The sequence below is a fragment of the Aulonocara sp. 'chitande type north' Nkhata Bay genome, linkage group LG15 (assembly GCF_057382095.1).
Source record: "Aulonocara sp. 'chitande type north' Nkhata Bay isolate Kocher_YH1m ecotype deep benthic linkage group LG15, A_spYH_male_GT1.1, whole genome shotgun sequence".
Taxonomy (NCBI): domain Eukaryota; kingdom Metazoa; phylum Chordata; class Actinopteri; order Cichliformes; family Cichlidae; genus Aulonocara; species Aulonocara sp. 'chitande type north' Nkhata Bay.
Window position 1 is genome coordinate 29,969,735 of NC_141358.1, and position 107,507 is coordinate 30,077,241.

Genomic DNA, 107,507 nt, shown 5'->3' on the forward strand with positions numbered 1-107,507 from the left:
GCAAGGTGCGATGTAGGTCCCCGGGGCCTGCTGGAGGTCCAGGTCCATGCCCGATGTGAGTAGCAGCAGGGCCAGTGCGCCCAGGAGCACATCTTTTTCGACCGTAAAGGAGACAGGGGGCCGACTCACTGCCTCGGCTAAATGGAGAGGGAATTTCAGCAGGGCCAGGGCACAGGCATGAACCTTTTTCAGCTGCAAGGGAGGCAAGAGCAAGGTGCGATGTAGGTCCCCGGGGCCTGCTGGAGGTCCAGGTCCATGCCCGATGTGAGTAACAGCAGGGCCAGCGCGCCCAGGAGCACATCTTTTTTGACCGTAAAGGAGACAGGAGGCCGACTCACTGCCTCGGCTAAATGGAGAGGGAATTTCAGCAGGGCCAGGGCACAGGCATGGACCTTTTTCAGCTGCAAGGGAGGCAAGAGCAAGGTGCGATGTAGGTCCCCGGGGCCTGCTGGAGGTCCAGGTCCATGCCCGATGTGAGTAGCAGCAGGGCCAGTGCGCCCAGGAGCACATCTTTTTCGACCGTAAAGGAGACAGGAGGTCCCCGGGTCCTGTTGTCGTACCATAGGCACGAGTGGTGTGTGTGTGTGGCAAAGAGTTTCTGTGCAGTGTACCAGGGGCACGGAGAAAGGTTGTTGTACCATAGGCTCGAGAAAAGTTGTCGTACCATAGGCACGAGAAAAGTTGTCGTACCATAGGCACGAGGAGAGTTTGTGTGGCAAAGTGCTACTGAGCGGTGTACCAGGGGCACGGCAAAAAGTTGTTGTACCATAGGCACGAGAAAAGTTGTTGTACCATAGGCACGAGAAAAGCTGTCGTACCAGGGGCACGGAGAAAAGTTGTCGTACCATAGGCACGAGAAAAGCTGTCGTACCAGGGGCACGGAGGAAAGTTGTCGTAGCATAGGCACTAGAAAAGTTGTCGTACCATAGGCACGAGAAAAGTTGTCGTACCATAGGCACGAGGAGAGTTTGTGTGGCAAAGTGCTACTGAGCGGTGTACCAGGGGCACAGCAAAAAGTTGTACCATAGGCACGAGAAAAGTTGTTGTACCATAGGCACGAGAAAAGTTGTTGTACCATAGGCACGACAAAAGTTGTCGTACCATAGGCACGAGAAAAGTTATCGTACCATAGGCACGAGGAGAGTTTGTGTGGCAAAGTGCTACTGAGCGGTGTACCAGGGGCACGGCGAAAAGTTGTTGTACCATAGGCACGAGAAAAGTTGTTGTACCATAGGCACGAGAAAAATTGTTGTACCATAGGCACGAGAAAAGTTGTTGTACCATAGGCACGAGAAAAGTTGTCGTACCATAGGCACAAGCAGTGCGTGCGTGCGTGCGTGCGTGCGTGTGTGCGTGTGTGTGGCAGTTCTTCTGCGCAGTGTACCAGGGGCACATTTCAATGTGCTTTCTGGAGTATCAGGGGCATTTTGCCAGTGGTGTTCTGCTTTGTTAGTGGGAGGGGGCTTAAGTGTGGGTCCCCGGGGCCTGCTGGAGGTCCAGGTCCATGCTAGATATGTGGTACAGGGTAACTGCAGGAGGGGGGGGGGTAATGTGGGTCCACGGGGCCTGCTGGAGGTCCAGGTCCATGCTAGATATGTGGTACAGGGTAACTGCGGGGGGGGGGGGGGGGGGGGGTAATGTGGGTCCACGGGGCCTGCTGGAAGTCAAGGTCCATGCCAGACATGTGGTACAGGGTAACTGCGGGGGGGTAATGTGGGTCCACGGGGCCTGCTGGAGGTCCAGGTCCATGCTAGATATGTGGTACAGGGTAACTGCAGGAGGGGGGGGGGGGGGTAATGTGGGTCCCCGGGGCCTGCTGGAAGTCAAGGTCCATGCTAGACATGTGGTACAGGGTAACTGCAGGGGGAAGGGGGGGGGTGCAATGTGGGTCCCCGGGGCCTGCTGGAGGTCAAGGTCCGTGCTAGATATGTGGTACAGGGTAACTGCGGGGGGGGGGGGGGGGGGGGGATCTAATGGGGGACTAGATCAGGGGAGGATGTAATGGCCAGTTCGACAGCAGCATCTTTTTCGGCCGTAAGGGAGAGAGGAGGCCGACTCACCACCTCGGCCAGGCCCTTTTTTTCTCCCCTCTCCAGTTGAGCAATCTAAGGGTAATGAGTAGCAAAGGTGCCCTCCGTCATTTATGGGAGACGGGTGTCTGAAGATGCGCAAGTCAGCAGACACCCTCGGCAATGCTCGGACGGCACTGGGACGGCGCGAGAGAGCGAGTTGCTGCCACAGCAGCCTCCTCTTCCGGCCCACCTGCCTGCCAGCCTTCCCTCCCACCCCGATCGACTGGCAAACGTGGCCTGCCATCAGAGGGCTGCCGCCGGGCCCGGCGCCTTCGGGCGGTCAGCTCCTCCAGCCCGCAGGCTCGCCTCTAGCGCCGGCCGGGGGTTACAGCGCGAAGGTCGGAGGGGGTGGTGGTTCTTGGACCCCGCCCTGTCCTCCCCGCGCTTCCCCCCGCCAGTCGCGATCGCTCGGTAGCGAGACCGAGACGCCCGGTCCGTCCCGGTGGTCATACCACGGCGGGCCTCGTCGCAGAGTGGGTAGGCAAACCCAGAGTTTGCCCACCCCGCGAGGGCGACGGGGCCCCGTCCGGCAAACATGGTTTCTCGAACCCTCGCCCCGGTCCACACCTGCGTCCGGAAAGCCTCGCCCTGGTCGACAGGGCTCAGTAGCCCCGAGCGAGCGAGCGCGCGCATGCGCGCCGCTGCTGCCGCTGCTGCCGCCTGAGGGGCTACCTGGTTGATCCTGCCAGTAGCATATGCTTGTCTCAAAGATTAAGCCATGCAGGTCTAAGTACATGTGGCCGGTACAGTGAAACTGCGAATGGCTCATTAAATCAGTTATGGTTCCTTTGATCGCTCATCCGTTACTTGGATAACTGTGGTAATTCTAGAGCTAATACATGCAAACGAGCGCTGACCCTCCGGGTATGCGTGCATTTATCAGACCCAAAACCCATGCCGCTTTGGTGACTCTAGATAACCTCTAGCCGATCGCTGGCCCTCCGTGGCGGCGACGTCTCATTCGAATGTCTGCCCTATCAACTTTCGATGGTACTTTATGTGCCTACCATGGTGACCACGGGTAACGGGGAATCAGGGTTCGATTCCGGAGAGGGAGCCTGAGAAACGGCTACCACATCCAAGGAAGGCAGCAGGCGCGCAAATTACCCACTCCCGACTCGGGGAGGTAGTGACGAAAAATAACAATACAGGACTCTTTCGAGGCCCTGTAATTGGAATGAGTACACTTTAAATCCTTTAACGAGGATCCATTGGAGGGCAAGTCTGGTGCCAGCAGCAGCGGTAATTCCAGCTCCAATAGTGTATCTTAAACAGAAAGCAGTCCTTTATTTGGATGATTGCAGGGGTTAAACAAGGAACCCTAAGCAAACTAAAAAACACTAAGAAACAAATACTACGAAGTTCTATGACTATGGTGGGGATAACAGACGACCCGACAATGACATTCAGAAAACAGAGGACTTAAATACACACATGAGGTGATCAGGGGAAGTGGAGACACATGAGGAAACAGCTGACTAGGATAAACATACTGATGCACAGGCAAGAGTAAAACTAACCACATGAACACAGAACACAAGACCCTTTTCAAAATAAAACAGGAAACATGCAGACTTAGACACGACAACACAACTTAACAGGCCTAACACGCATGACAGACTAGACAAGGAACCAAACATAACCACACAGACATGACACATGAACCAGGGAAACTTAGTACAGGGGAGATGACATAACTAAGAAACAGGACTACACAGTAATCTAGAAATTAACTAGGTGCACTAAGCTAAGGCACAAAATAAATACAAAAGATACATAAACTCAAACACTGGGTCGCTTGACCCAGGACCATGACACCATTGTAACCATATCACGGGAAACCCAACGATGTTCACATGAACATGCTTTTCAGCATCTCTTTATTGACCACTTTTCACAAATGGTTGCTGTACACATATAGCTTTCCAGCTCACAGCCCAACACATACCAACACAACAGCAGACAGAGCACAGACTATAAGCTGACAAGGCGTGATTGCGGATGCCACTCAGGTGCGTCCGCCTCCCCTGCACCAGCACCGCAGACCACGCCCTGCCACACAGATTAACCGGGTAAAATAAATATTTATGCAGATATTTTGCAAATATTTTTTTTCATTGTTTAATGACATCGTTTTAACCCACTCCTGTGTAAGCACACAGGAGTGGGTTCAGGGAGGAGCTGGACATGAGTGCGCATAATCATAACACCCAGGAACTTCAGTTAACTGTGACTTTAGTTTTAAAGAGCTAACAGTTTCACAACAAAAATAACAATCAGAGCCCTTTACAAAATTGAATGAAAATGAAACACATTGTCCTTAATCATTTGAATTGTCCCTTTGAAGGTATTTTGTTAGGTTGCAACCTTATATTTTAGTTTGTTCCTCAGAGTTTTATAGAGTTGAGGGTCAGTCAAGTCAAAGCACAGATCAGGTGAGGGAATGATCTGTAATGATCTGTCAGTCAGCAACTCACAAGTCTAGTGAAGTTTCACGCTTGGTGTATTTATAGTCTAGGGGGTTGGCAACCCTGGGCACGCGATCCACAGTTGGCACACGAAGGGTTAACTGATGGCATGACCATAGCTGGACTGGCCATCGGGCATACTGGGCATTTGCCCAGTGGGCCGATGGTGATTTTTCGTTTTTATGAATTTTATTTTTTTTGTAACGGTATAAACAATGAAAGCTCTTGGATTGGCCAGATGCTGGCCGATGTATAAAAATAACCCAGTTGTTTGGTGGTGGCTATGGCAGAGCTGCCACAAGAGGCCAGGTGGATGAGGGAAAGGTGAGGCAGGAGGAGGAGAGGAGGAGAGACAAGGAGGAGAGAACAGGAGGAGAGGCGGCTGAGTGTCAGGTGAACTGAACTTCAGGTAAGAAGTTATGACCTGCAGTCTACCTGGGTCAGATATAAACCGAGTTTAGGTGTAGTTTATTTTCATTGTGCTGACTTTTTACAGTCAGTTATAATAACTCGTACTGCGAACTAGCTAGCATGACAGAGTTTCTACAGCTGGGTGGGTGCTATGACGTTACTGATAGTGAACTTTATTTTATTCATAAGGTTACCCATATGGAAAAGAAATAGTAAAAACTTATATGTGATTACTCATGAAAGTGGCCACTTCCATGAGTAAATCATATAAGGCTTACATGATTTACTCATGAAAGTGGCCACTTTCTCATTACTTTCATACATTGTTTTAGTAAGTATCCAAAACATACAAGTTTCATTATGTAATTTTTCAAGGGATCTTATATCCGTTTTCACTCTTATATGCTTTTCATACAAGTTTCACACAAGACAGATACAAGCTTTATAAGATTTATACAGTGGGGCAAAAAAGTATTTAGTCAGCCACCGATTGTGCAAGTTCCCCCACCTAAAATGATGACAGAGGTCAGTAATTTGCACCAGAGGTACACTTCAACTGTGAGTAACAGAATGTGAAAAAAAAAATCCATGAATCCACATGGTAGGATTTGTAAAGAATTTATTCTTAAATCAGGGTGGAAAATAAGTATTTGGTCAATAACAAAAATACAACTCAATACTTTGTAACATAACCTTTGTTGGCAATAACAGAGGTCAAACATTTACTATAGGTCTTTACCAGGTTTGCACACACAGTAGCTGGTATTTTGGCCCATTCCTCCATGCAGATCTTCTCGAGAGCAGTGATGTTTTGGGGCTGTCGCCGAGCAACACGGACTTTCAACTCCCGCCACAGATTTTCTATGGGGTTGAGGTCTGGAGACTGGCTAGGCCACTCCAGGACTTTCAAATGCTTCTTACGGAGCCACTCCTTTGTTGCCCGGGCGGTGTGTTTTGGATCATTGTCATGTTGGAAGACCCAGCCTCGTTTCATCTTCAAAGTTCTCACTGATGGAAGGAGTTTTTGGCTCAAAATCTCACGATACATGGCCCCATTCATTCTGTCCTTAACACGGATCAGTCGTCCTGTCCCCTTGGCAGAAAAACAGCCCCATAGCATGATGTTTCCACCCCCATGCTTCACAGTAGGTATGGTGTTCTTGGGATGCAACTCAGTATTCTTCTTCCTCCAAACACGACGAGTTGAGTTTATACCAAAAAGTTCTACTTTGGTTTCATCTGACCACATGACATTCTCCCAATCCTCTGCTGTATCATCCATGTGCTCTCTGGCAAACTTCAGACGGGCCTGGACATGCACTGGCTTCAGCAGCGGAACACGTCTGGCAGTGCGGGATTTGATTCCCTGCCGTTGTAGTGTGTTACTGATGGTGACCTTTGTTACTTTGGTCCCAGCTCTCTGCAGGTCATTCACCAGGTCCCCCCGTGTGGTTCTGGGATCTTTGCTCACTGTTCTCATGATCATTTTGACCCCACGGGATGAGATCTTGCGTGGAGCCCCAGATCGAGGGAGATTATCAGTGGTCTTGTATGTCTTCCATTTTCTGATGATTGCTCCCACAGTTGATTTTTCACACCAAGCTGCTTGCCTATTGTAGATTCACTCTTCCCAGTCTGGTGCAGGTCTACAATACTTTTCCTGGTGTCCTTCGAAAGCTCTTTGGTCTTGGCCATGGCGGAGTTTGGAGTCTGACTGTTTGAGGCTGTGGACAGGTGTCTTTTATACAGATGATGAGTTCAAACAGGTGCCATTCATACAGGTAACGAGTGGGGGACAGAAAAGCTTCTTACAGAAGACGTTACAGGTCTGTGAGAGCCAGAGATTTTCCTTGTTTGAGGTGACCAAATACTTATTTTCCACCCTAATTTACGAATAAATTCTTTACAAATCCTACCATGTGAATTCATGGATTTTTTTTTCACATTCTGTCTCTCACAGTTGAAGTGTACCTCTGGTGCAAATTACTGACCTCTGTCATCATTTTAAGTGGGGGAACTTGCACAATCGGTGGCTGACTAAATACTTTTTTGTCCCACTGTATATATCTTTTCCATATGGGTAGTTAGTAGAGTTGCCAACCACCTTTTAAAAAACGGAATCGTCCCATATTCAGAGAAAATATTACATGTTTCGTGTTGACGTGAAAAGGAGCTCAGTTTGTCCCGTACTTCAGCTAGAATGAAAAAAGACACAAAGCTGGAGTTATTCTGTGTCTTTACGCTGTCAGCTGCCTCTTCTTCTCTCATTCAATCATGAAACTGATCAATGAGCAGCTGATCGGTATTTCTGACGCAAGTCCCGTCTCTCGTTTGTTTATCTAATATATATATATATATTTTAGGGGTGCAACGATACACAAAATTCACGGTTCGGTTCGATACTTTGGTGGCACGGTTCAATATTTTTTCGATACAAGAAAATGTTCATGCCTTTTTAATTTGTCATTTATTAAAATTATAAATATATATTTTAACTCAAAAGTACAGTTTTTAAATTTAATGTTGCTGAAACAACAAAATAATAAAAAAAATAAATCTATCTGATCGAAAAATCACTCATCTTTGGAAAAGAGAGTTTATTACAGAGAAATGGCTCTTTCCAAAATGAAAGCTATACTATACGCTTATTCTGGGGTATATTCTCAGCAGCATATTAAACATATCAGGTCCCCATAAGGAGAATCATGTGCTAATGGCTGTCTAAATGACTCGGATAAAGTTTGTAGCATTCGTGCTTGTTGTTTTTGTCTGCTTCCACTTGTCTTTGCACTAGGATAATGTCGGCATAAATGTGCAGTCATATTCGTTGTGTTCCCACTACTGCTGTCAGCGTTAATCTTGTTAAAATGACGTAAACACCATAACGTGGCAAATCTCCGTTAATGAGTTACCGTGGATCCCCCCGTGCGTGGGACTGGACAGCGTCAACACATTAACGAGCTAACTGCACTAATGCACTAGTTCCCACCAATGTAATTGAGCATTGCGTGGCACATCCGACATACTGTTTTACATTTGGCCATGACACGCTTACCATCAGGGTCATACTTCACATGAAAACCAAAATAGTTCCAAATGCCAGATCTAAATGAGGGTGGGGGAGGTTCAATTTCGGGTAGCGTTGAGGCAATTGCCATGTTGCAACGAGCTTAACTTCTGTCTCGCTAGCTTGCACTGCGCTCAGTGGATCTGCGCTTGACAGTGTAGCCTAGGCAGAGTAGTCGAACGCTGATCCACTGAGCTCTCAACACAGACAGCATCGTCAGAAGAAAAGTTGATGAAATAAATTTTGTATTGTTCGATACATATGCGTACCGAACCGAAAGCACTGTCTCGAACGGTTCAAAACCGATACATGCATTGTTGCACCCCTAATGCAACAATACATGTGTATATATATATATATATATATATATATATATATATATAAACACCCAGGATCGCCTGGATCAACAAGGTCCGCGTCAGGTGTTGAGGAACCAGGGCACCCTGACGAAAAGTGGGCTACTGGAACAAGAAGGCATCGGTGGGCAAGAGACGAAAACAGGGCGTTGTTGGAATGCTACTACGCAAGTAACCCCGGCGGAAGGGGCTACATGAATAGGATATATATATATATATATATATATATATATATATATATATATATATATATATATATATATATATATATATATAAAAACACCCAGCACGCCCCTGCGGGCGGTTTATCCTTCAAGCTCGGGTCCTCTACCAGAGGCCTGGGAGCTTGAGGGTCCTGCGCAGTATCTTAGCTGTTCCCAGGACTGCGCTCTTCTGGACAGAGATCTCCGATGTTATTCCCGGGATCTGCTGGAGCCACTCGCCTAGCTTGGGAGTCACCGCACCTAGTGCTCCGATTACCACGGGGACCACCGTTACCTTCACCCTCCACATCCTCTCGAGCTCTTCTCTGAGCCCTTGGTATTTCTCCAGCTTCTTGTGTTCCTTCTTCCTGATATTGCTGTCATTCGGAACCGCTACATCGATCACTACGGCCGTCTTCTTCTGTTTGTCTACCACCACTATGTCCGGTTGGTTAGCCACCACCATTTTGTCCGTCTGTATCTGGAAGTCCCACAGGATCTTAGCTCGGTCATTCTCCACCACCCTTGGGGGCATCTCCCATTTTGACCTCGGGACTTCTAGGTTATACTCGGCACAGATGTTCCTGTACACTATGCCGGCCACTTGGTTATGGCGTTCCATGTATGCCTTGCCTGCTAGCATCTTGCACCCTGCTGTTATGTGCTGGATTGTCTCTGGGGCATCTTTACACAGCCTGCACCTGGGGTCTTGCCTGGTGTGATAGACCCCAGCCTCTATGGATCTTGTACTCAGAGCTTGTTCTTGTGCTGCCATGATTAGTGCCTCTGTGCTGTTTTTCAGTCCAGCTTTGTCCAGCCACTGGTAGGATTTCTGGATATCAGCCACCTCCTCTATCTGCCGGTGGTACATACCGTGCAGGGGCCTGTCCTTCCATGATGGTTCCTCGTCTCCCTCCTCTTTCTTGGGTTTCTGCTGCCTGAGGTATTCACTGAGCACTCGGTCAGTTGGGGCCATCTTCCCAATGTATTCTTGGATGTTCCTTGTCTCATCCTGGACTGTGGTGCTGACACTCACCAGTCCCCGGCCCCCTTCCTTCCGCTTAGCGTACAATATATATATATATATATATATATATATATATATATATATACATATATATATATATATATATATATATATATATATATATATATTTTTTTTTTAATTAAATAGAATAAACAATAAAATAAAATATACAGAGGTTGGCAATTGGACATGTGCAAAACAAGTGGCATTTATATACAGTATGGAGTGCATAATGTTGAAGTTCTGGTAAGTGAAGGTGAGGTGTCTATGAAGTGTTCAGCAGTCTGATGGCCTGATGGAAAAAGCTGTCTCTCAGGCTCTCAGTCTCAACGATCCTTGAGGGCCGCGTACTCAAAGACCGCTAAGGCCGGAAGTGCGAGGCTTGTGAAATGGGACGGTCTAGCCTCCGTTGCGCTGCCCAGGTTGCCTAGCAACCATGATACTAACAGCTAGAAACGTTTCATACAGCTTTGTTTGACAGAAATGAAGGAGAAAATCATTTGTTCATTTGTTTGTTTGTTTCTACATGAGCTTTGATCATTCTTTGTAAGATTAAGCTCAGCTATTGAACGGCGTATATTTTAAAGTAAAGGCTTTAAAACCAAGTTAGTACAAACGTCACTAATGTCACATAACTTTGCCGACAAGTGGCCAACAGTAATGTTTTAATGTTCTTCGTTATTAAACATTTGCACATAAATAAGTGACATAATTTTCAGTACTTACTTAAAGTTTACTCTTTGGGCGCCCCTCATCCGCTGTTATTTTTTGGCAAAATTATCCACACCCACCGCCACGTCCTTAAAATTCAGGGAAATGAAGGACGCATTTGAGGGCCGCATTTTGAGCAGCCTTTGAATTGGGACAGCCTTCGTCATGTCGATGTGACATAATCGGCCTTAAGGCTGCAGACCCTGAATTGGGATACAGCCTCAGTCTGCTGGTTCGGGACCGGATACTGCAGAACCCCCTTCCTGATGGAAGTAGTCTGAACTAGCGGTGGGCGGATCGATCGGCCTGGTGATATCAATTCTTTACTTTGAGTTCTGCTCATTTACAACGCTGTGCTTTCGGCAAAAACGAAACAACCAGGTTGCTGGACTCACCGCTCCTGTGTCAGCTGAGAGCAGGCACACTTTGCTCCCTCTCACCCACTCTTATGTTTCGGTGTTGCACTGACACGTCACGTGACTTAGACACTTTGGGGGTCGTTAAGTTGTTTACATATTAATTATATTTTTTTGAGGTTTTTTTGTTGTTGAGAATTTTAATTGTAATTTTTGTATTAGTTCATCAACAGTATTTGTTTTAATTTGTTTACTGGTTTGCGTGCACTTAAGATTTAAAAAAAAAAAGATCGCCACCACAGCAGACCCGATGGCATTTTCATGCTTCGCAGCATCATTTATTCTTACAATAATCACACGGTTGTTGTAACAGTACATTCAACGGCTTCAGCTCTCCTGCTGGCAGCCATAAACATCACCACCACTGTTATGGCTGTGGCCATAAGAACACTGTGTGGGGTGTTTTGTTCTGTGTCTCTTTACTGTGCTTAGGACCTGTCACTACCCGATCCGTACCGGAAACCCGATCGGTACCCCGCATGCGCAAATCTTACGTCACTTCCTCTCTTTGCCAACATTGCGACATTCATTATATTTGAATGATACGGTTAGCGCCCAGTTAGCTCCTAGCATTTCTCAGCAGCTCTGCCTCCTTTTTGACTACCGGGACATTTAAACAATGAATAATCCGTATCCGCAACAAATTTTTGCTTTTCTCCTCAACAGAGAGCGTCCCCCGATTGAACAACAGTGCCGTAAAATAAGAAGAATGGTGCCTAATGACAGAGTTAATAATACAGACTTTATAATATGTCACGTGAAGATTCAGCAGCCAGATGAAGTGTTTACTGGCAATTGACAGTGATAGCGGACATCATCATCACTATTCCAACAATCCTCTCCACACAGACAAGCATAAACACACTCGATTATCACTAAATCAAATTTAACACACCTTAGAACACATATGCATCAACACTACAATGAGCGGGTGGAGGGAGGTTTGGAGTCTTCTCCCACCCCCATTCTCTGCGGCCTGCTGGAGCGGGAGGGCTAGTAGGAGGAGTTGGCCGTCCGACTGCGGTCTGGGGTGTGGGGCCTCCCTGCTGCTGTGGAGTCGGGGTGGTCTGCCTCTCCCCACCGCAGGGAAAAGGGTAACACCACCTGGGTCTGGGTGCAATTCCCCCCTCCAGGGGCAAGGGTACCTAGACCCGGTTTGTAGAGTACGCTTGGGGAGTGTGATTGTGTGTACAGCGTCTCTTTATGTCTGTCTCCACGTTGGTTGAGTATGGAGTGAGTGCATATGAGAGCATGAGGGTGGGAATGGATGTTTGTGTCTGTGTGTGCCTGTATGTCTGTGTCTATATGTCAGGTTGGGTATCAGACGCCACCTCTCTGGGGACACCTCAGGCCCTCCAAGGTTTGGAGGCCTATCTCCACCCACCACCACTTCCCCTGCCGGTGGCGGACTCCCTCAGGTGTCGGTGTGTTGGTGGTTCTTTGTGTCTGGGGGTGGGCGTCCGGGTACACACCGGCTCACTCCTTGGCGGCCGCTTGTCGGGGCCTGGGGCCTGGGGCTTGCTCGGCCCCCTTTGGAGGTGGGGTGCCCCCGGCCTCTCGGCCTGGGGCTCGGTCACTCAGGCGCAGCTGGGGGCCGGCGGAGCTCACGGGCGCGTCACAGCAACTCCCCCTGACTTCTGCTCCGCGGCTGCTGGGCGAGCCCTCATCTGGGACTCTCCTCAGCTCTTACTGGAACAGTGGCGCGGCTGCCCCTCTGTTGGTCTTCCATGGTCTCTTGTGTTCTGGGGGCCTCTGGATGTCTGGAGTTTTGATCTCCTCCATACCCGCTTCACACCCTGGAGGACGGGGCTGTGGCCCCCCCACACTCCCTAGCAGATCATTACATGGAGAAACCTTTGGAATGCAAGCATGCTGATCCACACAGGTATGCACACATGGGTATTCACAGACGCGGACTAAAGCTTTCTTGGCTGCTGCCTCAAAGCACACTGTGCGCTGTCTATCTTGCGTGCTGCACAATATCGTTTATTATTTAGTAAATATTGATATCTATGACTAGCTAGTTTATTGTGATGGTGCTTTGTTTTCTCTATTATTATGTTGCTCTTTGTTGTTTGCTGTCTCCTCTGTTTGTTTTTTTTGTTTGTTTTTTTTTTCTCCATACAGGTGACCCAGGAGTTCTTTTTTTTTTTTCTCTCTCTTCCCCCCCCTTCTCACAGTCTCTTCTCCCCTTTGGTTTTCTTTCTTTCTCTCCCCCTCTTTCTCTCATTCATTCCCCCTGTCCTATTTATTAAAAAAAAAAAAAATGACAAAGGATGAACTGAAGCTCTGCCATCACGTAATGTCGCATACTGCTGTTTCTGATGTCATTTAAAAAAAAAAAAAAATAATAATTTAACACACGTTTGTAATGACGCTAATTCAGTTTACAATAGGGTTCATTCGCTCAGTCAGCAGGTGGCGGTATCCTCGTACACTGTGGAGTACACTGCCATTAAATGAACAGAAGAAGATGAAAACCCCTGCACATGCGTGGTACGGATCGGGTAGACCCGATTTGTACAGTCCGACTTTGCACATGCGCAGTTAGGCTCGGGAGTCCCGATCTTTCGCTATCTTTTTTTTTTGTTTGTTTTTGTCTACATTATATTAAATGTTTCATTATCGGAAACATTTTAAGAGATACTTGTTATTCTTAACATCTTAACAGATACTATGACCTGTAACTATCATAAAATGCTTCGACCGGAAGTAGACACCTCTCGTGCATGCGGGGTACCGATCGGGTTTCCGGTACGGATCGGGTAGTGACAGGACTCTTTGCAGGTCCCTCCCCTAATGAAGAGTAGTGAGCAGCTGATTGGACCGTGGAACACGTGACCGTGTTCAAAAAGCCGCTCTGACAGCTCCCACCGGAGAGAGAGAGAGAGGAGCGAGTGAGCGAGTGAGCGAGCAGTTTGACAGCTGACTTAGTGCTTAGGCACCCTTAAGCTGAAGCGAAAGGGGCGAGCCGCCTTTTTCTTTGGAAGAGTTTTCTCCTGTTTTTCGGGTTAGGGAGCGAGGGTTAGTACTGTCATTTGTTTGTTCTGTGTCTTTCTTAGGGTTTAGTTAGTTTTCTCTGGTGGGACTTAGTTGGTTTTGTTTATTATTTTCGCCTGGGTTCATCCTGGAGCTATGCCTCATTACCTTCAATAAAATCACCTTTTTTACTCAACAACTGGTTTTGGATGTTTGGCTTGGGAACCAGGGCGGGTATTTGTCTCTCTCTCCTCCAACCTTATGTGCGTCTCTACACGCCTAGACTCGAGGTGTAACATAAATGGGGGCTTGTCTCTTTTAGTTCGTGTGATTGGTTCGTTTCCTTTTTGCATTTGCGGTGGGGGGGAAACGTCGTGGAGGGTGTGGGAAGACAGAGAGTTTCATTCGTCTATGCGGTAGGCGCGAGTTTTGCGGCTCTGGAGTGCGCGGATGCGGTTAGTTGTCTACAGAGTTGTGTTTTTCTTTTTTGCTTTGCTCGTGATGTCGTTTGACATGGATGATTTTGCGCAACAGCCCCGGTTAGCTCCTTTTCGACTAATGTCCCGGTAGTCGAAAAGGAGGCAGAGCTGCACAAAAGCAGTGGTGCATAAAAGCAGATTTGTTAGTAGTGTCTAATTTATTCAATGTGGATGTTCCCTTGCATTCTAAGAAGGCGGAAATTAAGCAATGTTTGATAGAGAAACTAGTGGACAGGGGAGTGTTTGGCAGGCAGAAAACTTCGCCGAGTGGGTCTGGGAGTTTGGAGACGGCAGTGGGGGCGGAAGCTGCTGCGGCCGTCCCGAAACCATCCAAGGGGTGGATGACGTCGGGGGTGAAAGCTCCTGTCGCTGTTCAACCTCCTAAATTTGACCCGACTGGCCAGGTTGCGGCGGGTTTGGTGACGGAAGATCTCAAGCTTGCCCTTCACTTGAAGGAGGTGGAGCTGGAGGCTAAGGCTAAGGAAGTCGAGCTCATGCATCTCCGCATACGAGCTATGGAGCTGGATCCTTCTCGAGCGAAAGACGCTGTTCCCGTCCCTGTAAGTACACTCCCCGACACTTCCATCGTAGACCAGTTTAACGCTAGCAAGCAGATTGTTTTGGTACCTCCTTTTAGGGAGGGAGAGGTTGATTCTTATTTCACTGCTTTTGAGCGCATCGCAACCACTTTAAAACGGCCAAAGGATGTCTGGAGTCTGTTGTTGCACTGCAACTTAGTAAGAAGTGCGCAGGAGGTTTGTGCGAGTTTTTCCATGGCTGACAGTCTGGATTATGAGATTGTCAAATCCACTATTTTGCGGGCTTATGAATTAGACCCCGGGGCGTATCGGCAAAAGTTTCGTGCCTGTAGCAAGTTTGACAGTCAACCTTATGTCCGTCTCTACACGCCTAGACTAGGGGCGTAACAACCACCAAACCTGCAGCAGCATCGCAGAACATGCCTCCCTCGCCCGCTTCACCTCACCCCGAGAGCAGGCGAGGGAATCGGCCCGGACCATCGGCGCCCCATGCCCCCGCCAGAGTATCCACTCCGCCCGCCAGAAGTGTCCACTCTGGCGGTCGCCCGCACCTCCAGCGGAAGCCCCGGAGCTGGCCTGATGGCCACCCATATGGGAAACAGCGGGGCGCAGCAGGCGTGGAAGTGAGCTGGGGCTCACGGGCAGCTGGGCAGACGGCCGGCACGCAGGACTATGCAGCCTGCGTGCGGAAGTGGACAGCACGCCGCCCTGTGGCAGAACCCCCGTGCACCTCGACCTCCGTCTCCAGCTTGGCAGGTCCTGCTGGCGCGCCAGCCTCCGGCTCACCCCGAGCCGCGCGCTGTCCACACGGTTGCTGTAACAGTAGCCTACATTCAATGGCTGCAGCCCTCCTGCTGCAACAACAACACCAAAAACAACAACAGCACAAGCAGCGCACAGTTTTAAGCCGGCGAGGCATCATTGTAGATGCAGTGAAGGTGAGTCCATCTCACCTGCAGCGGCATGGCAGACCACGAGATGCCACATTAATAAAACATTTTTTATTTAATTATAAATAAATTATTTCTCCTAATTATGTCCTGGGTTTTAACTAATTAATAATACCAAAGGAAACATCACAAAAAACACTTAAGGTTATGAAAATTAATTGCGATTTAGCAATTCAATTAGGCATCCGCCTTATTTATTGAAAAGTATCGGTATTGGTATCGGTGATACTGGCCCGAATTTACTTGGTATCAGATCGATACCAAAATATGCAGTATCGCACACCACTAGTATGAACAGTTTATGGCTGGGGTGACTGGATTCCTTGATCCTCCCCGCTTTCCTCAGGCACCACTTCCTGTAGATGTCCTGGAGGGAGGGAAGCTCATCTCCAATTATCCGTTCAGAACACTGCACTACTCTCTGGAGAGCTTTGCGTTTGTAAGCAGTGCTGTTGCCATACCAGGTGGTGATGCATCCAGTGAGGATGCTCTCAATGGCACAGCGATAGAAGGTCCTGAGGATGCGGGGGCTCATGCCGAATCTTTTCAGTCTCCTGAGAAAGAAGAGGTGCTGTTGCGATTTCTTCGCTGTCTTGTTTATGTGTCCTGACCACGTAAGATCCTCAGCCAGATGTACACTGAGTTTAATAAACTCAGCCGTCTGCTCTTTGCTATCTAAAATATAACAGGACACTGGCGTAAATTCTCAATCATCTCAGACTTCTGTTTAATCAGTTTTCCGTTTGATGTTTATTCAGCTGTACTCTCAGCCAAACCAATTTACTCAGGAACAAATAAAACACTGACAAAAGCCAAAAAAGAAAAATTTTAAGTTATCTAAGTGACTTATATATCATGTTTAACCTGAGTAGCGAAAAACCGCGGGGATCTGGAAACGATGTGCCGGGTGTCCAGTGTTCTCGCCGGCTCTAGTGAGCCTCGACCTCCTGGTCAGCTTCAAACTGGTGGGTAACAGACGTCTACGAAACACTTTTGCAAATATGTGATCTCTTGATAAACCGAGCAGATATTTGAAATTTACACATCTACAATCTCGCCTGAAAATATCTGGTGACCCAGAAAGAGTAGTATGAGGAATATTAAACTAAGTAGCTGCCGCCATTGCTGGAAACTGGAATTGGCTGGGCTGTACTATGAATTCTGGGATAGGTTGGGCCACGAAGGATACACCCGACCCATCCTACAAATTGGGGGAGATGAAAGACACATTTGTCATGTGCCATGTTTCTTTATATTTTCTGGCTCCTCCCTTTAGAATGTTAGTGAGTGTGTGTAGCTCTTTCTCCTCACTTCAAAAACTCTTGTGTATGTGTTGGCTGTTGTGACCAGTGTTGCCAATTTAGCAACTTTGTTACTATATTTAGCAAGTTTTCAGACCCCCTTAGCGCCTTCTTTTCTAAAAAGCAACTAGTGACAAATCTGGCGACTTTTTCTGGTGTTGTTGGAGACTAATGATGACTTTTTGACATGAACACATGTATCGCTCTTACTCTATTTGTGACCCGTGGTAGGTACCTATTTAAAATAGGACAAAGCCGTAGGCGCACAGTCAGTTAAGAAGAGTTTAATCTTTAATACAAAATAAAAGTAACAGTGTAACAGCGGCACCTAAAAACAATTAAAAAGCTTTACCTTATTAAAAATGATAAAACTGTATGATTGCCCGTGAGACAGGACAAGCGCTGCGGGGAACCGTTTAAGAACAAATCGACATAGCACACAGGTTAAAAAGGGAGGGCAACTCACACATGACCCCAAATGGGCAAAACACTATAGAAAAAAACCCCCAAAATCTTCAGTGCCGTCTTCACTCAGGCCCACCGCTGTGCATGCAAAAGCGGCAAGACAAAAAAAGGATTTGTTTTCCCTGCAGCGCCTTCACCGTTCGCGACAATATATATATTAAAAAGGGGTTAAAATACTAAAAGAATCAATATCTGTGGTGCCTACTGATACAGAAAAAATTAAAACAAAAAAACAAAACAATCGACAGCTGCAGCAGTCAGTCTGTCGACTTACTTTTATTAATCCTTTATTTATCCAGGTAAAAATCTCATTGAGATTAAAAATCTCATTTACAAGAGAGACCTGGCATCATAGCAACAAAAGTCACATACCACATAGGTATATAACATTTAAAACAAATACAATATCCCATACAAACATGTGTAAAATATACAATAACAGATCAAATTAAGAGTACATTAAAAACAATCACACTGAGTAAAAGAGCTGTTCTCTCGTTCCTTTAAGACAGACTTAAACTCTCCCAAGGTAACCAATTCTGATAATTTCAGTTCCTTCTGCAGATTATTCCAGGAAGCAGGGGCAGCGTATTTAAAAGCCCTTTTCCCCAATTCTGTTCTGATTTTTGGGACAATCAATTGAATGATTTTGTTCGAACGAAGGTTGTATTGGTTGTGGTTTTTACACATATAAATACCAGTTTAAAACAAATTAAAACACACTGATGTGTCGGGTCCTTTGCCCGCAGCCAGAAATCCACCTGGCAAAGCAGCAGCTCGGTACTCTGTGAATAAAAGGCAGGAGATCACTTAGCTGGACAGTAAAACACAGGAATATTCCTCAACTGAATTGGTTTTGTTACCTGTCCACAAGTTCGTGTCACACCCTAATAAATGTGGGTCAGTCGTGCCAAAGCGCTCACAGGCGGCAGGTAGTCCTCATGCAGCAGTCGCCCCCAGCTGATGTCTGAGCAGGAGATATTCACCCCTACGCATACAAACTGCAAATGAATCACGCATGAGCGAAGCCGCTGCTTTTACTGCTCTTTTACTATTACTTTTTATGGATCACAAGGTATAAAACTACGCACACACACACACACACACACACACACACACACACAAAAAAACACTCCACTAGAGTGCCTATTTCTGGTCACTTTTGCTGGTCACAAGTCCGGATAAAGGAGGAGGGTTGGAATTGTGACATTACAAAAGCAATAATTGCTAAAAGAAATTTTATTTGTAGTTCTAAGTGTATTCTAAATGCTTTTAGGGTGTTTTTACTCACTTTATGTCTCTTCCATGATGTTATTTCTCTCTCCTACAGCATCTGTTACAATTACATAGGCATGACTAATTACGCAAATTAGGCGATGATGTCATTTAGCGACTTCTAGAGACTTTTAGGACAGCCAATAGTGATTTTCCTTACTGAGGAGTTGGCAACACTGATTGAGACAAGTGGGACTGCTGATTGGCTGGTTTGAAAAAGTTCCTGAATGTGGATTGATTGGTTGGATGGATAGCAGTCTTTTAGCCTCAAGACATCCACCTCGCCCTCTCCTTGCCTCGTCTTCAATTCAATTCAGTTTTATTTATATAGCACCAAATCACATCAACAGTCACCTTATATTTATTGTACGGTAAAGACCCTACAATAATAGAGAGAAAACCCCAACAATCAGATGACCCCCTATTAGAAAATACTTTGAGACAATGGGAAGGAAAAACTCAATTTTAACAGGAAGAACTCCTACCGCCATCTTTGGGGTAGGGAGAGGGAGACAGGCAACCCGTTCTCACTCCCAAAGCGTAACATTTTACGCTAGGTGACAAATCGTCACCATATTACGTTTTCGGCTACCCACCACGTTCCTAAATGAGAGCTTAGAAACACGCTATTTAACATCATTAAAGTCCTGGTTAAGGTCAGGAATAAGGTTATGGTCAGGGCTAGGGATAAGGTTAGGTTTAGGGCTGGAATACAGGGCTGGAACGCCTATTACCGCGGGAGCGTCATTGCACTGGATTCCAGCCATAACCCGCCACGTACCATAAGAACGCCGAAGGTCCTTTCACATTGTTAAGGTTCAAAAATTGAGGAAGGAGAGTACAAACCACCCTTGGTCCAGAAGCTCTTGGTCAAACAATGATTTTTAATGAATACACACGTGTGGGAAGAACACTCTGTGTGCAGACAGCAAGTGGTCTTCGACTTCCTCAAAGCATACACAGATTTTATACCGTCAGGGCTTGATTTACTGACGCCCCTTCATGCGTCACAGACAGGATATATACACATACGTCAATATCAAAACCACAACGACTTTTGACACAATTTAAAAGAACAATTGTCTTTTATCTTCATAACAGGTGCTTCCTGTCATTGCCGGATGCTCGCTTGTCATCTTGGCACCTCAGCAGCAGTTCTGCGACAAACTGCTCTTTTTGCAACCCCAAGCAAAACATGATTAAAACTTTTACCTATAAATGATTCTCTCTAACTGAGTGTGTGTGTGTCTGTGTGCTAACCACAATTGCACCCTGTTTCACCTCGCCGACTAGCTCCTGACCTCTAACCAGACAGAGAGACAGAAGCCACCCTCAGATATGTAATAACCGAACTGAAACTATGTATGTGTCATCTACTAAATAAATGTTTTAATCAAGAACCCCTACTAAAAGCTTAATACAAGAATATGAACATATAAAAGATATTAAAATGAACTGTTGTGTAAGCATGTATTGCAATTCCTTCTATGTTCTAGTTTTCCCTCAGCATGGATCATCTAGACACTCTCACTAGTGAAGCTTTAGACCATTAATGAACCTGAACATCAACTCAAATAAGCACAGATATGCAATATGTATAAAATAGTTATAACTGCACCTGGAATACAAAGTTAATTTAATACCTGTATGCATAAAACCTTAAAGCCTTCTTAAAGCTATCTGTTACATTGTTAAAGCAATGATCAATTTGAATAACCTAGTAATTCAAATGGCCTCGTCTGGCCTGCTGCTCAAAATAACCTAAGACTGGTTTCACTTCTGCAAACTCTCTGCAAGCCTGTTTCCTGTCAGCCTGTGACTTTTAGCCTTTTCTGAAAGACACACTGTTCAACCTCTGAATGCAATATAAACTACAGATTATATTATTAATGCAATGGTAATAATGATGATTATTTAACAATAGCAGTAAAATAATTTCCCTGCTCCACACTCCCTCTCTCGACCTCTGGAACACCAGAGGTCGCAATACATTGTGTCCTTGCTCAGCAAATCAGACAACCTCATGTCATCTAATTGGTCCAGTAATAAACACCAGCTCCCCTTCGAGAACACTCCATGTGTAAGCTTTGGTTTTCTCGGTCCCTCTCTTGTGGTCTCGGACCTCCCTGTGGTCGTCGAGATCTTCTGCAAAGGAAACAAAACACCTTTTCCTGCACCTCCCTAACTTATCCTATCTGTAATCAAAAGCCTGATCCTAATTATGTTCTTAACTTATTGAATTGTATTTATATATATTCTTCAACGTTACTCATCACTTTGAAACTCTTTAAGCGCTGCTTTCACGTCCGGTTGCTTGCTCTATTTTCCCTTATCTGATCATCAACATCCTGTACACACAAACTGTCGCTGCTGCAAGTGCCCCCACTCTAATCTTAAGTCACCTTTTTAACAAGAAAATCATTATAAGCGCCTATTCTACTAAAAGCTCCAAAAGAAAACAACCACTTTAATCAATTAAGTTTAAGCATATAAGCAATTACTCCTGTATACATTTCATCATAGTTAAATGCTGCCTAGAAACAACTCCTGTGTGTTAACACTAACTTCATTTTAACCTCACATTTCCTATGTTATAACCTGTTTTTGGTATAGCCTTTTTGTTTCATTTTGCTCCTTTTAATGTAACAATACCTTCTAATTTTAGTTTATCAGACTTAACCAAAATATATGCTTTCCTTCCTCTTTGGTCCTTCTTTAAGTTCAGTTAAAAGCTAAATGAATTTGAGGCCTTTTGCCTGGAATCAATACTGTCATGTGTGTTTCTGGACTCTGTGTCTGTAAGCGTGTAATTATTTCTATTTATAAGCTCTCCCATTTATCCTAAAAATAAATCTATGTAATATCTGTATGTGTAAGCCTACATTATAACCACTTCTTCTAGAAATCAAAAGAAATCAAACCTGTTCTCCTCCTTCAACCCTCACTAATTTTCCCCCTAAAATTTATTCACAGCTTTGAAACACTGGCATTGTATCTTCTAAACAGGATTCAGTTCTTTAATCCTTTAACCTTAACATAAAAATAACAGTTTCAGTTTTACCATACCCAAATGACCAAAAAACCCCAAAAAGTCCTGAAATAATCCTAAATTATTAAACCCTAAATTCCCCCTTTTATTTTTGACACATTTCATGTGTCAAAAATACTATACATCCACAATACTATACAAAACTTAAAATGCTCAGTTTTCCCCACTCATGTTCCAATCTATGTCATAAAAATAAACTTAAAACAGAACAATTATCAGTCATGTGTTCCTCCAATTAATGGTAACTGAGTCATAACCGAAAATGTTTCCCCTTTAACATTTGGCATTCTCCCAACAATATACTATAATCCCATAATCTAACCCCAGTCAACAAAACAGAAATTTTCTCTGGTAGAAGCCAATTGTTTGTCCACATTTATTCATTCCCCCACCTTCATCCAGTCACACACATTCACATTCAGTCACACCATATATTTGCTAATAGTGGAGCTTCAGATCAGATTCTCCACCCTCGGCAAAATGAGCTCATTTTTTATTTTCCATAGGAAAATATTTCTTTATGCTTTTGGACTGGATTGAATCGCCACAATCCTTTTTACAGGGACTTAGACCTGATCACAGGTAGCTTTCTCCTTAGCCAGTTGTAATCTGGAAAGCCCCCCTTACATTTGCTCTCCCCGAGAATTTGTCAGCGCTGTTGCAGGCCTGCTTAGAACAGAAATGAGAAAAAATAGAGCTGATCATTAGCTCACAAAACACAAAACAAAATCACCTGGCAGGTTTTCTTTAAGTGCACTGTTAAAAATAATGGGCCAATTCTTAGACATGTCCATGTTTCCTAAAACTCCCTCTATTAAAAACAAAAACAACCACAACCCTAACCTAACTGACAGAATCAACCCATCACCCCAACAACCTCAACAACCTTAAACACACAAGTTTTGCCACCACATAATTTCACCTCCTCAATACACCGAAAGTCTCATTAAAACCACACAATTTGCCCACAAAAATCACCCCCTTTATGCACTTTAACATACTTCAATTCAGCATAAAACATAACCCCCCTTACAACAACATATCACTAAACTATAAATTTCCTACCCAAATCTGCACTTCTCTTCTCTGCTATGCTTCCTCTTCTGAAAGTCACTTCCTCAGTCACACACACACACACACACACAGGAAGTTCCTCCGTCACCACTCACTCCAGCTAATTTGCATACTGAGTCATCTCTCAATGAGTTGCTGTAACAACAGAAACATATGTTTAAACATTACCACCTTATTAAATCATTTTATTTCTTTCTACAGTGATCACTGGTTTTGATCACTCAGTACGAGAGAACACTCCTAAGTCACTCTTTTTAAAACTACTTTAATCACTTTTATTTTCATAACTCCCTTTGTCATATAGCTTCTTTGAGTTATTCCTCAACTACAAACTCAAATGTATTCTATTAACCAGTCACACCATTCTACCACTCATATAAGTAGCAAGCTGATCTTCATTGCATATCTTGTGTTCTAAGCCAGGTTTAATCAGTGTCTATGCATTAATCTCCATGAGCTTGTCTTGTCTTTTTAAGGTTAATGCATTTTCTGTTTGTGTATGTGAATTTGCATATGTTGCTTTTGCAGTGTGTCCGACTCCTGCACAATTCTCCACTTAAGCCGTCAGTTCTCTTTCCCAAATTTGCTAACCCAAATTTTAAGTTCCCACCTTATTAACAGCATTCCTGCTCCTCAGCCAGAAGTCAGGGCTCCACTTGCCACTCTCCCCCTCTGCCTCAGCCCAGCGGCTTTACCCGTGAGGTCCCGTCTTCTTCACTTCATCTCACCAGTGAGTCTGAGCTCACAGGGACTGAGTGAGGCCGAGTAATCGTGACTGTGCCTGCCTTAGGTTGTCCCAGGGTTTCGAGGTGGGATCTTACCCGTCATGGGCTATCCAGCCTTCCATACTCGCCTGATACGGGGCCCAGGTGGGCAGGGCAGGGAACACACTGGCTCTGGAAATTAAAGGAGTGTAAGCTGCTTCCTTCATTGCATCTTATATTAAACTATCTCGCTTCTGATTCTTTCCTCGAATAATTTCACATATGGCACTTTGTGTATGTATGTTTTCTATTCATTAATGTGATTGTCAGTTATTTTCTCTCTTCATTTTACTTTTTTTTTATCTGTTTGTAACGTTCTACTTTAGTTCTACTAAATCTTGATGTAAAAACAATACACCCTTATTTCACGCACACACACTCTGCAGACTTCCTCTGTTCACACACTCGCCTATGAGTTATTATTATTAGTTATTTATTATTTTGTTCAAATCACACAGAATCATTCAAATCGAGTACTCACAGCATTCACATCACAACCTTCAACGTGCTCACTTTTAATCCTGCAAGACGCAGAGATCTCCTTCACCTAACATAAACTAAATTACCATATCAACATACAATTACTGAAATTCAGACTCAAATACACCGTCTGTTTTAATAAAGTCAAAGAGTAAACGGGTGTACCAAGTGTATGTACTTATGCGTTCTTGAACTGAAAGAAAAAGAAACTCAAACTCTTATAACATCACTCATGCCTCTCTCAAATTAAAAACACTTTCAAACTTTAAAACATCCTACTTTACATAACCAAAGAAATACCTCTCACACCTTTATTCCTCATTCAAAACCTTCTAGTCACCGCATTCACACTTAAACTGTGACCAGAGTTGAGGAATATAACTCAAAACACACTTTCCTAAGAGTATTTTAGACATGCTTGTCATAATCAGAAAGAGCAAGTCAAAAACAAACAAACGAAAAATTGAAACCTCCATTAATTCTCACCGCACACACAAGAAATTGAAAAAATAAACCACACCAGCAACTAATGCTGGAGAAAAGTTACTACTGAAAGTAATGTGTTAGTCTTAAATATATACAGTGCACTCAATATATTTATATATCTACATCCAAACTCAGTCAATTACTATACATCCACTACGGCAACTCAAAACTTTATTTATAGTCCTCTAATAAACATAAATGGCATCTTAAACACACACTCAACAATGTTTGCAGCAGTATTTGTAAAACCAACTGTGGTTTAAACAGTTCACTACTTACTCATTTGCATTTTCACACTCACACACACCATCTAAAAATAGCAGCAGACAGTCAGTGCATTACTGACTCGACACACAGCCTCCTCTCACTTTATATTACAAAGACGTCTTATATTTACAACTACTGCCAGATCTGTCAGCTTTAGCGCCTACACAATTTCGACAAATTTAAGTTAACGGTCCCACCGAAAAAGTCCAACTTTTTTGTAATCAATTAACCAGTATCTGTCCAACAGTTTCTGGCCTCATCTCTAAAGTCCCTAACAACTCAATTTAAAAGCGTCAACCAACCCAAACTTTGCCTGAAGCTCTATTTTTTGGCGTTTCCCAGCCAAGGCTTACCCCGAAGTTTTAAGTTAAAGTTACACGCCCGAAGTCCAACTTCTCCTGACCAAAAAAGCGCAGACTACCGTTCCAAACGGTAAGGAGACTCTAACTCCTAGCTTCATTCCACTCCACAACATTCCTCAGGAACGCCGTGGGACGTGACAAAACGTCGACATGTTACACCTCGGGAGTGAGAACGCTCTGAGACAGGACAAAATACATGCAACACCCAACAAAGCAGCCAACACAGAGCCAGACATTTGTTAGTAGCATTCAGTGTTTGTGTGTAAAGCCTGAATAGAAGGGAATTTTGAAAGCTGAGTTGTACTCCAGATATATTTCTTATTACATGAAAGCATTTTGTAGATAGTCTTTGTAAATAGTGATCCGTAAATACCACTCTACATATGGAACACCTTGTAGCAGTTCAGTAGTAGTGAGAAGCCTTTTTTGTTTGTTGGTTAGAAGCCTAGTTTAAAGAACTGTCATTTCTTTGCCTTTTATTTTCTGTTAGGGAAAACAGGGATCATTAGAAATTGTTTTGTTCTTTTGGCATTGCTCCCCTTTGAAGCCAAAAAAAACTGCTGCTCAGTAGTTTTGTTCAGTGCTGCTGGGCTTTCCCTAGGAGTGGCTGGCGTGGAGGACTCGAACCTCATGTTATGTCTCAGTTACTGCTAGACAAGGTTATAAATGACTGTAGCTACTACTGCCTCTCATTTGTGCATTGGATGGCTGATGAAAAATATGGAACTTTTTTAACATGTACGTAAAGCGCTTTTGTATGATGTTTTTATGTAAAGGGAAAATCCCTGATTAATTTAATAAAGGTTTTTATCCACTTGACCTTTTGATCATTGCTGCTTACTTTGTTTTTGAAATTTTTGGATGTTTGTTTGGAAAAGTTGGTTCAAGAACTTGGGAGAGCTTTACAAGGGCTTTAGTGACTAGTGTCAGTGCTTTAAGAGTGACTACCTACACATGAATGGTAAATGGCCTGTATTTATATAGCGCTTTACTAGTACCTAAGGACCCCAAAGCGCTTTACATATCCAGTCATCCACCCATTCACACACGCATTCACACACTGGTGATGGCAAGCTACATTGTAGCCACAGCCACCCTGGGGCGCACTGACAGAGGCGAGGCTGCCGGACACTGGCGCCACCGGGCCCTCTGACCACCACCAGTAGGCAACGGGTGAAGTGTCTTGCCCAAGGACACAACGACCGAGACTGTCCAAGCCGAAGCTCGAACCGGCAACCTTCCGATTACAAGGCGAACTCCCAACTCTTGAGCCACGATCGCCCGTAGATGATCTGATATCGTCGTGTTGGTGTTGTTACCAGATCATCATGAAAATGTTGTTCCAGGTTCAACATCGCAAGTGACCAATCACATTGTTGTGACGTTATTCTTTTGCGCGCCAAGCCATTCGTGCATTTATGAAATTCCAATGTTGCAAGGACAATATCAATTCTGCTTACCGTTTATTAAAGGGTTATGGTTAGGTTTAGGGTTAGGGTCCGTTGATCGGCAGACAGAAGCGGTTTCTCGCAGCTTAAACTTAGAGTCCCCCGAGAGCAGCCATTTGGCTTTTCTACCTTTAAAACCATTTGTACAATATGTGTACAAATGGTTGGTTTTTTGTACTGTTTTTATCAATAAATCTCAGCAACAAAGGAAATACACCCATGTGTGTTGATTTCTCCCTAAGATGGCAAACTGAAACACTCCAAGTTGGTGACTTTTGGAGATTTATTTCCCTGGATGATTGAGAATGCATCAAGACGAACACAAAAGGAAGTTCACAGCTTTTAGCAGCTCCCCCACCCGCTCATTCACACACCCCCACTCCCCTCCAGAATTCCCAGATAACAACCTAATTTACATATGAATGACTAGACAATTTAGCTTCCACTTGGCTGAATCTAAAGCCTAGCTAAAAGCCTACCAGCTATTTGGCTGGAAGGCGGGTTTTAAAGGTAGAAAGGTAGAAGGCAGGGCACTGCTGCTCTCGGGGGACTCTAAGTGTTAAGTACAGTCTTTGGTTTTACGGCGTTTTTTCCTGAAGTCGCAAAAGTATGACGTCACAACATTCTGATTGGTCACTTGCAATGTTGATCCTGGAACAACATTTAGTATGATGATCTGGGAACAACTCCAACACGACAATATCATATCATGCACCTACACACATCTTCAGGAAGTGGGGTAGAACTGTCACATTCCTGATATCAAACCACTCTGGAAGCATAGATAACGACAGAAGCATCTTACATAGGCTATGGAGAAAAAGGATTGGATTGTTGTACCGGGGTCCAAAGTCTTGGTTTCACATGAAAGTGAATTTTACATTTCTTTTGTAACTCGGCTCCTTTTGTCTGGAGGAAGAACGGAGAGGCTTTGAAGTTCAGTGTGAAGGTTCTGTAGTCTGTGATGACTATGATGATTATTTGTTGGCCCACAGTGTTTTATCAAGTCAGCATAGCATCAACCAGGACTTTTTTTAGAGGAAGATCAGAAACAACCTGGGCTTCAATAACAGCTCAGCAGTGCCAGAAGCTCATCATTTTAATACAATATAGATGCAGTTATTCACTGTAAAGGAGCCCTAACCAAATGCCGAATATGTAAATGAAGGTACTCTTCAGAAGAAAAGATTTTTTTTGCAATCTTGGAAATAGAAAAAAGAGAGATATAATCCCTGATGTGTCAATAGATTAATAAAACTCACTGTAACCCACTCTGCAACACATAACAAAGATTTACCAGTACCGATGCTCTCCCAAATAACCAGAGACTTTGTTTTTAAATGGTAATTGCTTGGCATCCAGTCACAGGCTAAATGGAATGTGGTCAATGTGTGGCCTTTAATTAAGCCCTTCCACAGGGGAGAATTTACTGCTTTGGAAGGAGAAAAGAATACGTACATGGTATTTTCCCCACCCACTTAGGCCAGTAAGTCATAAAGCATGTATGCTGTGGGTACACAAGGGAATTCCTGCTTTACTGATGCATACAACAGCATTAACATAATGCACTATATCTCCAATGGGATGACACAGAGTGGCTAAATTTGAAAAGACCTTGCCTCAAAGGGCAACACATATGATATGATACAAATATGTCTTGTGCCCCATTTCTTTCTGACTCAGCTATGAGCTCTTTTTGTGATTAGATGAAGGTCTTTTCTGAGGGCTACTATGGATGAGCTGATAGTGTGTCACAATAGGCTAGGCTGTTCTTCTCAAGTCCTCAACAATAGTTTCTACTATGAAAATATTTTTGAAATGCCCCAAAATTCTAAGGAGATATTTTTCTTCAAACGTTTGCAGAGATTCGTGCTGGTCTAACGGGCAGGGACCGCCGTGTATCATTTACAGTTTTTGCCCGTTGCTTGAACACCATGAACCCATGCCTAGACTAAAGTAACACAAGTTGTAGCTTTTGTTACCATACCTCAAACACATGTACCCCTACCTTAAACAAAAGCGCTGCTTTGCACCCCAGTTCCAATTATGCAACACACCTACTCCTTTATGCAACACACATGGTCCTGCATGCTACACTCCATTTCATACATAAGACACTTCGCTCACAAAATGAAATTTCAGGGTGCCATTCGGAAAACACATGTATCCAAAATACAAAACACATCGGGTAATTGCAACCACTCAAATACACACCTGAAGGCACTTACTTGCAAAACCGAACACCAATTAGCCAACTACAAAAAGCCCTCAGCGTAGCCATTTCAAGAACTTTGCAAGCATGGATGGAGGGAGAGCAAGAGGAAGAGGAAGAGGAAGAGGTAGAGGTAGAGGAGGAGGAGGAAGAGGAGGAGGAGGCCGAAGAGACCATGCACGGACCCATATTTCTGATGAAATAAGAGCAACTTTGGTGGACCATGTCATCAACCATGGCCTGACTATGAGGGAAGCTGGGCAGAGAGTCCACCCACATCTAAGCCGCTTCACAGTGGCATCTGTAATACGAACATTCCGACTAGAAAACAGGTATGTCTTCACCTCCATACCTTCTGCTCTACTCAGATGGTTTTATAGCACTGTTCTACAGTATATCACATTACCATATCAAGTGTACGGGGTGCTAATGCTCCTTTTGCAGCCAAAGTGGCTGATTCCTTATATTGAAGTACAGTGTTGTACAGTGGATGACACAGTACATACAGTAAAGTACTGTAAGAAAAATAAGCAAACCGATGACAATATGTCGTTGTATTTCTCCAGAATGACTCGAAGACCTTCTGGGGGAGGACGGCAATGCCTGTTCACACAACAGCAGGAACTTGCCGTTGTGGACCTAGTGAGGGTAGACAATGCCATCCGTCTCCACCAGCTACGACGGAAAATACTTGCAGACAGGCGAGTGTTCAGCAACATAGACCATGTGAGCATCACCACCATCAGACGCATCTTGGGTAAACACAGCATCACCATGAAGCAGCTCTACAGAGTCCCATTCGAGAGGAACAGTGACAGGGTCAAAGGACTTCGAGCTGAATATGTACGGGTACGTGTAACTGTCCCTTACATTTACAATAGAGTATTGGTGAAGTCCAGTAGCAGCTGAATATGTACCATATCAGTACCACTTGGATCTATTCTGAGAGCTACACAGGTACCTGTGTGATGGGGTGAGGGTGCTGTATGTGTAGCACTGTAGTACAGTGATATAAGATCAATCTCGGAGCTGCGGACGGTGACCTGGAGCTGGCAGAGGAGCTGAATATCTTCTTTGCCCGCTTTGAGACCAGGGTACCGGAGGTATTGGAGCCACAGCAGCAACACGCCACCCATAGCAGCACCACCCTCACCCTGGAAGAGCACGAGGTGAGGCGCATGCTGCAGGCTGTTAACCCGAGGAAGGCGGCGGGTCCTGATGGTGTGCCAGGTCGAATATTGAGGGATTGTGCAGGACAGCTGGCTGGGATCTTCACCAGGATTTTCAACAAATCCCTCGCACAGGCGACTGTCCCACTCTGCCTGAAGTCCTCCACCATAGTCCCCTTGCCTAAGAAGCCCCACATCACCGGCCTGAATGACTACAGACCAGTGGCACTCACCCCAGTGGTAATGAAATGCTTTGAGAAGCTGGTCCGCAGACACATCACAGCAGCCCTGCCCCGCAGCCTGGATCCACACCAGTTTGCCTACAGAGCAAACCGATCCACGGAAGACGCTGTAGCCACAGCACTCCATGCTGCATTAACTCACCTGGAAGAGCATGGTAGCTATGTGCGGATGCTCTTCGTGGATTACTGCTCAGCTTTTAACACCATCCTTCCACACAAACTGGTGGCCAAGCTACAAGACCTGGGGCTTCCATACAGCACCTGCATGTGGATCAATAGCTTCCTCTCGGGCCGTAGACAGAGAGTCAGAGTTGGCCATCACACATCCTCAGCCCTGAGTCTCAGCACTGGCTCACCCCAGGGCTGTGTGCTCAGTCCACTGCTCTACTCTCTCTACACACACGACTGCACTCCTCGCCACCACAGCAACATCTTTGTGAAATTTGCAGATGACACCACAGTGGTGGGGCTCATTTCCAAGGGAGACGAGTCTACGTACAGAGACGAGGTGGAGCAGCTGACGTCATGGTGTAAGGCCAATAACCTCCTCCTCAACACTTCAAAAACCAAAGAACTCATAATAGACTTCAGAAGGAAAAAGGCAGAGATCCAACCACTATTCATAAATGGGGACTGTGTAGAAAGGGTGGCAAGCTTCCGCTTCCTGGGAGTCAATATAGAGGAGAACCTTTCCTGGAGTGTGAACACCTCCGAGCTGCTGAAAAAGGCCCAACAGAGACTGTACTTCCTGAGAATTCTCAGGAGGAATAACATCACACAGAGACTGCTGGTGTCCTTCTACAGAGCCACCATTGAGAGTGTTCTAACTTACTGCATATGCATCTGGTACACTAGCTGCACAGGGGCTCAGAGGAAAGCACTCCAAGGGATCATTAACACCGCCCAAAAGATCACTGGCTGCCCTCTCCCCACACTGGAAGTTCTACACAACGCCCACTGTTTTAAAAAGGCCCAAAACATCATAAAAGACACCTCACATCCTGGCCACTCCCTGTTCGAACTGTTGCCCTCAGGCAGACGGTACAGGGCAATCAGAGCAAGGACTAATAGACTCAAACACAGCTGTTATCCAACTGCAATAACACATCTGAATACTACAAAAAAATGTCCATCACGCCACTCTTGTGTTAATCTATGCACGGTCTGAAGCATGTGTGTGGGAATGTATGTGAATGTTTTACTGTTATATCTTATTAGTATTTTAAGTATTCTATCTATTTTATTTATTGAATTTTATTGTTTTATTTATATTTTGATATTGCTAGGGATGATGCAATGATCGGGGACCATTCTTAATTTCGTTGTTCTCATGACAATGACAATAAAGTTTCTGATTCTGATTCTGATTCTGATATGATCCCCTTTTTTTCAGAGAATCTTGGCCATGGATGGAGCTGCACAGCCTCATGAATACATTTTCATTGATGAAGCTGGATTCGACCTGAGCAAAACAAGACGACGGGGTCGTAATGTAATTGGCCAAAGGGCAATTGTGCACGTCCCAGGGCAGCGCGGGGGAAACATCACATTATGTGCCGCCATATGCCTTCGAGGGCTTCTGCACCATCATGCAATACTAGGTCCATACAATAGCCAGCACATACTCACATTTCTAGATGCTCTCCATGATATAGTTGTACAGAACAGACCAGATCAGCCCAGGTTTGTGGTGATATGGGATAATGTCAGTTTCCATCGGGCTGCTCTGGTCCAGGCCTGGTTCTCCAACCACAATCAATTTGAAGTGGTATACTTGCCCCCTTACTCACCATTTTTAAACCCTATAGAGGAATTTTTTTCGGCTTGGAGATGGCGTGTATATGACCGCCAACTACATTTCTCCCACAAAACGCTACGTCCAGATGAACAGAATCAACTTTTGGAGATGTGTCTTGTCATGTTTTCCTGTTTATTTTGAAAGTCCAGTTTTCATGTCGTTGTGTTTTAGTTTACATTTCCTGTGCATCGTTATGTTCATCCTAGTCAGCTGTTTCCTCATGTGTCTCCACTCCCCCTGATCACCTCATGTGTGTATTTAAGTCCTTTGTCTCTTACTGTTCATTGTCAGGATGTCTGCGAATTTCCCTCATGTCATCTAGTCACAGTCATAGTTTTACCTTTTGTTATCATGGTCAGTCATAGGTTCGTCATAGTTTATCATAGTTATGCTTGGTGTTTCATAGTTTCATGTTTTCAGCCGAAATAAAGGCTCGCCTTCAGTTTGCAAACCAGCTCCTTGCCTCCAGTGTCTGCTTTTGGGTCCGCTCCAACAAACACACCGACGCACCCCGCCGTGACAAAGATAATTATAGTTATTAATATTTTAGTAGAAGTAGTGGTATTTTTTTCCTAATTAGAGGAAGTGGTGTGAATTCCAGTCCATTTATAGATCTTTTGGGATGTTTTAGCATTATTTATACTCTTTGCTAGTGTTATTACATTCTGGAATTTATTATTTAAATTATGCTACTAGCAACCATTACTAGCCCCAATTTTGTATATCTGAGCTGAGTGTGTCAAAATAGGATAGGTTGTTTATCTCATATTGCTAAGATGTTATTGAAGCCCAGGTCACTTTTGATTTTTGGCTCAGATGTCCTTCCTCTGGACAATGCCCCACAGATTCTCTATGGGCTTCAGGTCATAGAGGCGGATTGGCTGGCCAGTCAAGCACTTGGTAGTAATTTTGACACATTTTTGTCTGTTTTATATTTGTCTATGTTTTACAGTTTTTGCCCGTTGCCTGAACACATTTTGCAAAACTTTGCTCATTGTGCCAAAACCCTAAACACAAGTAAACATGACACAACACTGGGAAATATACCATTCACATCTGCACCAAATTGAAACTCTACTCTCAAAACCTAAACTCTGCTATCAAAACCTAACATTCCTTTGTCAAAATGTAACTCTGTTGACAAAATGACACATACTTGCATCATATGCAAACACTTACAGAGCAGGAGGAACACACTAGTCTACTTTATATAAAGCACTGCAGTCTTTGATTTCCATTGTTCATTCAGAAGGCATATTTTCAGGAGACACATTTGCAAACAACCAAAAAAGCAAATAGACCTACTCAATATTGTACATTGCAGTACTATGAATTCAGATAAAGCAAAAAAAAAAAAACCAAAAAAAAAAACCATAATACAGTAATAGAAAAAACACTATACTGTAAACAAAAAATCATGACAATTGTGCATACGTGGGCTCATGGATCCCGCCGTCTGTTGGGGTCTGGCCACAGGACCTCATCAACATCGCAAGCAATGTCTTCTCCCGCTAGGCACCGGGGAAAATATCCTCTTCCATGTCAAAACCATCCATGGATTGCTGTCACCTGAATGTTGCCGCAGGCCTGTTCCATTGCCTGCAGAAGAGGCATGCAGGCATGTAGTTGGCGGTCATATACACGCCATCTCCAAGCCGAAAAAAATTCCTCTATAGGGTTTAAAAATGGTGAGTAAGGGGGCAAAAGCATACCACTTCAAGTTGACTGTGGTTGGAGAACCAGGCCTGGACCAGAGCAGCCCGATGGAAACTGACATTATCCCATATCACCACAAACCTGGGCTGATCTGGTCTGTTCTGTACAACTATATCATGGAGAGCATCTAGAAATGTGAGTATGTGCTGGCTATTGTATGGACCTAGTATTGCATGATGGTGCAGAAGCCCTCGAAGGCATATGGCGGCACATAATGTGATGTTTCCCCCGCGCTGCCCTGGGACGTGCACAATTGCCCTTTGGCCAATTACATTACGACCCCGTCGTCTTGTTTTGCTCAGGTCGAATCCAGCTTCATCAATGAAAATGTATTCATGAGACTGTGCAGCTCCATCCATGGCCAAGATTCTCTGAAAAAAAGGGGAACATATCACTGTACTACAGTGCTACACATACAGCACCCTCACCCCATCACACAGGTACCTGTGTAGCTCTCAGAATAGATCCAAGTGGTACTGATATGGTACATATTCAGCTGCTACTGGACTTCACCAATACTCTATTGTAAATGTAAGGGACAGTTACACGTACCCGTACATATTCAGCTCGAAGTCCTTTGACCCTGTCACTGTTCCTCTCGAATGGGACTCTGTAGAGCTGCTTCATGGTGATGCTGTGTTTACCCAAGATGCGTCTGATGGTGGTGATGCTCACATGGTCTATGTTGCTGAACACTCGCCTGTCTGCAAGTATTTTCCGTCGTAGCTGGTGGAGACGGATGGCATTGTCTGCCCTCACTAGGTCCACAACAGCAAGTTCCTGCCGTTGTGTGAACAGGCGTTGGCGTCCTCCCCCAGAAGGTCTTCGAGTCATTCTAGAGAAATACAACCACATATTGTCATCGGTTTGCTTATTTTTCTTACAGTACTTCACTGTATATACTGTATCATCCACTGTACAACACTGTACTTCAATATAAGTAATCATGGTATGTTTCACAGAAACTACCACTTTGGCTGCAAAAGCAGCATTAGCACCCTGCAATACCCTGTACACTTGATATGGTAACTTTAGAACAGTACTATGAAAACCATCTGAGTAGAGTAGAAGGCAGTGAGATGAAGACAGACCTGTTTTCTAGTCGGAATTTTCTTACAGTTTTTTCTGATTGCTTAAGCACATTTTTTGTAACTATTGGCTAATTTTGCAAAACTCTTCACACAAATAAGAAAACCTGTCACCCAATCATCAAAACATTGTAGTTTTCTTGCAAAAGCGAACACAGCTAGACTAACTCTTCACACCTTCGTAAAAGTGGTGTTTCCGTATCAAACAGTACACACAAGCCATCATCTACTAAGCACACAATGCGCCAACTGCACACTGATGGTATGAATACAAAACACATCTGGCTTTTGCTTTCTCTGTGCACAAGGTAGGCTATGTCAGTTTGAGCTCATACTTCTGTCATAGATCCATAAGCATAGAGGGATCCAAACTTCAAGTACTGGTGTTTATTCAAACACATCAAAACAAACACAAGTGTTCATTTCCAAGTATAGGATTATTTGCAATCGCCATAATGACTATATGGGTTACTTGGTCTGCAGTGAACATGCTTCCTCTGCCCCCAGCATCTGGTCATCTAGCAATTCTGTAAAGTAACAATTTCAGTATTTTTACATCAATGGTATTGGTGTGTTTCTCATTGGCATATGGCAGTGCTACAAGTCTTTGTGCGAAGTGACTGTACTAACCGATTCTCATTTCAAGATGTCCCTATGGTACTTGCTACAGTGTAGCGGCTCGAGTTAGGCTGGACCCGTTGGCCAGCTACCCTCAGGGTCATTCCACGGTTGATTACATGGTCCACTATTGTAGCTCTGATGTCATCAGTAATTCTATTTCTTACTCTTCCTACCCTTCCTCTCCCCCCTCCTCATTTTCCTCTCCCCCCTCCTCATTTTCCTCTTGCTCCTCCTTGTCCTTGTCATCCTCTTCATCCTACTTCTTCACCTCCACGTCCTCTTCCTCGGCCTCCTCTTCTTCTCACTCTTTCTGCTCCCTCCATTGTACTCCGCACACACAGCTTACCTGTATTATAGTGCTTAGGCAGATTGCAAAGTGAACGAATTATCTAAAAAAGTTTTCACATGTGAAAGTGTGCCAGACAGTTGGCAAATTAGTGTTAATGATAGCCATACATGTGTATACTTTTGCTAGGAGTGTGTTGGAAATTTGGTAATTGAGTGTTGTGCAGTGAATTGTGCCTACAGTTTTGCAAAGTGTGTGTTACAAAATTGCAAACTGAGTGCAAAGCAGTTTTTGTGCTTTTAGTTTTGCAAACTCAGTGAGTGGTTTTGCTATAAGTCTGAATAGTTTTAGAGATTGTGCTACAGGAATCACAGTTAGGGTTTAAGCATTCAGAAAAAACTGTATTACAGATGCCACTGTGAAGCGGCTTAGATGTGGGTGGACTCTCTGCCCAGCTTCCCTCATAGTCAGGCCGTGGTTGATGACATGGTCCACCAAAGTTGCTCTTATATCATCAGAAATATGGGTCCGTGCATGGCCTCTTTGACCCCCTCCTCCTCTTCCTCTTGCTCTCCCTCCATCCATGCTTGCAAAGTTCTTGAAATGGCTAAACTGAGGGCTTTTTGTGGTTGGCTAATTGGTGTTCAGTTTTGCAAGTAAGTGCCTTCAGGTGTATATTTGAGTGGTTGCAATTACCCGATGTGTTTTGTATTTTGGATACATGTGTTTTCCAAATGGCACCCTGAAATTTCATTTTTGAACGAAGTGTCTTATGTATGAAATAGAGTGTAGTATGCAGGACCATGTGTGTTGCATAATTGCAACCAGAGTGCAAAGCAGCACTTTTGTTTAAGGTATGGGTACATGTGTTTGGGGTATGGTAACAAAAGCTTCAAGTTGTGTTACTTTAGTCTAAGCATGGGTTTATAGTGTTCAAGCAATGAGCAAAAACTGTAAAATCTATCAGTTGAGCCCTTGGATCCAGGATTTGCTGAATTACATTATTTTCTGCTTCCACGATTACAACCATATTCTTCAAATTTGTCCCCTTGTTTCATGATGGTCCATCAGCCATCAGTGAATAACGGAAACATTTAATTATCCCAAACTGATGATCAGCATGCCAGTAGCAGAGTAGCAATTACAGTTTTTTCTGAATGCTTAAACCCTAACTGTGATTCCTGTAGCACAATCTCGAAAACTATTCAGACTTATAGCAAAACCACTCACTGAGTTTGCAAAACTAAAAGCACAAAAACTGCTTTGCACTCAGTTTGCAATTTTGTAACACACACTTTGCAAAACTGTAGGCACAATTCACTGCACAACACTCAATTACCAAATTTCCAACACACTCCTAGCAAAAGTATACACATGTATGGCTATCATTAACACTAACTTGCCAACTGTCTGGCACACTTTCACATGTGAAAACTTTTCTAGATAATTAGTTCACTTTGCAATCAGCCTAAGCACTATAATACAGGTAAGCTGTGTGTGCGGAGTACAATGGAGGGAGCAGAAAGAGTGAGAAGTAGAGGAGGCCGAGGAAGAGGACGTGGAGGTGAAGAAGTAGGATGAAGAGGACGACAAGGACAAGGAGGAGCAAGAGGAAGACGAGGAGGGGGGAGAGGAAGATGAGGAGGGGGGAGAGGAAGGGTAGGAAGAGTAAGAAATAGAATTGCTGATGACATCAGAGCTACAATAGTGGACCATGTAATCAACCGTGGAATGATCCTGAGGGTAGCTGGCCAACGGGTCCAGCCTAACTCGAGCCGCTACACTGTAGCAAGTACCATAAGGACATCTTGAAATGAGAATCGGTTAGTACAGTCACTTCGCACAAAGATTTGTAGCACTGCCATATGCCAATGAGAAACACACCAATACCATTGATGTAAAAATACTGAAATTGTTACTTTACAGAATTGCTAGATGACCAGATGCTGGGGCAGAGGAAGCATGTTCACTGCAGACCAAGTAACCCATATAGTCATTATGGCGATTGCAAATAATCCTATACTTGGAAATGAACACTTGTGTTTGTTTTGATGTGTTTGAATAAACACCAGTACTTGAAGTTTGGATCCCTCTATGCTTATGGATCTATGACAGAAGTATGAGCTCAAACTGACATAGCCTACCTTGTGCACAGAGAAAGCAAAAGCCAGATGTGTTTTGTATTCATACCATCAGTGTGCAGTTGGCGCATTGTGTGCTTAGTAGATGTTGGCTTGTGTGTACTGTTTGATACGGAAACACCATTTTTACGAAGGTGTGAAGAGTTAATCTAGCTGTGTTTGCTTTTGCAAGAGAACTACAATGTTTTGATTATTGGGTGACAGGTTTTCTTATTTGTGTGAAGAGTTTTGCAAAATTAGCCAATAGTTACAATAAATGTGCTTAAGCAATCAGAAAAAACTGTAAGTGGAGAAATACTAGATAGACTCTATAGAAATGTATTTCTATACCTTTGTTTCAGGGGTTGTCTAGTGTGCTCAAAGTGCCTTAGTTCCATCGTTTCTCATTGAGATGAATCCAGGTGTGGCATAACTTCAATGAAAAAACATTTTAAGCATGGCACTAACAGCAGACACTAAAGTAGACTTTGGCTAGGATTTACTCAAATTGCAAAACAAAAGGAAAAAAAAAGAAAAGAAAATTGTCCAGTGTAAACTCTTCTGCAAAAACCTTAACACTTTTGATTCTACAGTTTTTGATTGATAATATAATTAAAAAATCACCTGAATTAAAAAGCTTGGCCAGTCTATGACATGGGAAATTGTCCATATCTACAGTGGGGATTAAAATATGAATGAAAAATAAAGGCGGAGTGTTGGAAAAATTGTTGGTTAAACATATTACATTAGGACAATTTTTTAATAGATCCTAATCTGAAAAAAGCTTTGACCTGATCAACTTGCCTACTTAGATAGAATGGTCAGAGCTGCAATCATCTTTCTATTATTGTCACAGATTTTATTGCTAATGTATTATCTTAGTTAATAATAACTTTTTCAGACTCCATTCTCTACATCACACATGTTGTACAAGCTGTTCACGAAGATGAAGCTCCTCTGTTACAGTGATAAATCGCTAAAGCTCTTTCACTTGCTAATGCTAGCTGTGTTTCCACACAAAGGGCATAACGTAACTGACCTCAGAGCAATGAAAGCTGAGCCAGCAGAAGCTTGTCTTGCAGACTGATCTCCCATCAATTAACCGTGAAAGATCAGAAGTTTATCAACAATGTACAAGTGCAATCACCAGAAAATGCTCCTGGACTCAGATTGTCCAGAATTGAGACAGCTGCAGTTTCCTATGAACACAAAACAAGTGCAGCTTTCAGCGCAATAGCCAACTGTGGCTACAAGATGGCAGTAATGTAAAGGATAGATGCAAACAGGCGAGACGTTTTATGACAACACTGTCCAAGATGAGGGAGCGATTGATTTGCTTTGGTACCTTTTATTAATATCTATTTTTAGATTTGTCAAGCCTTTCTTGTCCTGACAGAACACCACTAGCTAGTGCTGTTCCCACAAATGGACAGAAATTATCCAGCCTTCTCTGAAACAAACGTCCTGATTAGAACTGGATTACAAAGTACTCTCACAAACAGGTCTACACCTATTGTAGCCCATGTTACATATGCTGATCAGAAGTTCCTCTTTCTGCTATATTAATGGGTGTCTTAAAGCTTACTACTGTACATTTACATTAAGAGACTCCTTTACCAGCAAGTCAGACTCCACACAAAGTCACACTTGTCATTGAGTGGGGGGTATAGAACCCAATTTGGAATTGTTCCAGTGTGTCTATGGACATAAGCTTAAGTAAAAGGTGTTCTAAATTACCACAGATGTCATCTGCTCCACAGACATAGTGTTACTATTCTTCACACTGTCCATCAATCAGTTAATTAATCTTCTCCAATTCAGGAATACTAGGTGGGGGAGGGGGAAGTGGAGCCTACGCTACTACGCTATATGTGGAGATGTGGAGAACATGTGAATATCACACAGAAAAGCCCCAGTCAGATGCGGATTCAAACCCAGGACCTTCTTGAAATAAGGCAACTGCACTAACCACCACACCACCATGCACATGAACTCTATGCTATGGGTTTGCTGTTACAGAAGTAGACATCATATGCTAAGAGTCATAATCAACAGCCTCCTATTAGTATATATATTCTTTTGTTAATAAACAGCCTTTTGTGTGACTGTGTTTTATATGGAGAGAATAGCAACGATCACATCCACGATCACAACTCTACTCAGGTTCCTGTTACTAGATCTCAAAGATTCATGTTTGTTTGAATAAAAAAAAAAAACCACTTCATATTAATTTTCCCATTTTTGTAGTCTAAGTGCCAGTTGGTGCTGGTAAACTATATAATCCTTTTCTGGTTTGTGTACATTTTGTGGGGGGCAGGATATATTGAAAAATAACTAATGTCACTAAGATCTCTGGACAAGTACTAAGGGAAGGTTTGCAGTATATGCTGACTCATGAGTGCCCATATGCACTTGAAGACTTGAGAGTAGGACAGGCCCCATACATTTGGCAGGAATGAACCTCAGATTCTGTGAGTTTGCAGATTGGGATTGCGCCACTGAAGAGCAGGTGCATTCATTGAAATTTGCTGTGACGAGTTCTAATACTGCGCCAAAAAAAAATAATGCCATGGCACCTGCGTCTCATGATTATACACATGGTTTCCTTTGGCACAGATGTCTTGATGCACCAGCATCTACAATATTAAGTCCTTGAGAGATAACTGTCGCCCTAAGATCTGAGATGGCAGGAACTAGCGCAGGTTATTGGCTGGTTGGAAGGTTGGTGGTTTAATTCCTGGCTGTTGCTCCAGGATGCATGCCAAAGCATCCTTTGGCAAGATACTAAACCATCGATTGTAACTGTGTGTGAATGTTAAATATAAAGCACTTAGGCATAGAAAAAAGTGCTTTTGTGAATGAGGCATGTTGTTTAAAGAGTGCTTCAGTGGAGTAGAAAAGCCCTACACAGGAACCAATTAATTTACCAAGACAACCTGCCATTTGGTCTTGTTGGACCTTTGCTCCCTTTAGCATGTCTATACCAATTCTAAGAAAAGGATGAATCAAGGTCATTTCTGAGAACTGCAGTCCATGTTAGTGTCCATCCAAATATAAAGATATATCAAGAAATATCTTTATGCACTTCTCAAATGTCCATTTAAATTGTGGAGGATTTTGGCAATATGAACGTGAATAACTGGACAACTTACAAAGACATACTTTAAAAAAAAACATCAGGGAGGTCTGTGCTGAATGATCCATTTACACCACCATGCCTGGCCTGCACAAACCACTCAGCGTGAAGCACTGCACAAGTTGGGTTTTCCCCATTCATGAAGCTAACACTGACTCATTTCTCCAAGTGCTGCTGGTCATTCAGCCACCTGCGGGAGCATTTCACAACTATCATGTTGCCTCCCCGGTTCCCAAAAATAACCACGGGTCACCCCTCTCCTCCCTCCCTCCACATCCATCCTTCCTCTTCAACCCCGCCACATGGTTACAGTTAAGTACATAAATCAGGCGCCACCGCTGGTGTGAGAGCTGTAGAGGCAGACAGAAGGCATACACACACATACTCACACACACATGCACATCCCACTGCCGCGGCTCGTCGCTGCTACTGCAGCCGGTGCAGAGCAGGAGACTCGCAGCATTCTCTCCATCACACGCAGGCGGAATGGCTTGAGATCAGACATCGTGGACTCGTCTCGTTCGGCTCACGCACTATGATTTTGTGACTGTCTGAGTATGCGTGCGTGTATGTGCGTGCGCGCGCGCGCGTTAGCCCGCCTTGCCGCGAATTGCTGCAGTGCTGTTTTCCAGGTGTGCGAGTGCGTGTGTGTGAGAGTGTGTAAGCGTGTGTGCATGTAAGAGTGTGTGCATGGTGTTGTAGCCTGGTGTAATTCTCTTACGAATTGTACTAAGCCGGGGAACGGAGTCTGATGTCACATGTGCTTCATCGGAGGACACGGGGCATCTGCAAGCTGGATTTTGTGGAGGATGCTGCGGCAAGTGATACACAGAGGGCTCAAGGCTTCGTTCTACTGGCTGGGCTTATTCGTTAGCAGACATCCCGTTTTCTTCCTCACCGTCCCTGCGGTGCTCACCATCATTTTCGGATCTACAGTGCTGAGCCGATTCAAGCCGGAGACGGACCTGGAGGTACTGGTCGCCCCGACTCACAGCCTCGCCAAGATCGAGCGGAGTCTCGCTAACAGCTTGTTTCAAATCGACCAGTCAAAGCACAAGCTGTACTCGGATTTGCACACCCCGGGCAGATATGGCAGGCTGATCCTGCTCGCCAAGTCCGGGGGGAACATCCTGGAGCTGGCCGATCAGGTCCTGCAGGTCCACAAGCAGGTGTTGGATCTGCGCGTCAATTACAAGGGATTCAATTTCACGTTCGCGCACCTCTGCGTCTTGAGCCACAGGGACAAGCGCTGCCTACTGGATGATATCATCACCATCTTCGAAGACATCAGGCAGGCTGTGCTTTCCAACAGCACTTTCCACAAGGTGCCCATTAGTTATCCGAACACAACATTAAAGGTGAGGGGTTTTTTTTCTCTCTTTCTCCCTCTCAGCCAGGCCCTTCACGTGCGCATACACGCTCCCCAAACCCATCTCCATCAGAGCAGCAGCCCCAGCAGTCAGCATGTGAAGCTCTGAGGCTGGCCCTCGGAGCTTGCTATAATTTCTGAATGAACAGAAAACACTTGTATACCAGACTGTAATTTGGGGCTGCACAGTGCCTCATATATCAGCCAGCGAAGGGGAAGCCTCTCCATAACACACACACAGCCGGCTTTTCAGTTTTCACCCTCCCTTTTTGGTGCAGGTGAATTGATTGGCTGCATGCCGCTTGCCCTGATCTGCTCCTCCACCTTCACTCACTCACATCACAAACGCACACACACACACACACACACACACACACACACACACACACACACACACACACACACACACACAGGGATATCCTGACTATATGACTTTTTTTTTTGATGCAGTGTCTCCCTCCTGGCTGCACAATCATTGGCCACAGTAGCTATGGCCTTACAGGTATCCCATCTTGGTTGCCTGTAGCTTCACCTGTACTGGATCTGCAGCTGTATTTATTACAGGCCACCCACCACAACATAAAAAAAGAATTCTAGATGCAACATGTAGACATTAAGGTATATTGGAGCTCAGAAGGCTCACATATATATGAGCTGTAAATCTGCTGCACTCTTGCATGATTTTCAATAAGGAATATTCATTTCCATTTGTTGTTGATAGAGATTAGCACACTTTGCAGTATTGTCACTCCACAAGGCAGGCAGTGGAGTGCATTGTGGGTTCAAAGTATAGACTGGATATAAAAAATGGACAGATCACTCTGACATCATCTATTAGTTAGCAAATGACTTGTTGTAAACATTCAAGCTGAGCGTTTTGGTTGTCAACATTAGTGACATCTTAGTGTTTTGAAACTGGTAATGTCAAGTCAGCATTAGTATTATGGCCACAACCATGCTAATCAGCTAATGCTAGCTTTGTTAGCAAGCCATATCAATAAACATAACTACCGCGATGCACAGACATAGAAAATGCTAATTAACACTAAATAATAGACTAATTCTGAAATTTCACTCATTAAAACTGCAAACTTTGGCTTTGAGTATTTGTCAGGTATTTCCAATAAAAATCTCTATAACAGCACAAACATGGTGGAGAGGTCTATCTCCCTAAATATTGGACTTCGAATAGATGTGCATATTGGGTCTGTTGGTCCATGATCAATTCTGGACATCTATATGGCGTCCAAACTAGGTTCACAATTTGGACGTCCAACCATGGCCTATCTTGGACGTGAATAAGACGTTCAGCATTTGAACTTTACAACTGGGCAATTCTTTTGGAGGTCATGGGGATGTCTATGGCAGGTGCAAGAAATTTACATTGTTAGTAAATGTTATATTTTTTTATTTACAAATATCAGTATTGTGTTATCAACATGATATGCATGAATACAAATTATTTATAAACAAACACAATCTATTAATCTATTATGTGTTAGTCTATTGATTTATTCAGTACCTTTTTTTGTTATTTTACATATTCCTGTTTTTTTAACTGGTTTATCTGCTTCAATTAAACAATTTAATTGTTTGTAACCAGGTTAAATCTGTCATATCTGTGATTCCTGAGATTAGGGACAAAACAGGTTTTAATTTTCTAAAATATAATTTTTGATTTTTCAAAAACATATTTACATATAATTGTTACACAAAGTTTTGGCTGTCTCACCATGTTTTGGTACAATCTCCCAGGTGTAACATTTTTTAATAATTTATGTTTTTGCTGGAGAAGTGCAAGGTTTTTGTCAACACCGTCAGACACAAAGAAATGCAAAAATATATATTTTAAATTAAGTTGTTTCAGCTATTTTGACTATTAGCAGCTTCTCTGTTCTATTGTTTATGCACATATGTTTTCAAAGTAATTATACCACATTTAAAAGTAAGATTGTTTTGGCTTTTTATTATTAGAGTTACAGTCATACATATTTTCAGAAGCTTGTATTTAATCTGTATAAGAAACAATCATATTAAGCAACATGCAAATTACACATTTATTGAGAAAATTACATATTTTTATTGGAAGATCATGAGGGAGGAAACTATATGGTTCTCCAAAAGAGAAAAATAAACAAAAACTCCATATTATGGAGTTGACAAGGTGCTGACGGTGGTGACACAAATCTGACGGTGGTGACACACTAGTAGAAAACAAGATATTATTTCTTTCAAAATGACAATTAAACCTTAACAACCTTTGTAATATCACAAGACACATCATAACAATTCTGTTTTTGCACATGTCAAGTTCTACATCTTAATAGTTCACCAGCTACCTACTACTCCTTGATTCCTAAAGTTCTCTGTGGTTGTGTGTTTAGACCTTGCTGGACTTTCTCTCCTTTAGACTCTCTGTGCTTGTTTCCAAAACCTTCTCTTCTGACTTTTTTCTCTTCCTTTCAGATCACTGGTGTTCTTTATTTTTCCCTCTTTCACTCTATTTCTCCATCTTTCCCTTTCCTTTATGAAAAACTCTTTCTTCAACTCAGGCTGGCTGTTATTTTTTTCTCTCTTTCTTTTTTGATCATCCCTGTTCCTTCTCTTTCGTTCCTCTGCTGACAGGTTCCCCTTTGCTATTCTAGCCTGAAATGTACCATTTTTTTAATTACTATAATTCTTCTGAACCTTGTGCTTTTTCACAGATTAAGGATGAATATTCACAACACAATTATGCATTAAGCAATAGAAATGCTATCCAGCCATTAAGTTTGATGTCATTAGCCATTTCCAGGTCCAAACTCTGCTGCAGATCCCAAAGCAAAGGAACTCTGCGGCATCACTGAGAGTCACAAACTGTCTAAATTCTTTCATCTTTAATAAAATGATCAGTGTGGCTGCACTAGCAGGTGTAACATCCAGGCATCCATGAAAACAGAATATATGAAATTTAAAGTTAAAGTTAGATTGCTTGTTTCCACCTGAACATGATATACCAGCTCTGCTACCACTTCCAACATAAATGGAGACAGAAAACTAAACAGCAGTGACTATTGTCAGGTTACTGAAGTTGGGCTAGCTGGTATATAGTGATGTGCTACGTGATCGCTAGCGACACAGCTGTGTTAGCATAACATAAACACAGTGAAGCTGGAGGATGAATGCTAACTTTTTTCCACTTGATAAAAGTTAACGTGAGGGTTTCCGATGGTTAGGCTGACAGTGATCACTGGCTGTTTTTAGGGGCTTGTTCAGATGTAATAGAACAAGATAAAAAGCATTAAAACATTTTAACAGCACAACAGGCTTAACAAACACAGAGTAGTTTGGGCCTGGAAGCAGGATTCATACATCATCACTTAAAGAATAGCTCTCGGGGGACAGCTAGCTCAGTAGATGCCACATGATCGAAAGGTTGGGCGTTCAAATCCAACAAACAGAGGCTATCCTGGATTGGTAGCTGCCCACTGCATCACTGAGTGAATGGGTTAAATGCAGAGGACTAAGCATTTTCCTACAGGATTAATAATGTATACATACACAATGAGATTCAAGATAAGGCAAATTTGATAATATTTGACACATCCGTGAAGCAGAAATATCAGTAAAATACACAAGAAGTAATATGACTGAAATATTAGTAAAAAATAACTTAATATAAATGGTGAATAGCACACTTTTGTGACATTTGTCAACATCATTAGAAAAAGGGTCAACACCGTCAGACAAAAATCCTGATGGTGTTGACATCTGATGGTGTTGACAAAATACCCTACTTTCTCTAAAGATTAGATCAGCAGACATCTCCAAGATGTCTGCTGATCTCTGTACAGAAAACATGCCCTCCACCCTCTGGAAACATTAGACTGCAGATACTATAGAAGCAGTATAAAAATGATGTCTAAGTTGTTTGATATTAATAAGACATCCACAATGGCCACGTTTGGATTATAGGTAGCCTGTAACACAGAGGTCAGACAGACGGCAACATAACATTCATAAACAATTCCTTCAGTGGACCAAAATTGTACATCCAAAAACAATTTATAAAAGATGTCACTCCAAGTCACTTTGCGCAGTGGGCATAGACTGCTTTGACTACCTAACTTGAAGTGCTACGAGTATATACCAGAGTCTATGAGGATTGACTTCCTGTTGGAGCCAGCCAAGTAGCTAGTAGAAGAACTAGAGTTTCGTGTTTCGTGTCAGCTCCAAAGTTTGTTGCTTACAGTAGGTAAAGCATATGCTGCTTTACTGTCCTGCTGGACACTAATGTTATCCATAATTTACAAAATGTACTTACTATTGTGTTCAGCGTGGCTTGAAAAAGTGACTAGGCCTGAAATCTAACCAGAAGAGTATTTACAGAGGTAGGACAGCAAAGAAGTTGAGGATCAGTTTCCCATAGAACCACAGGTCTTTGTCAACTACCGTTAACCAGTGATGGGAATAACGGCGTTACAAGTAACGGCTTTACTAACGGCAAGTAATCTAACTAATTACTCTTTCTATCATTACAACGCCGTTACCATTACTAACAAGAAAATGTAGTGCGGTTGCGTTAATATTTTTCAACAAACAGACGGTTGAAGCTGTGTTCAGCTTACCACATCTTATATCAGTTGCACGGAAGTAGCTGTCTACATAAGTAATCTGGGCACTACAGCTTTAAGCAGCTGCGCACGCTCCAGCGGACGGGAATCACTTTCTGGCAGACGATCACTTTTTGGCACACAGAAATAGTCACTCTAATATCCATTTTATACCCCACTAGTTAATTTCATTGTGATGTACAGGCCACTTTACACTTTCTCTATCTGCAGCACATGTACAGTGGGCTCAGACTGAACACAAATTCAGAGTATCACATGCTTGGATTCCAGGATGGTGGGTTGTAACTTCCTCCAAGAGCTGCCACAGCAGAGCCATCCGAGCAGCATCAGTGTCTGAGCACAGTGATGAGGCCATCCATCGCGCTGTTACAGACTGTTTGGCTCCTAATATTCAGTTAGATAGACAGACAGTGTATTCTTCTTTTGGATGTCAAGTTGTAGCCCAGCGTGGTTTTAGAATTTGTGTTTTCTCTTCATTGAGCCGTTTTATTCAGCGTCATGTCATTTCCCAAAAAGAATGATAAAGCACTCTTTTAGAAGGTGGAAAACCATGTACCTGCCGATGTGGTACTTTAAAAAAGACATCATTTTGGCATTGAAGATCATCATAATTTGATCTCATTGCTTTGCTGTATTAGAATTTGTGTTGTAGATTGACATAGGCAAGTGCTAAATATCACATAAAGCAACACGTCATATTAGCAATATGTCACCATAAACCTCATGCAGACACTGATTCCTGCTAACTATTGTTTTGTCATATACAAATAAAGTAGTTGGAATTTCATTCACCAAAAACTGAAACACTGACAGGCTGTTACAACAAATAATAATACATGAAGCAATTCTTCAGATAACTGCATCCAAAATGATTCAAAAGGCACCAACAAGAGGCACACAGTCAAAAAGTCAAGGTTCACTTCAATTAGCAGGGGTGACACATAAGCAAACAGCTGCAGCCAGATGTTTCAGAACCCACCACAGATTCAAAGTAACCATGTTTCTAATAATCCATAATTCTTCAAGTCTTAATACGATTAATACAAGTTGTTTTAAGTCTAAAAAAATGGAAGAGAAAAACAAGCTATAACAAATTTTAGTATCAGGCTGTTTGTTTTCTGCTTTAAAGTTTTCCAATCCCCATGAACTTAAAATTTGGCAGTCTATGGGGGTTGACTGCCTTTTTCAGTTAGACTCAAGAGGACACTTTAGGAACTGCACTGGCTTCAGTTTTTAGCCCTGGAGGCTGATTTTTGGATGTTCAATCCCTCTACCCCATGTTTTTCCCTTTGCTGGCCTTCATCTTTTTCCTATTATAGTTCCTACAGCCACAAGAATCTGCTGTTGCACAAAAGTAAATAGAAAAAAAAAGATCTTTTGAGGCTGTTTTCTGAATGACAGCTACTGCTCTACATAAATGATCAATGTAATGCTAAAAGAAAATAAATGGTAGTACTGAAGAGCCACTAAATTAGAATGAGTCATTTCACTGTCATTTGCCACTTCAGAGTGAGGTAGTTTATTACATTCTTTATTACATACATTTTTTTTCAGTGCCATTTCCTACCTTGCCATCGTGCTGTGCCACTTAATATAAACATGTGAACGTGTTAACGTGGGGTACAGCTTCAGTAAAACAGTAATTTAATGTTTTTGTACATTCCTATAGCTGCAAGTTTATACCTTATATGGACAAAAGTACTGGGGCACCTACACATTACACCTCAAGGAGATCCTCAGCCATTAAAGTCCCATGCTGTGAAGCTTCTGGCACACAGTTTTTGTGCTGCTGTTAATGACAGAAGAGGTTTGGAACTGTTAATAACTGAACTGAGCTCTGGCAACTTTTATACACTACCAATCTCAGCACTCTGCCACCCTACTGTTTGGTGTGTTGGAGTGTTGTGCTGTGATGGAGATACCACACTTCCTGGGGAGCTGAACAAGTTCTACACACGGTTTGATGCACTGAACAACACGCAGGTGAAGAAAGCCATGCCCCCCACCACTGACCAGACCATCTCTCTGCCTGCAGCCGACGTGAGGAGAATTTTCACCAAGGTCAACCCACGGAAAGCTGCTGGACCAGACAACATCCCAGGTCGTGTGCTGCGAGACTACGCTGATCAGCTGGCTGATGTCTTCACAGACATCTTCAAGTCTTCACTGAGCCAGATGATCGTCCCAGCGTGCTTCAAGTTCACCACCATCATCATGGTGCCAAAGAAATCCTCAGTACCCCAAAAACTGTTTGACAAACTCAGCAAGTTGGGACTCAGCACCTCTGTTTGAAACTGGATACTAGATTTCCTGTCAGAGAGGCCTCGGTCCGTCCGAATCTGCGACAACATCACCAGCACCATCAGGCTTAGCACAGGAGCTCCTCAGGGCTGTGTTCTCAGCCCACTTTTATTCACCCTCCTGACACACGACTGCACCACACTACACAGCTCTAACCACATCATCAAGTTCGCTGAAAACACAACTGTGGTTGGACTCATCAGCAGCAACGACAAGTCACCATACAGAGATGAGATTCAACAGCTGGCATCCAGGTGCTGCAAGAACAACGTGTCACTGAATGTGGAGAAAAACCAAGGAGATGATCGTTGACTCGGTCCACCCACACTCAGCATGCGCGGTTCCATGGTAGAGACCATTAACAGCATCAAGTTCCTGAGAGTTCACATCTCAGACGACCTCACCTGGACCACCAACACCTCCACCATCATCAAAAAGGCCCAGCAGCGCCTCCACTTCCTGAGACGCCTGAAACGGGCTAACCTCTCTCCTCCCATTCTCACCACATTCTACAGGGGCACCATAGAGAGCGTTCTGACCAGCTGCATCTCCGTGTGGTTCGGCAACTGCAATTTTGGCGATCTCAGCAAACTACAACGAATTGTTAAAGTAGCTGCCAAGATCATCGGAAATCTCTCCGTTTGCTAAAGGACATCTACCACAACCGCTGATATAATAATAAGGCCTCTGGCATCATGCTTGACCCCTCACACCCCTCACATGGACTCTTTTCTCTCCTTCCATCCAGCAGACGCTATCGCAGCATTGGGGCCCGATCCTCCAGACTGTGGAATATGTTTTTCCCACAAGCCATCAGACTCCTGAACTCACTACCAGACCTCCCCCCCACCACACACACCCACACAAACTGTTAACCAACTCTTTTGCACTTTACATACCACTGCCTCTGTAAGACATGCTGCTCTATGGACAATTTTGTTTTACTCCATTTTATAAGCTGCTACACTGGTCACTTTAAACCACTCCAAACTGTAAATTGTAAATTCTAATTGTAACTTCTCTTGATCCCCTAAGACTTAAGTGTATATTTATTTTCCTCTCTTTTTATATCTATTTATTAGCTTTTTTTTAAACTGATGTAACCGGAGACTTGTCGCCTCATCTCTCTGTATGCTGCAATGGATATAGCAGAGATGACATTAAAGTTTAGTTTGACTTTGACTTTGACTTTGGTGGAATTACCGTGGCTCCTAAACATTTCTACTTTGCCTTAACATCACTTACAACCACTGAATGTGGAATATCTTGGAGGGAAGAAATTTTACGAACTGAGATGGGTTGCAAAGCAGTTTGCAGAACAACAACTACACAACAACTTTGAGCAAGTTAAAACAGCTCAAATAGATAGTGTGCTCTATATGGCCAATTGGATCTGCAGAATGTTGGCTTACTCTACTATGTGGGCTGGGCACTGAGATAAGATAATCTGCTGGGATTGTGGTTGAACTTGACTTCATGCCCTCCTGAACTGTGCTGAATTTTTTCACTTTGTGCTAACACTAGAAAGTACACAGCATTTGAAAGATTTCAGCTTTCTTCAGTATCATAAAATACTTTCTTTAGAGAGCGTCTTCAACTATTTGACTTTTGATAGGAACAACAAAACAAAACCAAATTCAGTGTCAATTATCAAATTTTCTCATCTTGAAAATTCACCATACCATCGTCCAGCCTTGTCTTCAGTCTTGTTTTTAGGTGAAAAGAATATGTAAATTACATACAAGTTTCCAAGTTTTCTTATAATTTCTTATAATATAATGAATTTAATGTAATATATTTTCAGTCTTACTCCCATCACTCTCTCGAACTAAAATATCGAACTACAATATTACCGTCTTGAAGGTTTATGTGACCTCCAGCTCTCCCTGCACTGTGTCAGTCACTCTGCACTCTCCGTGTTCCTGAATCCTCCCCCTTGCTGTTTGCCAGTGTGACGAGCTGTCTGGGCTAATTAATTTTTCGGACTTCTAATGCCTTATCCTACTCTTTGATGTTACAACCAGGGTTATTTCTGTACATACTTGTATACAGAAATAACCTATGAAAAAAACTTTTTGCCAAGTTTTATTCCCAGGAGAAAAAGCTTAAAATAGATGTTGCTATTTTAATCTGTCTGCTATATTTGAATTTTCTAAATAAAAACACAAAATATTATGAAAAAAATGTAGAAATGTAGCCACTGAAACAACAGGAGAAATGTTCATGATACTTAAGTTGTCTATAATAATGTCAGTAGAATTACACTCTCAGTACTTATTCTAATATTTAAAAAAATGATTTTCCCATGTAGTTAAACATAAACTGCTTGATTAGAAACTTGTACTAATTTAAAATGTTAAAATTCTATTTTGTTGACAGGACAGATTAAGATGTTGGGAAGGCTAGAAGGAACTAGGGATGGGAATTGAGAACGGGTTTTTGGAGAGAACCGAATCCTGGTAGTTCAGTTTGAATTGTTAATCTGCTTCAGAACAGCCGCACTAGATGCCATCTTTCATGTTTGCTGTGCTTGTGGGCATCATTCTTCTTTTTTAGCCTAAACTAGAACACCTGTCAGCATATTGTAGCCTTGGCATATATGCTTCCTATGTGCCTGTGGTAAAGAAAAAAAAAGTTTGACAAGTATTGTAAGTATTAGTTCCAGTGACATCCCTTGAAATACATACTTTTCTATTTAACCCCTAACCTTAAGCAATACACCATTACCCAAATACTTGGGTGTACCTAAAACTAAATTTTGTCCAAGGTCATACAGATATTAACTGCTGCTCTCCAGCTCATTAGTAATTATAGGTTAACACTTGTTTATTGGATAAGAAGCATGGAGCAGTAATGACAGTAACAGATTTCACAACTCTTAGAGAAATTATCTTTTGCTCAAGGGTTTACATGGTTAATGTTTTTGAATTATGCACACAATAAAATCACTGCCTCAATAAATCAGTATTTTGTACTTGAAAAATGACCTTGGTATTTAATTATAAAACTGTCAATTCCCATACAATATTTCCCCAAATTCATTATCAAAATAAATAAATAATAGATAAGAAATAATAATAATGGCCTTTTCAATAATGGGCCATTATTGAAAAGGCCCATTATCTTTAATGGGCCTTTTCAATAATGCAATCTGTTGTTATAACAGCTTATGTATAAAATGAAGAATACATTTTATAAAATGAATATTAGCTTGTAATGTTTGAGCAAATACTGACTTCTTCCTAGCAGCACGGCGGTTAGCACTGTTGCCGCACAGCAAGAAGGTCCTGAGTTCAATTCCACCATCAGGCCGGGGTCTTTCTGTGTGGAGTTTGCATGTTCTCCGGCTTCCTCCCACTGTCCAAAGACATGCAACTTGTGGGGATAGGTTAATTGGATAACTAGGTGTGAATGGTTGTCTGTCCCTGTGTGTTGGCCCTGCGACAGACTGGCGACCTGTCCAGGGTGTACCCCGCCTCTCGCCCTATGACAGCTGGGATAGGCTCCAGCGCCCCCCGCGACCCTGAAAAGGATAAGCGGAAGTGAATGAATGAATGGATGGACCTTTTTAAAATTATGTGAAAAATAACTAACTTATGAAATCCTTATGATTTTTCATTATATCATAGGAACATGTAAAAAATAGTATAAATAAAGGTTCAAGGTTCAAGGTTCTTTATTTGTCACATGCATAGTTATACAAGTATAACACACAGTGAAATGTAGCCTGACACGCTCCTCGACATGTGCAAAAATTGGGGGGGGGGGGGGGGGGTGTAGAGGAAGAACACTATATATATATATATATACATACATATAGTATATACACTGGGTGAATGTGCAGTAGTAGCAGCAAGCAGGTGAATTCTGTACATTAATATGAATAGACATCTGACTATTTTACAGGATAGACAATATAAACATATTTAAAATTAAAGGAATTGAAATGTACATTGTGCCTTGGTTTAGAGTGTCTGGAAGAGAGTCCTGTCTCAGTCAATTATAGATGATGTGAGAGGGCGGGTGTGTGTGTTTAGGGCACGGATGGCTTGGGGATAGAAGCTCCTCTTGAGTCTCTCTGTCCTTGCCCGGAAGATGCGGAACCTTCTACCAGATTGCAGAAGTTGGAACAGTTTGTTGCCTGGATGGGACGGGTCCTTCAGTATCTGCGCTGCTCTAGTCCGGCATCTCCTGGTGTAGGTGTCCTGAAGCGGGGGGAGAGCAATCCTGAACCTTGAACCTTGAACCTTGAACCTTGAATGTATAAACCACTGCATTACATATACATATATCAGTATAGGGTTGCCTAGAAAACTGATACTAAGCTATTAATTAAGATTAAAATAATAATAATGGATTGCATTTATATAGCACTTTTCGGGGCCCTCAAAGCGCTTTACAATTCTACTATTCATTCACTCTCACATTCACACACTGGTGGAGGCAAGCTACAGTAGTAGCCACAGCTGCCCTGGGACAGACTGACAGAAGCGAGGCTGCCATATTGCGCCATCGGCCCCTCTGGCCATCACCAGTAGGCGGTAGGTCAAGTGTCTTGCTCAAGGACACAACGACTAAGACTGTCCGAGCCAGGGCTCGAACTGGCAACCTTCCGGTTACGAGACGAACACCCAACTCTTGAGCCATGAATAAATAATATTGATTTAGGCACTCATTTCAAAGAATATAATAATAGACAGGTCTGTTTTTGCCTCCTTGAGCTTATACACAACTTAACACAGCACTACTGTGGACAGACGGAAACACAGCTCCTCCTCTCACTGAAGTAGTTAATGTTCATAATGATTATTATGATGACGGTATCATATGAAGGTCAGTAGAGCTCCCATTTAAACCACAGTTATTATAATTTTTTTATTTTCTAATTAGCTTTTAATTTGTCTTGACATTCTGTTTTTATGTCACTTTAGTTTCCACAGTAGATTTTTTTTATTTCAGATTATTATTTTTTATCATTTGAAAATGTTTAGTTTTAATTTAGTTTAAGTTTTTTTCAGTGTACGTTTTATTCATTTCTTTTTTAGTGACAGGCAAGATTTATGAAAATTAGTGCATGTGTTACAATAAAAACACAACTTTTTGGAAACAGTGGACTCGCAGTCTTATAAGCATTCAGACTCAAAAAAGTCTATCAGTGACTCACTAATAGAGAAGTTGTAATGTTTATTTATTTTTACATAGCTAACAGATACCAAAACTAGGGATACTTCCTCTACATTTGTATTTCATTTTGGTTAGTTTTAGAAGTGGACAAAATTGTTTCAGTTAGTTTCAAAAATATTGTAGAAGTATAGTTTTTATTTTAATTTGACTTAACCTCTAGTTCTAGTTTTGTTTTAGAAACTATACTAACCTAAGTTTGAGCAACATTTAAGTAATAAAAATATAATTAATGTTAACCTTTCAGCTTAGACATTTACCATTTAACTGTTAGTTTTCGTGATAGCCACATTACATTGGGTGACATTAACGTAGGAGCTAGCACATTACAGGCTGGGGATATAATATTAAGCTCAGTATTGTATAGTGATGAAATCTGAAAAGTCTTGTACATAATTATAAGCAGTCTGCTTTCCCTGATAGCCTTTTACCATATCTGCAAACATTCCTGTTTTGCTGTTTTCTACCAGAAAACTCTTGTAATTTATATGACTGTTAAATTTTATTATGAATAACTGTAGCATCCCTGAGTTTTAAGTGTTCATTTGCACCAATGGGAACCCCATTGGTGGTTGTGGGGGTTGAGCTGAATGGGGTTAAAAGTGTTTCAGCAGTCAACTTCTGTACAGAAATGAAGACTTTTGCCATCTTAGCTGTTCTTAGCTAAGAACAGCCATCTTAGCTGTTCTTAGCTAAAATGGCAAAAGTTTCTTTAACTCTTATTGCAAAGACACAGTAAAGAGCAAGAGTTAAAGAAACCCCAAACTAGCAAGATGAGCTTTTCAACAGACAAAAGCAAACCATGACAAGAAATATACCGTAGGACCTCCAAAACACAGGTTTAGGATCCAGGAATATGGTTTGGTTTGTTTATGGAACTACACGTCAGGTTGATGCAGTCTGCAACAACTTGAATGGCGTGGAAGGTTGTGGTGTAGGGTTAAGAAGGTTTTCTGGTTACATCGTAAGTTAGAATTCAGAGTTCCCACAGAAGTCTAAATCCAGTCGTATGTTTCACCTCAGAAGGTCACTATGAGTGAAAACATGTTTGGGTCAGGTTTTACTTTCTACTCCTCAGTAATTTTGACTTGGACATCTTTTTGCACGTCCAATCACTTTAATTTCAATAATGACTACTGTTAGGTTTATATTGTTGGATTGTGATGTATGTTTAGAAATATATACTCATATATGCTTATATGAGTATATATAATCGATTGCATATTGATAGGCTGTCTGATCCTTAGTAGTGTGCCTTCCAGAGGGTTCTGGCATGCACACACACCCTAAGGTCATGAGAGAGGTCGTACCTTCTCTTACTGATTTATGGTATAGGAGGACACCTACTCTGTATCTGTTTAATTATAAGAGCCCTTTGTTTAGGTGGACCGCTAGACTCCTGGCACCAGCTCTGGGGAGTCGTTCACAGGGTCACATCTTGACACACACACAAAAACACACACGCATACCTACACATACACACAGATGGTACTCTTTGTTCACGTGTATGCCTATGTAAGATGTCATATGTTAATGAACCTATGCATATTCATGTAACCACAACAAAGAGCAGTGCTACGGGGGAGCTAACTGAGAGTGACTGGGGTTCGAGCGTCAGGAGCAGCGCTCGTCACAGTTCTCTCCCTCGTGCACGAGATCACACAAAGAGCTCTGCCTGGTGTCCAGTGCTTTTTGCCATTGTAGTAGAATTGTCTCTAATTGTTCCAGCGAGGGGTTTGTGCTAAACAAACCTATCAACTACCTGTCTTAGGTGTAGGATTTGGTTTAGGTTACTATCTTAAAATCCACCCGGTCAGTGCCAAACCAGCTACAATTAGGTTTGCCAACAAATATTCTGCATTTTATTCTGCAATCAAATATTTAAAACATTCGCTCGATCACAAAATTTGTGAGTGGGGTGTGGGGGTTATACCCTTGGCAGAACATAATGCAAAGCTGGATTTTCACAACAAACGTTGTTAGAGACTGTGCTGCTGGGGAGCTAACAGAGTACTAGCCACCTTTACTTTTAATACCAGAATAGGTGTGTGGTGTAGGACAAGGTGTAGCTCTCACTGCACCAGTAAGAGGGAAAAGCGAGAGAGTGGTGAGTGATTACTATATCACCTAACACATAAGCTGTGAGAGACATAAGCTATAAGCTGATGTAAGCAGAACAACTGAAGGTAGATGGTTTTCAGAAATCTCATCTGTCTGAGTCTTTTAGAATACAAGTCTTTAGTTCTATTAACTCCTTTAGGCTGTATTTATCATTTATGTAAAACTATCCCAACGTAACAGGTGGCTAATAACAAACCTGGGCTAGCATAATGGTTGTAGCATATGTTTGAAAATTCAAACCTTCCTGATTCTTACTGTAGGTCTTCTTACCCATTTTTTTTTACCTTTTGCTTATTTAATAATGTGTTGGTTTGAACCTAATGTGGACTTATTGAACATAGTGAAAAATTAGGTATTTTAAAGAAAACTCAAATACTAGTAGGGGTTGGACCAGGAAAGCTCTTTCTCCACCTCTTCCACCATCACCACCTCCATCTCACCTCAGACAGCAGTGAGGTGTCACCTCCCTCTTTCACACATCACTCAGCACATTTATCACACACAGTTCCTTTTTTGTCTCTCTGTGCTCACCTGGCCTCACTCTCATACGCAAGTATATTTTGTCTTATAAGGACTGCCACAAAAAAGAATAGAGAACAAAGCTGATAATTCTGCAGGCACAGAAATTGTTGCCCCGATTATGTCTCATTACTCACTTTCTTTAAAGCTTCAAAGGCACGCATGTTTAAGACTGCACACACTCTGAGCATGTATTGGCTCAGTGCAGATATTTATACATAAGTGTGCTGTGACTGTTGAGATTCATTTGAAATGCTTTAGTGAAACCAAGAAGTGAGTGTGATAGAGTAATTTGAGCTTTGCGAAATTACACAAGTGAAATTGGAGCAAAAGCTTTTTGAGCTCCCTCAGCAATGTAATGTGATTACATTACATAAACATGTTCGTACACTGTCACGAAATGACAAATCTGAAGCACCGAGTTGGGATTGTTTTCGAAGAATGATAAAGCTCAAAAATAACATGCAGATCTCGCTCTTATAAATGGATCGATTTGAAGCAGACAGTAATAAAAGTCTCAGACTCTGACAGAAAACCTGACTTTTGAGTTATGGATGAGCTCAATCATGTGACTTCAAAATGCAGTGTCCACCACCAGTTTATTCTGCTGTTCACATAATCCCAGAGTGGAATAACTCCTTTCTCCTCACACTGAAGTAAATTGTTTACTGAAAATGAAGCAAACAATTGCAGGGATTTATTTATCTAGAAGCCTCAGATTTTTATCAAGCTCCCTGCTGTGAAACAGTACATTGCGACTATTTGATTGTGCTGGATTATTGTGTTTGTGACAAGATAAAGCACATCTACAATAAGCTGCAAATTAAAACTGAAACTGTTCTGGTTGCGGAAACCAGGCAGGAGTTTCACAGTTTCACTGGTGCGTGTCTTGATTTAGTGATTAAATAGACCAATACAATATTTGCGCTGCAGCTTTAAATAATTGTATAATTACTTTTGAGGCATAAGCTTATAGCTATAATGTGTGCATTATTAGTTTAATGACTTTACCATACAGTCACAATAAATACACATATTTGGACACATTACCTAAAAATCTAAACCAGGCAAGGGAAATAAATGATGAACAACAAAAACTATACTATTTTTTTTATGTCTTTCATATATACTTTCAATGCAGGATCCTCATATAAAAAAGAAAGCCCACCCTCTTTTATGTATCAGGGTAAAATGAGAAATTATCTGGTTCTAAAACAATTTAAAGAGAACATCAGCTGAAGAATAACATGAAATATTTTACTATGTAATTGTTGTGCTGTTTTTCAAAAACTAAACCAAAATCCAGAAACAGGGTGGGCAGTATAGTCTCAAAATTGGAGGAAGATATTTCAAGAAAATCTGCAATAACAATATTTCTGATGATATAGAGAAAAAAATTGTGAACATTTCATGGACTCGAGTTTATAGCCTTTATAAGTGCAAGTAAATGAAGACTATTTTCGATCCATCTTTCCCAAACATCTACTGTCACTGAGGACAGATTTCCTCATTTGAATTTGAATTTCCATTGAAATAAGGTCCCATTGTAGTGCAATATTAGTCGCAATATTAGTTTTAAATAAAAAATGTAGATGGATAACATGAGTGTGTGTAAAACTTTGGTTTAATTATAACTAAAGTAAATACTGTATCTAGTAACTCTGAGCCGACAATATTATGACAGAATACAACTGAAAAATATTTTCTATTTTCTGCTTTTCCACCATTTAACTGCATTATTATTGTCCATCCAGCATTTTTTCTTCGTGTCATCTAGAGTGTCAGTAGCACGTGTAACCAGTGAGGCTGCTAGTTTTTTGTCTTTCACAGCCTGGTTCTATGCAGCAGTATGTTTTTGCCTCAAGTAATGAAACATGTTAGCTAAGTTGTGCTGCCGTGCTCTGTTTAAAGAAAGGACCTTTCAGACCCTTCCAAACAGACTCTACTTGTTCAGTCTTTTTCTAACTGTTCTTTAATCTCCTAGGACCTGGCGTCCACATATGTGGATATCACATTTTGGGTTGTCTAGACCAAAATTGTCAATTTTGCTCTACAAGCCCATATGGAAAAGAAATAGTAAAAACTTATAAAAGACTTGCATAAGATGTGGCCTACTTCATATAGTGAATCATACAAGGCTTTTATGATTTACTCATGAAAGTGGCCAATTTCTCATTACTTTCATATATTGTTTTAGTAAGTATCCAAAACATACAAGTTTCATTTATATAATTTTTCAAGGGATCTTATATCTGTTTTCACTTTTGTATGCTTTTCATACAGGTTTCACACAAGACAGATACAAACTTTATAAGTTTTATATATATCTTTTCCATATGGGAGGACCTGATATCCATTTACGAGGATGTTATACTGCCACTGTTCTGTCAAAATTTACAGTGAATGTCCTCTTATGTGGATCTCGTTTTTTCTCAAAAATAAAATCAGGTAAAAAAAATAAAATCACGCAATTCTTTGTTTTTACATTCATCAGGTCCCAATCAGCCCAAATAGCAAAGAGAAATTAAAAATGCATGCCATGAAAGAGTTTGGGTCTTAGGAGGTTAACAGTGAAGTTTAACATCTGAAAAGTAACTTTTGATTCATTTCCTTTATTCTATTTATTTTTGTGCTTTTTCTTTGATCATTGCACAATCTTACCTTGGGGTGAAAATGCCAGAACACCCTCTTCTGGGAAGATTAATAGCTGTGTTAAATGTTTTCCACTTATGAATAATTAAATAATTAAAATAATTAATCTTAATGTTCTATTAATGAATTTTGTTGTCATTGCCTTTTTTTTCAGAATTGCTTTTAATTTCGTTTTTAGTTTGCTTGACATCATCACTGGTGTGATAACTTTGACCTACCTCAGGATGCCTTCAGCAGCCATTCCTGAAAAGAAAAAAAGTTATAATGTACCAGTGGCATTATAACTTTTTTTTGATGTAGTCTGTGGCGCAGTAATGGCTAATATAACAGGAACAGGTTTAAGGTAATTGTGGAAACCCCATTACCCAGTGACACATCTTTTTATTTCTCATTTGGAACAGTTAAATTTTTCTCAACGAGTCACCTTTTACCTGGGTGAAGCCAAGAGATTGATGCATATTTTTCATGCTTCTGTTTGCATCAGACCCTTATAGCATGTAGCATTATTTGGTCATCCCTTGCCTTTGCTGGGCTGCACTGCTGTATCATTTGGCACCTTATACATCAGTAGTTCTGCCAATACTTTCAACTTAATAATGAATGGTTGTGTAACAACAACCAACAGGCTTCTATTATAATCTGACTTCTGTGTGATAGACTAATGCTTACTCACTTTTATTGTTCCAGCAGGCTTATTGAATTCCTCCTGTGCAATTCTTCTTGGACTTATCTCCATGCTCTTGTCACTGTGACGTCTTGTTTGTGCTGTACAATCTGATTAATGAAAAAATTAGTACAGAGCAGCATCAGTCCTGTCCGCAGCTGTGAGGTGGGTTCATATTAAAAAGTAAAGCAAATAGAACAAAAATGAAAGCTGGTATCAAAGAACGTATAGTGAGAAGCAGGACATTTGCTTTGAAGTTACTGGACTCCTGTGCCTTCCATGGTATGCTACTTTAATTGCAGCTAATATCTAATACCTCTGAATTCTGTGCAGGATGGCCGTGTGGCCTTCATCGGGCACCAGCTGGGCGGTGTGTCCTTCTCACCCAACAGCCGTGACCAGCAGGTCAAGTTTGCTCGTGCTGTCCAAATCACATACTACCTCCGAAATCATGGACCCGTGGTGCAGGATGCTATTGCAGAGCGCTGGGAGAATGAGTTCTGTGCCCTGGCCAGTCGACTGTCCACAGCCGAGGTCCCCCATGCAGCAGACCAGCTCCACATCCAGTCACTCACATCCTTCAGTCTGTGGCGGGACTTCCACCAGACGGGCCTGCTGGCCAAGGGTGAGGTGTTGGTCAGTCTGGTGCTGGTGCTCCTGGCCGCCACCATCTCCAGCTCTATGCGGGACTGCCTAAGGGGGAAACCTTTCCTGGGACTCCTGGGTGTGCTGACCATCTGCATTGCCAATGTGACGGCTGCAGGGATCTTCTTCATATCAGATGGGAAGTTCAACTCTACACTACTGGGGATACCATTCTTTGCAATGGGTGAGTGGCAATATGGGTCATAACAGAAAATGTGTGTTCATGTGTGTGTGTGTATACAGTTGTTTGGGTAAAAATGCTTATCTTAGGTTCACACTGATAGTGAGTTGATTGTGGTTTGCAAATTGTGATGGGCAACACTGCTGCAAAGTAATAAGCATGATATGTGTTTGTTTGGCTGATCTTTATCACCACAACCTTTCTCAAGGCAATCCTATCCTTACTGAACAGAATTTCAGGTTGAACTCCATCAACATCCAAACCAAAATTTACCATGAAGTCACGTCCAATATAATTAAAATCTAAATTTGAATTCAAAGTTATGTTTAACTTATGGCACATTTCAGTCATTTGATAGTCTTGATTCACTGCAGGAACTCCTTTTTGTGTTTTTTAAATTTTTTTTGTCTGAATCATGAATGCCCAAGTCATCAAAATTCACGAGTTTCTACTGCAGTGATGTTGTGGGTTTTTATTTTTAAGTGAATGAGTTATTGTTTGCAAATGTATACATACCACCGTGTACAGTAAAAAAAAAAAAAAAAAGACATTTACTCTTTTCTCTGTAGAGATCACACTGAAGTCCCATCCAAACTAGAGGGCAAAGCAAGTTCACTGAAATACTGTGAAGGTGCATCCTTATCTGGTAGCACAAGACTAATTAACGCCTTAAAGCTTTTGTGTGATGAGACTCACTACCAATAAGTTATGCCCATGAGGTCCAAGTCATCCTTGGTGATGACTCTATCCTATGGGATTATGTCTTTATTTTAAAAATTGTGTTCCAGAGTCTTAGCAATGAGACAAAAAACATTCTAACATTCTAACTGAAAATCAAAAATGTATTTCCTTTTATTTTTATTTTTTTACAAAAAAACCCTACAAAAATCAAACAGTTTGCTAACATACTAGCTTGCTGTTCCTGTTAGCTAAGGCCATATACATCTTTCAAATAACAAACTATAGTATAGGATGCCAATGCAGTAAAATGTTAATGCAATGTAAATCTAAGATCTAATCTAAGAAAAACATTTACTCAGTATTTCATGGTATCGTAAGTTACATGTTGTAGAGGAGAATTTTCCCCTCCAGCAGGCTTGTTTTTGTTTTGTATTTTTTATTTGTTTGTTATTTTTTGTTTTTTTAGAAAATTACAGAATATGCCTCGATTGCATAAAGTGTCATAAGATTTTTTTTTCCCCTGTTCAATCCTTTCAATTTTATTAGAAAAATAGAAAGCAGTACAATACAATATCAGTATTTTAATCCTTGACATTGACAACTAAAAATGCAGGTACTGAACATTGCAAATTAACATAAATATTACTTCAAAAAATGACCTGAATCACATTGTTTCTTAATAACCAGTTATCAGTATAAACCTTAAGCTACAGTCCCACACACCAACACAAATCCCTATCCTTATGAAGACACACATATGATCTTTGTTTTCAAACTTACCTATGAACACAAAGTCGACAACACCAAGCAAAGATGAAAACCAGCACAAAGAGACTTCAAAGCGATTGCCACACTGACTCTACTTTAGAAATATGAACAGGTAGAATTGGAGGCTGTGGCCTGACTTCTAATCAGTCTGTTACCTGTTGAAGTTCACTCTGGCTGCTGGCTGTTGGGTATACACTTAGCTTTATCATCACTCATTTTTGGCTAGCTTTGCGTTGGTGTGCAGATAACTAAAGAAACTTTGTAACATGATTAATGATAGAAATGTAAGTGTAATTTTAGTAATGAATTTAGTTCAGTAATGGGTTGCTGTGTTATTGAAAAATGTAGTGTGATTACAATAACTCAACAGTGTTTGCCAGTAGAAAACCTGCTGAATCAGCAACATGCTAGCAGTGAGATGTGCATTTTCAGGTATTCTTGATGCCAAATTGGTTATCAGTTTTGGATGATGTGGCAAAGAAGAAAGATTCTTTTTGGTTTGTAAAGGTAGGAGTAGGGCTGGGCAATATGGCCTAAAATCCATATCACTGTATAATTTGAAGCATGTATCAGGGTCATCAGCATCCTTATGTATGAATTCTGACCTCGAACCGATTTTATGTAGTACAAGGCGCGCAGAAATCTGTCAAAAAATGTTTTAGTACAACTTTAGTAAGCTATGAAGGATCAGTGTTGCCAACTCTTCAGTAAGGAAAATCGCTATTGGTTGTCCTAAAAGTCGCTAGAATTCGCTAAATGACGTCATTGCCTAATTTGCATAATTGGTCATGCTAATGTAATTGCAACCTATGTTGTTGGAGAGAGAAATAAAATAGTGGAAGAGACAAGAAGTGAGTAAAAAACATTGTAAATGCATTTAGAATTTATTTAGAACTATAAATTTAATTTCTTTTAGCAATTATTGTTTTTTAATGTCACAATTCCAACCCTGCTCCTTTACCCGGGCTTGGACCGGCATAAGTGACCCAAAATAGACGCTCTGGTGGAGTTACTTTGTGTGTGTGTGTTTATAAGTAAATGGCCTGTATTTGTATAGCACTTTTCTAGTCCCTAAGGACCCCAAAGCGCTTTACACAACCTGTCATCCACCCATTCACACACACATTCACACACTGGTGATGGCAAGCTACAATGTAGCCACAGCCACCCTGGGGCGCACTGACAGAGGCGAGGCTGCCGGACACTGGCGCCACCGGGCCCTCTGACCACCACCAGTAGGCAACGGGTGAAGTGTCTTGCCCAAGGACACAACGACCGAGACTGTCCAAGCTGGGCCTCGAACCGGCAACCTTCCGATTACAAGGCGAACTCCCAACTCTTGAGCCACGATCACCCCAGTAGTTTTAAACATTGTGATCCACAAAACAGAATCACAGTAAAAGAAAAACTGACTGCGTTACAGTCAGTGCGGAAGCAGCGGCTTCGCTTATACGCGATTCATTTGCAGTTTGGACGCATGGGTGTGAACGTCTCCTGCCCTCAAAAAGTTGTCATAAATAAGTCTCCAATAATACCAGAAAAAGTCACCAGATTTGTCGCTAGTCACTTTTTAGAAAAAAAGTCGCTAAGGGGGTCTGAAAACTCGCTAAATATAGCGACAAAGTCGCTAAGTTGGCAACACTGTGAAGGATGGATTGCCAGAGCATTACGGCTGCCGTAGTCAGAAGCCTTGCAGAGTAATCTGGGTCCAAAACTCCGTCTGCTTCAGGCCCCAAAATCAAACGAACACTGCGGCATCACTGAGAGTTATAAACTGTCTAAATTCTTTCATCTCTATTAAAATAATAAGCATTGCTGCTTTACCAGGTGTAACAATTAAGTTTAACATCCAGGCATCCATGAAAACAGAATTTATTACAGGGAGTGCAGAATTATTAGGCAAATGAGTATTTTGTCCACATCATCCTCTTCATGCATGTTGTCTTACTCCAAGCTGCATAGGCTCGAAAGCCTACTACCAATTAAGCATATTAGGTGATGTGCATCTCTGTAATGAGAAGGGGTCTAATGACATCAACACCCTATATCAGGTGTGCATAATTATTAGGCAACGTCCTTTCCTTTGGCAAAATGGGTCAAAAGAAGGACTTGACAGGCTCAGAAAAGTCAAAAATAGTGAGATACCTTGCAGAGGGATGCAGCAGTCTCAAAATTGCAAAGCTTCTGAAGCGTGATCATCGAACAATCAAGCATTTCATTCAAAATACTCAACAGGGTCGCAAGAAGCGTGTGGAAAAACCAAGGCACAAAATAACTGCCCATGAACTGAGAAAAGTCAAGCGTGCAGCTGCCAAGATGCCACTTGCCACCAGTTTGGCCATATTTCAGAGCTGCAACATCACTGGAGTGCCCAAAAGCACAAGGTGTGCAATACTCAGAGACATGGCCAAGGCAAGAAAGGCTGAAAGACGACCACCACTGAACAAGACACACAAGCTGAAACGTCAAGACTGGGCCAAGAAATATCTCAAGACTGATTTTTCTAAGGTTTTATGGACTGATGAAATGAGAGTGAGTCTTGATGGGCCAGATGGATGGGCCCGTGGCTGAATTGGTAAAGGGCAGAGAGCTCCAGTCCGACTCAGACGCCAGCAAGGTGGAGGTGGAGTACTGGTTTGGGCTGGTATCATCAAAGATGAGCTTGTGGGGCCTTTTCGGGTTGAGGATGGAGTCAAGCTCAACTCCCAGTCCTACTGCCAGTTTCTGGAAGACACCTTCTTCAAGCAGTGGTACAGGAAGAAGTCTGCATCTGATAGGTTTGTAGCTTGAACCTATTCGCTGGAACGTTGAAGGCAATATAATTACACAGCAAGCAAGACACGAAGTAGGCAAAGTTCTTCTTGTTACTCATGCATGAGGGAGACCTGCCTGGAGCCAAGTGTTGTTCCACCACTTGACCTCCATCAGACTCTCAGCCAGGTTCCCCATAGCACTCCTTTTATTGTGGTTACATGAATATGCATAGGGTCATTAACATATAGCATCTTACATAGGTATACATGTGAACAAAGAATACTCTGTGTGTGTGTGTGTGTGTGTGTGTGTGTGTGTGTGTGTGTGTGTGTGTGTGTGTGTGTGTGTGTGTGTGGGTGGGGTACTGCTGATCAAAGGGTCATATAACATGAAAGCACAAAAGCAAACATCCTTGGTCAGGAAGAGGGTAGTCTCCCCCTCACCCTAGATGGTTCACCCTAGATAACATGGTGAGGAAGTCCAGCAGTTCATCTAAACAAAAAGTACTTAGACTAGAACAGACGTAGCTACGTTAATCCTACTGTAAAACAATAAGACAAGGTACGACCTCTCTCGTGCTCCCAGAGTGCTCTCTAATGCACACAAAGTTTGCAGACTATTAAGGATCAAACCTCTACCAATCTACAACTAATTATAAAACTCTAAGCATATATAAGTAGATATTTCTAAGCATAAATGACAATCAACAATACAAAACCTAACAGCATCCTTCAAGAAAAACACGATTTTCATGCAGAAACAATGCTCCATCACACGCGTCCAAGTACTCCACAGCGTGGCTGGCAAGAAAGGGTATAAAAGAAGAAAAACTAATGACATGCCCACCTTGTTCACCTGATCTGAACCCCATTGAGAACCTGTGGTCCATCAACAAATGTGAGATTTACAAGGAGGGAAAACAGTACACATTTAACACAGCCTCCCAGAACAGTGTCTGGGAGGCTGTGGTTGCTGCTGCATGCAATGTTGATGGTGAACAGATCCAAACACTGACAGAATCCATGGATGGCAGGCTTTTGAGTGTCCTTGCAAAGAAAGGTGGCTATATTGGTTGCTGATTTGTTTTTGTTTTGTTTTTGAATGTCAGAAATGTATATTTGTGAATGTGGAGATTAGGGGTGGGTTTTTATAATCGATTTATCGATTAAAATAGATTCTGGCTTGGATAACGTAAAATCGATTCATTAAAATCCTGAATCGATTTTTTAATATTAATTTATTTTGCCCGAAATGCCAGAATCTCAGGTGAAAGATCACAAAATTTCAACAACCACCAAACAGCTAACACAGTAAATGAGAGCAGGTACACGGCTTCTGCACAAAGACGTAAACACACAGCGCGGACCCGCGGATCAGAATCAGTGAGATGTCGCCTTTCTCAGCTGACGGTCGGGGCTGAAAGCCGACAGCTCGCTGATTCTGATCCGCGGGTCCGCGCTTTTTGTTTATGCCCTTTTTGCACTGATCATATGGCTGTTAGTTTTATCTCTCTCCAAACAATATTGACCGAACCAGCAGCAAAAGAAGATCCAAACTACGCTTCACATAAACATCGTCATGAATTCCCTCTGACTTTTGCTGACTTTTCAGGATAAAAAACAAAAACAAATCACACTTCATGCACAGCTCTCTCTCTCTCTCTCTTTTCTGCATTATTCGCTTGCTTGTTACGCACAAGTCTACCGTTGTTTACAGCGCTGTCGGACGACGTTTTTTTTTCCCTTTTACTTACTTCCGAAAAGTAAACCTAATTTCTGCCGTTCAATATTGAACAAATTTTAATTTTTTAAAATTAAGCAAAATGCAAAACGCTTAGCCGTGTCTCTAATAAAACCGCTGTAACTTCAGAGGTAATGTTCATGTGTTGATTAATGGTTTTCTTTCGTTTTTGATGTACTGCAGATTATTTTTATAAAATCCCAGGCCAGGAAAATCACCTTCATGTTTTTCTGTGTTTTATCTTCAGCTACTTTGACACAAAGGCCTCTGCTGTGATGCTCACACCTCTGATAAAGTCTTGCGTGTGTCAGCTTCCTTTTAATAGATACAAAAATATGTAAACGTACTGATCTGAATTATAATATTTCTGACTGTCAAAATTTCCCAGATTCAAATCGAATCGAATCGAATTAAATTGAATCGTGGATCGAATCGATTCGGGACCTTGTGAATCGGAATTGAATCGATTCTAGAAATCAGTGACGATACCCAGCCCTAGTGGAGATGTTATATTGGTTTCACTGGTAAAAATAAATAATTGAAATGGGTATATATTTGTTTTTTGTTAAGTTGCCTAATAATTATGCACAGTAATAGTCACCTGCACACACAGATATCCCCCTAAAATAGCTAAAAGTAAAAACAAACTAAAAACTACTTCCAAAAACATTCAGCTTTGATATTAATGAGTTTTTTGGGTTCATTGAGAACATGGTTGTTGTTCAATAATAAGATTATTCCTCAAAAATACAACTTGCCTAATAATTCTGCACTCCCTGTAAATTCAACTTTGTTAGAAGTTAGCAGGAAGTTAGCTTGCTAGTTTCCACCTAAACATGATATGCCATGTTCTGACTGAGAGATTTCTGAAAAAATTAAACCATACAGCTCTGCTATCACTTCAAACATAAATGACGACAGAAAACTAAACAGCAGTGACTTTTGTAGGGTTACTGAAGTTGGACTAGCTGGTATGTAATGATGTCCTACGTGATCGCTAGAAAAACAGCTATGTTAGCATAACATTAGCGCATTGAAGCTGAAGGATGGACGCTAACTTTTTTCCACTCAATAAAAGTTAACGTGAGGGTTTCTGGTGGTTAGGGACAAATGCACTTGCATGGCAGGATGCTATAAATGGACCAAACTTCAGTTAGGAGAACAACTGAGATAATCCATCCACAATATGAGGTTAGTCGTTAATATGCTGCAACAACATGGGAATAAAGCAGCTGCGAGAGAATTCAGCATTAAAGAATCAATGGTACAGAAGTGGAGGAAGTGCAGTTTTTGGATTTCCCCATATTCCAAAAATGCTTTGTCTCTTTGCTATTACTGTCACCCGGCATAATTTGCAGATGATGTTGTTTACATACGCTGCAATGCTTTCGACCAAAACAGGCGCAGTCTGATGATATGCGCTATCAACATGCACTATTGCGGTAGAACAATATAGTCAAAATCTCTACCGTTGGCCAAATTTATATAGTTTCTACCGTATACCGTTTATACCGCCCACCCCTAGGTGGGAGGTGGTCTAGATGTGTGGAGGTTAAAATGAAGGCTGGCAAAATAAGAACTGACTGAGAATTTATTTAAGGTAGTTTTCAGGATTACAAGCTTAATAACATGTGTCACATTCAAACATACATTAAATGTACATTTTCCACATTTTCCTCCATCATATCCTCTCTTTCCTTATCTGTCTCCCTTTCGTTCTTTAAATATACCTTGTCTATTTACTCTACAGTATATCTTTCTTCTCTATGTATTACTAAGGTCACCAGATCCCCAGAGCTTTGGTAGAGCTTGGCTGCATGCCAGCTGACATAACTTAAGTTTAAGTAAGACTCAGGAACAAGAGACTGGCTCAGCTCCCTCCTTATGACCTAGAGGCAGAGGAGAAGGACAGGAGAGGAGATGAAGGGCTAGAGGTGTGAAAGAAGCTAAAAAAAATCAAAGAGAAAAAAAAAGACTGATTTATTGGAAAGAAAAAGGTCCCTTTTTTCTTTCCAATAAATCACATTCTATTTTTGTCTCTTTCCTTTTCCTCTTTTACTCTGCAGAAAGGTAGGACAGAGACTGAATTTTAGGAGGGAGGAGAGAGGGGAAGAGGAGAATGGAAGATGAAGAGGAAGAGGCAGGAGGTGGAGACAGAAGAAGGAGATGGAGAGGAGTTGATGAAGTCTGTAATTTCATGTGACAGGACCTCAGAGGTAGCAGATGTCCACCCTCCTTTTGGGAGGTTCTGACTGAGGCACACCCCTATCACTATATCAGTGCCACATCAGGACAGACACTGAGAACTGTAATAGAAACTGATACCAAATGTGTCATGCCAGTGTAGCACCCCCTGTGGACATATTTTAGTTAATTCAATTTTATTTATACAGCGTCAAATCAAAACAAGAGTATCTTATATTGTAAGGTAGACCCTACAATAATACATACAGAGAAAAACCCAACAATCAAGTGAGCCCTGTGTGTAAGCACTCTGGCGACAGTGGGAAGGAAAAACTCTGTTTTCACAGGAAAAAACCTCCAGTAGAACCAGGCTCATGGAGGGACAGCCATCTACACACTGCTCCCGTGGCGTCCAATGGCTGCCCACTGCTTCACAGAGTGAATAGGTTAAATGCAGAGAGGAATCAGTGTTGCCAACTCCTCAGTAAGGAAAATCGCTAGGCACATTAGGGGCTTAATATGAGGGCCCAACTGAAATCAAAATGAGATATCCCCTTTTGCAGTCAAAAACTTTTGAAGAACCAGAAAGCATATATGATTTACATACAGGATTTACACATGTGGTTACACATGCATCTACAGAGAAACAGTGTGTGGTCCATGTGGTAATAGAGCTCCCAGAAAACTCTCTAATTGCCTGCGAATGACCAAAACTTCTCTCTCTTTGTGCTGGTAGAGTGGCCAGATGAAAGCCATTCCTGCATAAAAGCCAAAAATCTCTTCGTCTGTCTGATGGGATGGAAATTGATCTCTGACCTACTATAAAGGCAGAATGCTATGCATGATGAGGCACCAATCTTCATTGTGAAACGTAGCAGTTACACATAGTAATGCAATTTGGAAACTTATCAGGGCTAGAAAACGCTAAGGTTTGAGAGAATGATGGTTAAGGTCAACTAAAAACTACATAAAGGAATTTAAGGTGACATAATTTGTAGTACAAGACGCGTGTAACAAGGGCAGCACTTTCTTTGGAAATGTAGTACTGTAACACTGGTAAAATAACATGGTATAAAATTAGCACAAAAGGCCCAATCATTATAACACAAGACTATGAAGACAACAGCTGAATTTCACATAAATGTAGCAGAGAACAAAGTAAATGATTTTTGAAATAGTTTCAAAAAAGTCCCATCCTATCCAAATAATACAAAAGAGATGTCGCTCCTCTCTAAAGTTGTATTGGCTTGTTAAGTGTAAAGCTGTGTCATGGTTTCTCTTTATCTGTTTCATCAAAGCCTCCCTTCACACTGTAGTAAAATTAATCCATTATTCTCTCTCAAATGTCTAACTAATGTCATCTGTGGCCTTTGAATCATGTAGTGGAAGCAGATTTGCACAGGGCAGGTACCGTCAGATGTCTTTGGACCTTTGTTTAATATGGAGCACCCTCTCCTCTTGTCTGTCTCCCTTGTGCCTATCTGCCGTGTCATATGCGAGCTGGCCAATTACTGCTGAGTTGAGCTTGTCACTTTCTTCTCTCTCTGGATATGTGATGGCTGTTAGAAGTGTAAAAACAGGCAGGGGGAAAGAAAAGAAAGCAGAACAGCACTCATGAAACATACATGCTGGGACGTTGCAGAGGTAGTGCTGGCACTTTTTTCCTTTCTCTTGCTGACAGGTTTATATAAATTCAGGATATCGACCATCCAGACCTGCATTTTATTTAGTTAATACAACAGGCTGCTATTGTTTGTTTCTCTGGTGCATGATGAAGCTCCACAATGCCAGTCTGTATTCATCAGCCTTGTATGAGTCATAATGGAAGTATGTTGGAAGAATGTGTTCCTTTTAGGTCAACCGAGAAATCTCAAAACCAGCGAGACCAGTCACAATACTAAACTCTAATACTAAAATCCAGATAGCAATGAGGTCTTACTCTGTATACTATGGAGACCAACTGTGAAGTTGGAGTCGGTACTAACTTCAGCTGTGAGATCTTTGTTTTTCCTCTCATGGACACAGTGTTTATGTGGGATCTACTTGTTTAACAGTTCCTGCGTAAGTTCAGTCAGCGTAAGAGGCATCATAGAATGGAATAGAAAATAGTGGGAGTGAAAGGAGACCTTACATTTAGAATGTTAAACAAGCAAGTGGTTCTTTTGTAGGCACAACAACATAAGCCATGGCTGTCCAAGAAGGTAAGAGGAATATTACAACCGTGTACACACCACTACACACCACTCTCAGCCACGTGGACAAGAAACAGGGTAACTATGTGCGAATGCTGTTTGTTGATTACAGTTCAGCGTTTAACACAATAGTGCCCTGCAGACTGTTCACAAAGCTGAGGGATCTGGGACTTAACAGCCGTCTGTGTGCATGGGTGTTGGACTTCCTCACTGGCAGAACTCAGGTGGTGAGGGTGGGTAGATGCGTCTTAAACAGCATCACCATCAACACAGGAGCACCTCAGGGATGTGTCCTCTCGCCCCTGCTCTACTCCCTCTACACTTCAGACTGTGTGGCCACCCATGGCTCCAACACCATTGGGAAGTTTGCTGACGACACAGTGGTGTTGGGTGCCATCTCCAACAACGATGAGATGGCTTACATGGATGAAGTGAAGAATCTGGCATCATGGTGCCAGGACAACCACCTCCAGCTGAACGTCGGCAAGACCAAGGAGCTGGTGGTGGACTTCAGAAGGGGTCAGCACAGAGACTACAAGCCCATTATCATCAATGGAGCTCCAGTGGAGAGGGTGCAGTCCTTCAAGTATCTTGGTGTCCACATCTCCTCAGACCTGACATGGGCTGCCCACATTCAGGTCCAGACCAAAAAGGCTAGGCAGCGCCTGTATCACCTACAACAACTGAGGAAGTTCAGGGTCTCTCCAAAGATCCTCAGGATTTTCTATACAGGCGCTGTGGAGAGCATCCTCACACAGAACATGACATCGTGGTTCGGGACCAGCTGTGTGAAGGACCAAAAAGCTCTCCAGAGAGTGATCCGTACAGCAGAACGCTGCTGCAGGATTGCTCTCCCCCTGCTTCAGGACACCTACACCACGAGATGCCGGACTAGAGCAGCGCAGATACTGAAGGACCCGTCCCATCCTGGCAACAAACTGTTCCAACTTCTGCAATCTGGTAGAAGGTTCCGCATCATCCAGGCAAGGACAGAGAGAGGAGCCTCTATCCCCAAGCAATCCGGGCCCTAAACACACACACCCGCCCTCTCACATCATCTATAATTGTCTGAGACAGGACTCTCTTCCAGACACTTTAAACCAAGGCACAATGTACATTCCAAATTCCTTTAATTTTAAATATGTTTATATTGTCTATCCTGTAAAATAGTCAGATGTCTATTCATATTAATGTACAGAATTCACCTGCTTGCTGCTACTACTGCACATTCACCCAATGTGTATATATATATATATATATATATATACACACACACACACATATATATATATATATATATATATATATATATATATATATATATATATAATGTTCCTCCCCCAATTTTTGCACATGTCGAGGAGCGTGTCAGGCTACATTTCACTGTGTGTTACACTTGTATAACTATACATGTGACAAATAAGGAACCTTGAACCTTGAGCCTTGAAGTGTAGCTTTTTTTTTTAAATATTTATGCTTTTAATTGTCTGTAGGGTGAGCGGTGCTACCTCTGCTACTGCTCAAACAACATAACTGGTTAATGGTGTTAGCATTTAAAATAACATAATGATACAGTTCCAGTTTAGGAATCATAAGGTGTTACTCAGTAATTATAGACTTTTAAACCTCTTCTGGCATTAACATCAGCACAAAAGCTGTGCTGGTAGCGTCCTGATTTCCTGAAGCTCGTGTAGATTCAGATTTTACACTCCAAACAGCTGAGATGACTCTTTAAAATTCAGCAATTAAAGATAGTTGCCTGAATTAAATGGAAAGTATTGATTGGTGAGCTTCAGTGCTAATGGGCTGGTGTTATTACCTTCAACAGAACAAGGTTGGCTGCTTGCCAGCTGTTTTCACCGTTGCTGTCTTGACTGAAGTTTTTGACTTAGAAACTAAGCGATAATTCATGTGCTCAAAAGCTATAGACTGATACTATAAAGTCTACCATGTTTTATCTACTTTTTTCCTCTAATTTGTACAAAATTTACAAATTTAACATCATGTTCTTTTCATTCTGACTTTAAAGTAGCAACTGATCTCATAATCCCAACAAGTGTTTACTAAGGTCATAGAGCAAAGAAGCTGAAGGGTCATGTTTTCCCTCGACTTTTATACAATCAGAGTAGTCTTCCCCTACTGGGCACAGAAATACAGATCTAAGGCAGTTCAGTAATGGCTTCACTACCTCGTATCTATTTCCAGTTTTGTTTATGGGTATAGTATTAGGATTACCTTGCTAATTACATTATTTTAACCTGATAAATAAGTTTTAAAAAGTGTCCACAAATCCATCAGATTATAATTTTAAAGTTTGCTGCTGAGGTTCTTATTTTGTGATCTTAAACTGACAATAAAGAAATTCTAGTTTCTGACCTATAAGGTCCCATGTAAGGAATATCAGTATATTCTGGCTTCGCCTATGGGGAACTGTCATGTCATGTCTAGCCTGTGGTCTTTCCATCTGCCAATATGTCAATCAAAGCTTTATTCGTCACATGCAGGTTGCCCTGCAGTGAAATGGGACCCCCCCCCCCCCCCCCGACCTTACACATATAGCACAAACATTACATGGGGATACAGGTCGGAGATTGGTAGAATCAGAGAAAAACATTGAAATGTACATTACAGTGGGGAAGTACAAGAGGAAAAAAGAGACCCCTACTCATGCTGTGCTTCCATGGTAGGACAGCATGAGAACAGGAAACAAAAAAACTCCTTTGCACAAAAAAGCACATAAATGTCCACAGCACAACATTGTGAAGACATGACAAGCCACAGGGGTGGGTGGGGGGTGAGGAGTAATCCGAAGAAACACAGCAGCCACCCTGCACAGCGCTATCATTCCAGCGCGGCACACAGACCCGCCGTGTTCCCTCGCCGGAAACAAGCATCGAAGGCGTTGGAAAGGGAGGGGGGATGAGTGAGTGCCTATCAGTGTAAGTGTATGTGTGTGCGTGTCCATAGTTCAGCGGAGACAGTGTCCTTCGCTCTATCAGGCTAAGTAAACAGTCTGCCAGCCAACCCAGGTGGCCTTCATGGGACGGGAAGAATAGTCATCACACAGTCGTTATCAGGGAGTTGTTTTGGTGGGCTCCAGCCTTGGGCCTAGCAGCTGGAGCCGTGGTGTCCAAATGTTGAATATTGTTGATTGTCCATCTGCTTCCTCTCAGAATATGTATACAATAATGGATATAATGCGTTTACCTGAAAGTTATCTGGTTGCCAAACTGGTGAGCTGCTTTTGCAAGCTCGTCCAGAGCACATGAGTGGGTGAAGTTCAAGGTTCAAGGTTCAAGGTTCTTTATTTGTCACACGCATAGTTATACAAGTATAACACACAGTGAAATGTAGCCTGACACGCTCCACGACATGTGCAAAAATAGGGGGGGGGGGTTCTGTAGAGGAATATATATATATATATATATATATATATATATATACAGTATACTTAGTATGTACATTGGGTGAATGTGCAGTAGTAGCTGCAAGCAGGTGAATTCTGTACATTAATAAGAATAGACATCTGACTATTTTACAGGAAATACAGAAATACTGGTTATTAAATTTTTTTCATGAAAAGTTCTTAACCATGCTCTCAATCCTCATCAATCCAGGCAGTGATGTTCCTGTCAGCGCCGCTGCATGATTTACAAGGTGGTTGGAGCTTTCTCTTTCTGGACCTTGATGCTTTTATGGACTGATATTTTCTTATCCTGTGAGGGCAAGATGGATAGTGACACTTAACATTCGCAGCCAGTCACGCGCTATGGCCGTCTCTGCTGATGGTGAAAAGCCTTCTAGGAATTCTTGCCTGTTTCTATAAGTAGGGCTGGATGACTGATGATCGATCTGTGGATGTTATTGCCATGAGTACCTCTGGAATGGTGGTAGCATGACAGCTTCAAGGTCGTTATTAAAGCCTGCACAAAGGAGTCATAAACCACTTCTGCACATCAATTAATACTCCTCCATGATGATATGACTTAATGGAAAAATACACTGTTTCTGGGAGAGCGAGCCATTTGGAGTGTATATAATATACTTCTTTATATGTTTCTAGCATAATTGGATCTTGCTTTGGGGAAAAGAAATTTCTACTTGGAGTTGTGTATATTCCTTGTCTTTTCCTTGGATTTATCTTTAATACTTATCTTTAGGTTTTCAACTGATTGCTTCCCGTTCTCATAACATCATCTCTCAGTATTCAGAACCACGAGCCTCTTGGTGTGCCTCTAATTGGCTGTGTGAAATTTTACACCTTACTGCATTTACAGTGTAAGAAGCCTCCATGTTTCCTGCAGCTAAAACTGACTGCAATGGTAGCAGTGAGTGTTAAGTTGAAGTAGACAGCAAAAAGAATAATACAGTTTGTGACTGCAGCGTTTCTCTCCCTCTATACAATACATCATATCTACTCGGCTTCTTTGAAAAAATGCTTTGTATACACAAAATAGGCCAACTGTAAAATAGGTTATGGACAAGACACACGAAAAAAGAAAAAACTATATATCAAGCAGTTTTTTTTCTTAAATAAAATGACAAGTTCTTCAATATGTTGAATTTTGTAAATTCTGTCACTATGCAAAACAGCTTGAGATGTTTTCAGAGACATTTGTTGTAAGTAAGTTAAAATTCGGTTGGAACAGATTTCCAGGGGTCTGAATGACTAAAGGGAGCTGAATATGTGTAACAGCGTGTTTGTGCAGATTTAAAGAGAGATGTTATGGTGCAGCTGCTCCTTTTGACGTCAAATAGTATTGATCTTCACATCACTGTCAGGGTAATGTCGTTTAGGAAATAACAGACCTAGAAACACACAAACAACACTTGTCATGTGAAGTGATATGTGCATGTGGAATATCCTTTTATAAACATGCGTGCTCTTCAAGTTCGATTCCTGCCTGGGGCGTCTGTATCCAGTAAGGGTCCTACGGCTAGACCTCCTATGCTAAGCAAGCCTACCGCAGACATGAGCGAGACAGATAAATATGAAGGCATGCCAGCTCGGACGTCGCCCGGATCAACAAGGTCCGCGTCAGGTGTTGAGGAACCAGGGCACCCTGACGAAAAGTGGGCTACTGGAACAAGAAGGCATCGGTGGGCAAGAGACGAAAACAGGGCGTTGTTGGAATGCTACTACGCAAGTAACCCCGGCGGAAGGGGCTACATGAGGGACCTATGGATTCTTCGATACCCAACATCCACAATGAATGCGAAACAACTAGTAGCTCAGTGTTCAAACATTCGAAAGAAGGGACTGCTCTCACAGCTAGAGATTGACGAGGTACAACACAAATGCTACGGCAAGGAGGAGTCAGGACGCCAGGTCAGGGGGGCGATATCATCACCCCCACCCGAGATTGGGTACATAGCCCCAAGTGCGATAGGAGAAGGATCGTTGAGTGCGAGAGGAACTGACCTGAAAAATAGGATCATGGCCAAGCTTGAAACCTGGATCCCCCGTAGCCGGTTACCAAGATTACGTGAAGTACCCTCAGAAGGTCTGCTAGATGATGTTAATACAGCACTACGGGCAATACCTACAACCACGATTACCGACACTAACAAGCTGATCTACAATACAGCTTGGATGATCAGTGAGATGCTTGGCTACAAGTTGAACAGCGACAAGGGGCAGTACCCTCCATGGAGAAGGAGGCTAGAGGGCAAGATCAAAGTAGCATGGAGGGAGGTTAGCCAACTAACGGAGTTGCAGAAAGGTGCGACAAATAAGGTGCCTAAGAAATACAGCAAGCTGTCCATACCTGAGGCCTTGGAAACTGCCAAGCAAAGACTCACAGCCTTGGCCAGCCGCTTGAGGAGGTACACCAGAGAGATAGAAGGCAGGAGAATAAACCAGCTGTTCTCCACAGAACCAGCAAAGGTGTACTCTCAGTGGCAAGGGAACAATAAGAGAACAGCACCACCAAGGCTGGAGACGGAGCAATACTGGAAGAGCATACGGGAGAAGGATGCAACCCATAACGGCAATGCTCAGTGGCTAGAGGATCTGAGGGCAGACCACAGCGACCTCCCTGAACAGGGTCCAGTAACCATCACAGTGGCAGATATCCAAGAAAGGGTCTCCAGTATGAAGAGTTGGACAGCACCAGGGCCCGACATGGTTCACGCCTACTGGCTGAAGAAGCTGACTGCACTCCACGAGCGTCTGGCAGCACAAATGAACCAGCTGCTAGTTGACGAGAGACACCCGGAATGGCTAACCGAAGGCCGGACGGTCCTGATCCCCAAGGACCCCAAGAAGGGACCGGTCCCCTCCAACTACCGACCAATAACCTGCCTCAGTACTACATGGAAGCTCCTGTCAGGCATCATATCGGCTAAGATGAACAGGCACATGGGTCAATACATGAGCGGGACACAGAAAGGAATTGGCAAGAATACGAGAGGCGCAAAACACCAGCTACTGGTAGACAGAACAATCAGCCGAGACTGCAAGACCAGACTGACCAACCTGTGCACTGCCTGGATTGATTACAAGAAGGCCTATGAGTCAGTGCCCCACAGCTGGATACTGGAATGCCTAGAATTGTACAAGATCAATGGGACCCTAAGAGCCTTCATCAGGAACTCAATGGGGATGTGGCGTACAACACTAGAGGCCAACTCCAAGCCCATAGCACAAGTCACCATCAAGTGCGGGATCTACCAAGGAGATGCTCTGTCCCCACTGCTGTTCTGCATAGGCCTGAACCCCCTCAGTGAGATCATTAACAAGACTGGCTACGGATACCGACTACGGAACGGAGCAGTTGTCAGCCACCTCCTGTACATGGATGACATCAAGCTGTATGCCAAGAGTGAACGAGACATCGATTAACTGATCCACACTACCAGGCTATACTGCAATGACATTGGAATGTCGTTCGGACTGGAGAAGTGTAGTCGGATGGTAACAAAGAGAGGGAAGGTAGTCAGAACTGAGGGGATTGAACTACCAGAAGGCAACATTGCAGACATAGAGGACAGTTACAAGTACCTGGGGATCCCACAGGCGAATGGGAACCATGAAGAGGCCGCTAGAAAAGCTGCAACCACCAAGTACCTGCAGAGGGTCAGGCAAGTCCTGAGGAGTCAGCTGAATGGTAAGAACAAGATCCGGGCCATCAACACGTACGCCCTGCCCGTGATCAGGTACCCTGCTGGGGTAATAGGCTGGCCAAAGGAGGAGATAGAAGCCACTGACATAAAGACAAGAAAGCTCCTTACCATGCATGGAGGGTTTCACCCCAAGTCCAGCACCCTGAGGCTGTATGCTAAGCGGAAGGAAGGGGGCCGGGGACTGGTGAGTGTCAGCACCACAGTCCAGGATGAGACAAGGAACATCCAAGAATACATTGGGAAGATGGCCCCAACTGACCGAGTGCTCAGTGAATACCTCAGGCAGCAGAAACCCAAGAAAGAGGAGGGAGACGAGGAACCATCATGGAAGGACAGGCCCCTGCACGGTATGTACCACCGGCAGATAGAGGAGGTGGCTGATATCCAGAAATCCTACCAGTGGCTGGACAAAGCTGGACTGAAAGACAGCACAGAGGCACTAATCATGGCAGCACAAGAACAAGCTCTGAGTACAAGATCCATAGAGGCTGGGGTCTATCACACCAGGCAAGACCCCAGGTGCAGGCTGTGTAAAGATGCCCCAGAGACAATCCAGCACATAACAGCAGGGTGCAAGATGCTAGCAGGCAAGGCATACATGGAACGCCATAACCAAGTGGCCGGCATAGTGTACAGGAACATCTGTGCCGAGTATAACCTGGAAGTCCCGAGGTCAAAATGGGAGATGCCCCCAAGGGTGGTGGAGAATGACCGAGCTAAGATCCTGTGGGACTTCCAGATACAGACGGACAAAATGGTGGTGGCTAACCAACCGGACATAGTGGTGGTAGACAAACAGAAGAAGACGGCTGTAGTGATCGATGTAGCGGTTCCGAATGACAGCAATATCAGGAAGAAGGAACACGAGAAGCTGGAGAAATACCAAGGGCTCAGAGAAGAGCTCGAGAGGATGTGGAGGGTGAAGGTAACGGTGGTCCCCGTGCTAATCGGAGCACTAGGTGCGGTGACTCCCAAGCTAGGCGAGTGGCTCCAGCAGATCCCGGGAACAACATCGGAGATCTCTGTCCAGAAGAGCGCAGTCCTGGGAACAGCTAAGATACTGCGCAGGACCCTCAAGCTCCCAGGCCTCTGGTAGAAGACCCGAGCTTGAAGGATAAACCGCCCGCAGGGGCGTGCTGGGTGTTTTTTATATATATATATATATATATATAGAGAGAGAGAGAGAGAGAGATGAAATGAGCTTCAGGTAAGAAGTTATGACCTGCAGTCTCTGGGTCAGATATAAACCAAGTTTAGGTGGAATTTATTTTCGTTGTGCTAATGTCACGACCGGGCGGCCAGACACAGGTAAGTGGACTCAAATGCAGACACCACATGGAGGTATAGTGCAAACTAGCAATTTATTTGGCACTCAAAAATGGCACAAGAAACCAAAATGTTAATCGTGAACTAAGTGCGAGAGGGAAAACAAACCTCTGAACATTGGCTACCTACTAACATAAAGTTTCTGATTATGGTACTAAGAAGTAGGGGTGGGTTTTTATAATCGATTCATCGATTAAAATCGATTCTGGCTTGGATAACGTAAAATCGATTCATTAAAATCCTGAATCGATTTTTTAATATAAATTTATTTTGTCCGAAATGCCAGAATCTCTGGTGACATCTCACAAAATTTCAAGAACCACCAAACAGTAAATGAGAGCAGGTACAGGGATTCTGCACATAGACTTAAACACACAGCGCGACCCGCGGATCAGAATCAGTTAGATGTCGCCTTTCTCACAGTCGGGGCTGAAAGCCGACAGCTCGCTGATCCGGGTCCGCGCTTTGTGTTCACGCCCTTTATGCGCTGATTCTAAGGCTGTTAGTTTGATCTCTCTCCAAACAATATTGACCGAATCAGCAGCAAAAGAAGATCCAAACGCTTCACATAAACATCGTCATGAATTCACTCTTTTACTGTTTTGCTTCCATTGCGATGCGCAGCTCTCTCTCTCTCCCTCTCTCCCTCCCCCTCTCCCCCCCCCCCCCCCCCTCTCTCGAACAGTTTCGCTTTCTTCATTATTCGCTTGCTTGTTACACAAGTCTACTGTTGCTTACAGCGCCGTCGGCCGCTGTTTTTTCCCCTTTTACATTCTTCCGAAAAGAAAACCTCATTTCTGCTGTTCAATACTGAACAAATTGAAACTTTTTAAAATGATTCAAAATGCAAAATGCTTAGCCATGTCTCTAATAAAACCGCTGTAACGTCAGAGGTAATGTTCATTAATTAATGGTTTTCTTTCGTTTTTGATGTACTGCAGAATATTTTTATAAAATCCCAGGCCAGGAAAATCACCTACATGTTTTTCTGTGTTTTATCTTCAGCTACTTTGACACAAAGGCATCTGCTGTGATGCTCACACCTTGGATAAAGTCTTGAGAGTGTCAGCTTCCTTTTTATAGATACAAAAATATGTAAATGTCCTGATCTGAATTATATCTCTGACTGTCAAAATTTCCCAGATTTAAATCGAATCGAATCGAATTAAATCGAATCGTGGATCGAATCGATTCGGGACCTTGTGAATCGGAATTGAATCGATTCTAGAAATCAGTGACGATACCCAGCCCTACTAAGAAGCTATAAACACACTGTGATTAGCAAGGGCTAGCAGATAAGCTTTTACCAGGAATGCTGAGAAAGTAAACAAGTCTAGGCTAGACCATCTCCAAAATAATTGTTTAACCAAATAAACAGGAATCACACTGCGTGTGCAGCAGCAAAGCCAAAAGGAAATAGTCTCTTTATCGGGCTGGGCACGTTATTTGGGATTTTCCGGAGCAGGCATACAAGGTACAGGGTCACAGGGTTTCTCTGAGTCACTGTAATGAAAGGAGTGTAGAGTCAATGCGTGCCCCACGCAGCAGTGCAAGAATTGGTGGCAACAAAATACATAGTCTTACTTGTCTGGGTTGACGGCGAGGCTAGGAGGTGTTGTGAAATCTGTTTATGTTGTCCTAGTAAGGCTACCATGAGGGCAGCCACTAGAGGTCGCTAGGAGACCGGTGGTATATGTGTTTTTCCAGAAATTGATGTAGCGACGGACACTGCTGCTACAATTGAATAAAAAGTGGTTCGTGCTTGAGAACCCTGCGTCTTATTGCCTCCGAACATGACATGGTGTCAGAATTGAGGACTTCACGCCGAGTTACACAAAGAAATGGCTAAATTTGGACCTCCGGAGCCGTTCGACTTTACACAGCCGGCAGAGTGGCCGATATGGCGGCAGAGATTCTCCCGTTTTCGAGTGGCGTCCAAGCTAGGGATGGAGAGCGGCGAAGTGCAGGTGAACTCACTTCTTTACTCCATGGGGAGAGATGCCGAACCAATATATGGCTCGTTTGTGTTTCCTGCTGCTATGGAGGCCAGGCCAAGTCCGCAGTTTGAGTATGATCTGGTTATACAAAAGTTCGATGAGCACTTTGTCCCAAAGAGAAACGTTATCCACGACCGCACGTGTTTTCACAAACGGAGCCAGAGGGCCGGGGAGACGGTCGAGGCTTTCGTGCGGAGCCTGTACGAGCTCGCGCAGCACTGCGAGTTCGGCGGCAGTAAAGACGAGCAGATCCGGGATCGTATCGTCATTGGATTAATTGACAAAGATGTTTCACAAAAACTCCAGCTCGAGGCGGACTTAACTTTGGATAGAGCCATTCAACAAGCACGCCAGAGCGAACAAGTCAAACAGCAAAGTGCAGACCGAGTGGAAAACACGGTGAATGAGGTGAAACAGAGGCATTATAACAGCATGAGAAGGCGTTACTACCAACCTCATCAGGTACGTGAGCAACAACATGGTGAGAGTAAACCAAAATGCCAAAGATGCAACAGGGTGCATGACAAAAGAGAAAACTGCCCAGCCCGCAATAAAAGATGCAGAAAGTGCAATAAGTTGGGACACTTTGAAGTTGTATGCAAAACCAAAATGCTAAAAGAGGTCAGGGCTGAGGCTGTAGAGGACTCAGATGAGGATTCATTCTTCATAGGGGAGCTTTTCCTGGGAGCAGTAATTGAGCCAAAAACAACAGTCATTGAGGAGTCAGGCTCAGATGGCAATTGGGACATTGAGCTATTGGTAAATGGCAGTCCAGTTGATTTCAAAATTGATACAGGCGCAGACACCACTGTTATGACAGAAACGACCCTTAATAAGCTACAGCAGAGACCCAAACTTATCCAGTGTAAGCCAACTGTGTACAGCCCTGGTGGAAAAGTCAAGTGCATGGGTAAATTCCTTGCTACTACAGAGTACAAAGGCCAAAAGTACCAGTACTGGATTACAGTTATAAAAGGGCAATATGCAAGTAACCTACTGGGGAAGACAGTGGCAAAGCGCATGGGATTAGTCACTAGAGTTAACAAAATCAGTAGTGACTTAACAGAGGATGTGTTCGGAGAAATTGGCCTGCTGAACTGTGAACCTGTAAAAATCGAGCTGACCGAAGATGCAGTGCCGTACAGTGTAACCACCCCACGCCGGGTGCCTTTTCCTCTCCTCCCAAAAGTGGAAAAGGAAATAAAGCGCATGCTCAAACTTGGCATCATTGAGGAAGTCACCGAGCCAACAGACTGGTGTGCACCAATGGTGCCTGCTCCAAAGCGCAACAAGGATGAGGTCAGGGTGTGTGTGGACTTAAAACGTCTGAATAAGGGAGTAAAGCGTGAACGGTACATCTTGCCCACATTGGATGACATAACTCCTAAGTTAGCAAGGGCTAAAGTTTTCTCCACTTTGGATGCCTCCAGTGGGTTCTGGCAAATACCACTGGATCCCAGCTGCCAAAAACTAACCACGTTCATAACTCCCATGGGCAGGTTTTGCTTCAGACGCCTGCCATTTGGCATAACTTCAGCACCCGAGATCTTCCAGCGGCTCATGAGCACCTTGCTCAAGGGCCTAGAGGGGACTGTCGTCGTGATGGACGACATATTGGTTTTCGGGGCTAACAAAGAGGAACATGACCAACGCTTAGGTGCAGTATTACAGACAATCAAAGCATCAGGACTTAAGCTCAACAGGTCCAAGTGCCACTTTGGAAAGAATGAACTACAGTTCTTCGGTCACATCATCAGTGCGGATGGTGTGAAACCTGATGGTGGCAAGGTGGAGGCTATTGCCAGGATGCCCAGCCCCACCAATGTAGAACAACTCAGGCAGGTACTCGGATTAATAAACTATGTTGGAAAATTCCTGCCAGGCCTGTCCACAGTGCTGCACCCCCTCTCCAATCTACTCAAAAAAGAGACTGTATGGGTGTGGGGTGAGCCTCAGGAGCAAGCATTCAACAAAGCAAAAGCAATGCTCGTGGCTGCACCAGCACTTTGTTATTATGATGCAGGCCGACCAACAGTTGTCAGTGCGGATGCCAGCAGCTATGGCCTGGGTGCTGCACTGTTACAGGACAATGACGGGGAGTTACGGCCTGTTGCCTTTTGTTCTCGCACGCTCACAGACGCAGAGAAAAGATATTCGCAGATCGAAAAAGAGTGTTTAGCATCTGTCTGGGCCTGCGAACATTTTACCCGCTACATCCAAGGCATGGGTCATGTACGTCTACAAACTGACCATAAGCCCTTGGTGCCTTTGATCAACTCATACGACCTTGATAAAACGCCACTGAGATGTCAGAGATTGCTGATGCGACTGATGCGATTCAATGTCACTGCTGAGCATGTTCCCGGTAAACAGTTAGTGGTGGCGGACGCACTCTCCAGACATCCACTGCACGGATGCTACCCGTCCGAGACAGACAGCCATGTCAAGGCATATGTGAGTAACGTAGTGACAAGCAAACCTATCAAGTCACATAAGTTGGAGGAAATTCGTAGAGCTACACAGAGGGACCCAGAGCTTCAAAAAGCAATCATCTTCATCAGACAAGGGTGGCCTCGGAGAATGGCAAAGAGCTCACCACTCCAAGGCTTTTATGCAGCCAGAAGCCACCTTTCAGAATCAGATGGTCTAGTGCTCTACCACGATCGCATCGTAATTCCCACGGCACTTAGACCCAGTGTCCTTGACCAATTACATGAAGGCCACCAAGGACTAACTAAATGTAGAGAGCGCGCAAGATCAACAGTGTGGTGGCCCAACATTGGACTTCAAATAACACATAAGGTGAGGTCATGCAACTTTTGCAGAAAGCACAAGCCTACACAGCGACGGGAACCTCTCGTGACTACTCCTCTGCCCAATGGCCCCTGGCAAAAGATTGATCTTTGCGAGCTTGAAGGTAAGAACTTTCTTGTCGTTGTTGACTATTTTTCAAGAGACATTGAGATTGCTTCCCTCACTACAACAACCAGCAGACAGGTCATTAACAAGCTTAAACACATGTTCGTTAGATGGGGCATCCCGTTAGAACTGGTCAGTGATAATGGGACGCAGTTCACATCATCAGAGTTCCAAGACTTCAAACTGAGTTATGGCTTCACCCACACTACGTCGAGCCCTCATTACCCCCAGTCAAATGGAGCTGCTGAAAGAGCTGTCCAAACGGCCAAGTACATTCTCAAACAGCCTGACCCCTGCTTAGCCTTAATGAGTTACCGCTCTACACCAATTGCAGCAACCGGTGCAAGCCCAGCTCAACTTATGACAGGACGTCAAATCCGCACCACCGTCCCAGTACTCGAAAAGACATTGCTGCCCAGTCCAGTCAATAGGGACACAGTGTGCCAAAGAGATGCTGCAGCTAAGGACTCTTACAGATTCTTCTACAACCGCAGACATTCAGCTCGTCCACTTCCTGAGCTTCTCCCAGGCCAGGATGTTGTAGTGAAGCTTGACGGGGAAAAGGGGTGGACGACTCCAGCCAAGGTCATCAGTAAGTCTAAGGAGCCGAGATCCTACTTAGTGGAGATGGCGAATGGGAACGTGACTCGCCGCAACAGACGACACCTTCAGCCTGTCCCAGGCACCGCTGATCCTGAGGAGCAGCAGCAGAGCACTGTTCCAGCTACACCGACTACTCCAACTAAATGGTAAAAATGGTAAATGGCCTGTATTTGTATAGCGCTTTTCTAGTCCCTAAGGACCCCAAAGCGCTTTACACAACCTGTCATCCACCCATTCACACACACATTCACACACTGGTGGGTGTGCCGCCCCCACTAAAGGGGCGGCTGCTTCCCAAGAACCACCAGTAAGGCAGACGTCGCCAATCCCTGTCCCGGGGTCTCCTCTCCGCCCTACCACACCTGTGAGAGTGACTTCCAGGGGGCGGGAAATTAAAGTACCTCTCAGATTCAGAGACTGAGGACTATCTCCTTTCTATGTTCTAAGGGCAGAATAATCCCTTATCAGGACTGAGGGTAGTCTATCCCCGTGATGTCCTGCGTTCTGACAACACTGTTTTATGTTTAAAGTACCTTTGTTAAAAGGGGAGATGTTGTGAAATCTGTTTATGTTGTCCTAGTAAGGCTACCATGAGGGCAGCCACTAGAGGTCGCCAGGAGACCGGTGGTATATGTTTTTCCAGAAATTGATGTAGCGACGGACACTGCTGCTACAATTGAATAAAAAGTGGTTCGTGCTTGAGAACCCTGCGTCTTATTGCCTCCGAACATGACAGGAGGGGATTAATGGTCCGAGTGAGGCTAATAGTGATGGGTCGTTCGCGAACGAAATGGCTCTTAGAGCCGGCTCTTTGACGTGAACGACGCGAGCCGGCTCCTTATTGCGAGCTGTTGCGTGGGTTATATTTTTTTTTCTCTTTCTCTCAGCCTCTCTCTCTCGCACTTTTTTCTGCTTCACTCAGCACGCAGCCTTGTGCTTTACGCTGGGCAGAGGGGGGGGGGGGGTAGTTACACTCAGTAGCACAGGAACAGAGCCAGAGGGAGAGAAAGAGAGCCAGGGACAACAACACAGTGTTGCCAATTTAGCGACTTAGTCGCTATATTTAGCGACTTTTTGTTTTAGAAAAAAGACATGAAAGCGCGTATCGCTTTTACTCTCAACAAGCAGCGGCTCTTTTTAGTGAGCTGAACCGAAAGAGCCGGATCTCTAAAAAGAGCCGGAAATCCCATCACTAGAGGCTAAAACCAGTTCGTGTACACTCACTGTGAAGTGTAGGGCAGGGAGGCAGGCAGGTGAATAGCGCCGAGAATAGTAGCAGGCCAGCGACGGGGAGTTGAGTGGTTACAGGCAGCAAGATCCAATCCACTGTGAAGCTGCAGAGGTAAGTAGACAGGGTTAGCGAGACAAAAACAGCAAAACACAGTTTACCGAGCACAAAGAAATACTTTTCTTTCTTATTCTCATTTAAAATTTCTAGCTTTTAACAAATAATTATCCGAATCTTACAACCAAAGTTTTCATCTGATGTCAAATTTATAGAAATCCATTATTGTACATAGTAAGTTTTTTTCAGGGTCCCAACATAATTTCTTCAGAAGAAAGTACTGTACATGATGCCAGTATTTTCCCACATTTTCTAGATACTGTACTAGTACTTTGTGTAAAATGCCATCAAAAAGTCAGTTAAGTTTTATTCTTTCTCACCCGTCTTTCTGTCTCCTTTCACTTTTAAAAGGTTGCCATGTTAGAAAAAATATTTTGCCCTGCCATGCTGTTTATTGATGTGGTAAATAAATAGTTTATGAAAATACCACTAAATCTGTCATTTATTATTTTTAATATTCAGTAATGATCATGTCTCACCTCTAGTCTTCTCTGTCTTAATTTCAGGTTTCCACCATATGTTGTAGATAGTTCAGGAAGTTAACTCAACCAAGCAGTCTTTGGGTTTCGGCTAAGTACTGTTTAGAATACCAGAATAGGGAGGATGGTGTAGGTTTAAGTTTATTAGATTGATACATATATACCAACAAGACAGTGTACATCACTGTCACAACGACGTTTGTTTTCATTCAAAGGCTTTATGGTTTTTCCTATAATACCTGGTTGGCTGGTCTCTAGTCAAAATGCCCGGGCTGATTTTTTTGTCCCAGTCCAGCCCTGGTCCCTCCTGCGATGGACCAAAAAATCAGTCAGACTCTGCCATTAGGTAAAGCCAAGCCAATGTAAATTGACTTGTTCAAGTTTATGACATTACAAATATGGCAGAGACTTAATCCTTGAACATTGACAGGCCTTAATATGGAAATAATAAAATAAATAAAAAATATGAAGCTGTATTTTAAAAAATACCCAGCCCATTCTGAACTTAGGATGACACTGTCCCGTGTAATGAGAAAGTTTACACAGTTTCTCACCTCGTTTTCCTGTTATGTAGAACTGAGTGTTTAAATAGCTACGTTACTACAGTTCAGGACAATCAGTGTCCTGAAATCATAGTAGGAGTATGGCACTGCTTTAAACACATCCTCCTGAGCTGCCCTAAGGTGTGAAATGGCAAATTTGGTCTTTTGCATTTTCAAAGCCCTCTCCTTCTCAGTGTGTTCCTGCTGCTTGGCTGCTGCAAAATGCATGTATATTTTATATGTATATGTGTTTGACAGCCTGTATTTGTTGAAGCCAATGAGAATAGGCACTTCACTGTGTGTGAGTGAGCTCCTTGCATCTATGTGCATGAATATCTGCATCTGACCATTTCTTTTATGTTGTGTTTGCATGAAAATAAATACAGTTGGGTAAAAAAAAGTCTCATCCAGGGTTGGAAGTCGTTGTCATTTCAGTGTTACACCAGGTAAAAATTCTGTAAAGCTCTAACCCTAGATTGATCACCACTTACCTGATGTCAGCATGTTTTCCTAAGAAGACGACTGTGCTGTTGGATTGTTATTAGATTCTAAAAAATTTAATGAGATGACTGTATATCATTATAACCAGTCTGAGTGATGCAGTCACTGCTTGCAAGAAGAAATCCTTTGAATTTTGCTTCACGTTGACTCTTTCAGAAAGGTTTGTGATGTAATCACAGCAAGTGTATGTTTTTGTTGGTGTTGTGCTGAATTGTTAATCTGGCAAAGTGAAAATGAACTTTTGGGATTCATAAATTGAAGAAAGTGCTTTAATGTTTCTGAAAATGTCTGAAGTGATTATTTGTCAGAAACACCCATGTTTGAGTACCATTCCTAAAATAACACAAGAAAAAACAAATCCCATCACTCGTTCATCTTTGATGTGAAAAAATTAGACTTTTTTCCCTCTGTGCATTTTTAATAGATCAACAATCTTATGGCTCTTTGATGCTATATTTAGAACAGTTATGCGGGGTCCTTTCAAGACTCCACTTCCTGCTGAATATTGCAATTAAAAATTACCCCCTACCTTTAAACACACCTGCTTATTGACTTGTATCTTTAAACGTGGCTCTCAACCCCCAACCGTCCTCACTATTCACAGTCACACAAATGAGAGAGTTGAATAAAGATGGTAATGTTGTGTCCCAATTATACACTACAGGATTGGAAATATAGGTACAAATATAAGAAAAACCACATACAATATACCCTGCATCTCACCTTGATAAGTGCTGGGATATGTTATAGCACTGTTTGCCCAACTTTTGGAGCACCGATTTTCACATTTGAAAAATACCACCAAACAAAAATGTCACAAAAAAGCATATTGATAATTTCCCCCTGCGCACCAGGCATAGGTTGGTTCGGTTTGTCCCCAGTAGGGATGGGTATCGTTTAGGTTTTATCCGATACCAGTGCCAAATCGGTACTTTTGAAACGGTGCCGGTGCTCAAACGGTGCTCAAACCGGTGCTTAAAGAATGGAGAACACAAAATTGGTCCAAAAACCTCTCATGTTCAGCTGTTTTTTTGTAAAAATATAACAATGTTAGCCTTTTCTGCAGCTATGGGGCATATATGGTATCACTCTTGGCTGGAAGCAGTGCTTAAACAATGGAAAAAACACAAACTTTGTCCAAAAACCTCTCATGTTCAGCTGTTTCCCTCTTTTTCTTTGGTCATTTTAGCCTTTTTGGCCAGGGTGGAGGGAGTATCTGCCATCAAACAAGAAGACAACCGCATGTAACTATGATGATGTTTGCTAGTTGACCTTAGGGGATGTTGCTAACTCCGGGTCCGATAACAGGCACCACACCCGCAGCAGATGTGCTCGGTGTGAGGTCTCACAGCAAGCTATCAAATACGGCGCATTTTTCGGCTTTTTAAAAAAACGCTATGCGTCGCCAGGTGTTTCATCAGATTTGAGGTGTTACCTCCTTTGACAGTATCAGCTTAAAGCACTTGTTGCAGACTGCTGAGTTTGCATCTTTTGCTGTGAAGTACAGCCAGACTTTTGACCGCTTCGCCATGGGCATTTTTAATCTGTAGCTCTGCTCTAAAAGAACGTACGTACCTGGACCCGCCTACTATCCTCGGAAACGTAAAATGATTGGCTAGAAGTGTATCACAGCTCAGGAAAAAAAAGCACCGAAATAAAGCACCGAAATGTGCGCTGCTTTTCGGTCTGGTTACTGCCGTTTATGTCAGAACTGGTGCCATGATGGCACCGGACACCGGTACCCATCCCTAGTCCCCAGTATACCTTTTTAGCTTTTTGCTCACCACTACTCATGCTAGGGCCTTTATCTGGGTTGGAATTTTCTCCAGGACGCAAATCACACTGACTGCTTGTTCTTTTCAGATATTTATCTATTGCTATTAAGTGCTGCCTCGTCTCACAGCATGACTATTATGTAAATTCTTCTTCGTCTTCTTCTGTTTTACTGCCAGTTGGAAACCCATTTAATTAGAGTGGGTAATTGTACTGCCCTCTGGTGGAAAAGAATGTAATTGTTCTTCTCATTACTCACGTTGATAGCTTAGAGCAGGGGTGCCCAATCCCAGTCCTCGAGATCTACTATCCTGCAGCTTTTAGATGCATCCCTACTCCAACACAGCTGAATCAAATGGTGTGATTACCTCTTCAGCATGCCATCAAGTTTGGCAAAGGCCTGATAACAAGCCATTCAGTTGATTCAGGTGTGTCAGAAGAAGGATGCGTCTAAAAGCTGCAGGACGGTAGCTCTTGAGGACTGGGATTGGGCACCCCTGGCTTAGAGTACTAATCAGGTGGAACCAGAAAATCTTCCACGGCACAGCTGATCATTGGGGTGCCACGGCACAGTGGTTAGGAAACGCTAGGCTACAGCATCCTACTGACCGTGAACTGGATAAGTGGGGGAAAAAATGAGTGGATGGAGTCAAATGCGACTGGCTTGCATTTGAAACCAAATAATTGTTCAGGAAAACTTTCGCAATTTCACAGAAACTGCTTTTTTTTTTTAGAGGAAAACATGGCTCAGGGTGGTGAAATACATGTGTATTTGGGGGCATGAGGTTTGAAAGTAGCCAATCCAAAAGTGTTATTCGTGTCTCCTTATTGCATCCCCGGTGTCAGGGTTCCTGGGTCGTTGACCCAGTGTTTTCTGTTTTGTCATGTTCAGTTTATTTTCACATCTGTGTTTTCTGTGCCAGCATACCGCCTGCGTATTGTGTTCCAGTTATTTCCATGTATCATTAGTCAGACTAAGTTCAGCTGCGTACTCACCGGTTTCTAATCATTCATCACCCAGCGTGTATTTAAGTCCTCAGTTCCATCCGATCCTTGTCGTGTCATTGATGTACGTCTGATGTTAGTGTCGTCTGTATGTTCAGTTAGCCAGCCAGTCCTTTGTTCATTCATTCATTCATTCATTCAGCCAGCCAGCCAGCCAGCCATTTCCTCCCTCTGTACTGTTTGCTCACTCCTTCGGCAATAAACATCCACCTTCACCTACCTGCCTGTGAGTCCAGCGATTGGGTCCTCCTTCTCTCGTCCACGACACTACTCCTGACAGAATGACACGACCACGCGTTGTGGACCCAGCGGACTCTGAACTTTTCGAGCGGCAGGAGGCAGCGCTCCTTCGCTGGACGGAGGGGCTTCGGGGAAAACAGCGGCTCTTCGCGGAGAGAGAGCACGTCTTCGAGGGGACTCGCCTGGCTCTGGGCGGGCCTCGGAGACGCCGCGTTCCCCCACCTGCTGCCTCACCTGCACCGGAGCATTCGCCGCGGAGATTGGGCGTCACAGGCCAAGTTTCGGCCGCTCGTTCTCCCGCCGCTCCGCTCCTCGCTCGCCCGCCAGCCGTTTTACTCACCGGACCTTCACCCTCGCCATGGCACAGCGGCTCCGCCTACCACCTCGGCTCAATGGAGGCTCCCGCGCCAGAGGCTCGGCTGTGTACCCCACCCGCTTCCTCTTCCCGGAAAAAGCGGCGCACACGCCGCCATAACAAGGACTATTTTCAGCTACTCCCGGTGGTGAGTTCTAGTGACTGTTTTAAACCCTCCTCATTTGATTCTTCACCTCAAATAACTAATAGACTTATCTCTGATTCATGGGGAGTCTCCCTCCTAGACGAGGACGTAGACTGGGACGAATTTTTCTGCTCTGCTCCCCCAAAAACTGTTCAGTCAAAGACTGTAAATAGTGGTGGCAGGAGGACCAGAACTATCCCAGAGAAACCTGCCAGTATCACACACCCGGTCGTTATCTCCACTCCCGTCAGTCAGGCTACACCCACTCCAGTGCCAGCTCCCAGGAGGAGGGCAGCTGCGACCCAGTCTACCTCCACGCCCGCTCCTGTTTCTCGGGTGGGGGTGACTGGTGTCCAGCCACCTCCCGTGCCTGTCCCAGCGCCCAGGCTGAGGGCAGCCAGAACCCAGCCAGAACTCCCTAGCGGCTTGGAAGAGCTAACCAGTTCACCTGCTACCTCACCACTTCATCCACCTCCTGACCCAGCCTTTCACGCCCTCGCACTATCCCTAGTTAGATTAGCTGAACTGTCCCCTGCCCAGGCACCAGCCTTACTAGCCCAAGCTGTAGCCTTATCTCCATCACTAGCTCAGTCTGTAGCTCAACCATTAGCCACGCCAACCTCAGCTCCGTCGTCAGCCTCGCCTACCTCTGTTCATCCCTTAGCATCTCCACTCCAGTCAGTTCCCTCACCTGCTGTTCAGCTTCCACTCCAGTCCCCTGTAGTCCAGTCTCCTGCCCTTCAGTCCCCTGTAGTCCAGTCCGCTCCTGCCCTCCAGTCCCCTGTAGTCCAGTCCGCTCCTGTCCTCCAGTCCCCTGTAGTCCAGTCTGCTCCTGTCCTCCAGTCAGTAGTCCAGTCGCCTCCTGTCCTCCAGTCAGTAGTCCAGTCGTCCGTCCACCATCCTGTTCAGTTCCCGGACCTGCAGCCACAGCACCCAGAGCCAGCTGTGAGCTACCCTGCTTCTCAGCCAGGGGTTTCCGCACCCGCTGGCCCGGCCGCTCCTCAGCCAGGGGTTTCCGCACCCGCTGGCCCGGCCACTTCCCTGCCAGAGGTCCCCGCACCTGCTGGTTCTGCCCTGTGTGTGCCAGGGGCTCCAGTGCCCACTGGTTCTGAGATCGTTTTCGCTGGAGGGCCCGAGGAGCCCGTCCAGCCTCATGCCTCGTCAGCTGGAGGGCCCGAGGAGCCCGTCCAGCAACCTTCCTCGTCAGCTGGGTGTTCAGGAGAACCGCACCAGCCTCATGCCTCGTCAGCTGGAGGGCCCGAGGAGCCCGTTCAGCCTCCCGTCTCCGCTGGAGGGTCCGAGGGGCCCGTTCAGCCTCCCGTCTCCGCTGGAGGGTCCGAGGGGCACGTTCAGCCTCCCGTCTCCGCTGGAGGGTCCGAGGGGCCCGTTCAGCCTCCCATCTCCGCTGGAGGGTCCGAGGGGCCCGCTCAGCCTCCCGCTACGTCAGCTGGAGGGTCCGAGGGGCCCGTCCAGCCTCCTACCACGTCAGCTGGAGGGCCCGAGGAGCCCGTCCAGCCACCACCTGCGGCTGCCTCGCTGTCACCTAGCTCTGCTTCTGCTTCGCCTGGTCCAGCTTCAGCCTGTGCCTCGCCTGGTCCAGCCTCTGCTTCTGCCTCGCCTGGTCCAGCCTCTGCTTCTGCTACGCCTGGTCCAGCCTCTGCTTCTGCTTCGCCTGGTCCGGCCTCAGACTCTGCCTCTGCTTCTGCTTCGCCTGGTCCGGCCTCAGACTCTGCCTCTGCTTCTGCTTCGCCTGGTCCGGCCTCAGACTCTGCCTCGGCCTCTGCTTCGCCTGGTCCGGCCTCAGACTCTGCCTCGGCCTCTGCCTCTGGCCTCTCCTCAGTCTCCGCCGGCTCCCGCGCCGCCTTCTGCAGCTGCTCCTTGGCCGCCTTCTCCTCGTCACCGGCGTGGTTGACCACCGCACCGGCTCAGTGGCCGCCGCCGTCTTCCTCGCTGCCGCCCACCGGATTGACTTCAGCGTCTCTGCCGGCCGCGTGGCCGCCCACCTGAACTGTATGGGCTCAGCCACTGGCCGCGTGGCCGCCCACCTGAACTGTATGGGCTCAGCCACTGGCCGCGTGGCCGCCCACCTGAACTGTATGGGCTCAGCCACTGGCCGCGTGGCCGCCTGCCTGAACTGGCTCTGTGTGGACTCCGTCCCTCCGTCCTGGGCCCCCTCCGCCCGCCCTGTTCTGTTTTTTTTTTCTTTTGGCCGTTGGGTGCCGGCCTTTGGAGGGGGGGGTACTGTCAGGGTTCCTGGGTCGTTGACCCAGTGTTTTCTGTTTTGTCATGTTCAGTTTATTTTCACATCTGTGTTTTCTGTGCCAGCATACCGCCTGCGTATTGTGTTCCAGTTATTTCCATGTATCATTAGTCAGACTAAGTTCAGCTGCGTACTCACCGGTTTCTAATCATTCATCACCCAGCGTGTATTTAAGTCCTCAGTTCCATCCGATCCTTGTCGTGTCATTGATGTACGTCTGATGTTAGTGTCGTCTGTATGTTCAGTTAGCCAGCCAGTCCTTTGTTCATTCATTCATTCATTCATTCAGCCAGCCAGCCAGCCAGCCAGCCAGCCATTTCCTCCCTCTGTACTGTTTGCTCACTCCTTCGGCAATAAACATCCACCTTCACCTACCTGCCTGTGAGTCCAGCGATTGGGTCCTCCTTCTCTCGTCCATGACACTACTCCTGACACCCGGCAGATGCAGTCCAGCATTCCCACATCATAACAGTTTACTGCGTGTACCTATCTCGAGTGTTTTTGTGTTTTTGGTTTTGTTGTTCTTAAAGCCCTAAGATGCCACCCAACAATAAGCATTTACAGGATTTTTTTTTTTTTTACCACATCAAAGATTTGCAGAACGCTCCAGGAATATTTTCACTTTTTTCATTTGAACAGGGTTGAGCTCACATCTAAGTAAAACACAGCATGGGCAACCAGTTGCAATTAGCCAAGCAGGTACTATAGAGGTTAAACTTGGGAGAAATTTACCTGTTGCTTGCAAAAAAAGCAAAGTGGTGTTTATTGCTATTGTCATCACCTAGATATTGATTTGGATGTGAAGATTGCTCCTGGGTTCCCCAGTGTTCGTCCTCACTTTCATTCCGCTCATCCGTTTTTATTGAGTTTGGGTCACTTTTCTTGTCTGAGACCTCCTCCTTGTGATATTGGCTCCTCTGTCATCTCCACCTGCGTGATAAGCCAGTACGTTTAACAGTCATCCTGATTGGGAGAATCCACGGTGGGCGGGAGCAGCTGGCATGCTCTCTCAGTATGTGATGGATGTGTTTTGGAAGTGTGTGTGCCCCAGAAGTTTTAGAGCAGTAATTTGGTGTAATTACTCGATAGCTTTTTGGTATGGGCCAGAGGAGGAGAGGGCAAATGCAGCCGAGACCTTCATTATAGGAGACCAATGGTCAGACTGTGGGACAATAGGACTGTTATTTTTTACCCTTACGCCTCCCTTTTCAGCAGAAAATAGCCTGCTGGACAGCTGGTGACAAACTGCCCTCTTACAATCCATTAAGGATTGTACCTGGAGCCTGGGAGAGGCTTGAGATACAACACCACTCACCTCTTCATCCTTTTATTCTGAGCTACAGCTTCTCATCTGTTGCCCTCTCTTTATCCCTCTCTGATTCCTGACTAACTGCTGTAGTGGTTGGCAGGCAGCACAGGCTGTACCACATTAGACAGAAAGGTAAAAGGTGAGTACATGCAAGTGTTCAGAGGGTGTATAGATGTGTCGAAGCTGCTGTCTCAGTGCAAAAGTTGATCACTGTTGTCAAAACAAATTATTAAAGATGATCACATCACAAATTAGTAATTGTGACCAGAAACCGGCCTGAACGAAACAGCCAGTGCTAGAGACAGGAAAGTCATGAGTGTAAGTACCAGCTTACAGCAGATAAAAGCTTGCCTGACCTCTTTTGGTTCTACAAAAAATAAGATTATGACCTGATTTTCGTGATTTGCCTTAATTGAAACAAAAGAAGACTGCAATGCTTTAGTGATCTGAATGTCACACTAGTGCTCAGAATCAAAAATCTACAATATAACATGCTTCTCTTTTAAATAGACTAGACATTAGAAAATATTGCAGGTACTGCACACCAGTACATCTGTGCAATGACTGAGGACAAATACACACCCACCTTTAGTTATGCCGGCCAAGGGAATTATGTTTTTTGTAGGATTTGCGTTCGTGTATGCATGTCATGTTTTCTGTCTATGAACACAATGAATTATGATAACACTTTATAGGAGTGTGGACTGTAGTATTTTAATCATTCATTAAATTTTGGTTTATATCCACCAAGATCTTCAAGGTCAACTTAATTATTTTTTATAGAATCAACATAAAGCCTTATAACTTAGAAACTGTGATTCTTACAAGTTTGGTGTGTACTGTGATCATATAGAAAGTATTGCGTGAAGAATTAAAATATGATTTCACTCTTGACTTTCACTCTTCAAGGTCAACAGGTTGATCTGAAGGTCAAAGTGACAGTACTATATAGAGGAATTTTCAAACTTACTACCAGTGTTTGTATTGACATCATATAGACTAATAGGGAATGATAAATGTGGAATGGTTGTCCGTGTTAGCCCTGCGATGGACTGGTGATCTGTCCAGGATGTACCATGCCTTTCACCCTGTGGTAGCTTGGATAGGCTCTGGCCCTCCCACGACCCTGATAAGGTTAAGCGGAAGAGAATAGATAGATGGATGGACATTACTTTAAACTGCTGACCTTTTCTTTAAGGTCACATAAGGTCACATTTTCATAAAATGTGCTATTTTAAAAACTATGATTAAAATTCTGCTGCCATTTAGGTAATTATATTGGTATATGGAGGATTCTAAATATTAGATTATAGTTTGCGTCCACACATCATGTCATATTTGAAATCTAAGAAAACAAAATGAATATATACAAAACACAATACTATTCCTTTAAAACTGCCTGAGTGGGGTGCCTTTATGAGTACTTCTTGTTGCTGTCTGTTTCCCCATTAAAAAAAATTGCATCTAGGTAGATATAAACTAACAAGGGATCTAGGATTAACCTCATTGGTAACCCCACTATCCCAAAGGTCTAAGTTGTCATCAGTGACCATCCCTTCCTTTAATCTAACCCCAGGCAATCCAAATATTTAAATTTAGATTTTGATACACTGTTTTTCCAAGTCATTCCAATTAGGAACAGGAAAATAATCATGCTAACTTAGCGGTCCCCAACCCCCGGGCCTCGGACCGGTACCGGTCTGTGAATCGTTTGGGCCGCGAGAGTTGAGGCTCAGGTGTGAAATGTATGGTTTTCAGGGTTTTTATCGGTTTTCAGCGTTATTTTGTTATCGTTTTTATCGTTAACTCGGTTTTCCTGGGTCTTTTCACATGTGTTATGAATAAATCTTCTTTTTTTCGGTACCAGTACTAGTTTTATTCTGTTGTATTTATCCGCGACACCTTAAAGGCCCGTTCGTGAAAATATTGTCGGGCATAAACCGGTCTGTGGCGCAAAAAAGGTTGGGGACTGCTGTGCTAACTGACTAAAAAAAAAATTCTAATTTTTTTCCAAAGACATCCATTATGCTCTATTTCATAATATAGGGTTGTATAGGGAACAGTTGGGGTTAGGGTTACCACCTATAATCATTTAGAACTCCAAAAGTTAATTGCCTTTGCTGGTTGAAATTGGTTCTAAGAAGCTGTTATTCTCCACTTTCAGTCATTATACTTAGCTGTTCAGATACTGCATAAGAACCAAGTACTGAAGTTCCTCACTGTAGTTACCAAATGTATGTTAAACCACCTGCAGACTCTGAGAAAAGAGGGAGATGAAAAAAGCCAGAGTCACTTTTTTTTTGCCATTTCTATTTGCCGTGCTTGTTCTGTAGTTCGTCTGTGTGTAGGTGTGTTTGTGTGTGGGTGAAGATGGCGAGAGCAAACAGCAAATGAGAGTGTGGTCTTTTCTGCAGACTTGCAGTCATAGCTCTAAAAAGATGGGAGTCACAGTGTTATTGTGTAGAGCAGCGGTCCCCCACCCCCGGGACATGGACCAATACCGGTCCGTGAGTCGTTTGGTACCGGGCCGTCAGAGTTCCTCTGCTGATGTGTTACCTCTCACCAATCAGCCTTTGTCATCCATTTGTATTAGCAGGGATGCACACATTAAAATTTGGACATTCAATTTTGCATAATTCACCATCGAGACAGTGAGAGAATTGTCAGTTTCCTTCAAAGATGATTAGCATTGAGCGACAGTCATGCTTCCAGCCATGTGCTATTCTCCCTCCTGCTTCTACATTCATTGAATAAATTCCCCCCGCTGCCTGCTCATAGAAAATCTCTAACCACAAAAAAGAAAGTTTGGAGTTTGAAAACAGTGGCTGGCTGGGGAAGTTTTCTGAATGGCATCTTGGATTTTCTCTCACAGTCCGAAGACATGGGCTCGTTGTTCATGAAATTGGAATGAGTAATGACTAACCCAATCCTATAGCTATACCTCCAAACCCTAAACAAAAAGAGAGAGAAGCAAAAGGGAATGTAGTGATAGTGTGAATATTGCTTCATACAAATCAGTTAGATTAATTATTTTTTCCCCACTGATCCTCAAGACTTTTTTGCTTTGTTTTGTTTTTAACTCTCTGAGGTCTAAGTCTAAGTCATCAGTGGTGATGACCACTTAGGTCCAAACTCTAAACTGATGTTTTTGAGAAAGCAAATGGGAAAATTTTGGAATAGATAGAATTTATTGAGTGAATGGAGGCATAATATGGTTTGACATGGTGACGAGTCGTAGTTACAGAGGACTCACAATTAAAGAACCATTAAAAAACCATTAAAATACAGTTTCCCCCCCCCCTTATTGTAGTTTTACTTTCAGAAACAAACCAAAAGAAGCAACAGGACACATGCATGCAAAAAAACAGATTTGAAATGTAACATCTTTTACTTTGTAAATGAGTCTTGCTAGCATGTGGCTTTAACAAAAAACAACTTTAACTCTAAATGCCTTTACACACTGAGCACACGGCAGAAAAAATGACATGAAATTTTGAATTTTTCAAATGAAAACTTGTCGTTTAAAGTATATACACATCAGAAGTATTTTGCGAAAATATATTCCCAAAACATAAACTACGGGGGGAAAAGGGAGCTGTAGCTGCCTTTAGAGATATTGAAATATCTCTAGCTCATTTTTTTTGTCAGTTGGGCAGTTTGAGCTCTTGTTGGCAGAGTTGGGACCACATCTGAAGAGGCAGAGAAAGGATTGACCCTGAGCAGCGTTTAGTGATGTGTCTGAGGTACAAACAGGATTATTTTATTGTTTCCCTATCATTGTATATTCAGTAAAGTATTGAGCTATGAGTGCACTTGTTGCCAAATGAAGGGTGTCTGATTGGTCACACCTGTTTATTTGCTTGCAAAATCAGGAAAATCGAGAAAATAATTGCTGCAAATTTGTCACGTGAAATTATGGTGTCTGTGTAAATGGCTGAAGAAAACGTGAGTCAGAAAAATACTTTTTTTCAAAGGCCTCAACCCCATACAAGTCTCTGCTAAGCCAGTCGCTGCTAGGAGTTTTACAAGTTCCTCAATAAATCCTGATCAATTTTCGTTGTGTTAAAAAAGCAGGTCTTCGGAGGTATTCATCAATGCAACTGTTTTATCACCTCTGAGATAAAGTCAGTGTAGAAAAAGAGTAGATAAAAAGGCTTGCATTCACCCAGATGTTCAAAGTCAAATGTCATGAGTTTGACATCATAGTTTTGTGCTGTGCAACTGTTATCAGAACATTTATGAGAAGAATTGATACGCTTGGAGACGTACGATTTCAATGGACTGGACAGTTTTCAGGTGAAACCAGTACATCCCTGTTCACGCCACATGAAGTGTCTGACTTGGTTTGACATGGCTGTGAACACCCATTACCTCAGCGAGCATGTCACTGTTTTTGATCTTTCCATGCACTCTGCTACATCATTTCTACCTTCTAATTGGGATTCTTCTCACATTGGAGCAGCACAAGCTTTCAAAGACAAAGGCATTTTCACAGAGACAGGTGTGAAGCCTCCCAAGTGTTTGTCAGTGATAAAATGAATTATACTCTTACTAGAAAGCAGCCTTGATCATAACACTGCCAAACTTACTTTCTTAATGCTTCTTAAATCTGAACTGTTTGAAGAGTCTTACCAGTGTGCACTACATCAGAACACCACATGCTTTTTAGACTGTTATTTTAAGCAGACAGCTGCTGGTGTTTGACCATGTTGGTTTAGCATGAGATAAAATATGGGACTGAAACCAAGATTTTTGGTGTTTACTCGTAAACTGTAGATGGATTTTGTCTTGTTGTGCTGATTTGGAAATAAAGGTTTAATCATATGTGTGTAATGTACATTGGAATTGACATTAGATTGAACAGATGATTCTAGATATACAGTGTGTTAAAAGGAAGGTCTGGGGCACCAGTTCAGCTCAGTGCGTTGAGCATGCGACCACATGCCATATGGCCGAGAGTGGCCGGCCTGGGTTCATAGTCCGACCTGCGGCCCTTTGCTGCATGTCTGCCCCTGCTTTCCTATCCTCTCTTCACTTTATCTGTCAAATAAAGCTGAAGATATGGATCCCTGATTTTAAATAAGAATAAATTTACTGTTAGGTACTTACAGTGCGTTCTACATATTCTCTCTCTCTCTTACTCATATGACAGTTTTGTTCTCTGCTTTTTTTTCTGATAAAATAAAATGATCCACCAGCAAAGATTGTTCAAAACAAAAATGCAAATTTGTGCAGTCATGAAAATATCTTGGTTAGAAATGTTCTCTTTCAATGTTAGTACTGCTACTAACCAGGGACGCTTTACCAGATGGGCTCATTATTTTTATCCACTTCCACCTGCCAGCAATCAGTCACCGTAATGAATCCCAGAGCTTTTCCAATCACGTCTAGAAAATGACACAGTATTTAACATCCTATTTGGTAACTGGTGAGGGGTAACGTATGTGGACTCCCTCAGTTTAATGCTGTAAAAACCAAGGGAGTAAATTTGCTCTCTCTCTCCACCTCTAAACCAGCTGACACTAACTAATTGACTTGCTGTACGGCATAATAATACTAAAAGCAGGAAGAGCCATCTAGCCAACTCATTACATAGGACTAATCCTTTATAGTTAATTAACTTTTATTTTTCCAGTGTGTCAAACACGGGAAAATGTATAATGCTGTCAAGGGTGGCAATTTTTCTTACTTCTATATCCACCTGCTACATGTGAGAGAGACATTTTAATGCCAATGTTGGCACAGAAATGTACAAATAGGCTAAATGCAGTATGCTGAGATATTTTCATGCTGGAAAAACACTAAGTTGATTCTCATGTTCAGAAATTCATAACACATTTGCTTGTAGCATTCCAGCTCCAGCATCTTACAAATAAATGAACAGCATGCGTGGGTGGGCGGGTGTTCCAGCGTGGGAGGTTTTGCACTGTGGCTTTTCTCATGCCTTTGAAGGTTGTGCATTCATGGCTGTATTTTTGACTGGTGAAAATCCCACAGATTTGACTCACATGAATGGGCCTGCTGCAGACATATGTGGATGCTGTTTAGTGATGTGTGGTAAAGAGGATGGTGTAAAACTCTATCTCATAAATGAAGAGAGATGGAAGAGCGATTACCATATTCAGATTTGAATTTGAACTTTTATTCTGGTTTGCCAAAATAAGAGTGTACTAATAATCATGGTCTCTCTCTCTCTCTTTCACGAGGCCGGCGTGGACACCCAAGTTTGTGTATGTAATCCTACGTCATTTCAGAATGAGGTGACGTAGAATTTTGAAATTGATACAATAGTACTACTAAAAATATCAAGTTTGAGGTTTTCGAAAAAGGGGGCAACACAGAGTTTTCAAATTGATACCATAGCTTCATCTATTCGAAGGCTGGCGCCTGTACATTATTTTAATACTGAGTTTAGGGATTATTGTCAATTGCTCTTATTTGGCTTTTTCAAACACTGACATTTTTAAGGAAGAAATACAGAAAAATGATGACAACTGCAGACGTCTGTCCAATGCATGTGTATATAACCAAGTTCCAAGTACCTCATTGCATATTTAAAGATTTTAAAGATTTAAAGTCCTTCCATCCTAGACCCCTGGTTTAGTGTCTGAAAATGTTTAAATAAAAGCTTTGTGAATATTCTGTCAAGTCATTACATCCAAAGCAGATGCATCCATATATAGCTTTTGTGTGTGCAAAAATTAACAATGATTGCGATAACTGTCTTTTGTTGTTTATCTTTTTATCTATGAAGTTGGATTTTGCATTGGTGGTTGTTGCAGAAAAAACACATACGTGAACATTCAACAAGTCCCATGCTAGAAGTACCAGTACATTGTGAGAATTTTCAAGGTCACCTTGATTGGATTGTTCTTTGGTTCACATCAAACAGAACTTGAATGAAAAATATTAATGCATACTTTCAAAAGCTCTTAATCTGTCACAAATCTTACTTGCTGTCAAGGTTTCACAGAAACACAGATAAATAAATAAACTGATGTAATCATTTCGGTGTATGTATTATTTCTGCAATATTTTTAGTTCTTCAAATTAAATTTTTGTTGTGGGTTTGTTGTTTTTCAATTCGGTCTAATCACACAAATTACACCATTAACCACATTGCTTAGAGGTAAAAAAAAAAAAAAAAAGGTACTTTTAAAATCTTTATATAATGCAAGTAGAGTAGTCGTAGCCTGCTTTGGTAGCATGTACATATTAGAATTTACACATTTCTCTTTCTTGCTTCTAGGTCATGGAACCAAAGGGGTGTTTGAGCTCTTGGCGGGCTGGAGGAGAACCAGGGAAAACCTCCCCTTCAAGGAGCGAGTTGCAGACGCGTTTGCCGACGTGATGGTGTGCTACACTATGACCAGTTCACTCTACATCATAACGTTTGGCATGGGAGCTAGCCCTTTTACTAACATCGAGTCAGTGAAAATCTTCTGCCAGAGCATGTGTGTGGCCATCCTGGTCAACTACTTCTATGTTTTCTCTTTCTATGGCTCCTGCCTGGTGTTTGCTGGACAGCTTGAGCAGAACCGCTACCACAGTGTTTTCTGCTGTAAAATCCCCTCAGTGGAGTACCTGGACCGCCAGCCCACATGGTTTAAAACCATGATGAGTGATGGCCATGACCTGTCCACACACCATGACAGTGTACCATACCAGAATCACTTCATCCAACACTTTCTGCGAGAGCACTACACAGAATGGATTACCAACACCTATGTCAAACCATTTGTGGTCATTCTCTATCTTATTTATGCTTCTTTCTCATTCATGGGATGTTTACAAATCAGTGATGGATCAAATATTGTGAACCTGTTGGCGAGTAACTCTCCAAGTGTTTCGTACGCTCTAACTCAGCAGAAGTACTTTAGTAACTACAGTCCAGTGATTGGATTTTATATTTATGAACCCATTGAGTACTGGAACTCCACAGTGCAGGAGCACTTGAAGACTTTGAGTCACGGTTTCAACAAGATCTCCTGGATGGACAACTTTTTCCACTACTTGCGGGTAGTGAATGTGAGTGCATCAACTAAGAACGACTTCATCACCATCCTTAAAGGTTCCTTCTTGCGTAGCCCAGAGTACCAGCACTTCACAGAGGATATCATATTTTCCAAGAACAGCGAGACTGACGAGTATGACATCATTGCTTCAAGGATGTACTTGGTAGCACGAACCACTGAGAAGAAACGTGAGGAGGTGGTGGAGCTTTTGGAAAAGCTTCGGCCCTTGATGCTGATCAACAGCATCAAATTCATTGCCTTCAATCCAACGTTTGTGTTCATGGACCGGTATAGCTCCTCTGTCATCTCCCCCATTCTGACCTCAGGCTTCAGCGTACTCACCATCCTCATCCTCACTTTCTTCCTGGTCATCAACCCATTGGGAAACTTTTGGCTCATCCTCACAGTTACATCCGTGGAGCTGGGTGTCTTGGGTTTGATGACTCTCTGGAATGTCGGCATGGACAGCATCTCAATCCTGTGCCTTATTTATACCCTCAACTTCGCCATGGATCACTGTGCACCACACCTGTACACTTTTGTGCTGGCCACCGAGCACACTAGGACGCAGTGCATCAAGTTGGCACTGGAGGAGCACGGGGCTGCCATCCTGCAGAACACATCTTGCTTTGTGATTGGGATCATGCCCCTGGTGTTTGTGCCTTCCAATCTGACCTACACACTGTTCAAGTGCTCCCTCCTCACTGCGGGCTGCACTGTGCTGCACTGCTTTGTCATTTTGCCTGTCTTCCTGACCTTCTTCCCGCCGTCCAAAAAGAGGCACAAGAAAAAGAAACGGGCCAAGCGGAAAGAGCGGGAGAGGGAGCGGGAAAGAGAAAGGGAAAGGGAAAGGGAGGAGATAGAGTGCATTGAAGTCAGGGAGAATCCGGATCACGTGACAAACGTCTGAACAGTTTGTAAGGATAGCAGTCAATAGTAGTGCTGGATGCTGAGGTACCTCTTGAGGTGCAGGGGAATATGACATTACCCCTGAGGAGTGAGAGGTCATCACTCCTAGCCAATAGCAGCTAAGCTGGCCAGAATCGAGTACAGCCCTACTGGTCAGTTGTGTAGTCCTTCAGTCTGGACAGTGTATCTCATTTGCACAAACTGCAACACGGTCATGGTTCTAAGGCTCTTTTCCAACTCTTTGGTATATAGAAACAAGTTAGCTAGCAGAACACATGCTTGCTCAATCTGTAAGTAAATCTTGAACACACAGTATGTTATTCCATTTAAATATTAGTAATTATGTGTTTGTCTCCTGCAGCCCTCTTCTCAAAATGAGTGAGGATCATAGCAGTCTATTAAGCCAAGGACATTCAAACAAGTTGGCAAAAGCAGCAAGAGCGATAAAGAGTGTACAAATTAAAACTGTGCAAACAATGACTGTGCACACACATTACTCCTCACACCTTGATAAAGGTGAAAAGAAACAAAGCCAAATTGCGTGGAAAGAGAGAAACAGTGGGCTGAAAGCACACTGCATGCTTTTCTGTATCATTATAAATAACCGAACAGCTGAACTGGGCAGATGGCATACACTGTGTCCATTATGAAGAATTATCTTGCACATTGCAGTGTGTGATTAGAACTGTCAAGGTTTATATAAGCGGGAAGCAAATATTTCTGCTTTAATTCAGAGGTTGTATCAGGTCTTAGGCAACAGCAGAAGGAACTGCAGTGGGCTGCAGCATATGAAGAGGAAGTGATAAGTGACAGTCATGCAGGAGTCTTTGAGAAGGCAGTAAGCCTGATTCTTAGAGTATGACTTAACTAAATCCTAAACTGCTTTTGAACCCAAGCAGCAAAACCAAAAGTAAAGAGTGTTTCCGTGGCTTGAAACGTCGAACTTCCTACCAGAAAATGTTCCCAAAAAAAAGTGTGTGACTGTCCCCAAAAGCTTACTGTTACTGAAATTGGAAGGTCTGAATATGAGTCAGTACAGCAGTGGTGCCAAACAGTGTACAGAACAAAAGTATTGGCAAGATTGAACATTTACATGAAGTCACAAGTTATTTGAGCTTATTTAAAGGATTGCTGGTTGATGTTGCTCAGGTTGTGATGTGAATTATAGCACAGGCTGTAAAGTATAGTATCAGTGTGAAAAGAAGACAAAGGAATCTAGCTTTTGTTGCACAAGTAGGAAAACAGAAATCAGGAAAGCAAGAGTTATTCAGAGGTCAAGTTAAAGAAATCGTTAATGAGTTATTCCATCAAGGTTACAGAAAATAGTGGGCAACAGTTAGCATGGGAAGTGACAACAACACTGTAAAAGTGAGGGTGAAGACCATTACTGCCACCTGCAGGGTTAAAGCTGGTCTTGTCAATATAGTATCAGTGCATTTGGATCTAATCCTTCAAAATAAAATTCCATCAAAAACTTGAGTTGTCCTCTGCAAATACCCTTTTCAAAATTCACTTTTTGAAGTGCAAAAATGGCTCCCGTCTCCCCCAGAAGGTAAACAGAATTATCTACGTGTGCCAAGGCCCGATAAGGATCTCTGTTGCAGCCCCAAAACAAACACACCCAAGGTCAGCTGCCCTCAAAGATACCAATCACACTCTGACCTCTAGCAGGCAGGTCTTAGCTGGTGGCATGTGATAGAGAGACCCCATATGTGAGCAGATGTGGCTGATTAAAGGCCAATACCTTCTTAGGGGACGAGCTGCTTCTTACAGGGCTGTCATTGAGGGGACACTGCTGTTTCATCCCTTTGTGCTGCCATCAAGAAAGTGACTCACACAGGGAAAATAATCGGGCAGCTTGGGGGTGGGGAGGTAAGAATGTTCATTTGGACCAAATGTCAGTGTGAAATATGTGCATATGTTCGCAAAATGAGTGCATACATCTGTGTGATGAATGGCTCGTTCTCAAAAACACTATTAAAATGACTTAATGTGTAAATCAGTGAACGAATGATAGACAATTGTGGAAAGGAGACTTCAGCCTGTATTAATTTACCATGAATGGATTATTTAAAGTTTCTGCTATTTGAAAATTGGTGTAGTTTCACTTTCATCAACCAGGCCCTACTAAGAAATGATGAGTTTTATACAAGCTACTTGCTGCAGCAGCTGCAGTCTTATGTAAAAGCCATGGTGTGTATGTATAGCAAGAAGGCATGAAACGTTGACAGAAATGCAAATGAAATGGGAAAGAAATGCAAATCCTAAACAATTTACTTCCCAGACTGGACTGTGTTTGCATGGCACTGTATTGTATGTATGCATGTATTTAATTTCTCTCTATGAAGACTATGTATTTTTTTCTTTTTTCTATTATTTTGCTACACTGTAGTGACTTACGTTTGTTGTTTGGATGCATACTCTGTAACACCATGTGCTGCAAAAGAACAAAATGTGTCATACTTGTTTCAAAACAAAAGCCAGAGGATATTTGTGTAATATAGCTGTAAATTACTCTTTTCTATATTTTCTAAGAAAACAAATATACTATAGAAAGATTTTTAATGACAAATTTTCTTAAAACAAGCAAATAAAAAAATTAAAAAAAAGGGGGGGGGGATGTTGAACACAGTAGGCCAGTAATAAACAGTGGAATGTTACCAGTATACTAGATCGTGTTTCTTGCAAACTGCAGTGTCAATGTTGATGATTCACGTTTTTATATGGGAAACTGTGGCCACCATTTATTGTTTATGTGTCTTGACTCCATTATAATCTTTACTTGGTACTCACATTTAAGGAAATTGAACCTTAAACAGCCCTTTGTCAGTCTTCTGAACAATCTATCAAGCTTTGTAATGATTACTTTGAACAGAAAACCTAGATTAGAAATTTACAGAATATTGGGAATAATGTTGTGATGAACATCTATTATAGTTTGCTATATGACAAGTCAAGCTTAGCAGCAAAAATATAAATATCTAGCTTAACTCTTCTGGAACTTTGGTCCTAATTATTAGTGTCCTCTTACTGTATGGAACCTGCCATCACTGCCTG

General features: G+C 43.0%; 2 protein-coding genes and 1 pseudogene across 2 annotated transcripts; all 3 read left to right on the plus strand.

Moving 5' to 3' along the window:
- Positions 1-2,741: 2,741 nt before the first annotated feature.
- Positions 2,742-3,373, plus strand: LOC147313344 (18S ribosomal RNA; annotated as a pseudogene; the record flags this gene model as incomplete).
- Positions 3,374-28,625: 25,252 nt separating this feature from the next.
- On the plus strand, positions 28,626-29,770 carry LOC147313345 (uncharacterized). The gene has a single exon (XM_086264194.1). The coding sequence runs from the start codon at positions 28,949-28,951 to the stop codon at positions 29,768-29,770; it is 822 nt and encodes a 273-aa protein (XP_086120320.1). The 5' UTR covers positions 28,626-28,948.
- An 11,669-nt stretch (positions 29,771-41,439) lies between these two features.
- ptchd4 (patched domain containing 4) lies at positions 41,440-107,032 on the plus strand. Its single transcript, XM_086262837.1, has 3 exons — positions 41,440-42,395; positions 60,791-61,286; positions 102,776-107,032. Exons 1-3 carry the CDS (start codon positions 41,796-41,798, stop codon positions 104,449-104,451), a joined length of 2,772 nt encoding a protein of 923 aa, XP_086118963.1. The 5' UTR covers positions 41,440-41,795; the 3' UTR covers positions 104,452-107,032.
- Positions 107,033-107,507: the final 475 nt, after the last annotated feature.

Coding starts and splice junctions, on each gene's coding strand:
- LOC147313345 (XM_086264194.1), top strand. CDS start 28,949: ATGGATGGAGGGAGAGCAAGAGGAAGAGGAAGAGGAAGAGGTAGAGGT.
- ptchd4 (XM_086262837.1), top strand. CDS start 41,796: ATGTGCTTCATCGGAGGACACGGGGCATCTGCAAGCTGGATTTTGTGG. Junction 42,396..60,790: donor ATCCGAACACAACATTAAAG/GTGAGGGGTTTT, acceptor AATTCTGTGCAG/GATGGCCGTGTGGCCTTCAT. Junction 61,287..102,775: donor GATACCATTCTTTGCAATGG/GTGAGTGGCAAT, acceptor TCTTGCTTCTAG/GTCATGGAACCAAAGGGGTG.